This window comes from Rhinoderma darwinii, chromosome 4 (assembly GCF_050947455.1).
Source record: "Rhinoderma darwinii isolate aRhiDar2 chromosome 4, aRhiDar2.hap1, whole genome shotgun sequence".
NCBI lineage: Eukaryota > Metazoa > Chordata > Amphibia > Anura > Rhinodermatidae > Rhinoderma > Rhinoderma darwinii.
The window spans coordinates 145,974,083-146,118,261 of NC_134690.1; the positions used below are offsets into that span (position 1 = coordinate 145,974,083).

The following is a 144,179-nucleotide window of genomic DNA, read 5'->3' on the forward strand; positions in this document are numbered from 1 at the left end:
CGAGCCCACTGCTGAGGTATACACATTCTTCAGAAGGGAATCTGCTTTGCGGTCCATGGGGTCTTTCAGCAGGGCTGATTCATCGGGTGGAAAAACTTCTTTCTTTGACAATTTAACCAGTGGCAAGTCCAGTTTTGGCACATTCTCCCAATCTTTGGAGCCAGTTTTATCCAGTCTGTAGAGGTTTTTGAACCGAGAACCCAGTTCTGACTTCCTCTCAGGCTTATCCCAATCCTGTTTCATCCATTCCGTTAAGACACGATGGCTGGGAAAATTTGTCCCCTTGGTAATGGGAAAATAGAACAGTCTGTCCTTTTTAGGCTTATGCTCAACCTCTTTCCCCCGTCTCCAATGTATCCTTCACCGCTCTGAGGAGATCATGGAGCTTATCCTTACTTAGGATATAACAGTCTTCAGGGTCGTCAGAATCTGGGGAGTCAGATACCACCTCTGAATCTGAACCTCCTGCTGAGGAGGAATCCTCCTGGTATTGAGGAGGTGGAGAGGAAAAGCACCTGGCCCTTTTAGCATTGTGTGATGATTTTACATCCTCAAAAACTACAGATAACTGTTGTTTGAACCATTGCATGAATCCCCTAGAATCCTCCCTGGGAGGGGAGGTGACTGGGGTGGAGCATGAGATTCACGGATCTAGCACAGTGTCATCAGGCAGAGGCTGGAGGAATTCCCTGCAAAGCCTGAGCCTGGATTTGTGGGTCCTTTTCCTACCTTCTCTTTTGGCAGACATCTAGAGAAGAGGCAGAAAGAGACGCATGGTAGGAAAATGTGCATAGCCATCAGCATCAAGACACATCAGGACCCATCAATGTAAACAGTCTTACTAACCTTAGCAAGAAGAGAGCTGTCCAGAGGCAGAGCACGCCATGTTTGAATGAGATGCCAGCATTATGAGCCTGCTGCGTCAGTGCGTCACATCCAGGGGGCGGAGCCGACGATGACATCACTTCCGCCTCCATCCATGCCTCTGTAACGCCGAGCAGCACTTCCGGGTACCGAGAGAGCGCGGGGGGGGGGGTGGTCCGGAAATCCCCACGGACCTAGAGGAACTGGGGATGCTCCAACAGGGGGTCTTCCTCTCCTGCTACCGTTACCAGGATCAGGTAAGGTGCCCCGTCGCCGTGCACCAAGACGTTGACCGCCATCTTGGTACACCTTCGCAGCTGAGGGACAGAGGCGCGAGGTATGTATGAATAATCTTTTCCTCTGTTAGAAGGATAGGGTACTGTCTCCGTACTGACCTAAGAGAGAAAGAAAAAATACACTGGGGCACGGTTGCCGGTACATACTTATAGGGGAAGTCCTTAATTGTTTAATTGCTTAATGCTTATTGATAGTTAACCTGTCTCTGCTTGATTGTACATAGGGGACTAAAACCCATATGTGTTGTGCTGCCAAGGACGATCAGGAAACAGCTGTTCTGTATAGAGAATTCAATAGGCCGTGTGAACATGCCCTAAGTCTGCCCACTCCACCTAAGTCAGACATCTTGGTACACACAATCCAGTCAGCGCATTTATTAGGCCCAGTTTTTTTGCTGGCAGAAACTTCTACATCAAGATTCTGTCTTGAATTTGGAGGCAGATTTTGACCTGCCTGCACGCCGTTTGCCACGTTTTTTGCCCGCGGCCATTGAGAGAAAAAGAAGCGACATGCCCTATTTTCGTCCGTTTTTCGGACCGTAAACTCCCGAAAAACGACCGAAAAATCCGATGCAGAACGCCTCCAAACATCTGCCCATTGATTTCAATGGGAAAATGGCGTTCTGTTCCGAAGGAGCGTTTTTTGATGTGTTTTTTTTACGCATAAAAAAACAACCGCGAAAAAGAACAGCAGGAAACCTCTTGAGACGTTTTTGGAGCCGTTTTCCATAGACTGTAGTGAAAAAAGCTCCAAAAACAGGCGTAAAAAACGCAGCGAAAATCGCGATTTGCACAAAAAACATCTGAAAATCAGGAACTGTTTTCTCTTGAAAACGGCTCCGTATTTTGAGACGTCTTTGCCTGTGAACATACCCTGACATTTATCAGGCTGTGGAAGGGGCGGGGGAGGGAGACGGGTGCCTGTACTTAGATCAGGGATAGATGGAGGCACAAAGGATAATGATGAGTATTACTGTGTAAGGGCTTATTCAGACGAACGTGTAATACGTCCGTGCAACGCGCGTTCTTTTTACGCGCCTTGCACGGAACTATATTAGTCTATGGGGCCGTGCAGACTGTCTGTGAGTTTCATGCAGCGTGTGTCCACTGCGTAAAACTCACGACATGTCCGATATTTGTGTGTTGTTCGCGCATCACGCACCCATTGAAGTCAATGGGTGCGTGAAAATCATGCGCAGCACACGGAAGCACTTCCGTGGTACGCGCAACAGCAGTAAAAAGTATGAATGAAAACAGAAAAGCACCACGTGCTTTTCTGTTTACAAACATATAAACAGAGTGTAATAATGATGGCGGCTGCGCGAAAATCACACAGCCACGCATCATACGGGGCTGACACACGGAGCTGTTATGTACTTTTTGCGCGCACAAAACTACACGTTTTTTGCGCAAGCAAAAGGCACACGCTGGTGTAATCCGGCCTCAGACAGTGTGCAGGGAGGGAGCGTCTGCCTGTAATCTGTAATTAGAGCAGGGAAGGACCTGTGACCATAGAGGGGCGTGGCAGTATGCAAATAGCTGAGATGCTTTGGAGGATGCAACTGTCTCCTCAGATGCAGCCGGGGATCATGGGTATGGTGGGTTACAGGACAGGAAACAGCCAGTAAGGGATGTAAACAAACAGCAAGGGATGTAAACAGACAGAAAGAGCAGCCGTGACAATGGAAATCAAACAGAAACTGGTTAGAAGTTTAATAGGGGGTATTAGGGAAGGCAAATCAAGGCTGGGGGACATTTTTTATAAAAAAAAATATCCTGGACAACCCCTTTAACACGATTGCGAAGTTTTAGTCAACCAGTGGGAGGAAATAAGACATTTTGGTGCCGTCAGTATTTGCAGTAGCAACCTGGCAAGGGACCCCCTTAAGCTGATGGGTGAACGATAAGGAAATAAGTATGTCCAAGGGGAGGGTCACATGAAGGATTTAAAATATTAGGGGCTTAACCCTAGTCCAGAAAGAAACGATGACTGCACAGTCCCAAAATATATGAGGGAGGGTTCCCATCCAATTATGACATCTTCAACACTGGTCAAAAACTGCTGTATATGTATTTCTAATGTTGAGTCTCTGAAAATATAAACAGTGCACTTGGTGCCTTATCCATTGGTATTATCAGTAGTAGCGCTGCCCATTCTCTAGATATTATAATACTGTGGCAATATTTTTTGGGCACAGTATGACGATTATTATTTCAGAAATATATGAGACATTATTTTGGAAAATTATAATTTCAGCAATATTTGGCGGTTTTATTTGGGCATGGTATGATGGTAGTATGAAGGCATTATTTGAGCAGTGTAGTGTAATGACAGGATAGTGAGAGAGACAGGTGTGCCCTAATCTACCCGCCACTCAGTCCCTGCCTACTTGCACAGCCCGCCCTAGGCGACGGCGTACAACTGGGCGATGGTCCCTACGCTCAATATGTGCACGACAGACAAACAAGACAAAGGCACACAAAAGCAAAGGGAAGTGGGGCAGTTGCCCACGGCAACACTGTGAGCAACAGAGTAGTGGAAGAGCCGAGTCAAACCAGGAGTGTACGAGGTACCAAATGCAGAGCAGGAGAATTGTCAGTCAAGCCAGGGTCAATATGAAGCAGAGGTCAATGGTAACAGCAGGAACAGCAGGAAACAAAAGAATCACAGGCAAAGGACAAGCAGCAAATGAAGGTATAAGTAGACCAAGGGCGGGAGCTAGAACCGTCTGGCCAGGCTGTGATAGGTTCTCCCACTCCTCAGCCTACCAGCCTAAGTGGTAGCAGATCGAGTCACTCTATCAGACCTAGGAACAGATGCAGGCTGATTAACCACGGGTGTCGATACAGAAGCTGTGTCAGGCAAATCCTTCACATGTAGGTGGTATTATATTGACATGGTATAACAGTGTTATGTGTGCATGGTATGACAGAATTATTTGAGAAATATATGGCAGAATTTTCTGAGCATGGTATGGTTTGAGTCATAATAAAATATGAAAATCTTAACATCAAATAAAAAAAAATATTATGCCTGGTAGGCATAATGGTAGGGTCATGTGATCAATATTGCAAAGGGCCAAGACTCCTCCAGTCCGCCTTGGCTCTTGTCCCTACTCTGCACCCCCACAGGAGCACCTCTGAATTTTATGTGCAGTCCTTTGTCAAGTGTACTTTCTCCTTGTTCACACCGGGCGTATTAGCTGTGGAATTTCCGTGTGGAATTCTGTAGCATATTGCAGTAGCAGGATAGAAGATGAGCTTTTAACAAATCTCAAGCACACGGTGGGGAAGACATCTGCAGAAAAGACATGCAGAAATTGACCAGTGGTGTGGATTCTCAATCTGCAGAATTTGAATTTTACTTGCCAAAATGCTGCGGAAATTCAATCAATATTTCAATGAGTAATATCTCCCAACTTTAAAGCATCGTAATAAGGGACAACCGATGCGGTGCGTGTTTTTAACTTTTAAGCCACGCCTCTAACCCCGGCCATACACACCTGGTTTAGCCCGCACAGTATCATACTCCCACAGTGCCTCCCCACAGTATAATGCCCCCATAGAACCCCACACACAGTATAATACCCCTATAGCTGCCCCCACACAGTATAATACCCCATAGTGCCTCCCACACAGTATAATGCCAAATAGCTGCCCCCACACATTATAATGCCCCTAGCTGCTCCATACACTATAATGCCCCCATAGATGCCCCCATACAGCATAATGCACACACAGATACCCCAATACAGTATAATGCCCACACAAATTCACCCATATAGTATAATGCCCCATAGCTGCCCACACACAGAATAATGCCCACACAGATGCCCCCATACAGTATAATGCCCTCATAGCTGCCACCATACAGTATAATACCCACACAGATGCCCCCATACAGTATAATGCCCACATAAATTACCCCATACAGCATAATGCCCCCATACTGTATAATGCCCAATATAGCATAATAACCCCATAGCTGCACCATACTGTATAATGCCCCCATAGCTGCCCCATACAGTATAATGCCCCATAGCAGCCCCCATACATTATAATGCCCCCACAGCTGCCCCATACAGTAAAATGCCCGTAAAGCTGCCCCCATACAGTATAATGCCCCATAGCTGCCTCATACAGTATAATGCCCCCCATATCTGTCCCCATACAGTATAATGCTCCTTTAGCTGCCACTTATGCCAGTACCCACATATAAAATGCAATTGCCCACATATATAGCGTCCACAGTGCCCATGTAGATAGCGCCAATGTCCCCTGTAGATAGTGCCCATATAGTGCCACACCCCCCCCCCCCTTGAAAAAAGCGCCACCTCCCTGTAGATAGCACTACCCGCCCCCCCTGTAGAAAGCACCATTAGGGCTCTCTGTAAGAGCGGAATCCCCAGCCAGAGCGAGCCCATAACGTGACGTCAGGAGCTCCCTCTAGGAGCGGAATCCCGTAGGCAACGCTCTGTTCGGGAATTCCGCTCCTGGAGAAGCTACTGACGTCACTGTCCATATATGGACAGTGACGTCAAGGGCTTTCCAAATACAGGAGTTCCCGACCAGAGAGCTTGCATTGCTCTGGCCGGGGACCTCGTAGTTGAAAGCCCGACACCACTGTCCATTTATCGACATTGACGTCAAGGGCTTCCCCGGGCTCAGCGCTGAATGTAGCGCTGTGCCTGGTGAGTCCATCGACGAGAGGACAGTGAATGCTAAAGCAGGGAGATGACGGTTCCCAGCTTCAGCATTGGATTCAACTGTATCTGCGATCTGAGGACGCAGCTACAGTTGACACTGGACGTAACACCGGCTGCCCAGGACAGCGGGACTCCGCCGTGAATCCGGGATCGTTGGGAGGTATTTACTTGTGACTTGCACACAATAACAGTCACACTGAATTCTAGTTAAATAACGGTTGAGTAGCCTTAGTGTCATTTATAAATAAAGCATCAGGGATTTAAAAAAAAAAAAAAAGAAAAAAAGAAGAGTAAAACGTGTGGGGCGGTCGTGAATGACGTCACAGGATTTGTCACCGGATGCCGGAAGCAGGAGCGGAAACTAAGCGGCTGAGGAGGAGGAGGGGAAGGGAAAAACATAACAAAACGAGCCGCGTATTAGGAGTCGGTACCGTACCAGGGGATAAATTGAGGCTGAGTTTCTCCGCCGAACCCGGCAGCCTCCTCTTCCCCCAGACGGGGGAGGATGGAGAAGGACAAAGCTCGGTAACGGCACTGGAAGTAATTGGAGCGAAAAGCCCGAAGGTATGCTTCACTTTAGTAAACGGGTGGGGTGAGCGACTAGAATCTGTGTCGGGGGTTTATGTGTCACACAGAGGAAACGAGGTGAGGTGCCATCTCTGCTAGAAATGCCAGGAGACTGCTGGTGGTAATGTGACAGGCGGTGCACCTGCTGCCCCATTTGCTTATGACTTGTTGTAATGACAGCCGCTGTCTGCAGGTGACAGTAACTACAGTACTCAGCGTGTTGTGAGTGGAGCCCCCTCTTCTTCAAGGCATGGTCCAGGAGGCAACCTGTGGCTCCTCAAGTACGGGTGTCCTCCGTCATCTCCTGTCACTGGTCATTCATCAGGGATGAGGCGTTACATTCTGAAGCCCGTCTCCATGCATGAAACTAGTGTATACAAGAAGTGGAGCAGTTGCCTATAGCAGCCAATCAGATAATTTATTTCACTTTCCAAGCTGCCTTGGATAAGAGTTGTAATCTGATTGGTTGCTATGAGCAACTCCACATGTCTGTACTGGTATTTTATGAATGAGGGGCAATGTATGTGGCTAAATGGCTACTCCGAGAAATTGGTTAGAGACCTGGTTGGTTGCATGTTTTGAGAAATGGGGGCACAGACACCAAAAGTGCCTCAAGTCATACAAGTGGTGGTGTTGATACCGGTACCCCTCTGCGCCATGATCTGTTGTCTCCTTAGGTTCTGTTGGCATCGTGGTTTTGTTCAAGTGTACCACATAGACGCTCCACCACCAAGTAGGCAGCTGTATGCCACTTATACGCGTGTTTCTTCGTGGGCTTACTACTTTTTATTTTTAATACTGAGAAGCTCAGTCAACTACACGTTTTAATACAGCAGAAAAAAAGCTCTCCGAACTGACGTAGAAAGGAATGATACATGTGGCGTATGCGCCAAACTTAATTACAAAATGCGACCAGAACTTGGCTTTACTTTTTAAGATACTTTGCAGAGAAGAAAAAATGTAAAGGATCTGTTTTCTAGCAGATTCTAGGGCAACAACTCAAGTTTACAGCTGATCACCGAGTTATTAGTACCGCTGCTGACCGGAAATGTTCTACTTTTTTGTTGTTGTACTCTATAATGTTCTATCCTATTTCTAAAGTGTCGGCAGAAGGGAATGTGGCTTTGTCGTTGCATGCAACAAGAAAATACAGCTACTTTTCCACTAGGAAAGTGGTGTCGAGCTACAACCGGTAAGGCTGGATTCACACTGTTTGCCCTCTGTTTAGCTTGTACGTCCAGAACGCTCCCGACATACACGCTACGCGCAGTGTCGGATTAAGTAGACCATAGGCCCTGGGCTGTTACCCATAGTTGGGCCCCCCCTTCTCCACCGCCGCCCTGTAACTATTGTTAACACTTCCTTTTTGTCCAGACATTAACAAATGGGTGTTACTACTCCCCTTGTCAAAAGGCTGTGTCCCGACATACTGACAGTCTCCAACCATCGCTGACAGTATCGCACCGTGTAGGGACACATTCTCCTGACAAGGGGAATAGTAACACTTATTTGTATATCAGTCCTGGACTGCACAAACACTCTGTGAAATACAAGGATTTCCTATAATAAACATGTCATTAGAGATGACAGATTGTCTGTCTATAAATCTAGTGACTCACAGGTGACGACGTAGTTTTTTTCCTCTTCTCCATCGAGTCCAGACTTCATGACAACTTTTCCCGGCCATGACCCATTTCTGCAGAATTTGCCACTCAGATGTCTTTGGCTCCTCACTTTTCCAACATTTCCACACCTATAAACAAAGATAATATTATCATGGTGCCACACACTGTGCCCCTAAATATAATAGCACCAAACACTGCGCCCCTGAATAAAATAGTACAAACACTGTGCCCCTAAATATTATAGCACCATAGACTGCACCCCGAATATAATTGTGTCAAACACTGTAGATAGCACCACACACAGCCCCCTGTAAATAGCGCTACACAGTCCTCCCCCTCTGTAAATAGCGTCACATAGCCCTCCCCCTCTTGTATATAGTGCTACACAGCAATCCCCCTTAGATAGTGATACACAGCGCTCCCTTCTATATAGTGCTATACAACAATTCCCCCCTTGTATATTGTGCTACACAGCATCTCCCCCCTTGGACCTGCAGCTCTTGTAATTGCTCAGTATAATGTCCCCCGTAGCTGCCCCCACAGTATATTTCCACCCATAGCTGCCCCCACAGTATATTTCCACCCATAGCTGCCCCCACAATATATTTCCACCCATAGCTGCCCCCACAGTATATTTCCACCCATAGCTGCCCCCACAGTATAATGCCCTTCATAGCTGCCCCCACAGTATAATGCCCTTCATAGCTGCCTTTACACAGTATAATGCCCTTCATAGCTGCCTTTACACAGTATAATGCCTCCATAGCTGCTACACAGTATAATGCCCCATAGCTGCGACACCGTGTAATGCCCCATAGCTGCGACACCGTGTAATGCCCCATAGCTGCGACACCGTGTAATGCCCCATAGCTGCGACACCGTGTAATGCCCCATAGCTGCGACACCGTGTAATGCCCCATAGCTGCGACACCGTGTAATGCCCCATAGCTGCGACACCGTGTAATGCCCCATAGCTGCGACACCGTGTAATGCCCCATAGCTGCGACACCGTGTAATGCCCCATAGCTGCGACACCGTGTAATGCCCCATAGCTGCGACACCGTGTAATGCCCCATAGCTGCGACACCGTGTAATGCCCCATAGCTGCGACACCGTGTAATGCCCCATAGCTGCGACACCGTGTAATGCCCCATAGCTGCGAGCGACACCGTGTAATGCCCCATAGCTGCGAGCGACACCGTGTAATGCCCCATAGCTGCGAGCGACACCGTGTAATGCCCCATAGCTGCGAGCGACACCGTGTAATGCCCCATAGCTGCGAGCGACACCGTGTAATGCCCCATAGCTGCGAGCGACACCGTGTAATGCCCCATAGCTGCGAGCGACACCGTGTAATGCCCCATAGCTGCGAGCGACACCGTGTAATGCCCCATAGCTGCGAGCGACACCGTGTAATGCCCCATAGCTGCGAGCGACACCGTGTAATGCCCCATAGCTGCGAGCGACACCGTGTAATGCCCCATAGCTGCGAGCGACACCGTGTAATGCCCCATAGCTGCGAGCGACACCGTGTAATGCCCCATAGCTGCGAGCGACACCGTGTAATGCCCCATAGCTGCGAGCGACACCGTGTAATGCCCCATAGCTGCGAGCGACACCGTGTAAACATAATTACTTACCTATCCCGGTTCCCACGACGGTGGGGGATGCTTCTCCTCCTCTGCACTGTGCTGTGAGTGACTCCGTGCAGACAGGCGCGATGACGTCACTACATCGCGCATGCCTGCACCGAGCCGCTCACAGCAGAGTGAATGCTGGAGCGAGGCTACAGCATTCAACCCAACTGAATCTGAATCCTGCGGACGCAGATTCAGTTGGCCGCGCGGTAGCACTGCATAGTTTTTTAAGATTGTATGTGGCATCCGTCACCCATTGGCTACAATGGCTTCTGCCTAATGGATGTGGTATGAGTTGCAGAAACCACGTAGCTTGCTGTGGTAGCGGTTTTCATACCTCCTATTCGATTCTATGGGAGTTCCGGAAACCATGCAGCAAAATGTGCTCGGCTGTTTCCGGAAAACCCTGCCACCTTGTCAGACAGTGGGCAGAGACCAGCCGCAACGGCTGAAGGTAGGACGGTGTCAGAGTGCCCTGTTCTAGATTTGAATTTTCGTGGTATTATATATCCCCCACCTGGATAGAGAGAAATTAGTTCTCCGTAGTATTAGAATAAAGAAAGAGTAGATCCGGAGTAATAAAATATAACTTTTACTAAATTGCTTAAAATATACGTATCCGACATATATCAAAAATATGAGGATCCGATCTGCCAATACTGCATACAAATTCTCATTTATTTTCAATAATTTATATTGATATCAGAAGTTCTGATGACAGCAATTGATCAGTCCGCCTTTATAAGGTTTCCTAATTTTGATGTTATGGTAGCTATTTTCAGGGTATTATTTCCAATTTGGCTCTTATTCCTTGGATCACATTTATAGATAATATAACAGAAATGGGGCAATTGCCCTCCTACCCCGTGTTTTTCGGTCAGTAGTCCTCTACGTAGATGGGTCCAAAGGAAATGGTGTATCCTCTCCTGAGGAGTAGATAATGATAAAAGTTCTCCCAACGCGTTTCTCGCTGACCAAGCAATTCCTCAGGGGAGATAGGTCAAGAAAGCAGCAGCGTCCAGATTCAGAGTTTGCTGCTTTAAATATGGTTGTCAACTCGTGTGACGAAGAGTGTGCATTGATTAGAGCATGTTAGATCAAGAAGGCAGCTGCGTCCAGATTCAGAGTCTGCTGCTCAAAGTATAGCTGTCAACTCGTATGAGGAAGAATGCTCAACAATTGGAGCAAGTTTGCAGTGGTAAAAGGTATCTCATACTTAGAACATCATTGCAATGGCAAGGAGTCAAACCTTCCTGGTAGGAGGTAAAGGAAGAACGCCTGTTCCTGGTGTGTACCGTCACTATACTGAGGGATTCCCTGCTTTTTATGTCCGATTACTCCCCGAATGCCCACCCTACCTACCATGCCCCCCTGTGACGTATCGAGGGGGCGTGTGTCTAAAGTGACATGTTGATCCTCCCCACGAGCCCGCTGAGCATAAACCTAGTTCATGCAACAGCTGAGCAAGCGGTCGCGCCGAGGACCAACACCACAGACCACCCAGAGCGATCTCCCTACGATCTCAGTCCTGGAGATGTTGAAACATCTCCAAACTGCGGTCTAGTTCTGCCCGGAGATGTGTAGTGAGGGGTACTGATGGGCCCGCCCCTAGTTGTGACGTGACAGCCAATCATTGGCTGTGACGTGACCTCAGTCTACCTCTCGTACATCAGGTCCGCACCGCCCATACAGGTGCTGCGGGTCTGTATTAGAGAGGATACATGGAGTAAGTCCGTGTGTGTGAGAACAGGGAGTATGGCAGATGAATGAATGGCAGAGGGGTGGGAAAAGGGGAATATCAGAACGGGACAAATGTTGTTGTGTGCATGGTACAGAGGTACCGATAGAGCTGGCCTACATCGGTCCTCAGAGTAACCCAGGAACACAAAAGTGTCTCTGAAAATAATCGGAAAAGCTTGTTTAGTTTAGGGAAATCCGTTTACAACTAGTCATGTGACTATAAAGATTAGGATATTTAAATGACAAATAAAGGTTAGTTATTGAAGCTAATTTAGAGGCTAAAAAAGGGGCTGAATAGGCTAAAGAACAATGTTGATTCATGAATTCTACCTACTATGGTTCATAAAATGAAAAAATATTTTATACTTAAAGGCTAAGCGTGGGATGGGTTCAAATGAAACATCCAAAGTCAAGTTGTTCATTTAAACCGTTTGGTGCCATAGAGCCGAATTTAAAGATCCACTTGGATTCTCTTTGTAATAGACTTCTATGTCGCCACCTCTTATGGATGGTCGCAGTTGTTCGATTACTGTAAATTTCCGGCAATCAGAATCTCCTTTATGTTTCAGGTGGACATGACGGGAAACTGGCTTGTCTCTTTTATGACGCACATCACCTATGTGTAATAAAATTCTCTTTTTAAATTCCCTAGTTGTTTTCCTGATATAATCTAAAGGGCATGGGCAGGTGATTTTACAATTCAAAAAACTTTTTATAGGGTAGTGAATTCCTGTGTGTGCACTGTGAAACATTTTTGTAGTTTGTACATGCTTTACAGTGTCCGCATCTGAAGCATCTGTTAATTTTGCGATTTAACCAGCATCCTCCTTTTTTTTTGTAGTTTCTAGATGGCTATGCATTAATTGATCCCCAATACTCCTACCTTTTCGATATGTAACTTGTGCCCTCGGTGTCACTGTCCCTCTGAGAGATCCGTATCCATCTGAAGAATTTTCCAGTGCTTATCTAGTATGTTTCTGATCGTGTGGTTTCCATGTCATATGTTCCTATTAATCGTATAGGTTGTTGCATGGTTTCTCTCTTTTTGGGAATGAGTAGTTCCTCTCTTCTTAGGGAATGTGCATGTCTATATGATTCTTTCAAAATTCTGGACGGATAGCCCCTCTCAACAAATCTAGCCTTGAGGTCCCTGGCTTTCACCTCAGTCATGTGGATCAGAGCAGTTCCTTCTGAGGCGAAGGTATTGACTCTTAGGTATACCTTTTTTGAGTGGGAGAGGATGATAACTCTCCCACCTCAGAAGGCTGTTGGTGGCTGTGGGTTTCCTGTAGATTGAAGTTTTTATTTTACCGTCACTTTCTATAGTTATAAGCACATCCAAGAAAGGAAGAGAATTTAAGTGAGATTCAGAAGTGAATTTCATTCCGATGTGATTTTGGTTTATGGACTGAACGAATTCCCTGAACTTGTCAAGGGGTCCGGTCCACAAAACGAAAATATCGTCTATATAACGCGCCCACATTGAAACTGGTAGATTTTGTAAACAACGTTCATTGGTGAACACAATGCTTTCTTCCCACCAGCCCAGTAACAAATTGGCATATGGAGGAGCACATGAATTGCCCGTGGCAGTGCCCCTGAGCTGGTGGTACATGCGTCCGTTGAACAGGAAATAATTTTTGGTTAAGACGAACTCCAACAGTTTGCTTCGTAGTAACGATTGTTCGACCCCATACATTACCAATCCTAGCTCCGTGTATAAGGAGCAAACGAGCGCCGATCGACGAGCTGTCTTGCCAATCGGCTCTCGTTTTCACAGCCCAAATCGGGCCATTTAAACGGACCCTAATTCTTCTGAGACCCTTCCCCAACAACACCAAGGGGGACAGCGAAGCCTAAAAAAACAAACGATAACTGTATTTTTGTGTGCTAGAAACACCGCAAATTACTTTAAACAGCTATAAACCGCATTTGTGGACTCCCTCAGTATGAAAATGCATCATCGATAACCCCTTTAATCTTTTTCCTGTTGACGTGAGAGGGCCATTTTCTTTTCTCCCTGTTGTAGGTATCACGCTTTTTCCTGTGAGAGGAAGCAGCGGGTGCTGAGGATATGCCGTTCATAGTTAGAGCTCACACTGCAGTATTGTCTTTCAAGATGTTTCACGTTTCTATCACAAAGGGAAATGAGCTCCCTTCCTCCTGTCTGTAACGTTCCAAGCACTTTATCAGTTTTCCAACTTTACCTGCAGTGCGTTGGTGTTTTAGTTGCTAAACCATTTTTTCCCTTTTATGGTATGTTCACACGGCAGCCTCCGATACGCCTGAAATTATGGAGCTGTTTTCAGGATAAAACAGCTCCGGAATTTCAGACGTAATGGCATGTGCAGGCGTTTTTCGCTGCGGCCATTATGGACGTAATTGGAGCGGTTTTTCCATGGAGTCAATGGAAAACGGCACCAATTACGTCTCAAGAAGTGACAGGCACTTCTTTGACACGTGCGTCTTTTTTTGCGCGCCGTCTTTTGACAGCGGCGCGTAAAAAAAATTACCGTCGGCACAGAACATTGTAAAACCCATTCAAATGAATGGGCAGATGTTTGCCGACGCTTTGGAGACATATTTTCGGACGTAATTCGAGGCTAAAATGCCCGGATTACGTCCGTAAATGGGGTGTGTGAACCCAGCCTAAGAATGTACTTTTTTTTTTTTCCTGACAGAAATGACCATTTGCTCACTTCAGTTGTAGACCTTTAGCTTTTGCAATATTTTGTTACCTATATATTTTCTGTTTATGGTAGTGGATACACTTTGATATGATTTTGTAAGCTTGTGTTTTTCATTGTGATGTGGAGTCAGGGGCTGACTAGTCACATTCGGTTCCTATATTGTATTTAAAAATGAATAGCTGAAGTTGAAACTGTAGTAATGAAGCCTCACGTGGCCATGAATATCCGGCAAACCCCTTTTAATACATGTTTCTAAAAAAAAAACCTGTCAAAAAAAGCTTTGTCTTCTCACGCACATCTGCTCCTTCACTCACAACACACACCAGTCTATAAGTCACTGTTGTTTATATATTACTTAGCATCTTGTAAGAGCAGTGTTGTCATAGGGTATGGTTTTCAGTGTAGCATGGCATGTTATTGAGTCAATGATCCCAAATGATCGTGTGCCTGAATCTTTTTCAGCTTATGTGGTTTAGGATAACAAACTTGGTTTGCTCAATATCTTAATTCACATATGCGATATGGTAACAGATTAAACAAAAAAATAATCATGGAAAAGTTGTCAATATACTGGTAAAAATGTTCTTTCATCCCTTAATGATCGGGCCTGAAAAGGTCTAAATGACCAGCTACATTTTTCAGTTTTTACCTCTGCATATCAGCAGCTATAACTTTTTTTTTTTTTTTTTTTTTTTTTTTCATCGAAGAGGCCTTGTTTTATGCGGGAGAAATTGTAATATTTATTTTCATAGTTTGGAGGTAGAAAAATATATATATTTTTACGGCGTGAATATAAGAAAAAGCGATTTTCGGCATAGTTTCTTTTATCCCATGTGTAGGTTTTTTGTTTTTAGTGTAGGGGCAATAAAATATATTTTATGCAAAATAATGACTTTTTTTTTAAAATATATATATATATATATATATATATATATATTTTTTTTTTTTTTCTAATCCCATTAAGGGATAACTTTATTCATAACTTTATTTTTTACTTCTAATGTATTAGCAAACTCCGGTATGCTAATACATTACACTGTGTCACTATGACACAGGCTGCAGTTAGAGCAACACATAATGTGCCCGAACAGCGGGCTTACTGAACAGACAGCCCTGGGGTCCTTTGTAGGTCCCCAGGGCTGACTGCAGAGGGATTCCTCGGTGTTTGATCACGTCACCGGGTTTCCGATGATGAGATCAAAGCGGGGAGTTCCCTTTGATCTTGCCGTGGTCACGGACCACAGCAATCAAAGGGTTAAACAGCTGGGGTCTGAATGTTTTCCAACCCCAGCTGTATTCAGCAGGCTTCTCTAAGATCAGGGGCTGTAAGTTACAGCTCCTGCTTAGAAGATGAGCGCTCACCGGCCTCTTCTGCAGCGACGCCCAAAGACGTCGCTGTAGACTAAGCACCTGCATTGCCTGCCGTCAAGACAGTGGGTGGTCGTTAAGGTGTTAAATGCACTACATCTAATAAGGTTTATATAACCAACAGTAGTAATTCTAGCAAGTAACTATGCTGTGTCTGGTAATAGTGGCTTTCTCATAAAGTCCTGGTACTTTTCAGTCTCCCTTTCCCCTCAAAACAGGAAAATAGGGCCACAGGTCAAAATAAGAATAATATAAATACATAAACCTATACATTTTAGTGAATGTATCAACAGAAAATGGCATATTTTATTTAATCTATTTTTCTTGAAATCATTTATTGCACACTTTTATTTAAAAAAAATAATTTATTTGGTCTGGTGGGTGGGTGTTTGTTTTGTAATTTTTTTCTTATGTAACAATCCACAAAATGTGGCCACTAGAGCAGTCACAAAAAGCTGATATTTCCTGTTCTCTGCAGCTCGCTTGTCATCTTTGATTAGAGGGTGATTTGATGACTGCATTACTTTACTACTGGAAGCCTAGATAAGCTAGGATAGCAATATTAGAACACAGATAAGGCTTTGTATGCATCTCCCCTGGTCTCTGCGGGAGGGGCTGTAGACCATCACTTCCCTCAGATTGTAAAAATCTGTGATTTCTCTGCCAATTGGCTCCCATTCATTTCAGCTGCCATAAAGCGCACACGCCCTGCTGAACGGACTACACAGGAAGTACAAGAAGGAAGTGTGTGTCTCTAATATGCCCCCCCCCCCCCCCCCCGGGAATGTTTTACAAATAAAAAATAGCTACAAACACATTGTTTATCATCTCTATATTGACATCTGCTTCGGCTCAGTCAGTTCACACTTGCATTGTATAATCTGTTATTCTGATCTAAAAGCTGATCAGAGTAAGGGTATGTTCACACGGCTTACCTACGGGCGTAAATCGGGCGTTTTACGCCTCGATTTACGTCCAAAAATGCGGCTCGATAGCGTTGGCAAACATCTGCCCATTCATTTCAATGGGTCTTATGATGTTCTGTTCACACGGTCATTTTTTTTACTTCCCGCTGTCAAAAGGCGGGGCGTAAAAAAGACGCCCGCGTCACAAAAGTGCCTGTCACTGCTTCAGACGTATATGGAGCCGTTTTCCATGGACTCCATGGAAAACCAGCTCCGTTTAACGTCCGTAATGGACGCAGCAAAAAGCGCCTCAACATGCCATTACGGCTGAAATTACGGTGCTGTTTTTTTCCTGAAAACAGCCCCGTAATTTCAGCCGTTACGGACGCTGCTGTGTGGACATACCCTTAGGCTCTATTCACATCTGCGTTTGGGTCCCATTTTGACTTTCCGTCAGAACGGGAACCTGAACGGACACAAACCGTCTGTCCAGCGGTAGTCACTGTCTAGGGTGCTGAAAGAGTTAAGTGCTGGATAGAGAGAAGGGGCTGCACTGATCGGCAGTAACTCTTTCAGCACCCTGGACAGTGACTACCGCTGGACAGTGAGTACCATGCGCGGTGCTCTAAAGTTTCAACAAAAACCCCTACTCAAAAAAAAAAAAGTTCAGACTTACCCAGAACTCCCTGCTTCTTCCTCCAGCCTGGCCTCCTGGGATGACGTTTCATCCCATGTGACCGCTGCAGCCAATCACAGGCTGCAGCGGTCACATGGACTGCTGCGTTATCCAGGGAGGTCGAAAGAGGGACGCGTCACCAAGACAACGGCTGGGCTTTGTATGAACTGCTTTTTCTTTCGCTGCGGATGCTATGCCCAAAGGGGCTGACGATTAGTGCAGTGCAATATCTCTTTTGTACCTCTGTTCGGCCGTTGCTAGTCAACGGCTCCATCACGCACGGACGGCACACGGATGCCTTCCGTGTGCCTTCAGTTTTTTTTGATGGACCCATTGACTTGTATGGGCCCCACGGTCACGAAATCTCAGATCAAAGTAGGACATGCTCTACTTTTGTCGGAACGGAGCAACGGGACCGTCAAAAAAAACTGAAGTGTGCATGGGCCCATTGAAATGAATGGGTCAGGGTGCTAGCCGTCAAAAAAACAGCTAGCACCCGGAAGGGAAAAACGGAAGTGGGCATGGGGCATTATTGTGGAATTACATCTGATTAAGTGAAGGAAAGCTCTGCAACTTGTTTTCTTCAATTCAAGTTCTTTCAGGCCATGCCAGCAGCATAAAAGGGAAACCTATTTGATCAGTTGAAAGCATTCATGATATTGCTGAAGTAAAATGAAACCGCTTACCAGGGAACGGAGTATGATCTTGGCAAACAGGATATTCTCGTTTACAGGAATTTTATTTCCGCTCTCGTTTAGTGATTCCTCTCGAAACCTGAAAGTTCATGTGTGATAGCAGATAAAGGGGTTTTCCTCAATAACCACATTTTCACCTATGCACAGAATAGGTATTAAATGATAGATCGCTAGAATGGGGGTTCTCAGTTACGTTCTGCCGTTGATTGACAGTGTTCACACTATGTACAGGAATAAGGAGAGAGTCTGTAACTCATGAAAATGCCGGACCCCAGGTTAACCGCGTGCACATCGCACTGCAGCTAATAAAATGTGATTTTTAGCCAAACGATGACCTATTCATACATAGAAGACACACTGTACAAAGCAGCGTGCCTGTCACTACTGCATGCTTCTGAGAGGGCATCATGAGGGAGCTGATGGTTTCCCTAAGGCCCTATTCACACACCGTTTTCTGCAGGCGGAAACATCTACTTGCACGCTGTTTGGAGCATTTTTTTCCCTGCATTTTTCGGCCGCGGGCAAAAAAAACGCTGCAAAAACCGCTATCTCTGCCTCCCTCTGTCAATGATCCGAGACAGAAACGCCCGAAGATGGGGCATGTTACTGCTTTCTCCCGTGAGCGTTTTTTACCGCTCGCACCGAAAAAACGCCTCCAACTCCCATTGAAATCAATGGGAGTCGATTCCAGAGCTTTTTGCGCGGTTTCCGACGCAGTTTTCACGTCAAAAACAGCACCAAAGTTCTCTGTGTGAACATACCCTTGGACTTTTTTTCTCTTTCTCAACTGGCATGCAACTTGTCCAGCCCTTATGATCTATTGTTTAATGCAAACTGACAGATTTATTTATTTAATTTTTTTGTGATGTGAATTTTACTTAATAGGAGTATATAATAATGCTATATTTGTTTTTCTTTTCAGGCTCCATATGAAGGATATATGTTGTACTGATTTTTTCCTCGTAGAGAGATAAACAGTCTAGCTTGGCAGTCATGCCACCAAGACCTTCCTCTGGGGAACTATGGGGGATCCACTTAATGCCCCCCAGGATACTGGTGGATTGTTTGTTACCAAACGGAATGATGGTGACTTTAGAATGCCTTCGTGAGGCTACTCTTGTGAACATTAAGCATGAGTTATTTAAAGAGGCCCGGAAGTACCCTCTTCACCACTTACTCCAAGATGAGTCCTCATACATATTTGTTAGTGTTACGCAAGAGGCGGAAAGAGAAGAATTCTTCGATGAGACCCGTCGACTGTGTGACCTTAGACTGTTCCAACCTTTTCTCAAAGTAATTGAGCCTGTAGGCAACCGGGAAGAGAAAATCCTGAATCGAGAAATCGGTGAGCTCCGTATAATATTTTTGCACAACCGCAATGATACAGAAAGTAATGCGGATATTTATGCACTTAACGGATTTATTTGTGCATGGAGAAGCTTATTAAAGGCCAGATCCCACTGAATGTTAAGGGCACGGTCCAACGAAGAGCGGTCGAGTCCTCGCTTGTGACTTAATGGCCGCACAATTTTGCTGGTTATTTTTGGCAAAATCATGCAGACATTGGCCACCGCAAGTGAGCGTTGACGCGGACGCCGCTACATGGCACCATACCTTCAAAAGTTCTGGTGTAGTTGTCGAATACACACAAGGCCGTTTTGAAACCTATTGGCCCCTGCAATACATGATACACTGTAGTGTATGAGATTTTATGAAATCCCATTCGCCTAGTGCTGTCATTGTGCAGTTTTAAGGAATGCGGTTTTAAAACGCTCTAGGCTTCAGCAGGAGTCCCACCCAAATGCAGAGAAATGTCGTCGTGGCACTAAATATTCCCTGGAAAATTTATTTGAAAAGATTTCTCTAAAAATTGTGACCACTGTTTTTTTTTTTTGTTTTTTTTTAGTTTGTTTTTTTTAAATTGTATTTATTTTTCCTTTTATTCCTCTCCCTTTTTTTTTTATTTTTGATTCATCCAGTGGACCAGTTGGAGGATATTTTGTATAAATTAAAATTGCCCCCAATTCTACATACCATATTTTACAAAGTGTGTGTGTACACAGCCCAGTAATAGGAAGCGTTATCCTAGATCCCTGTCCTATCTAGTGCAATTTCACATCTTTATGAAACTTATTGAACAAGCTGTTGTAAGTTCTGTTCACATTATTTCAGGGAACTAGTCCAGCAGTATTGGTGCAACTTCCTGTTTTTCTAATATTTTGCATCCTACAGCTCAATCCAAACCACTGTGGGAAGCGGAGTCGTGGCAGATGCATTTAGTCTATATAAACAAACATTCATTTATTGACTGAGCAGAGAGGGAGGAAATTGTATGGGAGTCCTGGTATTTTCTTATTCTAGGATTTATCAAATAAATGTATTGTAGTTAATTATTATGTCTATTCATCTGATCTTGTATAAATGCGTATCCAAGAAAATGAAAAATGTCCAGACCATGGGTTATGTGGTGTTGAATGTTTTATTGAATTGGGAAAAATACCAGTAAATCGACATCAAAATAAAATTCTACTGCTGATCCCAACGGTAGATCTGACTTTCACTGAATAATTGTAGAAATGCTAACCTGCAATCCTTTCACTGTTTGCCAAAATGTTAACAATGCCTTTACAATTTTATGAACTTCCTTTTCTGATTATATAACAAACCTGCATTAACCAGTATTATTCCCATTCTTCAAAGAAAATAAATTCAAGTCCAACTTTTAAGGAGACTAGGTCGTATAATTGGTTAACTGACCTGAATAGCCGGTCTCCCAGATTCCAGCGCCGCGTTTTTTTTTCCCCCATAACATTTCTGTACCAACCCTCCCACCCCACCCATTCCAGAGAGATGGCCCACTGTTGTGTTGACGCCCTATGTGCTAATTTTGATGTAGTTAGCCAATGGGGTGGAGCTAGCTTTCCTGACTCTGATGCTGACCAATCAGAACAAGGCAGCCAACGGAATTTTGAGGCAGATTTTCTGCCTGCAAAAAACTCAGTGTGAACCCAGCCTTAGATGTCAATATCAAGCAGGCCGAGAAATCTGAGCATCATGCAATAGTCAGTAGTCAGAATAGAGGTACCTGTGGTAGTTACAGCCGTGCCCCCCCCCCCCCTCTAGTAGTACAAATTGGGTCCCTCACTCTCCCACTCTTCTTTCCTAGTTGTTAGAGCAGCCCTCCCTTTCCCCAGTAGTCTCGGTATTCTCCTAGGCACACAAACCTGTACAGACGTACATCACTAGTGGCCCTGCACACGCACCCAATGTTCTCCGCAGCCCTGCTTCCACTAACAAATTCACAGCAGGCAGTAACCGCAACTCCCCTGCTCCTAGTAGTCGCAGCAGGACTAAGCCCACCCCACCCTCTTCCAGCGGGGCCACTCTCCATTTACTCACCTCCTATGGTGCTCCCTCTGCTGGCAGGAAGCTGTCTGTTACAGTATGTTAGTCTGAAACAGACTGATGCAGAAGGAGCACACAGTGCTGTCGTTATAGGACAGCCGCTGTGTGCATTCCCTGCCTGTCAGTGAACGCATACCGCTCCATGCATTCAGCACCAGGTGAAACCTCCAGGCTTCTCGGGCTACATGCTACATTTGGTGCAGAAGATCCACATCAAAACCGCAGGTAAAACCCGCACCTAATAGTGGTGTTTTTTAACGTGGTGTTAGGCGCTGTTTTTACATTTTGATGCGGAAATGGGTGTGGATTTTGTTGCATTATTTTTATTAACTTGTCAGGTACAGCTCGCAGGCGGAAATGTAAGATAAATTGACATGCTACAGATTTAAAAATACACACCGCAGGTCATTTTACGTGCGGAGAAATTCTGCGACGTGTAGATAAGATTTCTTGAAATCTCCTTTACTTTTCTGGTACTATTCGGATTTGCCGCAGGTAATTACGCACAGCAAATCTGCACGTAATATGTATTGTGTGCGTTTGGCCTCAAAGCATGAAGGGCAGGGAGCCTTTCTCTATATAGAATTATCTGAGTTTTTTTTTTTTTTTTTATAAAAGAGCCATTGTTTTGAAGCGTTTTATGTACAAGCTGATTTAAATGGGTTAACTGGTTGTTGTGTTTTTTGTTTTTGTTTTTTTTTATAACACGTTTTCCCTGATTTTTAAAAGGTTTTGCAATAGGAATGCCTGTTTGTGAGTTTGACATGGTAAAGGATCCAGAAGTTCAAGATTTCAGGAAGAATATTCTCAATGTTTGTAAAGATGCAGTTGAACTTCGTGATGCAAATGGCCCTATCAGTAGAGCACTTTATGTTTACCCGCCCAATGTAGAATCCTCCTCAGAGCTTCCGAAACACATAGAAAGCAAACTAGACAAAGGTAAGTGACTCATTGTGCAGCCATGTAATGTGTCAGTATTCTGTCACTGCAGACATTATATTGGAGGTCTTAAAGGGAGTCTGTCGCTATAAATTGGCCTATCAAAGCAGCAGCATAGTAATATAGTGTAGCCTCACCTGAATATAATGCGGTTTTGATTTTTCAGATGAGTGGCTCCGTTGTAGTATAATAACTTTTATTCTTCATATGCAAATTAGCTTTTTGGAGCATCGAGGGCGTCACCAATTTTCCAAACTGCTCTACCTTCTATCCCCAGTCCATCTGTCCCTCCCTCCCTCCCTTCCTTTGACAGGGCCAGGCCGTTTAGAAGACGTGATCACGTCCGGCCACGTTTTCCTTTGAGTGCGTCTCGACGCATGCGCAGTATACTACCTGGGTGTAGTGTGACGTAACCAGTACATGCGCAGTAGAGCGTGACTCCACTGCCTTACTGTGCATACGCCAATTCAGAAGCAGAGGCGCAGGCGGTCTAAAAAAAATATGGGGCCAGGCGTGATTACGTCTTCGACACCACCTGGCCCTGTCAATGACCGAAGGAAGGGAGGGACGGATTGGTGATAGAAGGTAGAGCAGTTTGGAGCAACGGTGATGCCCTCATTGCTCCAAAATGCTCATTTGCATATGAGGAATAAAAATATTCTCTCTGCAATGGAGCCACTCAGCAGAAAAATGAAAACTGCATTATATTCAGGTGAGGCTACACCATTTCAGTGCTGCTGCTTTGATAGGCCAATTTCTGGTGACAGACTCCCTTTAATTCAAATTAAATTGCGTGTTTTTGATAAAGGCTATCTACCTGACGTTACAAAACTAGTTCTCAAGAAGTTTCCATTTAATCATTTTTTGAGATCACCTTAATCTTTTGTTTCTTACAATGTCTAGAGTTCTTTTTTTAAAGTGTAGCTAAACGTTTCACAAACTTCTGACATGTCATAATGACATGTCAGAAGTTCTGATTGGTGGGGGTCCGAGCACTGAGACCCCCACCAATCGCTAGAACAAAGCAACTGAAGCACTCGTGTGAGCACTCAGCCGCTTCGTTCCGGTTTGGATTTTTCCGGAAATCAATAGAAAGTCTACGAGCCCGTACTCCGATACATCGGATTTCCGGAAAAAGCCGGAGTACGAGTGCTTCAGCTGCTTCGTTTTAGCGATTGGTGGGGGTCTCAGTGCTCGGACCCCCCACCAATCAAAACTTCTGACATGTCTCTATGACATGTCAAAAGTTTGTTAAACGTTTAGCTACACTCTAAATCTTTCTATAAATAAGAACATGGTTAAATAAAATAAAGGTAACCTAATCAGTCTAGGTACCAAAACGCAACTTACTAGAGATGTAGCAGTGACTTCAACTACTTGAGCACATAGGGAATGCTTCAGTTCATTCAAATACATTGTAAATTGTGATATAAATCTATATTGACCTGCTAACGTCAGATTTGCGGTGTGCAATACCCCTCATCAAACCAAAATACCCTTTCTTGCTTGTCATTGGGGGACGCCTTGGGTATATACGGCTGCCACTAAGCACAAAAGTTCTAGTTTTTCCTACCATGCTATACCCCTGATGCAGGGACAGATCTAAACCAGTTTTAGCTTGGAAACTTTTACATTTTCATAAGGATTTTGCTTTTTATTTTTTCTTCCTTGGACACTGGGTTCACCGTTGTCTCACTGTCATCCTCCGGTGAGCAGGGCGAACAATGTTGAATACACTGAGTCCACAGCTCAATGAAGAAAAGTGGGACAAAAGCATCAGAGGCCCACTAGCACCCATGAGCCTGGGAGTCACCCAAGTTCTAGCCTGCTCTCCACCAGTCTTCCCCCCCCCCCCTCCCACTCACCAGAAAGAGGTCTACTGAAGGGCCACGTCTAAACTCTCCCACAGCCTCCTATTGGCCAGTCTCTGGTCCTTCCCTCCAGGGATTCTCATTCCTGGGTGCTCTGTCGGATGCTCCTGACTTTCAACGGTGCATGTTTAACACACTATCCAGGTAGGCCTAGCTCTTGCTGGCTTTCTCCTCTTGGTGTAGCTCCCTGACGTGCCCTGAGCCAATCTGTACTCTTGCACTATTGAATTGCACAACATCCTCATCCTGGAAATACCACTGGACCTGAAAATCCTATTTCCAATGATGTGAGGAGAGAGGCCTCCATTACGCTTCTCCTTATCCAAGGTGGTGTCCTTCCTTCAAGGAGGTCTAAACTTTGTCTAGCCCTGAGTTCTCTTAAGAAATAGGTCTTTGCCCTTTCTCCGTTTCCATCACCCACTGTCCTCCAGGTCCGATATCTGTGCCGTTTTTTGGTTTTGTTTTTTTTTGCAGGGTTTAGCTTGTGCGATTCTGACATCCTACACCTCCGTGGGACTTCAACCTAGTCCTTGATTCTCTACAGCCCCCCTCTTCAAATCTCTGAGGGAGATCTCACTCTGCCTGCTAACTTAAAAGGTAGCCTTCCTTGTGCCGATAACATCCATTCGGATTATCTCTGAACTGGCAGCCCTGTCATGCTGCTCACCTTTCTTGATCATCCACCAGGACAAGGTGGTACTTAGCCAGGTTCCCTCTTTTCTGCCCTTGGTTCTGGATAAGAATATTTATTGCCTTGCCCTCTTTCTGCCTGTCTCTCTCTCTCATACTAGGGAATGTACCCTTCATACCCATTATGTTGTTCAGGCTTTGCGTATCTGCCTATGTCTCACCTTCTCGTTCTGCCATTTGGACTCCCTTTTTATCGTTCCTGCTGGTCCACGGAAGGGAATGCCGCCCTCCAAAGCTACCACCGTTTGATAGATTCAGTTGACCGTTGCTGAGGTGTACCGTGTCATGGCACGTTCTACCAGAGCAGTGGATGCATTCTGGACTGTGCGTAATTGGGCTTCCGGGTTCCAGGTGTGCATTTGGTCTTCCCTTCACAATTTCACCGAGTTCTACAGGGTTGCACACACTTGCATCCTCGGATGCTTTTCTTGGTTGCAGGGTGTTGCAGCGCATAGTGGATTAGGCAGACTCAGTCTCTCTTTCTGTTGTAGTTCCCTCCTCTTGGTACTGCTTTGGAGTACTCCGCACAAACTACTTTTCTCGTCAAGTTCGTTGGGGAACACCACTCCCACCCAAATGTTTTTCTGTTCAGGTCTTGTGTATCCTGGTCACGTTTGATGGATCGTCTGTCTTTTGGACTCTCACTTGAGGTTTTTTTTTCCTCTAGACTGTTAGGGTATGTTCACTCGCTTAACAAAAAACGGCTGAAAATACAGAGCTGGTTTCACTGTTTTCAAGGGAAAACAGCCTCTGATTTTCAGCCGTTTTTTTAAAGAGGCTCTGTCACCAGATTTTGCAACCCCTATCTGCTATTGCAGCAGATCGGCGCTGCAATGTAGATTACAGTAACGTTTTTATTTTTAAAAAACGAGCATTTTTGGCCAAGTTATGACCATTTTTGTAGTTATGCAAATGAGGCTTGCAAAAGTCCAAGTGGGTGTGTTTAAAAGTAAAAGTCCAAGTGGGCGTGTATTATGTGCGTACATCGGGGCGTTTTTAATACTTTCACTAGCTGGGCGCTCTGAAGAGGAGTAACATCCTCTTCTCTTCAGAACGCCCAGCTTCTGACAGTGCAGATCTGTGACGTCACTCACAGGTCCTGCATCGTGACGGCCACATCGGCACCAGAGGCTACAGTTGATTCTGCAGCAGCATCAGCGTTTGCAGGTAAGTCGATCTTAGTCGATCTTACCTGCAAACGCTGATGCTGCTGCAGAATGTGGCCGTCACGATGCAGGACCTGTGAGTGACGTCACAGATCTGCACTGTCAGAAGCTGGGCGTTCTGAAGAGAAGAGGATGTTACTCCTCTTCAGAGCGCCCAGCTAGTGAAAGTATTAAAAACGCCCCGATGTACGCACATAATACACGCCCACTTGGACTTTTACTTTTAAACACACCCACTTGGACTTTTGCAAGCCTCATTTGCATAACTACAAAAATGGTCATAACTTGGCCAAAAATGCTCGTTTTTTAAAAATAAAAACGTTACTGTAATCTACATTGCAGCGCCGATCTGCTGCAATAGCAGATAGGGGTTGCAAAATCTGGTGACAGAGCCTCTTTAAGCAACTAGCATTTTTTACGGCAGTTTTTGAATCTGTTTTTCTATTGAGTCAATGAAAAACTGCTCCAAAAACGGCTCAAGAAGTGACATGCACTTTTTATGGGGCATCTTTTTACGCGCCGTTATTTGATTATTCAGTCACGGCTCCCAATACTCCCAACATTAAATCGCAGTGGATTTAAATAGCTTTGTAATACATGTATCAAAAGTAAAAGACTAAAACTAGCGCTACATGGCGACTTTGGTCCTGCGACGGAGGAGTTGTTATACAGTTTGTACAACTTCTGATTTAAGAGTTGACGAAGTCTTGTGACAGTCACATCTTATTCATTTCAATAGGAGACATGTGCGACTTGTCGGTCATGTGACTTTCCAAAAGTTTTTACCATTGAAAACATTTTGGGGATAAAAAAAAGATTGCATGTGCACTTCCAAACCGTGACCAGAATTTGTCTAGTCCTCACAGAATGTAAAACTGAAGAAGAAACAAATCTCTACAAAGTGATTGATTTACTTTCATTATGAAAAGTTAGAAATATTAGGTTATTACTTTGGTTATGCTTTTAGTTTGGGAATAGGCCAGCAGGGTGACGTATGTTGCCAGCAGATTTACAATTAGTAGAATACACTTAAATATTCACAGTTACAAAGTTTGTCTGTAATTAAAAACTGCTCTCTATAGACTGCTTTATTTCTACAGGGCAAATAATTGTGGTTATTTGGGTCATTGTATCCCCGAACAATGAAAAGCAGAAGTACTCTCTAAAGATCAACCACGATTGCGTACCAGAACATGTAATAGCAGAAGCAATTAGGAAAAAGACACGGAGTATGCTACTGTCCTCTGAACAGCTCAAGCTTTGTGTTCTGGAGTACCAGGGGAAGTATATATTAAAAGTTTGCGGATGTGATGAATACTTGCTGGAAAAGTATCCACTGAGTCAGTATAAGGTGAGAAGCCATCTCATTTGATTCTGGTGTCCATCAAAGCTTATTTTTAGCTTGTTCACACATTACAGCTGATTTATTTGGGATAGGTATTACATACTCTTGCATACCATTAAGCACTTTATAACAAGTTGGGATTATTCTGAACAGTTACTAAAGTCCCAGCTTAATCCCGGCCAGAGAATTGTCCCTTTTTTTTTTTTTTTTTTTTTTTTACCCCTTTTTAATACTGAAAAAATTAGCAGCATCATAAGAAGTTTTGTTACAATTATGGTCCGTCATTTATACGTATAAAAGTGTTTCGTTCAATGTTTACTATATTTCAGTATATAAGAAGCTGCATTATGCTTGGCCGAATGCCCAGTTTAATGTTGATGGCCAAGGACAGCCTATACAACCAGATCCCAGTTGACACCTTTACTATGCCCTCCTATTCAAGAAGGATTTCAACGGCAACACCGTACATGAATGGAGAAGCTTCTGCGAAATCTCTATGGGCCATCAACAGTACTCTTAGAATAAAAATTCTCTGTGCAACATATGTCAATGTAAACATTCGAGATATCGATAAGGTACGTTTTATTTATGTATGGTTTTTTTTTATTCCTTATTAAACAATTTTGTAAACCTCATTTGCTTTTGCTTTTAGATCTATGTTCGAACTGGTATTTATCATGGAGTTGAACCATTGTGTGACAATGTCAATACTCAGCGTGTCCCCTGTTCAAATCCAAGGTGATTTGTTTTATCAATCTTTTGGTCAACATTCGATTTGTAAATATCTACATATACACTTTTATTTGTAATTGTGAGTTATCATGTTAAAAAAAATCTGGGTGCACAGTTCATGGCTTTCAGAAATGATGATATTTTGAACTGCACTTGAAAAGAACAAAACTTGTTAATTTTTTATGAGATACTATAAAAGAAAAACGTGAAAACTGCACTTAGAATTTTGTTTAGTTCGTTTCAAGTCAAGTCAAGGTGACATGATTTTTTTAAAAATTTTTTTATTTTTTTTAAGATTTATATATTTTTTTATCGTTTTGATATCCTAAACCCTTCGATTATCACATATATAGCAGTACATGCATATAAAATATGACAAATGGAGACTTGAGGATTAGCATGACCATGTGTACCCTTCTTGAATAGTAAGTCTGCGTCCATACTGCGATGGTTCACACACACGTATATTTTACGTAGATTACATTTTATAAGCAATGCTTTCCTAGTTATCTCCTTTTTTAAATTGCTTTCAATTAGCAAATATGTATTCTCTTACCAGGTGGAATGAATGGCTTTTGTACGATATGTTCATCCCAGATTTACCCAGGGCCGCTCGCCTTTGTCTTTCCATCTGCTCGGTGAAAGGCAGAAAAGGAGCTAAAGAAGTAAGCCCTACAGTATTTTATCAGTTTTCCCATGTGTTTCTTGTAAAAATATTTCAGGTGTGGGTGGAGTTTGCAATGACTTCTCACCTCCCAAATGTCCACTTACATGTTGTCCCTTGCTGCTCAATATAGATTGGTGAAGTGACAGCGATGGGGAGGACTGTCCTCTGCCGGTCTCTAAAAAGGGACAGGTTTTGCAGGTCCAGCAACATGTAAAGAACTCTCCAGGACCCCTTTTGTCTAGCCATGGTTGAGTCCTGTGAGCCAATGTTAATATAGCAAATAGACCAATAATTTAAGCAAGTTCTCTCTTGTTGCTAAAACGGTTTAATTTTCTGTATATGACATTTGGTCTTTTAATGCATATATTTTGTCGTCTTGCAGGAACACTGCCCATTGGCATGGGGCAATATTAACTTGTTTGATTATACAGATACATTAGTCTCTGGGAAAATGGCATTGAACTTGTGGCCTGTACCTCATGGATTAGAAGATTTGCTCAATCCTATTGGTGTCACAGGGTCCAACCCAAACAAGGTACTGAACCATTCACCACATTTTGAGCCATTCAGTGGGATACATTGCGATTTGTGCTAGATCTTATTTTAGATTTAAACGAAATAGAAAGAAGAGGCAGCACTCCAAAGTTCGTATCAAAAATGGACATTATTTTAGATTTAGATATCCGATGCCTACAAATATGCTGATTTTGAGATTTTGCAGGGTGCCTGCTTTGCCCAAAGACCTAAATGAGCATCATATGGATGGCCGATTCACCTGAATGGTGTATTTTTGTAGACACGGTTTTTCTTTGCTAATCTTCGTTCCATATAACTGTGGTGTAAACTATGCCTGATACACAAATATCGGTATGATAACCATTGGGATATGTGTACATGTAGGAAAGGTTTTCTGCCATCGTTTGTGTGCATTGCAAATGGAGGAAATCCGTAAAACTTACCCAACAAAGTGTTGATGTCTGAAAACAGTTATTGGTTTGTGTACATTGTATTAAGGCTCTTTTGTTGTTGGGCTCGCTTTTTTTTTTTTTTCTTTCAGGAAACTCCCTGCCTTGAGCTTGAACTTGACTGTTTCAGTAGCCCAGTGAAGTTCGCAGATATGACGACAATAGAAGATCATGCAAACAAAGTCCTAGAGCGAGAGATGGGCTACAATTACAGCCATTCCGGACTGGTAAATCAATAATGTTAATACTGAATCTTATCCGTGGCAGATTTTCTATTGTAGCCTGTAATATATATATATATATATATATATATATATATGTATGTATGTATAATTTAATTTGCTAAAGAGCGATGCATTCCATATTAGATTTTTCTTTTTCATCGCTGTTGTGTATTTTCTTCCAGCATGTACAAAATACTGTTTTTTTTTTTTATTTTCCATTTTTAATATTGCCATTGTGCCATGTGTATTCAATTCTCCATAGTAGAGGCACTGTCTTTTAGGTGTTCTTACAGTGTACAGCATTTAGGTAATTGTGTATTGAGAATAAGTTAAAATGGTATGGGGCGAGAATAAAAACATCCGTCTTATTTATGTACTATGGTAATGTTCTTTTTCAGACTAGCAGAATAGCCAGAGATAATGAAGTCCGAGAAAGTGATAAAGAACAGCTCAAAGCCATTTCCACACGGGACCCTCTATCTGAAATCACTGAGCAAGAAAAAGAATTCCTTTGGAGCCACAGGTGTCTTTCATTCTTCTATGTTTTATGGCTTTGCATCGAAATGTAGCAGTTTAACGATTTTGCGTTTTTTTGTCTTTTTTTTTTTTTTTTTTTTTGTACAAAGGATTAAGCTTTGATTCAAAATTGCACTAAGGTGCCAATGAGAATTAAATGCTTTTGTGGTGTTTTTGTTTTTTTACAATGTGCCAGGTGTCTTCTTTTAAAAAAATTTGAGTTTAAACTTTTTTATTTTTTATTCATGATTTATTTGTATGTCAAATAATCCCAGCAGCGAAAGGGTTAATTCTCCTCATACTATCAATTCTAAGAATATTAATGATTTCTAGGGCCTTAGAAAGTAAAAGGCTGCATGCTTTTGTACGTATCTAAGAACTCTGTATTGTATCCGTTCATTAATGCGCAGAAATCCGCGGGTGAATTGCGGCCCCATTCATGTCAATGGGCCCATGCATATGACCGTGGTTTCAACGGTCCGTGCATTGTCCAGGAGCCTGGCCCGCAAAAAGAACGGACATGTCTCATTACGGCCGCATCTTGCGGTCCAGGCTCGTTGAAATTAATGCACACTACAATGTGCACGGCCCCGTGAGTTCCGTCCGAGCCGCAAGTCACCGCCCGTGCACATCGCTACGGTCGCGTGCATAAGGCCTAAGAGGTAAAGAAGATAAATTACAAGAATACTGGATTTCACTTCAACTAATGTAGGCTTAACCGTCAGCAAAAGGTGAAAATGTTTCTTATATTTGTTCTAGTGATTCCCATTCTATTTTTGCAGGCATTATTGCCGAAATACTCCAGAAATCCTTCCAAAACTGCTCCTAGCTGTGAAATGGAATTGCAGAGATGATGTTTCACAGGTAAAATACACTACTGATATTGATTTGTACCAGATCACTCGCCACATTTCATATAGAGACTAATTTAAAAATATCAGTTTGCTGTCTTTGAAACATAACGGTGTAGCAAAGAACTTGTGTCTTCTTGCTTTTGCTATACTTCTGTGTTTACATGTAGTTCTAAGAAATGGCCCGTGTAATGTTTGTTTTTGGTTTTTTTTTATGTATGATTTTTTTATTTTTTTAGAAATAGATTATTCTGTGATTTTATTACACACAAAATTTGCGTTTCAGAACATTCTAATCGCTATCCGTATACTTATGGCCAAATCCTCATAATCAATGTTCACATCCAAACTGACTTTGAATGGTAGCAGCTGTGTATATGTGTGCACATTGGTGTAAATGGTGATTTGGATTTACATTGTCCGTGTGACATGGCTGAATAAGGCCAAAGCACAGACAGAAAGTATCATCAGGCTCCAACCCATTTCAAGCACTGATAACGCTGAGAAAAAAAAAAAGTTCTGAACGGTTGTCACATTTCATATATAGTAAAATGCCTTTTTATAAATTACTTCCGGTAGTTTAAAAGTTGTCTTTCGTAGTAGGCTTGGTAAGTGAAATGTGAATTGGATTCGTGCATAGAAATAAATTTGGTCGACATGAAGGAATCGGGTCTAGCCGTAACCATCATACTTAAAGGGAAAAGACCGAGCAGAAAATGTCAGAATGTTTTGTCAGGTGTGCAATAACTGAAATCTCTAAATCCAGCAAAAGGGATTTCACGGCTCTATATATAACGCAGTGCATTTGTTCGGAAAAGTGTTGTTTATCCAAGCTCACATACTCTGATATTCTCACATCTCTCTAAAATATCAAAAGCTTACATTTGGATGGATTTCTTCTTTAAATCCCTTAGGCCTAATTCACACTGAGTTTTTTAGGCGCTGTTTTTGATGTGGAAACAGTGTCAAAAACGTCCAAAATCGCATCACATAGATTTTACGAGTGGAAAAGAGCGTCATTCTTTCCCTTGCATATCAGTCCTTGACCTCCCACTGACATCAATGGGAGCCAGAGAAAGCAGTTTTTGCTGTGTTTTCTGCCCGCAGCACTCCATGGCCTCGGCCGAAAAACGCGTCAGAGTGCAGGCAATTCAAACCCTGCCGCAGATTTTTCTGCCTGCAAAAAAACTCTGTGACCATGGCCTTACTGAAAGAGTGGTTAAACTAGGATCTCATTTGTGCCTGAATCTTCTTGTTTTTTTTTGTTTTTTTTTGTAATTGACTTGGTGGTTTCCCTGCTTGTTCAGCCTTTTTATGGCAAAACACCAGAAGCTGTGTGCTATAAATCTTCCCTGCAGCATTTTCATACCCATATACCTTCTATTCAGTGCTGTATTAGTTGACTGATAATAAATCCTACAATTCCTGCTGTTAACAATATACAGATGTACTGTCTGCTTAAAGACTGGCCTCCAATCCGACCTGAGCAAGCAATGGAACTGCTGGATTTTAATTACCCGGACCGGATTGTACGGTCATTTGCAGTTACGTGCCTTGAGAAGTATTTGACCGATGACAAGCTGTCACAGTATCTAATCCAGCTAGTACAGGTAATTTTCTTTTGAATAAGTCTTACTACTGTGCTAGAAGCAGATTTAGATCTGAACAATTTTTCATGCAAATGTTCATAGGTTAACTTGACCTTAACATATATACGCATACATAATGACCAATAACCTCCGTCAACGTCATTGCTTTATATTTGCTTTTATATTCTTGTTTGTCTTGTGCAGGTTCTAAAGTACGAACAGTACCTGGACAATTTACTAGTTCGATTTCTGCTGAAGAAGGCCTTAACCAATCAGAGAATTGGACACTTCTTTTTCTGGCATTTGAAGTAGGTGTACAACTATAAATGTGTGCATTTTACTCCATGCTATGTGCACTATACTTGTGTGTTTATTAGTGGCGTAATGCAGTTATTCACAATGATTTTCAAGTTACAGTAAAGAATATGTCCGCTCATTACTGAGCATAAACATAGTGACTTGACTGAGGTAGCACAGTACTAACAGATTATCCTATAAACTCTCAACTTTGTAACTTTCATGTATTCGGTGCTACGGTAGATTTAAACTTTACGTCCCCAAAAGGCACTTGTTAGACAAGTGCACTGTTAAAACATGGTTATATCAGTGAGGGTGCATAGTGATCTTCTTAGATCAGCTGCCGGAGCTCCCATCATGCTATGCCAGAGATTCCCCTGGAGGCAGTGGTGTACAGTACTGTGAATGTTGGGAGCACCTGCTCATTTAACTCTCTAAGTGCACCTGTCCTGAGACAGTCTAGGCTCATAAGGCTACATTCACACGAAAAATTTCCTTTTTTTTAATTTTTTTTAATGGCCCGTGAAAAAATAGAACCTGTTCTATTTTTTGCCATTTTCACAGTCCGAGGGCCCCCATATAATTCAATGGATCAGTTTATAATGGCCATTTTCCAGGAATCCATCCTTGTGACGGCCGTTTAAAAACTGATCATGGCCCGCTCAAGAAGACTTCCTAGGCACAGCACTTCTTTAAGCGCTGAGCCTGGGGATGCCCTTGATGTCACTGTCCATGTTTGGACAGTAGTTTCAGGGCTTTCAACTATGGAGTCCCCGGCCAGAGCATCGCAAGCTCTCTGGCCAAGGACTCCTGTCTTGGGAAAACCCTTGACATCACTATCCATATAGTGGCTCCACCAGAGTAGTATCCCCGGCCAGAGCGTTGCCGACGCTCTAGCCAAGGATTCCGGCATATCAAAGCCCTTCACATCACTCTCCATACGTGGATAGTGATGTCAGGGGCTCCTTCATGAACAGAATCCCCGACCAGAGAGTCGGCAACGCCCTGGCTGGGGATTTAACTCCTGGAGGGAGCCCTAAAGGTTCCCTCTGCAGGATGGGGTGTGTGTGACGCGATCTACATGTGGGGGTGTGTGGTATTGGTGTAAGGGACGTGTGGCACTATATGGGCGCTCATCCAAAAGATAAGGAATGTTCTCACCCATGCAACATTTCAGCTCAACCGAGCCTTTCTCAAGAACGCTTGAGAAAGGCTCTGTTGTGTTGAAACGTTGCATGGGTGAATAAAAGTTCCTTATCTTTTGGATGTGCTGCCTGTCTCTCTTGTGATACTAGTCGAGAACTATAGAATTCAGTCCTGTTGGGCTTGCACTCCTATTTTATTGGAATTCCAGTTCTGTTATCCCTCAACCCTTTCAGGACCAGACTGATTATAGTTTTTGTGTTTTCCTCCCTGCCTTCAAAAAGTCATGACTTTTTTTTATTTTTTTATTTTTAAATTTTTTCATTGACCGTTATATGAGGACTTAATTTTTACGGGACAAGTTGTACTTTCTGATGGTACTATTTAATATTCGATACCATTCCCAGATATTAACTGACGGGCTGGTTCCCGTTCGTTACTTCCTCTATATTATACTATAATTGAAATTGGAAGTATTAATTATAAAACTTAGCTTTTATTAAGCTTGAATAAAATATGGAACATCACATGTTCTGTAGTGAAAAGATTACTGACATACAAACATATGAATATCGAAGATTCAGCGGTATGTATCACTAGGCTTTGTGGACAGCATTCCCGTCTAGCATGCTTAGTCTTGTAGTACTACTGTGCACTATATCTGTCCTATCTATTATCAGGTCTGCATTCAGATCTGATAGACTATCTCAAAGACGGATACCCTAATCTGCCTATATAAAATTCTGAGTGCAGTGAGCAACTCCACCTCCTGCGCGTTTCATCCTATTCTGGGTTTGTCAGGGAGACGTCAGGAGTATATGTGATCTGACTCCTTGGTGTTTGGCAGTGGCTGCGAGTGCTTCATTTCCGCATCTTTTTGTATATCAGTAAGACACTCCCCTTCCGGAGGTTCGGCCGTCCGATGGCCAATCACTGACCGGTTTACTTAATTCCTCACCCTTCTTCATGATTCCCAGCCTCTCATTGGACCGATTTTATATTTCCGTCATCGTGGGATGTTGAGGCGTCATCCCTATTGGTCTAAAGCTCTGACACTCACTATGCCGATTCTGAGTATTCGTTCCCATGTAGTGTATGGTCACCTTAAGTTGAATCATCAAATCTGAGACAGATATCTAGGAACTATAATAATATCTCAAAAGTCCATGTGTATTATCACCTCAGTGGAGCAAATATATTTGACAACTTATGATTTTTATTAGCAGCATTAATGATGATGTCTGGCTGCCATCTTGGCTCAATACTTTCTGGTGAAGATTAGAATCGTTTCAAGAAGACTGATTGTAGATGAAAATATATCGTCCTATAGATTCTCTTCAAATAGACATTGGTCATAAGTATATAGTAAATCTAGAATGCTTGTCTAGACAATACAACTCTAAGAAAATATATGATCTTGGTCACAGCCCTACGTGTGTTATCTCCTCAATGGAACAGTTATAATAGACACCTAAAGAGTTTTGGATTGTAGCATTAACCCTTTCAAGACAGAGCTCATTTTGACCTTCATGACCAGCCCCATTTTCTCAAATCTGACATGTGTCAATTTATGTGTTAATAACTCTGGAATGCTTTTGCCTATCCAAGCGATTCTGAGATTGTTTTCTCGTGACATATTGTACTTTGTGTTAGTGGAAAAATTTGGTCAATAAATGCATTGCTTATTTGTGAAAAACACCAAAATTTAGAGAAAATTTGCAAAAATTATGATTTTTCTCATTTTAAATGTATCTGCTTGTAAAACAGATAGTAATACCACACAAAATAGTTACTATTTTATATATTCCATATGTCTACTTTATATTTGCATAGTTTTTTGAACTTTATTTTATTTTTCTAGGACGTTACAACGTTTAGAAATTTAGCAGCAATTTCTCACATATTTTCAAGAAAATTTCAAAAGGCTATTTTTACAGGGACCAGTTCAGTTCTGAAGTGGCTTTGAGGGCCTTATGTACTAGATAGACCCCATAAATCACCCCATATTAAAAACTGCACCCCTCAAAGTATTAAAAATAGCATTCAGAAAGTTTCTTTACCCATTATGCGCTTCACAGGAATTAAAGCAAAATAGAGGTGAAATTTACAAATTTTTTTTTTTTGCTGAAATTCATTTGTAATAAAAAAAATTCTGTAACACAGAAGGTTTTACCCAAGAAATGCAACTCAATATTTATTGCCCAGATTCTGCAGTTTTTAGAAATATCCCACACGTGGCTCTAGTGTGATGATGGACTGAAACACAGGCCTCAGAAGCAAAGGAGCACTTAGTGGATTTTGGGGCCTCCTTTTTTTAGAATATATTTTAGGCACCATGTCAGGTTTGAAGAGGTCTTGTGGTACCAAAACAGTGGAAATCCCCCAAAAGTGAGACGGTTTTGGAAACTACACACCTCAAGGAATTTATCTAGGGGTATAGTTAGCATCTTGACCCCACAGGTCTTCTGCTATATTTATTGGAGTTTGTCTGTGAAAGTGAAAATCTACCTTTTTTCTGAAAAAATATTTAAAAAAAAAAAATCTTTGCAAGGAATAAAGATTAAAAAGCACCCCAGAACTTGTAAAGCTACTTCTCCCGATTACGCCAATACCCCATATGTGGTACTAAACTGCTGTTTGGACCCACGGCAGAGCTCAGAAGGGAAGGAGCGCCATTTGGATTTTGAAGCGCAGATTTTGCTGGATTGGTTTTCAGTGCCATGTCGCGTTTGCAACGCCCTGGAGTAAGCAAAACAGTGGAATCCCCCCAAAACAGACCCCGTTTTGAAGACTACACCCCTCAAGGAATTGTTCTAGGGGTATAGTTAGCATTTTGACCCCACAGTTTTTTTGCTGAATTTAGTGGAATTAGGCCGTGAAAATGAAAATCTACTTTTTTCTGAAAAAAAATAGAGATGTTTAATTTTTACAATGAATAAAGGAGAAAAATTACCCCAAAATTTGTAAAGCAATTTGTCCTGATTACAGCAATACGCCATATGTGGTAATAAACGGCTGTTTGGACCCACGGCAGGACTCAGGAGGGAAGGAACAATATTTGGCTTTTGGAGCTCAAATTTAGCTGGACTGGTTTTCGGGTGTCATGTCGCATATGCAAAGCCCCTGAGGTACCAAAACAGTGGAAACCTCCCAAAAGTCCCTTTAGGGGACTGGAACGAGCGATCATTAGGTCGCTGGTACAATACACTGCAGTACTAATGTATTGCAGTATAATATCATTTTACAGGCTCCTGTAACAGCGCGATCGCTGTTCCTGTCCGTTAGTCCCGGGTGTCAGCTGTAATACACAGCTGACAGCTGCAGAATATGGAGCGTGCACAGCGCATGAGCCCGCTCCATATATAACCCCTCGCACCACGACATTCTATTAAGTCGTGGTGCGCCAAGGCGTTAATGCGCAGCGGATGGTGCAAATTTGAAAATTAAAATTTTCCACTGATATGCCATTTTAATGCACAATATATTGTGCCCAGTTTGTGCCACTGAAGACAAATACCTCATACAATGTTGAGCGGGTTCTCCCGTATATAAAATGTCATATATGTGGACGTAAGCTGGTGTTCGGGCACTCTGTGGGGCTCAGAAGCAAGGGAACGCCATTTGGCTTTTGGAGCGCAGATTTTGCTTGGTAACTGTTCTGTTTGGGGTTTTGCTGATATTTCAGTTTATGATGTGGGGGCATATGTAATCTGTGCGGAGTACATCAGGGCATAATAAGAGAGTATAATAATGGGGTACATAAATAATAATTCGCAGATATGTGGCCGGTGTCACACTGATAAATGGCGCCTGATCCTATCCGCTTTTGGAACACTCTGCACATTTTGCATCGCCATAATCTGAGAGCCAGAACTTTTTTATTTTTTCTCCAACGGAGCCGTGTGAGGGCTTATTTGTTGCGGGACAATCTGTACTTTTCATTAGTATCATTTTAGGGTACATGTGATTTTTTTTTTTTTTTTTATTAGATTTTTTTGGAAGCAAAGTGACAAAGAAACATAAATTCTGACAATGTTTTTTGTATTTATTTATTTTTTTTACAGTATTCACCGTGCGGTATAATTGACATTTTACTTTATTCTGCGGGTCGGTATGATTACGGCGATACCATATGTATATAGGTTTTTTATCTTTTGTGGCATTTGCGCAATAAAATCACTTTGATAAAAAAAAATATTTTCTGTCACCATATTCTGAGAGCCATAATTTTATATTTTTCCGTCAAAAAAGCGGTGTAAGGGCTTTTTGATCACTTTTTATTCTATATTTTGGGAGGGTTGATGACCAAAAAAAAGTGATTCTGACATTGTTTTTTAATTATTTTTTTTGCGGTGTTCACCGTGCGGGAAAAATAATATTATAGTTTTATAGTTTGGGTCGTTACGAACGCGGTGATACCAAATATGTGTACTTTTTTTAACATTTTCATTTTTTTCCTATAATAAAAGACTTATTATAGGAAAAAAAGCATTCTTTTTTTTGTAACTTTTATAACTTGTTTTTACACTTTTATGAAACATTTTTATGACTTTATTTTTTACTATTTACTTGTTTTACTTGAAGACTGGCAGCACTGATCACTGCTATAATACATTACACTACCTAGGTAGTGTAACGTATTATAAACTGTCAGTGTGACGCTGAGAGTCACACTGACAGGAAGCTTATGAGGACCGGCCTCCAGCTGGTTCTCATAGGCTGCTGTGCATGGCAGACCCGGGGGCCGTTATATGGCCCCCGGTTCTGCCTTATAACCGACTGCAGCACCAGCAATCGGTCCCCGGGAAAGTTTGTTGTAGCAACAAACTTTCCAGTTTGTTATAGCAACAAACTTTCCAGTTCGTTGCTACAACAAACTTTCCCTGCGATCACATGACCGGGACCTGAACTAATCAGGTCCCGATCATATCTCCGGGAACAGAGGTAGGTGATAACAGCGCGATCCGGGTGTCAGCGCTACTCTGAGACACCCGGATCGCGCTTTTAACACCCACCGTGAATTCACGTCGGCACTGCACAGAGCCCAGCAAATGCCGACGTGAATATACAGTGGGCGGTCGGGAAGCGGTTAATGGGGGTATCTAGCGGAATACATTCTGATATAGATTAGATAGGATGAAATCAAGAAGCCTTATTATAGACGAGGATATAATGTCACCCTATAGAAATATTGATCATAGGGATACAGAAGATGTGAGAGACTTGTCATGACACAACAGCTCTAGAAGAATAGATTCTATTCGTCACACCCCATAAGATCTTCTCTAGGTAGTTTTTCATCTTAATACGTATACTTTTACATTACCATTGAGTGGCTCTACAGGAAACATGCAAAGTTTACATTATCATTGATACCCTCTGGGGTGATTTCATTTTATATATCCATCTTAACTGAGTTTGGAGCAGTAGTTTTATCCCATTTTCCCCCTCTTGGGCTGGGCTCAACTTGCTGAATCCCCTAGAATTTAATGGACTTTGGGTCACCCATGTATCTGCCATACATGTCGTGATGTTGTGGTATCCCTTCTGTTGAGGATGTCACTATAGTGGTCTCTAATACGTCTTCTAAACTCTTTTGGTTTTACCTATATAGTCCTTGGGGCATGTGCATTTTGTCAAGTATATCCCCCCCCTGGACTTACAGCTGATAAAGTGTTTATTGAGGTATTCTCTACCTGTCCTCGACCTAGTAAACGTGTTCCACAATAGACTCACATGCAAGGCAGTTCCCACATCTATAGGTCCCCAGATGTTTCCTATTTAGCCAGCATGTTTCAAGAGGTTCATCAACAAAATGGACCAGTTTATCCTTCAGACTTTTATTGCGTCTGAATGTTATCTGTGGTCTCTCACTAAGACTAAGTTTGAGATCCTCAAACTCCGATTCACTTCAGAATGTGATAGTGATACCCTGGTATTTCTGGATGTAAAAATCTCTAGAGGAGTTGGTGGTAGGATACTGATGGATGTATTTAGGAAGCCTACTGCAAACAGAATGTGCAACACAGCAGAGATCCAGTGGCTATGGCGACCGCTCTGCTTCTTTTGAGTGGGCGCCATTTTTAAAAACCCTTTCCCGACTCAAATACGAGAAAAGGGTTAAATGTTACCATAGCGGCTCTAGCTACAGGGGACACTGGCGATATCTGCATTGGCACTATGGCACATTTTGTATGGCACGATCTACAGCGTGCACTGTGGAACTATCTACATGGGCACTGGGGTTTTCAGGAGGTTTGGTTTACTGGTCATAAAAAACTGATGACTAACGGTCAGACTTGAAATTGATGATTTGAAGACCGACTGATGCAAGACGGCCAATGAAAAACTGACCGTTAATCAGCTTTTAATGGCCATTTTGTTTTTCACTGTTGTGTGAATGTAGCCTAAGTGATAAGGCCTCGTTCTGCATCGGTCTTTGTTGTTCCGCTCCATCAGAGGAGCAGAACAACAAAAATACCGGAAGCGCTGGTTCCCTTGTGCAACGGACACCATTGGCGCCCTACGGAACCCATGGACTTTCCTGAGTTCCGTCGGGTTTCCGTCAGAGTGGTTTTACAGGAAACAGTAGCACAGCATGCTGCGCTATTGTTTCAGGAATTTGGGGCCATATCTGGAACGAAGCCTCCAACGTAGGTGTGTACCGGGCCTAAGATCACTAATACACTGGATGTTTGTATGTAAACAAGCACTCAAACTGTATGAATGTGGGGCTTCTATTCTTCCCTTATATCCAGTAATGATACCTGTTAAACTTGTGTTAGGTCAGAAATGCACAGCAAAACAGTCAGTCAGAGGTTTGGCCTGCTGCTGGAATCCTACTGCAGAGCCTGTGGGATGTACCTCAAGCATCTAAGTCGACAGGTGGAGGCGATGGAAAAACTCATTAACCTCACTGACATCCTGAAGCAGGAGAAGAAAGATGAGCCTCACAAAGTAAGTACAGCAGTCAAGTTACTTAGGACATGTTAGATGTTTCTAGAAAATGCTGCACTTTCACTTAAGGGGGTTTTCTGGTTATAACAAATGATCACCTATCCACTGGATACATAACTGTTAGACCGTGGTGGGGCCCCCACCTATGTAACCGTTATGACCTATCCTCCAGTAGATAGCTAATTATTTGTTATAACCAGAATACACCCTTTAAAGTTGTATTTCAGTAACATAAATGTACTTTAGGATAATTGCTTGTCACCCTACAGAAGTTTCTAATGTACTGTAATAAACGAAAATGCCTAGTTTCAAATGTTAGTCACTCTTCGTATTGCGTTGTTTTTGTTGTAGAAGACTTTTTGTTGCCAATGCATGCTCATTTCTTTTGCCAATAGGGTATGTTCACACGTTGGGTAAACAATGCAGGTTTTCCGCAATTAAATCATTGCGGAGAATCCACAGCATATTAAAGCAGCAGCAGAGCAAATCTCATCCACACGCCAAATAAAAAATCAGCCAAAAAAAAGACGTTCATAAATTGACCTACAGTTCGTTTATTTTAAAATCCGCAGCATGTGAATTTATGCTTTGGAAAGTCTGCTTTTCTGTTGCGGGTTTTCCCTATTCAAGGGCAGAAAAGTCGCAAAAATCACAACTTGGGGGGGATTTTTTGCGGGTTTTTAAAATGAATAAATATCTTCTACTTCCCACCAGGGCATTGTCACAGCAACGGCTTGCGTGCTGGGATGACGTTTCAGCCTAATTCAGTTGACCATTGGGTTCAATTTCACTAGCCGTACCCAGGCATGATCACTGCCAGAGCTGCTGAATCTGAGCATCACTAGAACCTGTCTGACCATGTGAATCCGGTTAGGGCCTGTTCATATCAGCGTTTGCTTTCCGTTCATCTCTTCCGTCAGAGGAACAGATGAACGTGAAGACAAACAAAGTATTGTTTCCGTTTGCAATACCATTTCAATGGTATTTTTTTTTTTTTTAGTTAATTTTATTTGCCTCAGCTCGGTTGTTGTTTTTTTTTCGCGGAAACAATAGCGTAGCGTGCTGCACTATTGTTTCTGTGAAAAAAAAAACAACCTAGCAGAACGGAGACAAACAAACCCAAAAAATCCCATTGAAATCCATGTTACTGCAAAAGGAAACCATACTTTTCGTTTTGTCTTTCCGTTCATCTTTTTCTCTGAAGACACAGATGAACGGGAAGGAACATGCCCTTAGGTCTCAGAAAGCAGAACATGATGCCATGTCCTAAAGAGATTCCATACAGATGCCAAACAAAGTGATTGAAATCAACCAGTCTGGGAAGGGTTTCAAAGCCAGAGACACCAGAGAACCACAGTGAGAGCCATTATCCACAAATGGAGAAAACTTGCAACAGTGATGAACCTTTGCCGAAATGGGAAGGGCGTCACAGATTGACAAAGTTCAATCCCTGCTGACCGTATCAGACTATGTAGTGACACGGGAATGGTAACTCCCAGTTGTCAATTTTATTCATGCATTTTTAGCAAGAATAACAGGGGAATGGCGCTATGCGGAGTTGTAAGTTAAGGTGCTCCAGTATTCTTAGGTCATGGGGTTTACACGTATTTACTAAAACAGACCCCCGCTATATCTACAAAATCTGTTGTTCTAGTGCAGTGGTTATATAATTGTACTAAATACATTGCATTGCACGATATATTAATAGACATTTGTTGTAGGTGCAAATGAAGTTTCTTGTTGAGCAAATGAAGAGGCCAGATTTTATGGATGCGTTACAAGGCTTTACCTCACCTCTCAATCCTGCACATCAGCTGGGGAATCTCCGGTATTTGCATGTGTCCTTCTCCTTTCCCGCTTTCTTTCCTCCTTGTCTGATCATAGCTTACGTGCAGTTATGTTTTCTAAATCATTCTTTTGTTATTCAGGCTTGAAGAATGCAGAATAATGTCCTCTGCAAAAAGGCCTCTTTGGCTAAACTGGGAGAACCCTGATATTATGTCTGAAATGCTCTTTCTGAATAATGAGATAATCTTTAAAAACGGAGATGGTACGTTAAACTGGCGATGCCTATAATGTTTCATGTATGAAGAGCTTACCGTAGCATGAGTAGTGCACAGAAATGGTCCGATTTTAGATGTATAAGTAAGGCCCCATGCACACGACCCTAGTGTTCGTTCGTAATTACGGATCAAATTGCGGATCCATTCATTTCTATAGGCTACGGATACCTTTCTGTATACTTACCAATGTGTGTCCGGGCCATAGAAATGATCAGTAAAATATAGAACACGTCCTATTCTTGTCCACAATTGCGGCACGGACTCGCCAATAGAAGTCTATGGGCGCTTCCGCAATTGCGGACCGCTGCGGATGTGCATCTGTATTTCTGGATTCTTATTTCTGGACCGTAAAAATCATTACGGTTGTGTGCATGATTCCTATTTGGTATACTATTGAGCAAAATATGAAAACAAGTGGTAAGATATACTAGGTGTAATAAAGTTGAATAAAATCTAAAGACTGTCACTCGCAGTGTTTGTTAAAACTTTAGTGACCAGCCTATTTTGGGCCTTAAAGAGGCTCTGTCACCAGATTATCAAATCCCTATCTCCTATTGAATGTGCAATGTAGATAACAGCAAAGTTGTTTGTTTTTTCACTAAAGACTCACAGTGTGACGTCACCCACAGGTCCTTCAACCTTGTCGTCGGAAGAGAGAAGACACCACCGCTCCAGGCGTCCAAAAGGTTAATATGCTCGTCTCTAGGGAGTTTACTATGCTTACCTGAACATGGTGATGCTGCTGCAAATTCAACTGTACGCCTGGAACTGTGGTGTCTTCTCTCTTCTGACGCCAAGGTTGAAGGACCTGTGGGTGACGTCACGCTGTGTCTGCAGTGAAAGAAGCTGGCTGGGAATGATTACGTCTCCCACAGGTCCTTCAACCTTGGCGTCGGAAGAGAGAAGACACCGCAGCTCCAGGCGTACAGTTGAATTTGCAGCAGCATCACCATGTGCAGGTAAACATAGTAAACTCCCTAGAGACGAGCATATTAACCTTTGGACGCCTGGAGCTGTGGTGTCTTCTCTCTTCCGACGACAAGGTGGAAGGACCTGTGGGTGACGTCACGCTGTGTGGCTTTAGTGAAAGAAGCTGGGTGGGAATGATGAGAAGGGTATGATGCTGATTCGTCAGCGTCATACACTAATATTCACAACGCCCAGTTGGTAATACGAGAAAACACGCCCAGTTGTCCATTGAAAAGCTCATTTGCATAAGTATAAAATTGCTCATAACTTGGGCAAAAATAATAGTTAAAAAAAAAACAAACTTTGCTGTTATCTACATTGCAGCGCCCATCACATTCAATAGGAGATAGGGATTTGATAATCTGGTCACAGAGCCTCTTTAAAGTGTAACTAAAGTTTTTGACAAACTTCTGAAATGTCATAGTGACATGTCAGAAGTTTTGATTGGTGGGGTCTGAGCACTAAGACCCCCACCAATCACTCAAACGAAGCCGCAGAAGCGCTCAAGTAAGTGCACAGCCGCTCCATTTCTGTTCAGCTTTTTCCGGATAGCCGATGTATCGGAGTACTGGCTCAGACTTTCCATTGAGCTCGTACTCAGATACATTGATTTCCGGAAAAAGCCGCACAGACACGAAGCGGCTCGTCACTCACACAAACGCTTCTGCCTCTTCATTTGAGCGATTGGGAGTCTCAGTGCTCGCACCCCCACCAATCAAAACTTCTGACATGTTACTATGACATGCCAGAAGCTCGTCAAACGTTTAGTTACCCTTTAATGACTAAGCGTTTTTCTTTTTCCGCTTTTAGATTGTTCATTTCATTAGCGCTAACTTATTAGTTTTCCATAGACAGTGATGGAAGGGCTTGTTTTATGCGGGACAAGTTGTATTTTTATATGCCACCATTTTGAGGTACTTATCATTAACCTTTTTTCTTAACAACTTTTTTATTCTGTGGGTTTTTACGATTACGATGATGCCAAATTTATATATATATTTTTTTTTTGTTTCACTATTTTTTGGCAATGAACACTTTTTTTATTTGTGTTTTTGTGTTGTCTTATCTAAGAGCCATAACTCTGACGGCTTATTTTTTGGTGGACTGACTTATAGTTTTTAATGCCACCATTTTGAGGTTCTTATCATTGGGGTACATACAACTTTTTGATCGCTTTTTACTGCATTTTTTGAGAGTCCGGGTGAACATAATACAGCAATTCTGGCATTTTTTTTCTTTATCTTTTACAGCGCTCACTGTAGGTTAAATAACATAAAGCTTTTATAGGTCAGGTCATTACCGTATGCTGCCGCACTACGTAATTGTACGCAGCGTAGCCGTCGTGGAAACGGCAGGAAGTTCCGCCCAAAACACCCCACCAAATTGTGGTGCAGTTTATCGGACGCAATAACCGCTGCGGAAATACTGCAGGGAAAAAAATGTTTATACTTCGAACCCAGGCGTTGTCATAGCGATGCCCCCCTCTGCTCTGAGTACAGCCTGACCTCCTGTAGTCCATGTGACCGCTGCAGCCTATTATTGGCTGCAGTAGTCACATGGGCTGAAACGTTATCCCAGGAGGCCGGCTGCTATCACAACAGAGGATCGCATCTGTATGACAATGGGGTAAGTATATGATTTATTTATTTTTGCAGCGAAATTGCAGCATTTCTCCTGCAAAAGTCGCAATACTTAGCTATTAGTTGCGGGTTTTACCTCCCCATTAAATTCAATCAGTTTTCTCCATTTGATTTTTATTCTGCTGTGTGTGGATGAGATTTGTTCAAATCTCATCCACACCTCTGCTACTGTACTACTCTATGGATTTTCCGCAATGAAATCTGCCGCGTAGTACAGTAGCAGAGGTGTGGATGAGCGATTTTAACAAATCTTAACCACACACGGCAGAATAAAAATCAAATCGAGAAACCGTTTACTAATAGCTATGTATTGCGACTTCTGCTCGAGAAACGCTGCAATTTCGCTGCAAAAATAGCAAATGAGAAAAAAATATATATACGCTGTGGCGCTCGGCTGCCATGGAAACCATAGTTTGTTGCTTTGATAAAGATATCTTTTCTATGCATGCACAAAGCTGACAAACAATTATACTATTCATTCATGTGATGAAAAAAATGTAACTGTGGCCCTTTAAGTGGTCCATATTGTCATATTTGTCTACCAATTGTTGCTCAACTTCTCTAACACTACTGAGTGTTCCATTGTTTTAACCCTAGACTTGCGTCAAGATATGCTAACGCTCCAGATTTTAAGGATTATGGAAAATATTTGGCAAAATCAGGGACTTGATTTGCGGTGAGTGAAGTGTCAAAAAAAAAAATATTAAAATGGGATATTCAATTGAAAATGTTAATATTGATAGAATATGCCATCACCGTCTGTTGGGGGTCAGATTGCTGGGACCCACACACTCCTTAGAACATAGGGGATGTGACCACTATAGCTTCTCTACATAGCACTGTTCCTAACCAGGCATTGTGATGAGAACTGCCATTCTTTAGATACCAAGTTGAAATTGGCGCTGTGCTAGGAATCAGTGAAGTTTATTTAGTTTTTGGAAAAATCCATTTAAAGGGCATATAAGGCATGAAAATCCTGGTAGATTACCTTTAAAAATACAATACCCTTGGACACAACAAATGGCCCCCGATCCTACTGGAGGAAAGTTTGTTTCCCATGAGGTATATAAATGACCCAACTGAGCCCTCTCGGCACAATCTGGTAATTTCTCTCCCTTAGGCCTTATTCAGACGAACGGGAAATACGTCTGTGCAACGTGCGTGATTTTCACCCGCGTCGCACGGACCTATATTAGTCTATGGGGCCGTGCAGACATGTGCGGGATTTTTACTCATCGTGAGTCCGCTGAAAAAAAGTCACGACATGTCCGTTCTTTGGCCGTTTTTCGCGCATCACGCACCCATTAAAGTCAATGGGTGCGTGAAAACCACGCATGCTGCACTGAAGCACTTCCGAGCGAACTGCGTGATTCGCGCAACTGCTGTGAAAAGGATGAATGAAAACAGAAAAGCACCACGTGCTTTTCTGTTTACAAACATCCAAATGGAGTGTCATAATGATGGCGGCTGCGCGAAAAGCACGCAGCCGCGCATCATATGCTACTGTCACACGGAGCTGTTAAGTGTCTTTTGCGCAGGCAAAACGCCGTGTTTTTTGCCTGCGCAAAAACTGCACGCTCGTGTGAATCCAGCCTTAAGGTGACCTTTCACTTTCTGCTTCAGAGCTGGTAGAACCCATGAGGGGGAAGCTGTTAAGTCGCAGCATGTGTACACTGAAGATCTCTCGTCCTTTCTGGCCTTCATGCTGAATGTTATTTTAGCAGCAATATAAGTTGATTTTCCTGTGTATAAGTATTTTTATTCACATCTGGAGCAGAACAACGAGAATGATGGCCGCGACGGATCCGTTGCACGACGGACACAAACGGTGCTCGACAGACCCATTTGATTATAATTTTACCTGCATGCTGCACTCTTTTGTCTAGCATTTTTGACCGGATCTCCGACGGAGGTTCTTATTGGAGCTTTCAACGCAGATGATGTAAACACAGCCTTTTCTCGTTAATATCATTAGAGGACGCACCATGAGTATACAAAAATGTGGTTGTCACCGCATCGGCTTGGTGGTTATATAAGGTGTGCAATAGTCTGTCTGAACACACATCACTCATTGTGGCCATGGGTAAATGCGATTTATCAGAGTTGCAAAAAGGGATCATTATTGGCGTTCAGGCCAAGGCTGGCAGTGTTTCTCAAACAGCACAGTTTGTGAGCTGTTCGCGTGCTGCTGTGTTGAAAGTGTATCATGAGTGGACAAATGGCACCATTGGGAATAACCGATGTGGAAACTGCGGAGCACCACGTGCCATTGATGAGCGAGGTAAACGTCCGCTACGAAGGTGCACGAGGACCGAACGACACGCTACAGTGGAGCATCTCACCGTGAAAATCAACCAGGGGGCTACCATTCGTGTGTGTGTAAAACCGTTCAGTGAACCCGACTGCGTATGGGGCTCCAAAGCAGACGCATGGTCACTGCACCCATGCTAACAAAGGTGCATGGGCAAAAAAGGCTTAAATTTGCACGGCAGTATCTGAATTGGACCACCGATGATTGGCAAAGGCTTGCCTTCTCCGATGAGTGACGTTTTTTGCTTCATCGAACGGATGGACGCTGGCGTGTCAGGCGAGAAACATCAGAGAACAAACACCCTCCAATCATTGCTGGAAGAACACAAGCCGGTGGCAGCAGCGTTATGGTCTGGGGAGATTTTTCACGGCATTCTCTGGGCATACTCATCCATGTGGAAGGCACTCTGAACCAATTTGCACATGAATCCATTTTTGCAGATCACGTCCAACCATATATGCTGTTTCTCTTCCCTGGGGTAGATGGAATCTTCCAGCAAGACAATGCAATGTGTCACACAGCTGTAAATATCCGACAGTGGTTGGAAGAGCATGACCAAGACTTCCAAGTACTTCCCTGGCTCCCTAATTCACCAGACTTGAACCCAATTGAGCATCTGTGGGACCACCTCGATAGTCTTGTTCGGTCTATGGATCCTGCCCCACGCTCCATCTAGCAGATGTGGGATGCACTGCAGTCCGCATGGCTCCAGATTCCTGAGACAATCTACCAGCACCTTATTGAGACACTCCCAGCCCGTCGCGCTGCTGTCCGTACTGGACTCACTGGTTACTCTGGATATTAGCTGGTGGTCATAATCATGTGACTCGACTGTATATCAGCAATGACTCTCATGAAAACCAGGTAAAGTGTCTAGATTACAAAACGAATCCAATCAGAACCAAAAGTTGTACCACACATATGTAAATAAGTTCAATTACCTGTAGCCGGCATGATGGATGCTGGAAAACTCACTAGAGGATACACCTCAACACGTGTTTTGCATCCTTCGTCAGGATGTGATTAGTGATAGTGTTTACAAGGTTTAAATAGTTCTACTCTATGGCGGTGTACAATGGCACATAGCGCATCAAGAGGCTGGTTCACATACCCTATCCGTGTCATACACGTTAAACGCAAGTGAGAGCAGATGCCCATACCTGAATTTCTGCTGACCACTTCCGGAGTGATGCAGAACCCGTCCCAGCATGCGCAATCAACCACCAATATAAACTCTGAGGATTCTGTACATAAGTAGTAACCATGTCTACATTCATACACGTTTTATATAACTAAATAAAAGGTGTCTTCCAACAACAGTCTACAATAAATATAAATACAAGGATGAGAGAGAGAGGATATAAATCTCTATCTACATATCATAATAAATTATGCCAGGTCTATAAAATAGTATATATAAATTTACAAAATATATAATGAAAAGGGATCGGAGACCACACTAAGAACACCACCCGTGCCCAACACAAGTGGTGCACATACCATGTGCAGACCCCATCAAAAAATTAAAATTAAAAGCTGGATGATCGCTTCTAAGGGACAACTAGGGCAGGATAGGCAGGTGTCATTCTTAGATGTCCACCTTTCAAGCCCAGACCTGCTTGGTAATAGCCAATGAAGAGTTTGTTCTCCCTACTTTTTGCACCTCCCCATCTAATCTGACGGAGCAGGTTTTGCGTTGTCTTCATTTGGTAACCGCAGTCCGAGTCTATCTTGCTGCGATAGTCGTTTCAGTGCTCCGATTCTCTTGTTTCTGAAGGGCCACGCAAAGGTTTGGCAGCAACTAGGGCCACCATTGTGTGTCTTCCTACATAGTCTAGTGTTATCTCTAACTTTTGTCAAAGTGTTTGATCGTCAAGTTTTATGATCATCCAGACCAGCTAGTCTGTTTGTTTATATCTGCATAGCTTTTCACCTCATGTGTCTAGTTGATTTGATTAATAGCTGAACGAGCTTAATTAGGCCTAGATCTGAGCATCTACTCCCCTATAAATTTAGATGTAGCATATGGGGAAGGCACTCGTGCAGGGGGGCACGAAGGCAGAAGTCATCTCTGTTTAAGTGTCATATTGTCAGTGTCCTGGCAGTTATACATGGCAATTGGAAAGTGACAGGTAAGCTGCAAAACCAAACAAACTAGCACACATTCTACTTATTAGATTCAACATTCTATCTGTTTACAAACAAACATGTTCGCTACCGCGCTCATCATTATAGCTGCTCTTGGATTACAATCCTATCGCCTAATCAGGCCTTGGCAAAAAACAGTCCACATCAGTCCCTCTCCTTGCCTCGCCCATGTACAGCTCCCATGCACTATTCACTTTCCTCAGTCAACTTAACCCATCTCATCCCACTGCCCAACATAAAAATCACTCTCCTAAATCACAGAACCATCTGCTGTCTCTCTCCATTCTCCTGCTACTAGCTGCAGGGGACATCTCTCCCAACCCTGGTCCTCCCTTTTCTTCTGCCAAGCTCAACCACTTACCTGCCACACATAGAAACCTTGCAAATCTTCTTACCATTCCTTGTACGTCTTCCCCTGTCTCTTTTAACTGTGCTCTCTGGAATTCTCGGTCCGTGTGCAACAAACTCACCTTTATTCATGACTTATTCTTTCTAACTCTCTTGACCTTCTGGCTCTTACAGAAACATGGCTACATCTGTCTGACACTGCTTCCCCTGCTGCTCTATCTTATGGTGGTCTCCAGTTCTCTCATGCCCCCAGACCTGAGAACAGGCAGGGTGGAGGAGTAGGTATACTTCTTTCCCCACACTGCACTTTTCAGATCCCCCTCACTCACATTTCCCGCTTTTGAAGTCCACACCCTCAGACTCTTTCACCTTTTTTCCCTCCGAGTGTTGTCTACGCCCCCCGGGCTCACCCCGCCAATTCCTGGATCATTTTGCTGCCTGGCTTCCACAATTTCTATCCTCTGAAACACCCACTCTCATCATGGGTGACTTCAACATCCCCATTGATAACCCAATCTCCTCATCTGCCTCCCAGTTTCTATCTTTAAAGAGGCTCTGTCTCCAGATTATAAGTGCCCAATCTCCTACATAGTCTGATCGGCGCTGTAATGTAGATAACAGCAGTGGTTTTTATTTTGAAAAACGATAATTTTTTAGCAAGTTATGAGCAATTTTAGATTTATGCTAATTAGTTTCTTAAAGACCAACTGGGTGTGTTTTTTACTTTTGACCAAGTGGGTGTTGTAAAGAAGTGTATGAGGCTGACCAATCAGTGACCAATCCGCCTCATACACTTCTCATTGTTCCAGCCCAGCATGATCCACGGCACAGTGTGATTGTGCAGTGAAAGAAGCTGGACTGGAACAATGAGAAGTGTATGACACTGATTGGTCACTGATTGGTCAGCCTCATACACTTCTTTACAACACCCACTTGGTCAAAAGTAAAAACACGCCCAGTTGGTCTTTAAGAAACTAATTCGCATAAATCTCTAATTGCTCATAACTTGCTAAAAAATGATCGTTTTTCAAAATAAAAACCACTGTTGTTATCTACATTACAGCGCCGATCAGATTATGTAGGAGATAGGGCACTTATAATCTGGTGACAGAGCCTCTTTAACCTCGTCCCTAGGTCTGTCACAACTTACTAACTCTCCTACACATGAAGACGGGCATTCACTTGACGTGGTCTTCTTCCGTCTCTGCTCAGTTTCTGACTTTATTAACTCTCCTCGCCCGCTCTCTGATCACAACTTTCTCTCCTTTACTATCAAGTATTCTCTGCCTTCTCAGGTCGTGCCTACTTATCAGACCTATATAAATCTACATGCCATTAACACTCAGACAGTCTACAGCCCTCATTGTCCCCTATCTCTTCCCTCTCCTGTCCCAATCTGGCTGCCAAACTTTCTCAATAACACTCAAGAATGCATTGGATGAAGCAGCCCCCCCCCCCCCCACACTCCGAACCACTCGACAAAGACAACCCTGGCACACGCCTCAATCCCGCTTTCTTCAGCGGTGCTTGAGATGTGCCGAACGACTGTGGAGAAAATCGCATTTGGATGCAGATTTCCTCCATTACAAATTTCTGCTGAGAACTTACAACTCTGCCCTTCACCGAGCCAAACAAGTCTATTTCACTTCTCTCATCTCCACACTATCTAATAATCCAAAACGCCTCTTTGATACTTTTCACTCCCTCCTTAGTCCTAAAGTGCAGACGCCAATCACAGATCTCAGTTCTGAAGACCTGGCCACTTATTTTAAAGTTAAAATTGACAACATCCGCCATGATATCTCCCAGTCCCCTAGTAACATCGATCCCCTTCCCTCCCGCACTCCCTCTTCTTCATTTTCAGCATTTGACCCAATAACAGAAGAAGTCTCTAGGCTCCTCTTCTTCTCGTCCTACTATCTGTCCTAGTGATCCTATCCCCTCCTCCAGTCCCTCTCCCCAGCTGTCACTAGTCACCTGACTAAAATATCTAGCCTCTCTTTCCTCTGGTATCTTTACCTCCTCTTTTAAACATGCCATTATAAACCCATTACTGAAAAAACCAACTCTTGACCCATCCAGCGCTGCTCACTACCGACCAGCCTCTAATCTGCCCTTCATCTCCAAACTCCTGGAACGCTTGGTCTACTCTCGCATTATCCGTTCTCTCTGCTAACTCCATTCTAGACCCCTTACAATCTGGTTTCCGCACTCTACACTCCACAGAAACTGCCCTTACTAAAGTCTCAAATGATCTCTTGGCGTCTAAATCGGTCGGTAAATACTCTCTCCTGATTCTTATGGATATCTCTGCAGCCTTTGACACTGTAGACCACAAACTCCTACTTAACATGCTCCACTCTATTGGCCTCAAGGAGGTGGCTCTCTTGGTTTTCCTTCTATCTTTGACCGCTCGTTCAGTTTGTCATTTGCTGGTTCCACTTCTTATCCTCTTCCCCTTGCTATCGGGGGTTCCTCAGGTTTCAGTCCTAGGTCCGCTCCGTGCCTGGGTGATTCTCCCCCTTCCCTCCGACAAAGAGTCACAGGACACTAATCTGAGCTGCTAATTAGCATCAGATATGACTAGGACTGCTCCGTCCCCTGCAAGCACCCTGCTGTCCCGTCTTATCTTCCCTGCACTTGCCAGGGAAAGTGAAAAGAAAAACTGATTCCTTTCTTCTGGAGTGTGCAGAGATATTTACATCCCTATATATAATGTGTTCTGTTGTGTATACCTCGGTGCACACTGACAGTATTGTAATTATGACTTCAGAGTTCACTGCCCATGAAAGATACAGACAAATCGTAAAATAGTGCCTGTTAAAGAGGTTTCCTATCTTAGACAATTGATATGCTGTAAAAGTCTGATAGATGCGGGTCCCACCTCCGGGACCCGCACCTATCTATGGAACGGAGCCCCCTACACCCCATTCTAGCTTACTCGACTCCACTGCCTCCCGGCCACATCCTGGTTAGGTGGTCGGGAGTTACAGAAACAGCTGAGTGCTCGCTGAGCTACGCGGTTTCGGTAACTCCCATAGAAGTGAATGGGAGTTAATGAAACAACGTGTCATGGCAATCTACGCTATTTCCAGAGCTCGCTGTGCTACGCTGTTTCTGTAACTCCCATTCACTTCTATGGGAGTTACGGAAGCAGCGTAGCTCAGTGAGCTCGGCTGTTTCCGTAACTCCCGACCACCTAACCAGGATGTGGCCAGGAGAGCCGTGTAAGCTAGAAAGTGGTTTAGGGGGCATCGTTCTAGAGATAGGTGCAGGACCCAGAGGTGGATATGCCATAATTGTCCAAGATGAGAAAACCCCCTTTAAGCTGGTATTGAAGTACAAACTGTGTTTGCTGTGCTGGCCTACAAGGATTGCCTGCCAACCAACTGAAAACAGACAACGAACTGGAGGGAGAAAGCCATAAAAAGGGTCGCTACGTTATTTAAAAAACAAAACGAAGAAAAACAAACCTGCAAATACTTTATATTTAGATATATATGCAATATAGATACTGCCAATAAAGACCTGTCACGATAAAAGGCGGGCGGCAGCGGACCTCTGTCTGTCTCAGCAGGGGTTGTATTACTTTGGGGAGCAAAGAGGGGATTATTACTTTGGGGCACAAAAATGAATATTTTAAGGGTAAGTTCACACGTAGCGTAGATACTGTAGATTTTCCATAACTGATTTTTTATTTTTTGGTGAAAAATCTGCATGTTAATACAGTAGCAGCAAAAGTGTATGAGATTTAATCACATCTCATCCACACGCTGCATAAATGACGAGCAGGAAATTCTGCTCAGAAATTGACCTGTGGCAGACATTCCGGCAAAAAAACTTCACCACAATTTGGTGCAGTTTTCCGTCCGAAATTCCCTGTGCCGCAGCGTATCCGCCCTGTGTGAACATAGCCTAACTCTGTAGAAGCGCTGCGGGTAGCAACAGAATAGGACGTGTGTGCGCAAAAACTAGTCATGACTGGAACTTGGAAGAAGTTGAGAAGAGAAGGGAAAGAGAAGACGTCACATGTAAGTTATTGGATGTAACTGTACTATGCTCACTATTCACTGTGTAGAACTGGTATTTGACACTTATTGGGGGCTGCATTATTTAGAGGTATGGGGGGGGGGCGGTACAAAGTATATGTCTTTGCGTTTGTGCCCATGATCTTTTCTGACCGTTGCAATGCCTCTGGCTGCTAAAGCTGCATCAACGGGTCACTTAAGAAACCCAGCGATGCAGCTTTAAATTATGAGTGGGCCACAGACATCGGCCATGAAGTGAAGTTGCGGGGAAGGGGATTCCCAAGCTGAACTTTTGCACCAGGGCCCTTGAGCCTTTAGCTACTCCCCTGGCAGTGATATACTAGTTGAGTCCATGCAATGATTAGCTGCAGAGTTATAAAACCATCCTGACTTTCACGGTCTATACTATCTGTGAGTACTGTGTGCAGTGAGTCCAGTGTATTTCTGAGATGCTTCTACTCGCTGCCTCCCGTGTAAAAACTGACAGAGAAATCTATCACTAGCAGGAGAGAGGCTGGGCTGCCTCACATAGGATACACAGAGACTGCAGTTCGGGGACTATCACTGATCTATCACTTGCTGCACTTCGGATGCAGAGGAAGTGCAGTGTGATAAGACTGCCACATTTTCCTCTGCAAGGCCAGAAGCTTCATGGGAAATGTAGTCTGCATTAGGGGAACAATATCCGAGCTGAACAAGGAACCAAGTTGTAATTTGAGAAGTTTGAGGGAAAAAAGTTTTTTCCCTGGTGCTGCTAACTGGTAAAAACCCTTCTTGAGTAATGAGGATTTAAAACAAGCAAATGTAATATCAGATATTGTTTACGCGTTTTCAAGGCTGGACCGGCCTGTTCATCAGGTAGAATACAAATGCTATACATCCCCCTTGCAAAGGTGAAATAGCCAAGACAAAGTGGTAAAAAAAATGTGTGAAAAAGTGCCAAGTCAATCCTCATGTACACAAATGTATTTTTGTCCTCCCGTAAATACAGGTCCTTGGTCACACGTATTTGACCCGTATTGCACCCGTATTTATGGGCACGTTTTCACTGCAAAATTGCACTGCAGTAATCGGCAGCCCTTCTCTCTATCAGTGCAGGATGGAGAGAAGGGGCAGCCCTTTCCGCAGAAAAAGTAAAAAATTCATACTTACCCGGCCGTTGTCTTGGTGACGCGTCCCTCTCGACATCCAGTCTGACCTCCCTGGATGACGCGGCAGTCCATGTGACCGCTGCAGCCTGTGATTGGCTGCAGCGGTCACATGGGCTGAAACGTCATCCCGGGAGGCCGGACTGGAGGAAGAAGCAGGGAGTTCTGGGTAAGTATGAACTTCTATTTTTTTTTATTTTTTTTACAGGTTGATCTATATTGTGATCGGTAGTCACTGTTCAGGGTGCTAAAAGAGTTAATGCCGATCGATTAACTCTTTCAGCACCCTGGACAGTGACTATCCCCTGACGTCGCCTAGCAACGCTCCCGTAATTACGGGTGCACACACACACGTAGTCATTTGTATTTACAGGAGCCCCATAAACTTCTATGGGTCTGCCCGTGCCGTTATTACGGCCTGAAATAGGACATGTTCTATATTTTTTTAACGGCACGGGCACCTTCCCGTAAGCATACGGGAAGGTACCGTGGCCAATAGAACTCTATGGGCCCGTAATTACGGGCGTTTTTACGTTCATATGCATGGGGCCTCACATGGATGAGTCATGCAGACGTGTTTGGATGAGACATGGAGGAGTCATGCAGAGGTGTTTGGATGAGACATGGAGGAGTCATGCAGAGGTGTTTGGATGAGACATGGAGGAGTCATGTAGAGGTGTTTGGATGAGACATGGAGGAGTCATGTAGAGGTGTTTGGATGAGACATGGAGGAGTCATGTAGAGGTGTTTGGATGAGACATGGAGGAGCCATGTAGAGGTGTTTGGATGAGACATGGAGGAGCCATGTAGAGGTGTTTGGATGAGACATGGAGGAGTCATGTAGAGGTGTTTGGATGAGACATGGAGGAGACATGCAGAAGTGTTTGGATGAGACATGCAAATGTCTTTGACAGGTTAAAGGTTACTTGGTTTGAAAAGGTCATTGAGGTGATAACACACTGTCAAAGTAAAAATAAGGCTAAAAAGACTGCAGTATAGATAAGAAAGATAGGGGACACACCTATTTCACCGCTCACAGTGGCATGTACGTGTTAATACAATTATAAAATTATTATATAGGCAGAGTTGATAACTGGCGTATTGTAGCATATATATATATTTTAAATCAAACCGGTGTATAAAATGAAGAAACTGGCCTGCTGCAGTCTGCATGATCGCGCCACTGGAAATGGTAGTGGTCTGTAGCCCGGGAGTTGGAGGCTATGGTGGAGTTATGGAGGGTTAGTGAGTGCTCTATAAAGACAGCTACTATATGAAATGTAGTCCCATTTTGTAACTAAGGTAACCTGACGCTTGTTGGGACTGTGGAAGCTCAGTGCAGTCGATAGGGAAAAACGAAGAGACGGAGCGAAGGTAAGTTTATGTGGTGCTGATTGCTATTCATTCTGGGTGGGTAGCCGTTCTGTTGGGGAATTCAATGATAAACCTTAGATTGGTAAGTAAGTGCACCTATTGGGGTCACGGGGTCCAGATCAAAATGGGAACTATTGTATGTGCTGGATATATATCAACGTGAGGTAGACATAAGAAAGGAGGGTAAGGGACCCGTTCATAGGGAAACTGCTGGATACGCTAGATGATCGTTTCAGTCAATTTGTTTAAACCATGGGGCACCAAGGTATCTAATTTGTAGATCCAATAGACCTCTTTTGCACAAAGAGTTGAACCCATTGGGAAGGTGTGCATCTATTTGGTCAATTGGGGTTATTTTAAAACACCCAAAATCCAGTTTATGCTTAAATGTGCAATGTTTTGAGACACTGCATGAGGAATTTTTTGTTAGTTAGGCCCTGTTCACACGGAGTTTTTTGCAGGAGGAAAATTCCTCCTGTAAAAACTGACCCTGGAGGTTTTCATGTTTGACGTGGTTTTTGAGGCGGTTTTCCAGGCGGTTTTTCAGGCTGTTTTTGCCGAGGTTTTCACACGCATGAGGCTGGGTTCACACAACCATGTTAGGTCCATAATGTACGGAACGTATTTCGGCCGGAAGACCCGGACCGAAGACAGTGCAGGGAGCCGGGCTCCTAGCATCATAGTGATGTACGACGCTAGGAGTCCCTGCCTCGCTGCAGGACAACTGTCCCGTACTGTAATCATGATTACAGTACGGGACAGTAGTTCCACGCAGAGGCAGGGACTCATAGCGTCGTACATCACTATGATGCTAGGAGCCCGGCTCCCTGCACTGTCTTCGGTCCGGGTCTTCCGGCTGAAATACGTTCCGTACATTACGGACGTAACATGGTCGTGTGAACCCAGCCTGACATCCTTCTGTCAACGGATCTGTCACCATTGAAATGAATGGTGATGCAAACGGAACTTACTTCACACTTGCCTTTCCGTTGAGGGGTTCCCCTGACTGAAAGCACCGACGGAACCCCTCAGCAGAAACCACGCTGATGTGAACAGGCCCACATTAAAAAAAACATTGTTTTCTGTTTGCATCATCATTGACTTCAATGCTGATGGATCCGTTGCTAATGGGATTCCCTACACTGCGGTATTGGTTCAGTCGAAACGACAGAACCCTTTGCACAACGGGGACAAACAGAAACCATTAGCAACGGATCTGTCACCACTTCACACTTGCCTTTCCGTTGAGGGGTTCCCCTGACTGAAAGCACCGACGGAACCCCTCAGCGGAAACCACGCTGATGTGAACAGGCCCACATTAAAAAAAAAAAAAAAGTATACTTACTTCTTGAATCAATTTCCCAACATCAATGTCCATTCGGTGGTACACCTCTGCTGTCGTCATTTCTGTTCCTGAAATGTTAAAAAAAAATAAAAAAGAGATGACATACATGAACAACTGCATAACAAAATAAAAAAATTAAAAATAAAATAATTGAAAAAAAAAATTAAAAAAAAAATTGAAAAAAAAAAATGCACAGCTCCATACATGTATAGCATGTATGGAACATAGGAGCAATTGCACTTACTTGTATTCGATTTGGATGCAGGACTTCGGTTTTCTGTATCCCTGAGTTCTGTCCACGATGTTTTTCAGGCTCCACGAGCAGACAGGAAATGACAGCCCCTTGCTGGGCTGGACTAGCAGCAGGAGACGACTCCTGCAAGAAACTCCTCCAAAACACTCGGCAATATACTCGTCAGAAAACACCTCACTAGTTCGAGGTGTTTTTTGACGTGTCCCCATTGCTTTCAATGCGGTTTTGGACGCGGAAACCGCATCAAGAAGGGTCATGTCCCTTCTTTTTGCCGCGAGGCGTTTTTTTTACTCGCGGTAAAAAAACGCCTCTGTCTCCCATTGAAATCAATGGGAGTCATTTTGGGTCGTTTTTGGCGCGTTTTCCGACGCGTTTTCCGCGTCAAAAAACGTGTCAAAAAACTCCGTGTGAACAGGCCCTTAGACCTAAGTTTATTAAGTCTACAGTGAAGAGGTTGAATAATTCTCCCCACATATTAAGCTCCGCAGACACAATCTTTTAGATTATGAACTGTGATTGACAATTTGAGATTTTCTCTTTATGTTAAATGTATTCCAATTGTGATTTGAACAAAAGGTGGTGGTATTGTGGGTGATAGTGTGACAGCATAGGCACCTTGGTGTGCCACATTTAAAACTCCCCACTTTGAACTTAATTTGGGGCTGAAAGTAAGGAAGTTTTGTCCCAATTTGTAGAAAATGTACCCTACCTGGGTCCTAAAATATTTTTTATAGTGGGATCTCTCCTAAATGTCAGGAGGGGTTTCGGGGGGAGAACAGTTAGTGTATAAATGATTAAACATTGTTCTAATTTTTTTAATTTTTTCACGAGTCAGGAAATATTATAAATTAGATTCTAATTTATAACATTTCCCAGTGCTGGTCACTAGATGGAGCAATTCCCAAAATTTGCTTTATGCTGCAAAATTTGAGAAAACACACTCGCTCTAGTGAGCTCACAGAATCCCCCCTCCCTTATCCTGGCTAGTGCCAGGAGAAAGGAGGGGATTGAACGGTCAAACCTCCTACACTGTGTGTCGCCATTTTTTGAGCTAACACACAGTGTAGTAGGGTTACATACAGTAGTAATCACACACTAAAACCCGTACATACACATAAATAACTTACCTGCCGCCGCCGCTCCTTCCGGTCCGTCTGCTCCCTCCGCTCCAAGTGCTTGCATTAGAACACAAGTCCGGAAGCCGCGACCGGAAGTAGTAATCTTACTGTCCGGCCGCAGCTTCCGGTCCACAAGAAAATGGCGCCGGACGTCGCTCGGCCGAAGACCTTCCATTTGGACTGTGTGGGAGCGGCGCATGCGCCGTTCCCACACAGCCGGCGTACAGCATAGTGAATGGAACGGGTCTGGTTCGCATTCTCTATGGGGCTGTATTCCATGTCTGTATGTCTCGTTAATCGACACATCCAGAGATGAAAAATATAAAATGGCAGCCCCCATAGACGAGAAAAAGTGCAAAAATAAAAAAAAGTAAAACACAAACACACAAATAAAACGTTTTTTAATAAAACACTAAAAGCAAATTGATATAAAAAAAAAATAATAATTCGCAACACCCTTCCTTTAACCCCTTAAGGACCCAGCCACTTTTGGACCTTATGACACAGCCTCATTTTTTAAATCTAACGTGTCACTTTATGTGGTAATAACTCCAGAATTCTTTTACCTATCCGAGCGATTCTGAGATTGTTTTCTCGTGACATATTGTACTTTGTTAGTGAAAAAATTTGGTCGATAAATTAAATATTTATTTGTGAAAAACACCAAAATTTTGAGAAAATTTGCAAAAATTAGCATTTTTCTAAATTCAAATGTATCTGCTTGTAAGATGCACAAAATAGTCACTAGTTAACATTTCCCATATGTCTACTTTATGTTTGCATCATTTTTTGAACATCCATTTATTTTTCTAGGACGTTACAAGGCTTATAAGTTTAGCAGCAATTTCTCATATTTTCAAGAAAATTTCAAAAGGCTATTTTGTCAAGGACCAGTTCAGTTCTGAAGTAGCTTTGAGGGCCTTGTATATTAGGAACCCCCACAAATCACCCCATTTTAAAAACTGCTCCCCTTAAAGTATTCAAAACAGCATTTAAAACGTTTCTTAACCCTTTATGCGTGTCACAGGAATTAAAGCAAAGTGTAAGGGAAATTTGCAAATTTCATTATTTTTTTCAGAAATTCCATTTTAATCCATTTTTCCTGTAATACTGAAGGTTTTTACAAGACAAACACAACTGAATATTTATTGCCCTGATCCTGAAGTTTTTAGAAATATCCCACATGTGGCCGTAGTGTGCTACGCGCCTGAAACAAAAGCCCCAGAAGCAAAGGAGCACCTAGCGGATTTTTCGGCCTTCCTTTTCTTAAATTATATTTCAGGCACCATGTCAGGTTAGAAGAGATCTTGTGGTGCAAAAACAAAGGAAACCCCCCAAAAGTGACCCCATTTGGGAAACTACACTTCTCCAGAGTACGGAAATACCCCATATGTGGTAATAAACCACTGAATGAATACACATCAGGGCTCAGAAGGGAAGGCACACCATTTAATTTTTGGAGTACAGATTTTCCTGGATTAATTTCTCTGCACCATGTCTCATTTGTAAAGCTCCTAAGGTACCAGAACAGTGGAAACCCCCCCAAAAGTGACTCCATTTGGGAAACTACACCTCTAGAGGAATTCAACTAGGGGTGTACTGAGCATTTTGACCCCAGAGGTGTTTCATAGATTTCATTAGAATTGTGCAGTAAAAATTTAAAATTAATTTTTTTTTCTAATAAGACGTAGCATTAGTTCAAAATTATTCATTTTCTCAACAAATAAAGGAGAAAAAGCACTGTAACATTTGTAAAGCATTCTCTCCAGAGTAGGGAAATACCCCATATGTGGTAATAAACCACTGTATGAATAAACATCAGGGCTCAGAAGGGAAGGAGCGCCATTTGGCGAGCAGATTTTGCTGGATTGGTTTTTCTGCACCATGTCGCTTTTGCAAATCCCTTGGGAACCAGTACAGTGGAAACTACCCAAAAGTGACTCCATTTGGCAAACTACACCCATTGAGGAAATCATCTAGGGGGGTAGTGAGCATTTTGACCCCACAGGTGTCTCATAGATTTTATTACAAATGGGCAGTGAAAATGAAAAATTACATTAGTTTCCAATAACACGTAGCATTAGTTCAAAATTTTTCATTTTCTCAACAAATAAAAGAGAAAAAGCACCACAACATTTGTAAAGCAACTTCTTCAGAGTAGGGAAATACGCCACACTCAGTCATAAACTGCTATTTGGACACACAGCAAGGCTCTAAAGGGAAGGAGCGCCATTTAGTATTTGGAGTGGAGATTTTACAAGATTCGTTTTTTGACACCATGTTGCATTGCATTGAGCTATAGTACCAGTACAGTGGTACCTCCCGAAAAATTACCCCATTTTGGAAACACGATCCCTCAAAGAATTTATCTAGGGGTGTAGTAAGCATTTTGACCGCACAAGTGTTTTGCAAAAATGAGTAAACAATAGATGTTGCAGATTGAAAATTGCTGTTTTCCACAGATATGCCATTTCAGTGCCCAATATGTTGTGCCCAGCTTTTACCACCGTGGTCATAAGTTGCCGTTTGGGCACACTGCCAGGCTCAGTTGGAACACCATTTGGCTTTTGAAGCGCAGATTTTGCTTGGTGTTTTACTGGTATTTCAGCTTATAATGTGGGGGCATATGTGAGCTGGGCGGAGTACATCAGGGTATATGTAAGCTGTGCGCAGTACATCAGGGTATATATAAGCTGGGCGGAGTACATCAGGGTATATGTAAAGTGGGCGGAGTACATCAGGGTATATGTAAACTTGGCGGAGTACATCAGGGTATATGTAAACTTGGCGGAGTACATCAGGGTATATGTAAACTGGGCGGAGTACATCAGGGTATATGTAAGCTGGGCGGAGTACATCAGGGTATATGTAAGCTGGGCGGAGTACATCAGGGTATATGTAAGCTGTGCGGAGTACATCAGGGTATATGTAAGATGTGCGGAGTACATCAGGGTATATGTAAGCTGTGCGGAGTACATCAGGGTATATGTAAGATGTGCGGGTACATCAGGGTATATGTAATATGTCCATGTACCTCAGGCTATATGTAAGCTGGGCGGAGTTCATCAGGTCATAATAGGATGATGTAATGGGGTGAATGAATAATCCATGGATTGGTGTGGTATGCTTTGAACCAATCCTTTACGCACAGGCCGGGTTTTTGGGGTATTATACAAAATATCTGCGCTCCAGTATTGCCTAATCTTTGACTTCTTCACTAGCCCTATAAGCCGCACAAGGCCCTAAAGTTTCCTCATCTCTGCTGCGTCTACAGGGTCTACCTGTGGGGTCCAGCAAATGATGATGTGGGGTATTTGGTGAAATTCTACTGGACCTAAAAAAGGAGTCTGGGCCGTCATTTAGCATCATTGCGTTTCGAGAGTCATAACGTGTTATTTTTCCGTTGACGGAGCTGTGTGAGGGCGCCTTTTTTTGTGGAACGAGCTGTCATTTTTATTGGTTCCATTTTGGGGTACATGCAATATTTTTATTTTTTTTTTATCACTATTTATTCAATTTTTTGGGAGATGAGGAAACCAAAAAATAGCCATTCTAGCACGTTTCTTTTTTGTTTGTTTTTTTACAGTGTTCACCGTGCAGTATAAACCACATGTTAACTTTATTGTGCGGGTCGATACGAGTACAGCGACACCAAATTTATATCGTTTTTTTATGTTTCACTACGTTCCCACAATAAAAATACTCTTTTTTTTTTTTATAGATCAGGCCGTTCCGAACGCGGCGCTATTATGTATAGTTTTTTTTTCATGTTTTCATTTTTTTTCTAATAATAAAGGAGTTGATCAGGGAAACAGGGCAAGTGTTGTTTTTATTATTTATTTATTTATTTTTCTTTCACATTTTTTTTTTTTTACTTTTTCTTTTACACTGACCTGGGGACATGAAGATCTGGTCTTCTGATCCCCGGTACAATACACTGCACTACTTATGTAGTGCAGTGGATCGTAACTGTCATTCTTCATTTGACAGTTAGCGTATTAGGTCCTGCCTCGGGCAGGACCTAATAGGCTACTGTACCTGGGCAACCAGGAAGCCTAGTAACGGCTTCCTGGTTGCCATAGCAACAATTGCCACCCGCGATCTATCACGGGGGGGCCCGGGGGTTACAGAGGGAGCTCCCTCCCTCTGTAAACAACTTCAATGCGGCGGACGTCATTGACTGCCGCATTGAAGGGGTTAAATGGCTGCGATCGGCGGTAACAGCCATTGCAGCGGCATGTCAGCTGTGTATAACAGCTGACAGTCGCTGAAGATAAAGCGCGCACAGTTCCTGTGCTCGCTTTATCTGCCGGGCGTAACTGTACGTCCGAGTGCGGGAAATCACTTGCTATTTAGACGTACGGTTACGCCCGTGTGCGGCAAGGGGTTAAGAAAGGGGTCGTGCTGTAGGATGTGCCAATGTCTGGCCAGGCTGTCCTTTGATTTTTTTTTTGTGAGCTATATTATATATGTGGTGATAAAATTAAAATCAAAATTGAGCTCTGGTTTAAGAGCTGGGTTCTTCCTTGTATTATGTGGATTTTGAAATGTGTTTTTTAATTTTCTGGTTTAAGTATGAGGCATTCTTTTTGTGTTAATTTGCTCGTTCTTTTGTAGGCTTGGGCTAGTACATAATTGGGATATCCCTTCTCTCTGAAACGTTTGTACAACACCCGACTCTGTTTTTGGAAGTTGCTGTCTAGTGTGCAATTCTTCCGTTTCCTTTTATTATGGCAAAAAGGGGATATTGCTTATCCACTTGGAGCAGTGACCGCTAGTATAGTTGAGGTAGCTATTAGTATCTAAGGTTTGGAAATGTGTACGGGTGGTGATTTTTTTCCACTGTTATTGAGATTGATAAATCCAGGTAATCGATAGTGTCCTGTTTGATAGTGTAAGTAAAATTAATCCCCCAATTGTTGATATTAACGGAGTGACAGAAATGGCTAGCACTTTCGTGGTCCCCATCCCAGGTCAAAAATCGTCAATATATCTGCGATATAGACGGATATAGGGCAAAAACAAGGGGTTTTTCCATATGTGTATTCCTCGAAAGCCCCCATGAAGATGTTAGCGTAACTGGGGGCTACTGTTGTACCTATAGCAGTCCCCCTGATTTGATGGTTGGTAGATTGGTTGAATGAGAATATATTGTTTTTGAACTCAAGCCCTTGGCAAATGAAATTAACCTGAGCTGGCATTAAAGTGGGGTCTTTATTGAGTATGCTTCTAACACTTTTCAATCCTATAGTGTGCTAGATGTTGGAATAAAGTGCACTAACATCTAGAGTGATGAGGAGCAGGGGTTTTCTCCATATGATTAGAGTTGAGGTCGTTTGAGTTGGATGGAGTCTTTTAGAAAACTGGGCAGATTTAGAACATATTTTTGTAGTCCCAGATCTAAATAGTGTGATAGATGGCAAGTGGGGGACTGAATCCAAGAGATGATTGGTCTCCCCTGAGGGTTAATTAAACCTTTGTGTATTTTTTGGAAGCTGGTAGAAAAATGGCATATTGATATTTTTAGGTAAAAGATAATTCCTTTAGTTTTTATTGAGGATGGATGAATGATGGGCGGCATTGATATCACGAAGTTGATTAGTTATTTCTATGAGAGGGTTGGTTTTCAGTAGGGTGTAATAGCTAAGATCTGATAGTATTCGTGTGGCTTCTTGTTTATGGTCAATGATCTTTTGGATCACTATTCCGCCTCCTTTGTGCGCTAAGCGGATGACCATTTTACCTGTTTTGTTTGTGATTCTTTGTGTGTGTGTGTGTTTGTGATTCTTTGTGTGTGTGTGTGCGCCCCCCGTCCCCGTGTCCTTATTCGGGATTTTATGTCTCCAGATATTCAAGGTCTCTGTAGACTAGGTGTGGAAGGTGTTGATGAAGTTACCTTGATTTTCTACAGGGTAAAATTTAGATTGCAGTTTCAGCTCAGTGTGTAGGTAGGGGTCGGTATGTTCAATGGAGCTGGTGTCACATACAGCTGGTGCGGTTTTTCTTGCCCCCAGCTGGAAATGGTGTTTGAGAGTCCGTTTTCTCGTGAAACGGTGAAGATCTAGAAATCGGTCAAGGCCCATTGCTGGTGCTGCTGGGCAACAGGAGTCCTTTTTTTAAGAAACAATGTTTCTGATGGTGTTAATGTGTAATTGGAGAGATTAAAGATGGAAGTATCACTTTCTGAGGGCTGGTGTATTCTTTTTTTTTTTTTTTTTTTTTTTTTTTTTCCCCCCCCAGGTTCCTCTGAGTAATTTTTTCTTATTTAGTTTATGGGGTGAAAGTAGTTGATGATAGTAAAAGGAGGGGGGTCCCGCATAAACTGGACTTTGGGTGTTTTAAAATAACCCCAATTGACCAAATAGATGCACACCTTCCCAATGGGTTCAACTCTTTGTGCAAAAGAGGTCTATTGGATCTACAAATTAGATACCTTGGTGCCCCATGGTTTAAACAAATTGACTGACACGATCATCTAGCATATCCAGCAGTTTCCCTATGAACGGGTCCCTTACCCTCCTTTCTTATGTCTACCTCACGTTGATATATATCCAGCACATACAATAGTTCCCATTTTGATCTGGACCCCGTGACCCCAATAGGTGCACTTACTTACCAATCTAAGGTTTATCATGGAATTCCCCAACAGAACGGCTACCCACCCAGAATGAATAGCAATCAGCACCACATAAACTTACCTTCGCTCCGTCTCTTCGTTTTTCCCTATCGACTGCACTGAGCTTCCACAGTCCCAACAAGCGTCAGGTTACCTTAGTTACAAAATGGGACTACATTTCATATAGTAGCTGTCTTTATAGAGCACTCACTAACCCTCCATAACTCCACCATAGCCTCCAACTCCCGGGCTACAGACCACTACCATTTCCAGTGGCGCGATCATGCAGACTGCAGCAGGCCAGTTTCTTCATTTTCTACACCGGTTTGATTTAAAAAATATATATATATGCTACAATACGCCAGTTATCAACTCTGCCTATATAATAATTTTATAATTGTATTAACACGTACATGCCACTGTGAGCGGTGAAATAGGTGTGTCCCCTATCTTTCTAATCTATACTGCAGTCTTTTTAGGTTTGTTTTTACTTTGACAGTGTGTTATCACCTCAATGACCTTTTTAAACCAAGTAACCTTTAACCTGTCAAAGACATTTGCATGTCTCATTCATGACTCATCCAAACACCTCTGCATGACTCATCCATGTATCATCCAAACACCTCTACGTGACTCCTCCATGTCTCATCCAAACACCTCTACATGACTCCTCCATGTCTCATCCAAACACCTCTACATGACTCCTCCATGTCTCATCCAAACACCTCTACGTGACTCCTCCATGTCTCATCCAAACACCTCTACGTGACTCCTCCATGTCTCATCCAAACACCTCTACGTGACTCCTCCATGTCTCATCCAAACACCTCTACGTGACTCCTCCATGTCTCATCCAAACACCTCTACGTGACTCCTCCATGTCTCATCCAAACACCTCTACGTGACTCCTCCATGTCTCATCCAAACACCTCTACGTGACTCCTCCATGTCTCATCCAAACACCTCTACGTGACTCCTCCATGTCTCATCCAAACACCTCTACGTGACTCCTCCATGTCTCATCCAAACACCTCTACGTGACTCCTCCATGTCTCATCCAAACACCTCTACGTGACTCCTCCATGTCTCATCCAAACACCTCTACGTGACTCCTCCATGTCTCATCCAAACACCTCTACGTGACTCCTCCATGTCTCATCCAAACACCTCTACGTGACTCCTCCATGTCTCATCCAAACACCTCTACGTGACTCCTCCATGTCTCATCCAAACACCTCTACGTGACTCCTCCATGTCTCATCCAAACACCTCTACGTGACTCCTCCATGTCTCATCCAAACACCTCTACGTGACTCCTCCATGTCTCATCCAAACACCTCTACGTGACTCCTCCATGTCTCATCCAAACACCTCTACGTGACTCCTCCATGACTCCTCCATGTCTCATCCAAACACCTCTACGTGACTCCTCCATGACTCCTCCATGTCTCATCCAAACACCTCTACGTGACTCATCCATGACTCATCCATGTCTCATCCAAACACCTCTACGTGACTCATCCATGACTCATCCATGTCTCATCCAAACACCTCTACGTGACTCATCCATGTGACATCCAAACACCTCTACATGACTCATCCATGTGACTTGGCACTTTTTCACACGTGTTTTTTTACCACTTTGTCTTGGCTATATATTTCACTTTTGCAAGGGGAATGTATAGCATTTGTATTTTACCTGATGAACAGGCCGGTCCGGCCTTGAAACGTGTAGTAATTAAAACAATATCTGATATTACATTTGCTTGTTTTAAAGAGGCTCTGTCACCAGATTATAAGTGCCCTATCTCCTACATAATCTGATCGGCGCTGTAAGGTAGGTCACAGCAGTGGTTTTTATTTTGAAAAACGATCATTTTTCGATCAACAGACAGTGATTGTGCAGTGAAAGAAGCTGGGCTGGAACAATGAGAAGTGTATGGCGCTGATTGGTCAGCGTCATACACTCCTCTGGATAACTCCCAGTTGGTAAAAAGTAAAAACACGCCCAGTCATTAAAAAAACGAATTCGCATGAATCGAAAATTGCTCATAACTTGCTAAAAAATTATCATTTTTCAAAATAAAAGTCACTTATCTACATTACCGCGCCAATCCGATTATGTAGGAGATAGGACACTTCTAATCTGATGACAAGAGCCTCTTTATATCCTCATTACTCAAGAAGGTTTTTAGCAGTTAGCAGAGCCAGGGAAAATCCGTTTTTCCTCAAACTTCTCAAATTACTATTTACCACTGCACCCTTTGGATCCGGATCGGAACCCAGGCTGCAGCAATATTTTAAAACACACATTCAAGGATGTGGTGCTCCTAGCATAACCAGCCAGGTCAGCAGAACTGATTACCTATCTGTGGCTTTTTTACTATATCATTTGATGCACTATGTGGACTTTGTTGTTTTTTTCTCCTACTGTCAAGGAACGAAGTTGGCAGACAAACTGTAAATGGCACATTAACTAAAACCAGCTTACACAAGCATGCACGCCTTTACATTATTCTTCAATAATAGCCTGTGCTGCACTATATAGGCAAAACAAATTGCTGGAGTTCTTGTTTAAGTAGTTTTGGCTCCCGGCTAGACATTCCAATCGGGCAAAAAGTTTTTCTAAGTGGTCTGATTTGTCACTTATTAGGATTCATTGGTGAATTTAATTCACTAGAATTTATGATTTTCTCTTCTTTTTTTTTTTTTTTCCCCCCTCATTTGTTTTTATGGACCAGCAAGTCATTAACTCGACAAAATAGTGAAATGGGCCGACTGACTCACTTACTCAACCCTACTACTGGGCAGATCTGAGCACAAAGCTTTGTTTTACTATTCAAACACTGTACGCACCCTCACAACTTGTGGGTGACGCCGTGTCCTAACCTAAGTGTTCACACATGGATACATGATGCAGTTCCAGGTCATTGAATATAATATAATATTTCCTTTCAGGATGCTACCGTATGGGTGTCTCTCTATTGGAGACTGCGTAGGACTTATTGAAGTGGTCAGATGTTCTCATACTATTATGCAAATTCAATGTAAAGGAGGATTAAAAGGTGCTCTGCAATTCAACAGTCATACATTACATCAATGGCTCAGGGATAAAAACAAAGGAGAAACGTGAGTTGCAATCTTGCTTTCCAACTTCTTGGTGTCGAGTTTCAAATGTATAACTGGTAAAGCTTTGTGTGTTTTTCTTGTATCTTATAAACATGTGTTTAATGTGACTTTGAAGGTGGGTTTCGGGCTGCTTTAAAGGTCAACTGTGACCAAGTTAATTAAAGGGGTATTCTCAGATCGCTGGAAGCCCCTGCACTAGGTCTGCCACCGATCGTGAGAACGGGGGTCCTGAACCCCTGTTCCTCACTGCTCAATCGCAGTGGGGAGGACATTGAATGGAGCGGCGGTCAAGAATGTGTGCTGCCGCTAGATTTAAAGTCTGTGGTAATGATGGAAATAGAGTACAGCGCTCAGCTGTTTCTGATATTCTCAGACATTGAATAATGACAGGTGCATATTCGACCGTTGCTTTATTTATTCTCCTCGCTTTGGGGATGTGCAATGAGGAGGATCTGGGGGTTCAGGACCACCGTTCTGGCGATCGGTTGGGCCCCCAGCGATCATAGACTGATCACCTAGGTGATAATTTTTTATTCTGGGCAATCTCTAAATGCATTCTATTGTATTTATAAAGGGAATGTACAGTGCATTTGTAAATTTTCTAAATTTTATGTTGAGGCCTTGAGCTAAAATAAAACAAAATTCATGTTTTCCCCCATCGTTCTGCACTCAATACCCCATAGTGACAAAGTGAAAACAGAATTTTAGACATTTCTGCAAACTTATTAAATAAAAACCTCAGTATTCAGACCCTTTTGCTACAAGACTTGAAATTTAGCTCTGGGGGGCCTCCCGTTTCTCTAGATCATCTTTGAAATGTTTCTACACATTGATTGGAGTCCATCTTTGTAAAATAATTTGATTGGACATGGTTTGGAATGACACCCCTGTCTATATAAGGTCTCACAGCTGACAAAGCATATCAGAGGAAAGAACTGCCTGTAGAGCTCAGAGACAGGATTGCCTGGAGGCACAGATCTGGAGAAGGGTATAAAAATATATCTGCACTGAAAGTTCCCAAGAGCACAGTGGCTTCCATAATTCTTAAATGGAAGAAGTTTGGAACAAGCAGGACTCTTCCTAGAGCTGGCCGCCCCCACCACACTAATTGGGGGAGAAGGGCCATGGAAAATGAGCTCGCCAAGTACCCAATGGTCACTCTGGTTGAGCTCCAAAGATCCTCTTTGCAGATCGGAGAAACTTCCAGAAGGTCAACAATTATTGCAGCACTCCACCAATGTGGGCTTTATGGCAGAGTTGCCAGAAAGAAGCCTCTCCTGAGTAAAAGACACATGAAAGCCTGCCTGGAGTTTACAAAAAAGCACCTAAACAACTCTCCGACTGTAAGGAACAAGATTCTGTGGTCTGATGAAACCAAGATTGTACTAATTGGCCTCAATTCTAAGCGTCATGTCTGGAGGAAACCAGGCACTTATCACCTGCCTAATAGCATCCCTACAGTGAAGCATGGTGGTGGCAGCATCATGCTGTGAGGGTGTTTTTCAGCGGCTGGGAAAGGAAGACCGGTCATGGTTGAGGGAAAGGTGAATGGAGCAAAGTACAGAGATATTGTTAATGAAAACCTGATCCAGAGTAGTCTGGACCTCAGACTGGGCCGAAGGTTCACCTTCCAACAAGACAATGACCCTAAGCACACAGCCAAGACCACACTGGAGTGACTTAGGGACAACTCTGTGTATGTCCTTGAGTGGTCCAGCCAGAGCCCTGACTTGAACCCAATCGAACATCTCTGGAGAGACCTGAAAATGACTGTCCAACGACATTGCTCATCCAACCTGATCGAGTTTGAGAGGATCGGCAAAGATTGGCAAAAAGTCTCATATTCAGGTGGGAAAAACTTGTGGAATCACACCCAGAAGACTGGAGGCTGTTATCGCTGCCGAAGGTGCTTCAACTGAGTGCTGAGTAAGGGGTTTGAATAATTATGACAATGCAATATTTTAGTTTTTCCTTTTCAATAAATTAGCAAAGATTACTAACATTCTAACTTCACTTAGTCATTATGGGGTATTAAAGAGGCTCTGTCACCACATCATAAGTGGCCTATCTTGTACCTGTGATCGACGCTGTAATGTAGATTACAGCAGTTTTTTTATTTAGAAAAAGGATCATTTTTGACGGAGTTATGACCTATATTCGCTTTATGCTAATTTGTTAATGAACAACTGGGTGTCTTTTACTTTTTGATCAAGTGGGCGTTGTGGAGAGAAGTGTATGACGCTGACCAATCAGCATCATACACTTCTCCCCATTCATTTACACAGCACATAGCTATATAGCTATGTGCAGCCACATAAACACACTATAACCTTACTGCAGTGTCATGACAATGAATATACATTACCTCCAGCCAGGACGTGATGTGTTTTCAGAATCCTGACACTTCGCTAACACAATCCCGACACTACAGCACAGCAAGCGTAATCTCGCGAGATTACGCTGTAAACTGTCATTTCAAACGAGATTACGCTTGCTGTGCTGTAGTGTCGGGATTGTGTTAGCGAATTGCCAGAATTCTGAATAAACATCACGTCCTTTAAGTGCAGAATGATGGGGGAAAAACACGATTTTTTTTATTTTATTTCAGCACAAGGCCTCCACATAACAAAATGTGAAAAAAGTGAAAGGGTCTGAAGACTTTCCGAATGCGTTGTATCATGTATTATATTTTAGTTTCATTAATTCGATGCAAGTCTGTAGAGAAATGTTTTTTTGTTTTGATTTTTGAAATTCTAAAACTTTCCAGAGGGCGGCTATACTGTAGATACATATTTCCTTCCTATATTGTCTGTATAGACTGCAATGCAGTGAATGGTAGCCATTTGACAGAAATGTCATAACTACATTCTCAAGGAAGAAATGGTGTGAAGCCCTTTTCCCCCAGAGACTGACAATGGAGATGCATACCAAGCCTTATCTGTTTTTATAATGTTGCCATCCTTATCTAGAACTCCAGCAGCACAATAAAAGTACAGTTACATTCTACTTAGGTGCCGTTCGCATATGCACAGCAGTTTACCTCCGGCGTGTTGAAGAACAGCCAGAGGCAAACTGATGCTAGAACGGATCCCATAGCATTCTATGGGATCTATTCTGGCACAAGGGACATCCGTTGTGGTGGCGGATCTCCCTGGGAGCCGGATCCAAAAACTTTACCTGCAGTGTTTTTGGTTCCAGCTCCCAGGGAGGTCCGGCGCCGTATCCTATCTATTTTAATGGTATGAGGAACTCTGCAAACCACACAAGGTTCAGACACCCATGTCATCACACATCAACATGAAAATAGACCCATCAATATATGCACAGGGATGGCAGCAAACAAAGTACAGTGTGTACAGAGCTAGAAAGAGAACAGGAAGTCACCATAAATAAAAAGTACGGTCCCTGAACCTATACCAACCCAGGTGTAGTAAGAATAACCCAAAAGTAAACTCCACGCCAGGAGCCCCGACGCGCGTTTCGCGGTAGCTTTTCCAAGGGGTACTGACAGGAAGAGTAGTTGATGATATACATATACTGAAAAAATGGGAGGGGTCCCTTTAAAGTAACCAATTACGGTAAGGTATTGAAAGTACCTCATTATAAGCAGCCAAGGCTGAGCCTGGTGTAAAGTATAAACAGCTGAGCTAATATATATGTAAATACCTGACTGTTGGGCAGTGAGTCACAAACACCGCCAGCTTTCACATACACGCACCACACGGACGCCACTGCGCGTGCGCATCAGTGCAGAAGCGCCGGGAAAAGAATGTTAGGTCGCACTATTGTGAGATGACATACTGCGATGGCCATTTTGAATATGGGCAAAAACGATGTTATAGACCTTTCTACCATAAATAGCGTTTTGACATGTCATGTTCAAGTGGCCATTTTGGATGTGGGCAAAAAGCGATCACACAAGCCCATATACTGCAGATGCCATTTAGAGAGTGAACAGAACTGAGCTGGTATATCAATCAGTCACTAAATATAGACCCAGATGTATATAAACAATTATACCATAAATGCTGTTACACACATAAACATGTCATAGAATGGATATTAATTGACATTATAACATAAGAGAAATGTATACATACATAAATAAAAAAAATATATATTAGAACAATTTAAAGAAAAAGGGGGATTTCTTCATAATATAGAAAACCAAAATGTGGTAAGTGCAAGGAGAGTGAACACACGTGCTCAGTGATGTGATAAGAGGAAGAAAGAAAAAAATATAAGATAAAATAAAGTGACACACACGTGATGAGATGCACCAAAAGAACAATTAATTTTATTATGTTGACAACAATAAGACATACAACAATACAACATATTAATACGATATAATATAGTAGAATATAATATAGTGATACCATAAAAAATGAAAGTGTAAAAATATGAGTGATGTACATTAAATAAGCTTAAAGTGACAAAAATGTGAATATTGTACAAATATATAATGAAATGTATACGTACCATAATGTGTGTCAATAAATTGTCGCAATAAATACATAATTTGATAAAATTGATAAGGATATGTATATATGTATAAATATATGTGCAAATGTGCATTATCACAGACAAATTGAAAAGATATATGGAATCCTACACTAAAGAAATACCTTAATGTGTATAACACACATAATAGGTATTTATCATGTGTGTGAACACACAAACATGTATACCCCTTGAAAAAGCTAAAACAACTATGGACAAATCCAGCATAATTATAGCAAAACGGTATAAATAAGTCAGAAGAACCAGAAATATTGATTATCAAAACACATGGAGTGTGACGCTTGAAATTCAAATCCACCCATATATTTTAAGGCCAATATAAACAGGACCCCTATAAGAAGATAAAAAGACACAATTATATCAATACAAGCCATCAACTACAAAAATGGAATTTATAACAACAAGTACACAATAATATAAACCAGAGGATTATTTCAATGTAATCAACAAAAACCTCGGTAAACCAAACCCGTCAAATATAATAAATGTATACAAAGTTAAAAACTAATGATGCCATAAGACCCAGAAAAGTTTATAGGAAGGAGGCAAAGGACATTTTTTCATTGAGACCCAGAGGTGAGCTAGTCTTAAGTTTTGTGATCCATTTGCACTCAATGCGTTCTAATTTGCGGAAAGTATCACCTCCACGTGATCCGATAATGATCTTATCGATGCCCAGCACCCTCAAGTCCTGCCATCTATTATTATGGAAATCCCGGAAATGTCTCGGAATGGATTTCAGTTTCTCAATTTCCTCCCAGTTATTGCTCTCAATTCTTCCAGCTTTTTTAATGTCCCTCACATGTTCCTGAATTCTTATTTTCAATTCTCTTGTGGTCATGCCCACATACGACAGACCACATGGACATGTGGCCATGTAAACAACACCAGTGGTACTACAATTTATGAAGTGTACGATTTTATAAAATTTTTTGTTTTCGGAGTCTGCAAAAGTGTCCGTCTTGACCATCAAGTTGCAGATGGAACAATGACCACAAGAGAATGATCCCCAAGCTGGTCCTTTGGAACCAAATAAATAAGTCCTAGGACTAGGGGCACTGTAATGGCTCCGGACTAAATGATCTCCTAAAGTTTTACATTTTTTAGCTGTAAGTTGAGGCTTCAAGGATAAATGTTTCTTTAGATCAGGATCCGTGAGCAAAATGGGCCAAAAACGCCCATTGGGAATTGTATGGAGTGATCAATCGTACTACACTATCCTCCTTCTTGCGTTTATGCTGAATGAGTAAGTTGTTTCGATTGGTCTGGCAGGCCCTTTGATAACCCATATCGATATCGTTTTTACGGTAACCACGTTGTGAAAACAGAGTCCTCAAACACTGCGATTCGCTTTCAAAATTAGAGTCTGAGTCACATACGCGTCTTGCCCGCAAAAATTGGCCTGTAGGAATTGCGTGTATTACATGTGAGGGATGGAAGGATGACGCATGTAGAAGAGAATTTACGGAAGTTGCTTTCCGAAAAATGGTGGTGCTAAGCTTACCTGTATCAAGCACTGTCATCTTGATGTCCAAGAACTCCATGGTAGTTTGACTAATTATGCTCGTTAGTTTGATATTCTGTGTGTTGTTATTAAGGATGGATATGAAAAGGTCCAATTCTGTTTGTGTGCCCTGCCAGATAAAAAGGATGTCATCGATGAATCGCATCCAGCCAACAACACATCCAGATACCATATCCATGGCCTCTCGTACAATTTCTTGTTCCCAGAAGCCTAAGAATAGATTAGCATAAGACTGTGCACACGTGGCACCCATTGCTGTCCCACGGAGTTGCAAATAGTGTTTGTCTCTGAACACAAAGTAATTGTGCTCAAGGACAAAACGCATCAAAATGACAAGAAATTGAACCAGTTCATGATCAAGGGCACAAGAGCCTAGAAAGTATTGAATAGCACGTAACCCCAGTTCATGATTGATGCAGGTGTATAGGGATTCCACATCGCAGGATACCAAATACATATCCTGCTCAATGGTCACTCCATCAAGACGCTTCAAAACGTCCGTAGAATCTTTGACATATGATTGGAGATTCTCAACGCAAGGGCGGAGATAGTAATCCAAGAAACGGCAAATGGACTCACATAGACTCCCACATCCAGACACGATTGGCCGGCCAGGTGGTTTCTTATGATCTTTATGTACCTTTGGTAGAAGGTATAGTGTGGGGGTGATGGGAAATTTCACAATGAGCCCATCCATGATTTTTTTAGTAATGATGTTGTTGTCATAGGCTTCCGCCAATATGACATCAAGCTGGCCCTTAAAGATATTGGTGGGGTTGTGGGCATGACCACAAGAGAATTGAAAATAAGAATTCAGGAACATGTGAGGGACATTAAAAAAGCTGGAAGAATTGAGAGCAATAACTGGGAGGAAATTGAGAAACTGAAATCCATTCCGAGACATTTCCGGGATTTCCATAATAATAGATGGCAGGACTTGAGGGTGCTGGGCATCGATGAGATCATTATCGGATCACGTGGAGGTGATACTTTCCGCAAATTAGAACGCATTGAGTGCAAATGGATCACAAAACTTAAGACTAGCTCACCTCTGGGTCTCAATGAAAAAATGTCCTTTGCCTCCTTCCTATAAACTTTTCTGGGTCTTATGGCATCATTAGTTTTTAACTTTGTATACATTTATTATATTTGACGGGTTTGGTTTACCGAAGTTTTTGTTGATTACATTGAAATAATCCTCTGGTTTATATTATTGTGTACTTGTTGTTATAAATTCCATTTTTGTAGTTGATGGCTTGTATTGATATAATTGTGTCTTTTTATCTTCTTATAGGGGTCCTGTTTATATTGGCCTTAAAATATATGGGTGGATTTGAATTTCAAGCGTCACACTCCATGTGTTTTGATAATCAATATTTCTGGTTCTTCTGACTTATTTATACCGTTTTGCTATAATTATGCTGGATTTGCCCATAGTTGTTTTAGCTTTTTCAAGGGGTATACATGTTTTGTGTGTTCACACACATGATAAATACCTATTGTGTGTTATACACATTAAGGTATTTCTTTAGTGTAGGATTCCATATATCTTTTCAATTTGTCTGTGATAATGCACATTTGCACATATATTTATACATATATACATATCCTTATCAATTTTATCAAATTATGTATTTATTGCGACAATTTATTGACACACATTATGGTACGTATACATTTCATTATATATTTGTACAATATTCACATTTTTGTCACTTTAAGCTTATTTAATGTACATCACTCATATATTTTTACACTTTCATTTTTTTATGGTATCACTATATTATATTATACTATATTATATCGTATTAATATTTGTTGTATTGTATGTCTTATTGTTGTCAACATAATAAAATTAATTGTTCTTTTGGTGCATCTCATCACGTGTGTGTGTCACTTTATTTTATCTTATATTTTTTTCTTTCTTCCTCTTATCACATCACTGAGCACGTGTGTTCACTCTCCTTGCACTTACCACATTTTGGTTTTCTATATTATGAAGAAATCCCCCTTTTTCTTTAAATTGTTCTAATATATATTTTTTTTATTTATGTATGTATACATTTCTCTTATGTTATAATGTCAATTAATATCCATTCTATGACATGTTTATGTGTGTAACAGCATTTATGGTATAATTGTTTATATACATCTGGGTCTATATTTAGTGACTGATTGATATACCAGCTCAGTTCTGTTCACTCTCTAAATGGCATCTGCAGTATATGGGCTTGTGTGATCGCTTTTTGCCCACATCCAAAATGGCCACTTGAACATGACATGTCAAAACGCTATTTATGGTAGAAAGGTCTATAACATAGTTTTTGCCCATATTCAAAATGGCCATCGCAGTATGTCATCTCACAATAGTGCGACCTAACATTCTTTTCCCGGCGCTTCTGCACTGATGCGCACGCGCAGTGGCGTCCGTGTGGTGCGTGTATGTGAAAGCTGGCGGTGTTTGTGACTCACTGCCCAACAGTCAGGTATTTACATATATATTAGCTCAGCTGTTTATACTTTACACCAGGCTCAGCCTTGGCTGCTTATAATGAGGTACTTTCAATACCTTACCGTAATTGGTTACTTTAAAGGGACCCCTCCCATTTTTTCAGTATATGTATATCATCAACTACTCTTCCTGTCAGTACCCCTTGGAAAAGCTACCGCGAAACGCGCGTCGGGGCTCCTGGCGTGGAGTTTACTTTTGGGTTATTCTTACTACACCTGGGTTGGTATAGGTTCAGGGACCGTACTTTTTATTTATGGTGACTTCCTGTTCTCTTTCTAGCTCTGTACACACTGTACTTTGTTTGCTGCCATCCCTGTGCATATATTGATGGGTCTATTTTCATGTTGATGTGTGATGACATGGGTGTCTGAACCTTGTGTGGTTTGCAGAGTTCCTCATACTATATGCACACAGCTTGTTTGACCTAATGACCCGCATTGCTGCTATATATACAGCACTTTTGTGTACATAATATTTTTTGGAATAGCCCTTTTGTTCTCTATGCCAGTGTATTTTAAATTGTCTGTTGTATTTTAGGTCCTGATGGCCAACATGTTTTTATGATTTAATGTAATAAAGGATTTATATATTTTTGCAGATAAAATTTTTGTATTTGGTGTTATTCTTCCCTCAGTGGAGGTGTGATATGTCCTCACATTCAGCTATAGGTATTTAATGTCTATTTTTTCTTTTTGATATGTGCGGACGTTTATTATAACGTGCATCGTTTGGCTTGTCTCAGTATAGGTACTTAACATTTGAACTTAATACTGAAGCAGGGGAACGATCAGGTCTCTGCTTCAGCATGAGTTCAGAGCAGAGGGAGCTCCTCCGCTCGCCGAGAATACCCTGGTCACAGTGCTGTGCTCAGGGAAGCCCTTGACAGGCTAGAGGAAGCCCTGAATGTATGGTCAGTGGCTACTGACTGAGCGGAATCCCCGTTGCCGATAAACTGGCCGTAATCCCCGGCCAGAGTCTGCAACAGGGATTCCGCTCAAGGAGTAGCTACTGATGTCACTGTCCATACATGGACAGTGGAGTCAGGGGGTCCTCCGTGAGGGAATCCCCGGCCACAGCGTCGGCAATGCTCTGGCTGGGTATTCCTCTGCTTCAGTGGGGGTAGCTTCAGTGGTATCTACAGGGGAAGGGGGGTAACACTACCTACAGGGGGCTCTGTGTGCCGCCATTTACGGGGGGCTCTGTGTGCCGCCATTTACGGGGGGCTCTGTGTGCCGCCATTTACGGGGGGCTCTGTGTGCCGCCATTTACGGGGGGCTCTGTGTGCCGCCATTTACGGGGGGCTCTGTGTGCCGCCATTTACGGGGGGCTCTGTGTGCCGCCATTTACGGGGGGCTCTGTGTGCCGCCATTTACGGGGGGCTCTGTGTGCCGCCATTTACGGGGGGCTCTGTGTGCCGCCATTTACGGGGGGCTCTGTGTGCCGCCATTTACGGGGGGCTCTGTGTGGCGCCATTTACGGGGGGCTCTGTGTGGCGCCATTTACGGGGGGCTCTGTGTGGCGCCATTTACGGGGGGCTCTGTGTGGCGCCATTTACGGGGGGCTCTGTGTGGCGCCATTTACGGGGGGCTCTGTGGGGCGCCATTTACGGGGGGCTCTGTGGGGCGCCATTTACGGGGGGCTCTGTGTGGCGCCATTTACGGGGGGCTCTGTGTGGCGCCATTTACGGGGGGCTCTGTGTGGCGCCATTTACGGGGGGCTCTGTGTGGCGCCATTTACGGGGGGCTCTGTGTGGCGCCATTTACGGGGGGCTCTGTGTGGCGCCATTTACGGGGGGCTCTGTGTGGCGCCATTTACGGGGGGCTCTGTGTGGCGCCATTTACGGGGGGCTCTGTGTGGCGCCATTTACGGGGGGCTCTGTGTGGCGCCATTTACGGGGGGCTCTGTGTGGCGCCATTTACGGGGGGCTCTGTGTGGCGCCATTTACGGGGGGCTCTGTGTGGCGCCATTTACGGGGGGCTCTGTGTGGCGCCATTTACGGGGGGCTCTGTGTGGCGCCATTTACGGGGGGCTCTGTGTGGCGCCATTTACGGGGGGCTCTGTGTGGCGCCATCTACCGGGGGGCGCTCTACACGGGGTACTGCGGCATTCTCTTTAGGGGACACTCTGTGTGGCGCCATCTACCGGGGGGCGCTCTACACGGGGTACTGCGGCATTCTCTTTAGGGGACACTGCGTGGAGCGATCTACAGCGGGGCTGCGTGACATCTACAGGGGGTACTGTGGCAATTATCTATAGAGGCCGCTGCAGTATTATTTACAGGGGGTGTCACTATATAGAGAGGGGACTGCTGCTTTATCTACAGAGGGCATTGTTTCATTATCTACACATGAAATTCTTCTTTTTTCTTCTTTTTTTTTTTTTTTTTTTTTAAATGTAAAAACTGAAAACACCGGAACGGATGCAAAACGGCCGTCAAAAACTGACCTAGATGGCTATTTTTAACAGCCGACACCCGAATCCTGTTGTGGGAATCCCTGCATGGTGTGGGGTGGGTAGGAGATTCAGGGTGGTATTGGGTAGCTGTAAAGGCACCAAAAACCATCTACTCCCTGAAGTTTTGGCTAGTGTTTGGCGTCTTCAGGCCCATGGCTGCTTCGAAGATCTGATCTGAGGTCAGTGGACAGCAGCTTCCTTCTGAGCGCTCTCTTGGCGCCGGCCTTGGCGCTGCGCTGAATATGTCACACGTGAAATTACAATGTGTGTATCAGACTTCAGTGTAGCGCCAAGGCCGGGAGAGCCCTGACATGGAACGGAAAAAGTATCTAATCTATCATCTATCCAATCTATCACAAACTATCCACCACTCTTTGGGCCGGTTCACATCAGCGTTCGCTTTCCGTTCAGGGGTTCCGTCGGAGGTTTCCGTCGTGGAACCCCTCAACGGAAAGTCAAACGGAAACCATAGCTTCCGTTTGCATCACCATTGGTATCAATGGTGACGGAGACATTGGTAATGGTCTCCGTTTGTCACCGTTCCGGCAGGTTTATGTTTTTTCACCGGAATCAATACCACAGTTGACTGCGCTATTGATTGTCACAAAAACGCAAACCTGCCGGAATGGTGACAAATGGAAGCCATTAGCAATGTTTCCGTCACCGTTGATATCAATGGTGATGCAAACGGAAGCTAAGGTTTCCGTTTGACTTTCCGTTGAGGGTTTCACCCGACGGAAATCCCAGACGGGACGCCTGAATGGAAAGCCAACGCCAATATGAACCGGCCCTTATAAAATTGGCACATTTTCAGACCCTAGACTACCTTTTTGGTGGACCGTTGTGGTAAAAACTGATGTTAAAAATGGATGGTAAAAATGGACAATTAACGACTACTGATGACGACTGATGGTTTTGTAGTAAAAATCGTGAAAAAGCCTGATGGCAACCGATACATTTTTGCATCAGTTGTAATCACTTGAGAGACAAAAAAACTGATGCTGATACAACTGACCTATGCGAACGCATGTTTAAGAGGATCTGTCACTAGTTTAGAAATGCCCAATCTCCTAGCTAATCTAATAGTCACTGTCACACAAATAATACTAGTGAAAATTGTGTCTCAAAACGTTTATTTTAAGTTATGAGCTTTTTTCTAAATATGCAAATGAGCCTATACTTAACAAATGGGTGTCAATACCAGTGATTCTCCTGAGGTGGGGCTACGTCACTGCCTGTGACGCTGTCCTATCCGCATGAAGCTGCTTCACACAGTGTGGAGACTGAGGCTGGAGGGAAGGGGGATCACTTCAAACAGCCATATCTCGGGCTGTGGACCACCTAGAGCAGCACTACGGGTGGCATATGAAAGATAAGATTCTAATATTTTATGACACCAGATTTGCAGCGAAACAACTGGAGATATCACCAGTTGAAAACAGTCAGGTATGGAAGCAGTATATTATATGATCACACAGTGTTGCTGGGCAGGAGAGGGGGAGCAGCTGTGTGATCATTGAACAGCGTCATACAGAAAACATTACACTGCCCAGAGTGAAAAGAAAGAGTCACCTCCTATTTGGCTATTATAGCCAAATTAGCATATTTCGAAAAATGCTCATAACTTTGCAAATAAAAGTTTTTGAAAACAAATCACACTGTAGTTATCAGCAGCAAAGCGCCTATTAGATTAGGAGATAGGGAATTAATAAACTAGTGACCGATCCTCTTTAAGGGCCTTTTTACACAAAGCAAATATCGGGCAAACAAGCGTTGAAAAAGACTACCGGGGCCTAGCAAGCCCAGTGGCCATGGCAAATAGAACGCTACTCTAGATATTCACATATGCATTGGAAGTCCGTGTTGTGGCAGTGTGGTACCTCCTTGACGTGCTGTATTCTTCCAAAGAACCAATGGTTCTGTGGAGAATATTTGTGTAATATTACTTTGGACTATAATATAACACTATTCATGGAAAAAAAAAAAACCTGCGTGCTTCTTTGTAACGTATATGGCTATAGTCACCTTATTTAGGATTCGTGTTATATGGATTTTGAATACGGCCATGTTTGAGGCCTTATACTTTAATATATACTTTGACATGCCAAGGTATAAGGCCTCGTACACATGGCACATACTTTGGCACGCAAAGTCGTAGCCCCTTCAAGATTTATCTGTATTAAGAGTAATAAGCGTCACATAGTGGTTAGCAATGGGAATAATCGTAAGCTTTTAATTTCCATAACTTTTTTTTCTTCTTTATTAGGTATGATGCTGCCATTGACTTATTCACGCGATCATGTGCTGGTTACTGCGTTGCCACTTTCATTCTTGGGATAGGCGATCGTCACAACAGTAACATTATGGTGAAAGACAATGGGCAAGTACGTTGAAAGCAAAAGTTAGTTCACTTTTTTCACAGTTTATCACCCCTAGACCTCTTTATTTTCTAATTCACCACTTTGAAAAAATACAGTTGGTGGTTCTATTTTCATATCAGTCTTGTTAGGGCATGTTCACATCAGCGTTGGCTTTCCGTTTCGGGCTGCCATCGGAGGTTACCGTTGGTTGAACCCCGCAACGGAAAGTCAAACTGAAACCACAGCTTCCGTTTCCATCACCATTGATTGCGGGGTTCACCCGACGGAAACCTTAGACGGAACCCCGGAACAGACAGCCAACGCTGATGTGAACAGGCCCTTAGAGCCTGTTCACGTCCACGTCTGGTTACGTTTTGGGGTTTCCTTTCATCTATTCCGGCAGAAAAGACGTGAAAAAAACGGAAACTTTACGGAACAGAAACCAACTGAAACATTACCATTGAAATCAATGGTAATGCAAACAGAAGCTATAGTCTCCGTTCGGCTTACCGTTCATCTGTTCCTCTGATGGAATAGATGAACGGAAACTGACGCTGATGTGAACAGGCCCTTAGTCAATTTTTACAGAATTGGGTTAATAAAAAGAAAAGATAATTTGGTTCTTGTTTTTGTACTAGCATTTCCCTGTGTTAACACTTGCTCTTTTGTCAGCTGTTTCATATAGATTTTGGGCACTTTCTGGATCACAAGAAGAAAAAGTTTGGTTACAAGCGAGAGCGTGTTCCATTTGTCTTAACGCAAGACTTTTTAATTGTCATCAGTAAGGGAATTCAAGAGTGCACAAAGACCAGGGACTTTGAAAGGTAAGATATGAAGAAAACCTTTTTAAAGGAGAAACTTTAATTCCACAGTTTTATTTTTAAAACAACAGTTTAACTTCATTAACCCCTTAACGACGAGCGACGGATATATCCCTCACAAGCAGGTGTTTGTTCCTCCATAGCGACGGATATATCAGTCGCTCTGATCGCTTGGGCACTGCCGGTGTACCCACGCGATCAGGAGCACGGCTGTTATACACAGCCTGGCTACTGCCAGAATCGAAGTGTGATCAGATTGCGGCAGTTTAACCTATTAGATGCAGCGGTCAATAGCGACAGCGGCGTCTAATGTGTTTGACAGAGGGAGGGAGGGAGCTCTGTCACCACATCAGCGCCCCCGCAGATTGTGGGGCGGCGTTGGGTTTCCATGGCAGTCGGGGGCCTAACGAAGGCCCCCAGGTGTGCCTTCCGCAACTGCCTATTAGGCCATGCCAGAGGCAGGGCCTAATAGATTGCCTGTCAGTTGTACACTGATAGGCAATAATGCTTTGGTATAGGAAGTATACCAAAACATTATATAAGCGATGAGCAGATCGCATGGTGAAGTCCCCTAGTGGACCAAAAAAAAAAACCAGTAAAACCGTAAATTGCAGTAAAAATAAAATCCTCAGTGGCTACATCGACGGAAAAATAAAAAAGTAACGGCTCTTGAAATGCGGAGATGCAAAAACAAGTAATTTTTATTTTTAAAAAAAAAAGTTTTTTATTTTGCAAACATAGGAAAAAATAAAACCTTTTACATATTTTGTATCCCTGTAATCGTGCCGACCCACAGACTAAAGGTAACATGTTATTTATGCCGCAAAGTGAACAGCGTAAATTTATAATGTGCAAAACCATGCTGGAATAGCTGTTTAACTTTTATTAACTTTATTTTAGGAAAGAATTGAAAATAATCTATATATTATATGCACCCAAAAATGGTGCAATTAAAAAAATGCAAGTCGTCCCGCAAAAAATAAGCCCTTATACGGCTATGTCGACGAAGCAAAAAAAAAAAAAGTTACAACTCTTAGAATGCGTCTTAAAAATCACCTTTTGTCGTTAACGTGCAAAAGGGCCTGGTCATTAAGGGGTTAAAAGGTGGGGTGGTTGTGATCGGGGGACAGGGGTCCACCACTCACCAGCTTAGATGCCGCAGTCGCTATTGACTGCGGCATCTAAGTGGTAAAACATCTGAAGTTCTCTCCAATCACACAGCAGGGAGCTTTAATATACAGCTGTTAAGAGTAACTTTCTTTACTAATAGACGTTGTCGAGGATCAGGGATTTCACCAGCTGGGAGATAAGTGATATACACACATCTTATTACACAGCCGACCCCCGCTGCGTATGGTGTGGGCTCCATTTCGACTTCCGCCATATATATGGCGGATATCTGGAAGGAGTTAATTATTCTGGGTTTACGAGACTTGAATGTTCGCTTTGCCTGGTTCAGTAATGCACTGCTATACTTCTGTATTGTAGTGTATTATTGCCTAACAGTGCTTTATTCACAAGCACACTAATAGGCAAATATACATGGCCGACACGGTGACTTTTGTTAGGCTGCCGGCTGCCATGATATACAATCGGCACCCCGCGTGCGTGTCAGAGCGGTGCCAATGGGTTGACAGAGGGAGCCCCCTCCCTCTGTCTAGCTGATTAGATGTTTCATACTCGTTTGACCATGGTATTTAAGGGGTTAAACAGTCACATTCAGACTTGGCTAACAGCCACCAGTGCCGCAAAACTAAAGGGGTCAAAAGGCCACATAAAAGGGAAATCCTATTTTGAACTTGCGGGCTGGCAGTAAGAAGCTCTGGTCCTTATGACAGCGCGTTCTGTACTGAACTCTTAGTGGATTTAAAGGTTTTTATATACTGAGTTTCACATGGGCCGATCGGGGGAACGCTCGTTTGACGGCTGGTCGTATCTTTTATTTGGCAGTAAAAAGCATAGTTGCTGGCAACGTGTAAACCGGTGATGTGCTGCTGAAAATCAGGCAATTTTTAAGGAGACAAACTATATTATTCGTCCCCATACAGTACAATGATTGCGCCATGTTAATGAAGCTGAGTGGCGATTGACTTGCTATATTGTAAATTGGTGCTTGTTTACCGGCAGAAATCTGCTGGAGTAAAAGGACCTCTATAGTTTAACACTCTCTATATAAATTTGTCTCTAAACTTTGCATATACTCTAGTTTACGTATCTTAAGATTGACGTACTATAAGTATCTTGTAAACTACATTTGCATCCAGAGTTGCGTTCTAAATTGTAGTAGTTTCTTGTTCGTTTAGGAACTTGCATCTCACTGCAGTCCATCTTTAGAGAGCCTTGTAACTAAAATACAGAAGTTGGGTCAGGAGATGTACTTGACTTGAGCTCTTTACTTTGTATACAAGAAAATCACTTTGTATGAAGGCGCTATTTAAAAATCTGTCACCAGAATCGGCCCCTGTACTATAGATTATTCAGCGCTTTTAATAGCGGGCGCAGTTTTCTCAGCATATGCCATTAAAGCTTACGTGTCCCGATTTAGGATCCCAATTGGTTAAAGGGGATACACAGGATAGGGGATACATGTGTGATCGCTGGGGGACCAAAAGTTCCCCGAAGTACTCCATGAGAATGGAGCGCTTGTGCACATGTCTGACCAGCGCTCCATTCATTTCTATGGACCTGCCGGAGACAGCGGTCCCAGATGTCCCATAGAAATTAATGGACCTCTGATCAGGCATGCGCACAAGCGCTCCATTTTGATGGAGCACTTCGGGGGACTTTCGGTTCCCCGTTCTCCTTATCGCTGGGGGTCCCATCGGTCGGACCCTCGGTGATCGCACACATATCCCCTGTCCTGTGGATAGGGGATACATGTGTTCTGTGGGACATCCCCTTTAATGGGTATTTCTGTAGGTAGCTCACAAGTTGCATTGTCCCTCCTCTGTCACGGTTTGCTTGCCCCTTTTAAGCCATGTATTGTTTATCTAAATGTTCTTTTACATTATGAGTAGAAGTTGCACATGAAGTGGGACAAATGATGACATGATGGTGAAGCTATGGATGATGCACTTCATCAAATATTTGTCTTTTCCTCCTAGATTTCAAGAGATGTGTTACAAAGCTTATTTGGCCATTCGTCAGCATGCCAATCTATTCATCAATCTCTTTTCGATGATGCTTGGCTCTGGTATGCCTGAACTGCAATCTTTTGATGACATTGCTTACATTAGAAAGACACTGGCACTGGACAAAACTGAACAGGAAGCTTTGGAGTATTTCATGAAACAGATGAATGACGCTCATCATGGCGGCTGGACAACAAAAGTGGACTGGATCTTCCACACAATAAAACAGCGGGCTTTGAACTGAGCAGAAAGCTGGAAGCAATCTGTGGTCTTGCCATCCACTTTGTGGGTTCCGCACTGCACTGTTAATCTGGACAAGCTGCGAAGATCAGCTGCATGGGAATTGCACAAGTCACAAAGAGCATTCATATCACAACCGGTGTTACCAGAATGCACCAGAACCATTAACACTAACAGGGTCTACAACACTAAAGGAAAACATTTCAAGAGCTACAGTCTGGATTTCATATATTATGCCTTAAGGTCAAACAGGAGGCTAACCCACTTAGCTTGCGTTTTAGCACCCAATGTATATGGTCATGGTCTGTTTGATACAAATAGAAGTTTGGCATAGAGAATATTTTTGTGATTCCCATGTGTGTTTTGGAATGCTGATTTCTCTACCTTGGTGCAGTAATAACTAGGATATTGAAGGGCACAACCCTTCTCAAATGCCTCACAGTATTGTTTAACTGCAATGCAGCTTTAGACGCGCTTGACAAGTGTCTATTTTTTGTTTTCTTGAAAATGTAATACCATGTAAGTCTTGTGAAAAGGATAATGGTCTTGTTTTGTCTTTCTCCAATATTTTTGTTTTTATAAGCCTATGTTTTATACTTTGCAAAAGTTGCACCGTTAAGAACACACCTTTCCTGATGTGTCGGAGATGCACACTGTAATTGTGTGACGTCGGTATGCTCTCTAATACACTTTATTGTGAAACTACTTAGAGATATATTGTGTGTGCGTGTACATATATGTATGTGTGGGTATATATGCAGTATATATTTATACCGATCAGCCATAATATTGATACTACCTACTTAATAATGTGTAGATCTCCATCAAGCTGCCAAAACAGCTCTGACCCGTCGAGGAATAGACTCCTCTGAAGGTGTCCTGTGGGATCTGGCACCATGACCTTAGCAGCAGATCCTTTCTTGGTCTGCAACAATATTTAGGTAGGTGTTACGTGTCAAAGTAACATCCACGTGAATGCCAGGACCAAAGGTTTCCCAGCAGAACAGTGCCCAGAGCTTCACATTGCCTCTGCCCGGCTTGCCTTCTTATAGTGCATCCTGGTGCCATCTCTTCCCCAGGTAAGCGACATGCACGCACCCGGACAGCCACGTGTTGTAAAAGAAATTGTGATTAATCAGACCAGGCCACCTTCCATTGCTCCCATGGTCTAGTTCTGACTCTCACGTGCTCATTGTAGGCGCTTTCGGTGATGGACAGGGGTCAACATGGGCACTCTGACCAGTCTGTGGCTGTGCAGCCCCAAATGCAGCATGCTGCGAATCGCTGTTTGTACAGACACCTTTCAATCATAGCTAGCCTTAACTTTTTCATCAATTTGTTCTGCAGAAGCTCCTTTGTGGGATCGGACCAGACGGGCTAGCCTTCACTCCCCTTGCGCATCAATGGGGCTTGAGCGCCCATGACCCTATCGCTGGTTGTCCTTTGGACCACTGCATACTGGAGAAGACCTGCCATTTTGGAGATGCACTAACCCAGTCATCTAGCCATCACAATTTGGCCCTTGACGGATTGTTTGCTTGCTGCCTAATACATCCCACCTGTTGATAGGTGCACGGTTATCAATGTTATTCATTTCGCCTGTTGGTGGTTTTAGTCTGGGTTTTCACGCTGCAGTTTTGGTGCTTTTTTTCATACATTTTTTTGGTGATTGTGCAAAAAGCGAGACGTTTGGCCGCGATTTTGTGGCAATTGCGGGGGAAAAAAATGTTCCACAACCACAGTGTGAAAACCTAGTCTTAAGGTTATGGCTGAACGATATATAAGAATTTTTTTTTTCCCTCTACATACTACAAAATCCAGACCAGAAGGATATTGCATTGTTTTAAGTTAACTGCTTATTGCACTGAAGAATGTCGCTCTTATTTTTATTTTTATATAGGCTATACTAAGAATTTTTATTTTAACCTCACCTGTAAACTCCATTTTAGTTTTTGTTTCAGAAGTTTTTTTATGTAAAATATGTATCCATTTTAAAGTATATTGATGTTTTTATAAAGGTTATGCAGTTATTTTAATTTTTTATTGTCCTGTCTTCTGATGCCTGCAAGTTTGTGTGCGTGTGTATCTGGATCTACTGTTTTTTTTGTTTTTTTTTTTTTGCTCAACAGATAGATACATACATTATCCATTAGGATGTAAGTAAATACATTTACAGATGGCTTTTTATATAGTATATAAAACTCCACTACATTTTTAATAAGGGCTTAGTCCGAACCACTTGTCGGTATATCCCTTTTTTAAGCCTTATCCAGCATGCGTAACTTTGAATGATTTCTCTGGAGTTGTACGATGACCACTGGCAAGTACTTGAAGGTATTACAGCAGTAGAACTTGTGAACATTCAAATGATTGAGTTAAAAACACGGAGGTCAATAAACAACTTTACAAGGTTTCAAAAGTTTATATGATGACATCATTCCCTTTTTTTTTTCCATTAAGTAATATGCAGTTGTTACTCAAATCAATAAAACATTTTGGTATTTTGAAGTATGACACTAAGCAGTAAGCTAGAAAACCTTTCTTAACAATACGTTTTTCCCCTACGTTTTGAGTGTACGTCTGGAAAGCTCCTGATGTACATGCTAAACCTCTACCTAGGGCTCCATTAGCCCGACGGAGGCCAAAAGAGAGTATATTGGCCTTGGTCACACTGGTATATTCTAGACTATAATGGTATCTGTTTAACAAGTACGTCTAAACTCTCATGATCCTAGTTCATGGTATATCCTTTTTATTAGATACCATTAGTCTATGGTGACGGATGCCACTGTTAGAGCAGTGAAAATAAAAAGGCCCAAATGTCAAATAATCACATTTCTGATAGTGAAAGTGAAACATTTAAAGGCAAGTTAAAGTGTATGTTCACAAATGCCAGAAGTCTAGCAAGCAAAATGGGGGAGCTGGAGGCCTTAATACTGGAAGAAGATATAGATATAGTTGGTGTTGCTGAAACATGGCTGGACTCTTCACATGACTGGGCTGTAAATCTACAGGGTTTTACACTGTTTCGGAAAGACAGGGCAAATAGGAAAGGTGGTGGTGTATGTCTGTATGTGAGAAGCGATATGAAGGTGAGTGTAAATGAGACATTAGAGGGTGAAGACTGAGGAGGTTGAAACCTTGTGGGTGGAATTACAAAGGGAAGTAAACACTGAAAAAAATTACTTTTGGTGTAATCTATAGACCCCCCAATATAACTGAAGAGATAGAAGGTCAAATATATAAACAAATGGAGCGGGCTGCACAGGCGGGTACTGTTGTGATAATGGGAGATTTTAATTATCGGGATATTAATTGGTGTCATGGTTCGGCTTCAACTGCAAAGGGGAGACATTTCCTCAACCTGTTGCAGGAAAATTTTATGTGCCAGTTTGTGGAAGACCCGACTAGAGGTGAAGCTCTGTTGGATCTGGTCATTTCTAATAATGCAGAGCTTGTTGGGAATGTCAATGTTCGTGAAAACCTTGGTAACAGTGATCATAATATAGTTATATTTTACCTATACTGTAAAAAACAAACGCAGGCTGGGAGGGCAAAAACATTTAATTTTAAGAAAGCCAATTTCCCCAGGATGAGGGCGGCAATTCAGGATATAGACTGGGAAGAACTAATGTAAAATAATGGGACAAATGATAAATGGGAGATTTTCAAATCTACTTTGAGTTATTATAGTGCAAAATGTATTCCTACAGGTAACAAGTATAAACGACTAAAATTAAACCCCACATGGCTTACACCTTCTGTGAAAGGGGCAATACATGACAAAAAAAGGGCATTTAAAAAATACAAATCTGAGGGTACATCTGCAGCCTTTGTAAAATATAAAGAGCTTAATAAAATCTGTAAAAATGTAATAAAATCAGCAAAAATACAAAATGAAAGGCAGGTGGCCAAGGATAGTAAAACAAATCCTAAAAAATTCTTCAAGCATATAAATGCAAAAAAGCCCAGGTCTGAACATGTAGCACCCTTAGATAGTGGTAATGGGGAGTTGGTCACAGGGGATCAAGAGAAGGCAGAGTTACTAAATGGGTTCTTCCGCTCTGTATATACAACAGAAGAAGGAGCAGCTGATGTAGCCGCTGCCGGTGCTGTTAATATATCAGTTGATATACTGAATTGGATGAATGTAGATATGGTCCAAGCTAAATTAAATAAAATAAATGCACACAAGGCCCCGGGACCAGATGGGTTACACCCTAGAGTTCTTAAAGAGCTTAGTTCAGTTATTTCTGTCCCCCTCTTCATAATATTTAGAGAGTCTCTCATGAGTGGTATAGTGCCAAGGGACTGGCGCAGGGCAAATGTGGTGCCTATTTTCAAAAAGGGCTCTAGGTCTTCGCCGGGTAATTATAGACCAGTAAGCTTAACATCAATTGTGGGGAAAATGTTTGAGGGGCTATTGAGGGACTATATACAGAATTATGTGACAATAAATAGTATTATAAGTGACAGCCAGCATGGTTTTACAAAGGACAGAAGCTGTCAAACCAACCTGATTTGTTTTTATGAAGAGGTAAGCAGAAGCCTAGACAGAGGGGCCGCTGTGGATATAGTGTTTTTGGACTTTGCAAAGGCATTTGACACTGTCCCTCATAGACATCTAATGGGTAAATTAAGGACTATAGGTTTAGAAAGTATAGTTTGTAATTGGATTGAGAATTGGCTCAAGGACCGTATCCAGAGAGTTGTGGTCAATGATTCCTACTCTGAATGGTCCCCGGTTATAAGTGGTGTACCCCAGGGTTCAGTGCTGGGACCACTATTATTCAACTTATTTATTAATAATCTAGAGGATGGGATTAATAGCACTATTTCTATTTTTGCAGATGACACCAAGCTATGCAATGTAGTTCAGACTATGGAAGATGTTTGTGAATTGCAGGCAGATTTAAACAAACTAAGTGTTTGGGCGTCCACTTGGCAAATGAAGTTTAATGTAGATAAATGTAAAGTTATGCATCTGGGTACGAAAAACCTGCAAGCATCATATGTCCTAGGGGGAGCTACACTGGGGGAGTCAATTGTTGAGAAGGATCTGGGTGTACTTGTAAATCATAAACTAAATTTCAGCATGCAGTGTCAATCAGCTGCTTCAAAGGCCAGCAAAATATTGTCGTGTATAAAAAGAGGCATGGACTCGTGGGACAGGGATGTAATATTACCACTTTACAAAGCATTAGTGAGGCCTCATCTAGAATATGAAACCTATAGAGAAAAGAGGTCAAGTACACACAAGATATTGCAATAGAAAAGATTCTTTATTAACAAATTCAAGAAACAGGACAATTTAAAAAATGAGTCATACAATGTAAGTTGGCGTCAGCCCATGTTGTGTATAAATATATATTGATGGTAACACAATGTCACAAATGAGTAACAAGACCCGGGATCAGTACTGTTGTATATCAAAAAGTCTTTAAATGCATATGGCTATATGTAACATATCATGAATAGGTGGTGCAGGTAGTGCAGATCCTCAGGTTGAAACCACTATTTGCCTGTTATATAGAGGTTATAAATATATGTGGCCAATACACATGGATGAAATCATTCATATATAAGGTATACAGTTTACAAATGTTGAAGAATGTAAGTCATGAGTGTGATTGGCAGCACTAAAGCAAATATAGGTGAGAGTCGAAGACCTGAGTCATAATACCAGCAGATAGCCAGATGCATAGGAAGAAAGTAGTGTTACGTACCCGGATTCATATAGCCAACATGGGGGAGACGCCAGTCCCGACGCGCGTTTCGGCTGATGCCTTCGTCCGGGGATGGCGTCTTCCCGGCGGGACCCTCCCTTAAATGTGGGCATAATTAGACTGTAATTGGTGGCAGTGGGTAAAGTCGGAGGTACTCGGCGACAGGCCGGGGGTAGCAAGATGGCTACTCCCCACTTCCGGTACCGAGTCATCCAGGCGGAAGTGTGCGGACGCTGTCTGACAGCGCCGCCCACGTCCAACCAGGATCAGAGACTCGGCCGAGAGTGAGTGAGCCACTCCCCCACCCCCCACCAGCGCACACCTCCTCCCAGATAGTACTCAGAGCGGAGATGCAAATTTGGAGACACTGATGACATTGGCGGTGAAGATATGTAAGTACATTGGGGAAACTTAAAAATGATAAAACATTATTTGTAGGGGATTCAACTGCGATCTATGTGCAGGTAGATTGGCAAGAAACAAAAAGAGGAAGAAACAAAACAAAAAAGAGGAAAAAGGAAACGAACAATAAAGGAAAATTATAAGAAAAAGAAGAAAACCACTTACACCGTTATTAATTCATTGTTCCACTTTATTTATTCATATATTCTTTGTACATAGGTACAATACACTGTACACTGGTTGTATATATATTTATATAACACTTTTTTATTCCACACAACTTTCACATATTTATTTATTAATTTATTCACTTCTCTTCGGTCCTCTTCCTTTATTTAATTATTTACATTTCGTATCATCCTTATTTATTATGGACCGTCTTTCATGTCACATCACATATACTTGTGTTTTCTTCTTTTTCTTTTAATTTTCCTTTATTGTTCGTTTCCTTTTCTTTTGCTTTTTCCTCTTTTTTGTTTTGTTTCTTCCTCTTTTTGTTTCTTGCCAATCTACCTGCACATAGATCGCAGTTGAATCCCCTACAAATAATGTTTTATCATTTTTAAGTTTCCCCAATGTACTTACATATCTTCACCGCCAATGTCATCAGTGTCTCCAAATTTGCATCTCCGCTCTGAGTACTATCTGGGAGGAGGAGGTGTGCGCTGGCGGGGGGTGGGGGAGTGGCTCACTCACTCTCGGCCGAGTCTCTGATCCTGGTTGGACGTGGGCGGCGCTGTCAGACAGCGTCCGCGCACTTCCGCCTGGATGACTCGGTACCGGAAGTGGGGAGTAGCCATCTTGCTACCCCCGGCCTGTCGCCGAGTACCTCCGACTTTACCCACTGCCACCAATTACAGTCTAATTATGCCCACATTTAAGGGAGGGTCCCGCCGGGAAGACGCCATCCCCGGACGAAGGCATCAGCCGAAACGCGCGTCGGGACTGGCGTCTCCCCCATGTTGGCTATATGAATCCGGGTACGTAACACTACTTTCTTCCTATGCATCTGGCTATCTGCTGGTATTATGACTCAGGTCTTCGACTCTCACCTATATTTGCTTTAGTGCTGCCAATCACACTCATGACTTACATTCTTCAACATTTGTAAACTGTATACCTTATATATGAATGATTTCATCCATGTGTATTGGCCACATATATTTATAACCTCTATATAACAGGCAAATAGTGGTTTCAACCTGAGGATCTGCACTACCTGCACCACCTATTCATGATATGTTACATATAGCCATATGCATTTAAAGACTTTTTGATATACAACAGTACTGATCCCGGGTCTTGTTACTCATTTGTGACATTGTGTTACCATCAATATATATTTATACACAACATGGGCTGACGCCAACTTACATTGTATGACTCATTTTTTAAATTGTCCTGTTTCTTGAATTTGTTAATAAAGAATCTTTTCTATTGCAATATCTTGTGTGTACTTGACCTCTTTTCTCTATAGGTTTCGTAGTAATGCTATGGTCAGAGTACCAGGTCATATTGGGTTATATGTGTGTTCTCCTCAGTCTATATATATATATAACTATATGTGTCACCTTGACCTTTCTAGACATATAAAGATATATATATATATATCATAAAAAAATTTTTGGAGTTCACACAATTCCTGCTTGTGTACATATTGGTTGTCTACATTAATTCTCTCTGTGTTCCACACAGAATCAGGTACCGTGGGTCCCATGGACTACAAAGCCAGAGATGGCGCCTTGCGATCCTTGATGGATCAAGTTTTTAAGGATGAGTCTACAGTGTCTGGTTTTAGTGGTTCAGAGAATGTGAGCGAACTTCAGCATAAATACAAAAATTTACTCCATCGACGAATGAAAGTCTGGTGGAACAAAGTATTTTTAGAAAATTACATTCAGAGATGTCTTATTCCTAGAGGTCTTAGGATCCAAATTTTCCCCTTATTTCCAATCAGTGATGAAAATTTCATCACTGGATGGGAAGCTGTCTGCAATAATAGTTCAAAAAGGTTTATGGAATTGTTGGTGGGACTCAATCAAGACACACTCGTCTTGTTGGACACAGAAATTGAAGAGGTTCAATCTCAGTTGATTGCACTTCTATCTGTAGAGAATATGTCTAGATTTAAATTGGGCCTTGAAGCTCAATTTTCTGAGTGGGAGAAAGAGATACAAGCCACAAAATCTAAAAAGTTCACTAGAGATGTTGGAGATTTCCAACAAAATCGGGTCTATAGATGGAGGAGGAATAGAATAGGTGGACGGAGTCGCACACCCTCCATTTCTTCTATATCCTCCCTTAGTGAAACAGAAAATGCATTCTCTCGCTATAACCAACCATCTGGCTCACGTCCTAAAAGAAAACTCACGCAGAGACAAATGGCAAACAAGAAAAGACCAGATATGCAGGATCCGACCCATCGCCTAAAGGTGATTAATCTATCTACGCATATTTTTTCAGATACAGACAGAGGAGTCATTACTAAGGGTCTTACGTTCTCACCTTGTAATCGCTTTGATGCTTTCTCTGCAGTAAAAGATCTCAATATGTTTGGTCGATCACTTATACACAAAAAATGGTTCCACAAATCCAATCATGCGGACCTTTTTCCAACTGCAGAAGAGCAACAAGCATTAGGGATTTTAGAGGACTTACTGGAAGAACAGGACACTACTATACCAGGTAAAATCCCAGTGTGTGTCCGTATGAAATCCAAGAAATTTCCCCCACTTAGTTTGTGCCCAGCTGTGGACTCTTTTGTGAAGGCGGTCACACTAGAGTTTCAAAATATTCCTGCTAATATCAGACATGACAATCTAACTACAGCACAGCGGGAAAGTTTAAATAACTTGCAAAAATTGAAGGATGTAGTGTTTAATTCTGCCGACAAAGGCGGGAATGTGGTGGTATGGCCTTGCCATATGTACGAGGCTGAGGCCTATAAACGATTACGAGATAGACAATGCTACAAAAAACTCACATTTAATCCCTCATCCTCTTTTAGATCTAAACTACAGCAGATACTATCAAAAGCTTTACAAGAAGATGTTATCAACAAGGACTTACTAACCGCACTTACAACGACTGAACCCATTGTCCCTACACTGTATTTGCTCCCTAAAGTGCATAAGAACGACACAATACCACCCGGAAGACCAATAATCTCAGGTAGGGGCAGTATCACAGACAAGTGCTGTAGATATATTGATCATCATTTGAAGGATTTGGTTATCAACCTCCCTTCATATATTCGTGACTCTGCGGATCTCCTCCAAAAAGTCAGTGGCATCAGCATTGATGACGATATGCTACTAGTTACGATTGATGTTGAATCTCTGTATACTAGTATCAGACATGCTGATGGCATCAGGGCCACTAAATTATTTTTGTCCACGACCAATCTAGAAAAACCTATGTGTGATTTTCTTGTTGAGTTACTTGAATACACATTGACGCATAACTTTTTTACCTTCAATGGTAATTTTTACTTACAGCTCCAGGGAACGGCGATGGGGGCATCCTGCGCGCCCTCATACGCCAATTTGTTCCTTGGACTGTGGGAAAGGGACCTTTTTACAGATGGCCAGGATGATTCAATGGACTGGGTCCTGTTTTGGGCACGGTTCATTGATGACATCCTGGTCATCTGGAAGGGCACCCTATCTGAATTGGATAAATTCATGTTGGATCTTAACAACAATCAGATCAATCTCAAATTTACATATAAATCAAACAGCCAGTGCATTGATTTCTTGGATATTAAACTAACCAAGGACTCGGATGGATTTCTGCAGAGTGACGTATTTCGAAAAGAGACCTCTGTTAATTCTTTACTGCACTTCTCATCCTCTCATCCACCACAGACCCTACAGGCAATCCCTATTGGGCAATTTTTGAGGATAAGGAGGATATGTTCCTCTGATATCATATTCGAGGAACAAGCTAAGGACCTAAAAAACCGCTTCGTTGAACGAGGCTACAGCATGCGGTGCATTAAGAAAGCATATCATAGAGCCAAACATGCTAACAGAGATGATCTTCTGTTCACCAAAAGGAAAAAAGATACACAGACCAAGGTGAGGTTTATAACCAACTTTCACTCTAGATGGCCACAAATGAAGGAAATTGTTAAAAGGTTCTGGCCAATCTTGCTCACGGACCCAATTCTTACTAATTATGTGACTAGGTATCCCAGTATAACAGCAAGACGTGGGAAAAATTTAAAAGATCACCTTGTGAGGAGTCACTATGATCCAGGTATGAGAAAATATCCTTTTGGGACAAAGGGAGCCAAATGGGGATGTTCCCCTTGTGGGCATTGTGTGGCATGTCCTAACGTAGAGAGTATAACAACTTTCCCTAATGTTACAGGCACGAAAACATATACCATTACACATGCAATAACTTGTACTACGAAAGCTGTAGTATATTACGCAACGTGCCCATGCCCTAAAGTATATGTCGGCCTTACCTCAAGGGAACTAAAAGTGCGGGTGAGAGAGCACATGTCTGACATCAGAAGAGCAGCAAGTGAGGAAGTCGTGGAAACATTAAAACCTATACCGCGCCATTTTAAAACATACCATTCCTGTGATCCAACAAAGCTAAAGGTGAGAGGCATTGATCACATTGTTGCAAGCATGAGAGGGGGGAATATCAAACAAAAATTGGCACAATGCGAAGCACGCTGGATTTGGACCCTTGGGTCAATGCAGCCTCTAGGTCTTAATGAATCCCTTAGTTTCGCTCCATTCCTCTGAACCACTGACTCTCTGCGGGTCTAGTTTTTAATTACGTTTTTATCATATTATCTATATAGCTTCGTTTAGTTGCTATTTTTATATACATGTATAGTCATTACTTTGTTAACTACCCTCCTTTGGGATTTTTCTCATGTTTTGAAGGCATTTAGAAATACAGTTATCTGTCGGAGACGTATACATTGGGGACACTGGAGGTCATGGATTCTTGGAGATGGAGCTATCAATACATACGTGCCTGACTAACTCCATGTTATTTATGGGTGGGGTGATTTATTGTATATGTACAACGGGGGTAAAAAAACCTGTTTAAATTGGTTTCTAGTGGCACCATATTGCTGTATATACGTTTATATATATGTTTGTGTAAAATTGATTTCATATATTGTAGTGTATTGTATGTATGCATGTATTGTTTTTATTGGTATGTGTGTGCAGGTATTATTATGGATACTATTCCGCACTGGTCTGTTTTTATATTTCATGCACAAAGATTTTAATATATGGATGCATGGATTTTTTCTGCACTGATATTTGTCAATTAATATATATATATATATTTTTTTGTATTTTCTGTATATATTTTTATATATTCCTCGTGCATGTATATATTTATTATTATTTAGTGATATACCTGTATCTGCGGACATTTCCCTACCTATTTATACGTACATACAGTATCTTTTTCATGATATCTAATATATATATATTTTTGTACCTTGGTTGTATGTTTTGTGTGTGTATGTGTATATATATATTTATATCTGCATTTATTTATTTATGATGTTTATATACATAAGTATTGGTGAACATGCACTTGCATTTATACAAAATCTGTGTTCACATTATATTATTATTTTATTTATTTATTAATATAACTATATAATATGTTGTGTATGTATATTTTCGCATATACACACCTGTAACACTTCTTCATATTTCCAAGATTTGTTCACATATTATTTAACATGTCCTTTATATTTTCACTATTAAATTCATTTATTCACCACTTACACCGTTATTAATTCATTGTTCCACTTTATTTATTCATATATTCTTTGTACATAGGTACAATACACTGTACACTGGTTGTATATATATTTATATAACACTTTTTTATTATTCCACACAACTTTCACATCTTTATTTATTTATTAATTTATTCACTTCTCTTCGGTCCTCTTCCTTTATTTAATTATTTACATTTCGTATCATCCTTATTTATTATGGACCGTCTTTCATGTCACATCACATATACTTGTGTTTTCTTCTTTTTCTTTTAATTTTCCTTTATTGTTCGTTTCCTTTTCTTTTGCTTTTTCCTCTTTTTTGTTTTGTTTCTTCCTCTTTTTGTTTCTTGCCAATCTACCTGCACATAGATCGCAGTTGAATCCCCTACAAATAATGTTTTATCATTTTTAAGTTTCCCCAATGTACTTACATATCTTCACCGCCAATGTCATCAGTGTCTCCAAATTTGCATCTCCGCTCTGAGTACTATCTGGGAGGAGGAGGTGTGCGCTGGCGGGGGGTGGGGGAGTGGCTCACTCACTCTCGGCCGAGTCTCTGATCCTGGTTGGACGTGGGCGGCGCTGTCAGACAGCGTCCGCGCACTTCCGCCTGGATGACTCGGTACCGGAAGTGGGGAGTAGCCATCTTGCTACCCCCGGCCTGTCGCCGAGTACCTCCGACTTTACCCACTGCCACCAATTACAGTCTAATTATGCCCACATTTAAGGGAGGGTCCCGCCGGGAAGACGCCATCCCCGGACGAAGGCATCAGCCGAAACGCGCGTCGGGACTGGCGTCTCCCCCATGTTGGCTATATGAATCCGGGTACGTAACACTACTTTCTTCCTATGCATCTGGCTATCTGCTGGTATTATGACTCAGGTCTTCGACTCTCACCTATATTTGCTTTAGTGCTGCCAATCACACTCATGACTTACATTCTTCAACATTTGTAAACTGTATACCTTATATATGAATGATTTCATCCATGTGTATTGGCCACATATATTTATAACCTCTATATAACAGGCAAATAGTGGTTTCAACCTGAGGATCTGCACTACCTGCACCACCTATTCATGATATGTTACATATAGCCATATGCATTTAAAGACTTTTTGATATACAACAGTACTGATCCCGGGTCTTGTTACTCATTTGTGACATTGTGTTACCATCAATATATATTTATACACAACATGGGCTGACGCCAACTTACATTGTATGACTCATTTTTTAAATTGTCCTGTTTCTTGAATTTGTTAATAAAGAATCTTTTCTATTGCAATATCTTGTGTGTACTTGACCTCTTTTCTCTATAGGTTTCGTAGTAATGCTATGGTCAGAGTACCAGGTCATATTGGGTTATATGTGTGTTCTCCTCAGTCTATAGATATAACTATATGTGTCACCTTGACCTTTATAGACATATAAAGATATATATATCATAAAAAAAATTTTGGAGTTCACACGATTCCTGCTTGTGTACATATTGGTTGTTCTCATCTAGAATATGCAGTTCAGTTCTGGGCTCTAGTTCATAGAAAGGATGCCCTGGAGTTGGAAAAAATACAAAAGAAGAGCAACGAAGCTAATAAGGGGCATGGAGAATCTAAGTTATGAGGAAAGATTAAAAGAACTAAACCTATTTAGCCTTGAGAAAAGACGACTAAGGGGGGACATGATTAACATATATGAATGGCGCATACAAAAAATATGGTGAAATCCTGTTCCATGTAAAACCCCCTCAAAAAACAAGGGGGCACTCCCTCCGTCTGGAGAAAAAAAGGTTCAACCTGCAGAGGCGACAAGGCTTCTTTACTGTGAGAACTGTGAATCTATGGAATAGCCTACCGCAGGAGCTGGTCGCAGCAGGGACAGTAGATGGCTTTAAAAAAGGCTTAGATAATTTCCTAGAACAAAAAAATATTAACTGCTATGTGTAGAAATTTTTTACTTCCCCTTTCCCATCCCTTGGTTGAACTTGATGGACATGTGTCTTTTTTCAACCGTACAAACTATGTAACTATGTAACTGTCACAGCCTATATTTAACGTATACATCGGGAGCTTTTCCCGGCGTATATGTCAAACATAGGCAAAGATGATATTGCGCCCATTGAATAGCCCCCTCCATAACTCCCAATTGTGATGTGAATGGGCACTTAGTCTACATGTTGGGATTATAATCGCATAGACAAAAACGCATCTGAAAACCACGTGTTTTTACTGCGATTTGGTGTGTGTTTTGATGGAGCTGCAATATGTACGTAACACAACCACATCAAAAAACGCACCAAAACAGGCATGCGGTTTTTGGAAGCTGTTCCAGCGGCACCTTAAGGGGGGGTTATGGCACCCCAACAGGCCATAAGTGTGTACTTTTTAACATGCAACACATGTACAAAAGTGATGACAAAACCAAAGAATTAATTCTGCAATCCGCAGGTTAAAGCAGCAGAGACACTATTCTCTAAAGGAAAGATGTTGGATTCATAGACTAAATGTTGTTGTTCTGGTTGTCGACGGCAATAATATTTTTTGGTAAGAGTTTTTTTTTTTTTTTAAAGTCTGCTTATTTATGTTGTGTGAGTGATAACACCGTGGTCTCCAATTCACAAAATACTGATAAATGGAAGACTCTTCTAGCATTCACCAAGTCATGTCTGTTTAAAAGATGAATATGCATGGACTGATGTTATTCAAATTTGGCGATCTACAAAACCAGTCCTCAATTGAAATAAACATTAGAACATTGCTGCCATAATGAGCGTGATGCCGTGTAGGTGTTTTTGGCATAGAAAATCTAACATTTATATTTGTCTCTATTTATTATGGGTATAATGGAAATTTTAAGCTTGTAAGCAGCGCAGAGAGGAAGCTACAGATAACTCTTCAATTCTGTAATAAAACAACTTTCAAGTGCTCAGAAGATTTTGGGAAATCTTTTGGCAGCGGTTGCGTTGTATCGTTGGTCTTTAAAACTGTTCAGTGCAGCTGAAATGTAGGTCAAAATGAATGTGGATAAAGATTATGATGTTAGTCTGTCTTGGCACACAGATAAGACATCCCGCACATGGGCTGCCGCTCACAATGCTGCTCTCGTAGATTTGCTTTAGTTACTGCCGGACAGGCCACTTTCACACCGTGCAGATTTAGTCAGTATTTTGCATCTGTATTTTAAATCCAAAACCTGTAAAGAATCAAAAAGAAGTATAAATGTGTCTATTATACTTTTTCTGTTTAGGATCCACTCCCGGTTTGGCTTACAGATGCAAAATACTGACCAAATCTGCTACTCTATTGAACTTCTTGGCTGTCTGACTGCCACGTCAAGTGGTTGCGAACTGGTCACTAGAAAAGAATGGGTTAACTTTGCAGATCATATGGGCACAAGTCTATTGGCCCTGCCAAAGTGCTAAACTAGGGGGGGGGGGTCCACTCCCCAACTACTTTCAATCAGGTCTGTTTCTGTTTAGGGCTGCAAGAAGTCATGTGATCATCTCAGCACTGAGGCTGTGCGCGGAGAATGGCTTTGTATGGCCAGTTACGCTTTCTGACCCATTAAGGCCAGGGCTACATGGACTCTCTTGTAATGCTAGTGATTGATTTTAACTAGTTGAGGTCTGTAAGATTGTATACAGCCCTATGTATTCCTTTGGACTAAAGCTATAGTTAAAATCAAGCCGTAGTGCCACAAATGTCTCGGTGCAGCCCTGGCCTAAAGAGGCTGTTTGAAATGAAGAGGGTGCAACCATATCTGCTAGTTAGACCACTTTCACATTGGCATATTTTGCATTTGTTTTTGTAAGGCAAAACTAGGAGTGTCCAAAACATTAACCCCTTCAAGACACAGCTTGTTTTGGCCTTCAGGACGCCGTTGAGTTTAAAAAAAAAATTTTTTGTAATTTTTTTTTCAAATCTGACGTTACTTTATGTGGTAATAACTTAGGAATGCTTCTACCTATCCAAGCGATTCTGAAATTTTCTCGTGACACATTGGACTTTGTTAGTGAAAAAGTTTGATTTAATTCACTATTTATTTGTGAAAAATACCAACATTTAGAGAAAACTAGCATTTCTCAATTTAAATGTTTATGCTTGTAAGATTGATAGTAATACCACACAAAATAGTTACTAGTTAACATTTTCCATATGTCTACTTTATGTTTGCATCGTTTTTTGAATGTCCTTTTTCTAGGACGTTATAAGGCTTAGAACTTTATCAGCAATTTCTCACATGTTCAAAAGGCTATTTTATTCAGGGACCAGTTCAGTTCTGAAGTGGCTTGGAGGACCTTATATATTAGTAAGTCCCCATAAATCACCCCTTTTTAAAAAAAAATGCACTCCTCAAAAAATTCAAAACCGCATTCAGATAGTTTCTTAACCCCTTAGGCGCTTTATGGGAATAAAAGGAATGTATAGTTGAAGATTACACATTTAATTATTTTTATTTTATTTTGTACCACAATGTTTTACCCGAGAAATGCAACTCGATATTTATTGCCCAGATTCTGCAGTTTTTAGAAATATTCCACATGTGGCCCTAGTTTGCTAATGGACTGAAACACCGGCCTCCGAAGCGAAGGAGCACCAAAGAGGATTTTGGGGTCTTCTTTTTTTTTTTTTTTTTTTTTAGAATATATTTTAGGCACCATGTCAGGTTTGAAGAAGTCTTGTGGTGTCAAAACAATGGAAACCCCCTAAAAGTGACCCCATTTTAGAAACTACACCCTTCAAGGAATTTATCTAGGGGTATAGCTCACATTTTGACCACATAGGTTTTTTTGTTAAATTTATTGGAATTAGTCTAAAATATTTACATTTTTACAAGGAATAAAGGAGAAAATTCACCCAACATTTGTAAAGCAATTTCTCCCAATTACGGCAATACCCCATATGTGGTAATAAACTTCTGTTTGGACCCACAGCGGGGCTTAGAGGGAAGGACGCTATTTGGCTTTTGGAGCTCAAATTTAGCTGGAATGGTTTTCGGGTGTCATGTCGCATTTGCAAAGCCACTGAGGAACCAGAACCGTAGAAACACCCCAAAAGTGACCCCATTTGGGAAACTACAATCCTTAAGAAATCTATCTAGGGGTATAGTGAGCAGGTCTTTTGCAGAATTTATTAGAATTGGGCCGTGAAAATGAATATCAACATTTTTTCCACTAAAATGTTGCATTTTTTTTCATTTTCACAAGTGATAAAGGAGAAAAAGCCGCCCAACGTTTGTAAAGCAATTTCTCCAGAGTACGGTATTACCCTGGAATTGGTCATAAATGGTTTTCATTAGAAATTAACCCTTTCAGGACTGATCCGTTTTTTTTTTTGGCTTTTTTTTAGTTTTGTTTTTCCTTCCACTGTTCCAAGTGCCATAACTTTATTTTTTTTACTGTCAGAGTGGTGTGTGGGCTTATTTTTTGCAGTAGGAGATGTAGTTTCTACTGACACCATTTAAAGTCCCATATAATGTACTGGGAAACTGAAAAAACTAAATGGAAAAAACTGCGATTCCTCCATTGCTTTTTTGGGTTTCGTTTTTACGGCTCTCACCGTGCAGCAAGAACACCAACTGAACTTTTATTCTGCAGCTCAATACGATTTAAGGTGCGGCTAAGTTTATATAATTTTTTTTATATATATATATATATATATATATATATATATATATATATTACTACTTTTTTTTTTTACAAAGAAAAAACTATTTTGTTAAGTGGCCAGAAAACAGCGATTTTGTCGTTTTAAATTCTTTATTTTTTATGGCATTCACTTTTTTTTTTTTTTTTTACTTTTTTTTTTATTTTTACAATTTTATAAAACACTTTTTTTATTAAGTTTTTTGTTTTTTACAATTCAGTTTTTTTTTTATCCCACTAGGGGACAAAGGCCTGAGCACTGATTGCTGCTATAATTCATTACACAACCTACGTAGTGTAATGTATTATAACTGTCAGTGTGACGTGACAGTCAGGCTGGGTTCACACGACCTTTTTTCAGGCGTAAACGAGGCGTATTATGCCTCGTTTTACGCCTGAAAATAGGGCTACAATACGTCGGCAAACAGGGCACTTCTTTGCAACGTAATTTGAGCTGTTCTTCATTGAACTCAATGAAGAGCAGCTCAAGATATACGAGCGTCACAGACGCCTCGTATATTACGAGGAGGTGCATTTACGGCTGAAACAACGCAGCTGTTTTCTTCTGAAAACAGGCTGTCATTTCAGCCGTAAATGACAGCTAGCGTGTGAACATACCCTCAGTCTGACAGGAAGACTTCCTTATATGGCAGACCCGCAGGCCATTGTTTTGCCTCCGGTTGCCAGGATAACTTTCGGTAGCCCCAGCGATCACATTGTGGGGGTTGCCGATGTGCGGTCTGGGACAGCTGACCTCCCGGTTCCCAGACACTGTCCGTGAAGACAGTGTGCAACCGCGCAGTAACTACGGCCTGGTGCGGGAAGTAATTCCTCACCAGGACATACAGTTGCATCACAACGCGGGAGCAGGTTAAAGAGGTGTAAATCTTTAATTATACTTTTTCTGTATATTGCACTCCTGGTTTTGGCTTACAAATACTGATGGAACATACTGACTAAAATACATGTGAAAGTGGCCTTATTGGAGCTCTAAAAAATATCCTAAATTAGCTTGGTAAACGGACCACCTCCCTTTAACCCCTTAACGTGTTATCGTGTACATGTACTACTATTTTTTTCTGTACACTAATAAAAGTCTACAATGAAACATTCAGATCCTGGAAGACTACAACACCCTATAGTTAAGTCGCTGGGGTCTTGGCGTTGCAGCCTTAAAGAGGCTCTGTCACCAGATTTTGCAACCCCTATCTGCTATTGCAGCAGATAGGCGCTGCAATGTAGATTACAGTAACGTTTTTATTTTTAAAAAACGAGCATTTTTGGCCAAGTTATGACCATTTTCGTATTTATGCAAATGAGGCTTGCAAAAGTACAACTGGGCGTGTTGAAAAGTAAAAGTACAACTGGGCGTGTATTATGTGCGTACATCGGGGCGTGTTTACTACTTTTACTAGCTGGGCGTTGTGTATAGAAGTGTCATCCATTTCTCTTCACAACGCCCAGCTTCTGGCAGTGCAGCACTGTGACGTCACTCACAGGTCCTGCATCGTGTCGGCACCAGAGGCTACAGATGATTCTGCAGCAGCATCGGCGTTTGCAGGTAAGTCGATGTAGCTACTTACCTGCAAATGCTGATGCTGCTGCAGAATCAAGTGTAGCCTCTGGTGCCAACACGATGCAGGACCTGTGAGTGACGTCACAGTGCTGCACTGCCAGAAGCTGGGCGTTGTGAAGAGAAGTGGATGACACTTCTATACACAACGCCCAGCTAGTAATAGTAGTAAACACGCCCCGATGTACGCACATAATACACGCCCAGTTGTACTTTTACTTTTCAACACGCCCAGTTGTACTTTTGCAAGCCTCATTTGCATAAATACGAAAATGGTCATAACTTGGCCAAAAATGCTCGTTTTTTAAAAATAAAAACGTTACTGTAATCTACATTGCAGCGCCGATCTGCTGCAATAGCAGATAGGGGCTGCAAAATCTGGTGACAGAGCCTCTTTAATATAGGCTCTAAAATTGGGCCGCATGAAACCAGCCTCTGGAGCTTGTTATTCGTGACCTCTCTGAAAAGTATAATGCCAAGGAACGATTTATGTTTTTTTTTTTGTTTTTTTTTATAAGGTACTGTAAGTGAAACTTGTAAGATTCATGTTTACAGTAAGTGTCATTACTCCTGTTCTACTCTGTCCAAAATTAGCTGGTTTCTGTGTTATGGCTAAACATTTCACTTTTGTGAACCATTTCCCTTGGAGAGCGGTTCACATGTACACTTCTTTAACCCCTTCCCGTAGTAAACCACTTTCAGATTTTTATTTTCGCTTTTTTCCTCCCCACTTTCCAAAAGCCATAACGTTTTTATTTTTTGTCGATATAGACCTATGAGGGCTTGATTTTTGCGGGACGAGTTGTAGTTTTTCGTAGGACCATTTATTGTGCCATATAATGTACTGGGAAACGGGCAAAAAGATTATTTGTGGGGTAGAAAATGGAAAAAACAGCGATTCTTTCATTGTTTTTTGCGCTTCGTTTTTATGGAATTCACTGTGCCATTAAAACATGTTAACTTTTTATACTGCTGTTCAATATGATTACGCCGATACCAAATATATATTGTTTTTCTATATTTTACTACTTTTACAAGTAAAAAACGAAGTGTAAAAACGTAAATTTATTTTGTGTCGCCAAATTCTGAGAGCCATAAGTTTTTTTGTTTTTTTTTTTCCGTCGATTAAGTGGTATGAGGGCTTATTTTTTGTGGGATGAACTGTAGTTTTTAATAATACCATTTTGGGGTTCATGCGACGTTTTGATCACTTTTTATTCCATTTTTTGTTGGAGATTAGGTGACCAAAAAATAGCAATTCTGGCGCTTCACAAACTGCTCCGTTTTCAGTTGGTTATAAATGGTTGTGAAATGTTTCAAATGTATCTTCGTTTACTGACTTCACGTATAACGGTTTGCCTACTGTATAACCACAGTAAAAGCTCAGGCCCCTTTACACGTAACTTTTATTGTTATGGCTCTGCGTAGCGTTCGTCGCATACACTGGGGAAATCACCCAGTTTATGCACCACACATAAAGACTGATTGCCACTGTACAGATGTAGCCGTCTTTATCTTGGCTTTTAACACATTAAATAAACAGTGGCTAGATCCCTTATCTTGACTTTTTCAATGACTTTTCAATGGCTTTTGTTGTGTAATATCACCCTGCACCAAGTGATCAGAGTCCAGATAGAGATGGCTACGTCCGTATACCATATAGCGGCATCCGTTGACCATAGGATCCCACTCAAAACAAATACCTTGCTGTACTTGCTTTTTGGAATGCCTCTGTAATGAAAAGCGTAGTCAATTCCTTATAGTACAGTTGAAAAAATTGTGTATATAGGTGCAAAACCCCTGAATATATATATATATATATATATATATATATATATATATATATATATATAAACAGAAGGGCACATTATTGACATACATCAAGTAAATGGGGCCCTACGGATACATTTGGCTTAGGTGCCAGGAACTTGTGCAGTCTGAACGTCGCCTGAAATAATAATTCTATGATATCACACACAAGTCTATTAATTTACTACTGCAACATGCAAAGGAAATTGTCCACAGTATGTACAGTAGTAGTAAAGGTACATACAAATTTCTTATGTTCATAACAAGTCTTCAAATGCCAATTTGTAGTATAATGTAAGTGGGCTTTTAAATACTCGTTTGTTAAAGGATTTTTTTCACCTATCCACACAATAGGTGATAAATGTTTGATTGCTGAGGACCCCACCAATCACTAGTACAGAGGTTCCGATTACCCCATTTCTCCTACCTCACGCAAGAACAGTGTGGAGGAGCTTGTATCGAGCAGCAGTCGAGCAAACACGCTGCTGCTCCATGCAAACTCTATAGGGGGTATTCGAACAACTGAGAGCTACTATTGTTCATTAATAGTAATGTTATTATCCCCCCCCCCCCCACTTCCCAATAAAGATTGATTAATATGAGAAGAAAAGTAGACAAACGACTGACCAAAAAGGAACTATCATTTTAATGAACATTATTTTGGTTACTTTGACACAGCAGAACTTTGCTACCAGAATCAACCACTCTGTTAAATCATACTTTCACCCAATCTTAAAAATTTTTTTTACGGTTGACTAAAGCAAACTTAATATCTCATTGTACCTGTCCACCCTGCAGCAGTCATGTTTACAGGTGGCATCCAGGAAGCAGAGATCTGAGCTACTGTATGTAAGAACCCCCTGCCTTTAATGATTGGTTTAGCTGTCCATGTGCCTGTTAAAGAGGACCTGTCATGTCCTAAAAAGTCTTTAACTTCTGCCATATCTGCATTCCGCCCTTCCCCCAATTTCAGTACCGTTTATTGCTTGTTGGTAGCTGCCTCCGGACCCCGCAATAAGCCTCCCTTCCCCCTGCATTCAGCTCGTTCATGATGACAGCTGATATACTATCTTATGAATAAATTGGCAACCGGGTGGTCTCCACCGCCCTGTGTCAATAGGGCATACACCTTTAGCCGCTCTGTCAGAATCAAGAAATTCAGGTATGGCAGCCATTTAAGATTTGTGGCAACATGACAGGTCCTCTTTAAACAGGTAATAAAGTTGTAGTAACCACTGTCTCTGAGTAACAAAGTAATGGATGAAAAAAAATAGGTTGAAATTTTATTGGTGACTACGATCAAGATGCTCTGTCACCAGATTAGAAGTGCTCTATCTCCTACATATTCTCATCGGCGCTGTAATGTAGATAACGGTGGTTTTTAATTTGAAAAACAATCATTTTTGAGCAAGTTATGAGCAATTTTAGATTTATGCTAATTTGTTTCTTAAGGCCCAACTGGGCGTTTTTAACATTTGACCAAGTGGGTGTTGTAAAGAGAAGTGTATGTCGCCCACATTCACTTTACTGAAGTTGCTTTAGAGTGAATAGACATCCCCTCCAGCCAGGACACAATGTCTATTCACACTCCCAACACGTCGGCAAAGTTTTTGTGGGACTTACTCACACAGCACAGCGTGATCTCGCGAGATCACACTGTGCTGTGATTAAGTCCCACACAAGCTTTACCGAAGTGTCGGGAGTGTGAGTAGACATCCCTTCCTGGTTGGAGGTGATGTCTATTCACTCTGAAGACACTTCGGTAAAGTTGATGCGGGTGTATGTGACGACACAGCGTGATCTCGCGAGATCACGCTGTGCTGTGTAGAAATGGACATGAATGGAGAGAAGTGTATGACGCGGATTGGTCAGCATCATACACTTCTCTTTACAACGCCTACTTGGTCAAAAGTTAAAAAACGCCCAGTTGTCCATAAAGAAATGAATTCGCATAAATCTAAAATTGTTCATAGCTTTTTAAAAAATGTGCCGATCAGATTATGTAGGAGATAGGGCATTTATAATCTGGTGACAGAGCCTCTTTAAGGAGCTCTTCGGTGTGGAGGCTGCATAAAGAGCCCACATATCTTCTTGGATCTGAGGGCGAATTGGAGATAACCACTGAATCCAATTTTATTTCCTTGCAGTGTACAGTGATTTGCTTACCACCTATTTTTTTATTACTCGATTACTTTTTCTTGTTTATACCCTGTAACTACAGATGGAAGGTTACTGATATTGTATAACCAAACACATTTGGGATATGCAAGTTTTTCTAATCAAAGTTTCAAGAGTAATACATCTTATATATATTTTCGAAAGTTTGTTTGAAGCCCGATTTTTCATTGGTTTAAAATCAGGGAATAGCCATTTTTGATTGGACACGCGTTCCCCAGGTAACGGATTGCACTGACAGGCTCTGCCCCCTATTGATGACGTGGCAGCCCATAATTGGCTGCAACGTACATCATTCCTCGCTGAATTGCTTAACACCGCAGCACTGCGATGTTGGCCACATCGGGTTTTACACAGAGGCATGACAGTTGTCCTGTCTCGTATAATTGAGGGACTAAAATGCATGGAGAAGCAATGAGCGATTGAGGGACTAAAATGCATGGAGAAGCAATGAGTGATGGAGGGACTAATGGTAAAGATGAGGAGCGAGGAAAAATGATGCCAAATGGGCATGAATCAGAAGTCGCCACACCTCATCCACCACTTCGTAGTTTAGTCTAGGAGCACTGGCTTAAGACTTTTATTTCCTAAAGGGAATACATTTTTTTTTGATCATGTGATCATCGTGTTAAGGATATTTAATGGTGCTTCCAATAACATTGGGTCCGGTGTCACCAGTATTCCACCCGTACTTACGGACCCGTTTTCTCTGCACTAATCAGCAGCCCTTTCTCTCTATCAGTGCTAGAAAAAGAGAAGGGGCAGCCCTTTTGGGCAGAGTTTCCGCAGCGATTGAAAGTAAAAGTACGTACCTTGTCTTGGTGACGCATCCTTCTTGACATCCAGTCCAACCTCCCTGGATGACACGCCAGTCCATGTACCACTGCAGCCTGTGATTGGCTGCAGCGGTCACATGGGATGAAACGTCATCCCGGGAGGCCGGACTGGAGGAAGAAGCAGGTAAGTTAACTTTTAATACACTATAATTATTATGTGGGTCGTGCTCCCATATAATGGGAAAAGCAAAAACAGGACATGTCCTATCTTTTGCGGAGCTTTTCTACGGCACGGACACCTTCCTGTAAAATTACAGGAAGGTGTCCATGGGCAATAGAAGTGAATGGGTCCGTAATTACGGACGAATTCTACGGTCGTTTGTATGGGGCCTTACAACACATAATTGGGTATTTAAATAGTGAGCTTTTACTCTATACCGTAAGTCAACCTCCCGAGCAACGCTGGGTATAAAAGCTAGTAGCTTATAATTTGCACAACGTAGGGTGTTTTCCGGGTTAGAATTAGTTCTAAAATCCTGGTATGTTTGCGAGAATTCGTTATTTAAGGGCCTGAAGTGAAGCATATGGTAATGGCACTGAATATCTGAATTGTACTGTATTTTGTTTTTTATATTATATAAAAGTTTCTATAACTGGTCAAATAGATCTATTTATGTATTTGCTGCAATACAAATAACGTGGTAATGGTTATTTCATGAGTGTGTTAATAATCACTTCAGAAGGATTAGGAGGGTTTTTTCATTTATGTTTTTCCTTTCTCTTTACAAAAAAAAGTGGATTTTGAAATGAAATGGTCCTCTGCTTTGCTGCTTAAATTGTAGCATTATTAGGTACAGTATATCTACACATTTAGGGCAACTGCATTAATCCTGTAGGTACCGTTACATTTTTGGCACTTGTGGTACAATGTTTTATACAGTATATGATGCCACACGCAGTATTTGGTCATGTATTTTTTATATGCCACAATGTCTCAATTTGTTCCAGTTGTTGGATGTTTTACATTGAGTTAGGCCCAGGAGACACCAGTTACTATATACCATTTGAAATGGCCATATGTGGTTTGAGTGCATGCTACTTTAGAGCGTTGGCTTCTAATTACGGTTATTTTAGTATAAACGATGACTATCTTTTATAGTTTCTTTTTAATGAATAATAACTTAATGTTTGCAATAATGGTTCAAAATAGTCTACGAAGGCATATACAAGTTACTCTCTAAGTTTGAGGACCAGTGAGGTTTACATGGTGACGCCCCATGCACATGACCGCAAAAATTGTCCGTAATTGCGGACCGTAATAAGGTCCGCAATTACGGACCCATTCAGTTCTATTGACCGTGGACACTTTTCCGTATTGCTACGGATGGGTGTCCGTGTCTTAGAAATGTTCTGAAAATTATGGAACATGTCCGTTCTTTTGCATTTTACGGGCCGTGCTCCCATAATTTGTATGGGATCACGGCCCGAAAATCCAGATGGCCGGCCGTGCCCGCAATCTCGGGCCATGATTACGGGCACGACCGTGTGCCTGGGGCCTTATTTCAATCTCGGACATTTATAGCATATCTACAGGATATTCCATAAATGTCTGGTAAATGCAAGTCCCAGCTCTAAAACCCACACATTTGTACAGAACTTTGGTCCCCCGACCCCACATCCAGGCGAATAACAACAGAACCAATTAGGAGAGAGTTGCACACACGCACATCCACCGCTCTTTTCACGAGGCGATACAAGGGTTGTAGACATAGGCATGGGTCCCAGAGCTGATTAAACAGAGGACAATTTTTTAATTTTTTTGTTTACCATCATAGTCTCTAAAGGGATGTGCTCCCCATATGGTTTATCAGGTGGTGACCTTATACTAGGCCATAACCTAGTAAATATTTAATCACACAACTGTGTTAATAGGTGTTGTTACATTGATCCATATTTGAGGTCTGCTAATGCTACGTTTACCTCCTGGTGATTTTTATATAGCAGCTGTTAACGATTCTTTCTAGAACAAATTATTTGGACACTTTCATGCATAGCGAATCTGTGCTGAAAATCTGCAGTAAAAGTATTGTGAGGTGCCAGTGAATGGGGTTTTACCATTTTAAAAATTCAGCACCGGTTTGAAGGCATGCTGCAGAAACTAAAATCCACAGCATGAACCATCAGTTGCAGATTCCACAGGAAAATGTATTGAAACCGATAAAATGAGCAAATCTGACCGCCGTAACAAGACAGAAAAATGTCTAATTATAAGTAAATAAAACGTAATAACCTAATTACCAAACTTTGACTTCTGTTTTTGTTTTTTTACATCTTTATTCCATTTTACTTTCAAAGTTCATTATATCAAACAATTTACATTAAAATATATATATATATTCATATTCTTTTATCCCTATTAAATAAGATAAAGGGTGAGGAGATATTAAAAAAAATTATTTTAGTTCCAACTATTATGTACAATGTAGTCTTTAATCAATTCTAATTATAGATTTCCCACCATATTCCTTCATATGCCACGAGTCTATTTACTAGATTTTCTGTTCCTTAAATATGGTTTATTAATAGAAAACCAAGTTCTAAGTAGTAACAGCCTCGCAAGAAATATTACCTTCATAACAGAGTATTTCATTCCCATCGGACAAATGAGAGGTCATCCAAAATGCCACCTAAAATCCCAAAGGGCAAACAAATCTCAAAGTGGTTCTCAATCGAACTGTACACTTTCCTCCAAAAAGTCTGGATTTTTGGGCACTTCCACACAAGATGAATAAAATCTGCAGATAATTGTCTACACTGTAAGCAATTGGAATGATCCCTTACTCCAATTTTCTGCAGAAACATTGGAGAGTAATATATTCAATGTATAATAATAAATCAAGGGGGCTTTTTTCTAAATAATTTCCCAATCCACCCCTGTGCTTATCCAACCTAATTCTACTATTACATTTTAATTCCACTTGTAACTTTAATAATCTGTGCATATATCACAGTCTTTTTTTTTTCTAAGACCTGAATATACTGAAAAATAAGATTGTGAAACTATTCAATTATGTTTTGTATCCTCCATCTTCATAAATATTACAGATTATGCTATACAAACCTATGATTTTCTTCAATATTCTACCAACTTTTAATTGAATCAAATGACATGAGTTTCCCATCTTTAAAAATACTTGTAAAAAAAAAAAAAAAAAAAGGAAGCACTGGCACCTGCACTCCTCTAAGGTAATATCATCAGGGTAATATGGAGCTTAAACTATAAATCAGAAGTTTGCAAGTTATTTTGCGCACCTTTTTGTGTTGTGCTTGTTCATCGGCACAACTCAATTTTAGGCCTTGTTGGGTCTCGGACTCCCGTTAGTTCACAGCATGCAGACCCATGGAGTTGAAACCGAGTTCCAACTTCACAATTTCCTGTTGTCCAAAACAACATGGTTATGTTTAACACAGTAGCACCAACGAAGTAGTCTTTTTCAGAGGTGAATCCAATGTAATCCGCAATAAACAAGACCTCCAAATTAAAATTAGTTTTTATTATATGCCTGACAAAGACCTTAGTGCAAGGTCGAAATGTGTTGCAGCTTCAGATTTATCTCCAGAGAAGTCATGTTTATTGGGGATTAGATTGGATTCTAATAGAGTAGCGCCAACGAAGGAGTCCTTACCATATTTTCAAAGATGGTTACGTTCAATAAACTAGAGTGACCCTTACTTTCTTAACCCAAAAGGGATAATCATAAATTTTCACAAATTCCTTAATTTTCCTATAAAGGCGTAATCCATAAGGATCCATTGATATCCAATAGTCGTTTTTTTTTTTTTCAGTAAATTCCAGATTTTTTGTTTAAAAGCCCACATCTAGGCCAATGTTTGGATTTTCCTAAAAAAAAAAAGTTGCCCTTATTTGAATAGGCTAAAATTATCCTTGTGGTACCCCTCATTAATTTTTACAATACATTTCAATAAAGAGGATTACTTCTATCCCACCAGGATCTGCAGATGTGCAGCCAAAAAAATACTTCCTAAAATTTAGCAGAGGGAGCCCTCTCTTGCCTTGAAGTATACATAATGTCTTTTTGTTTTTATTCCTGTTTTGACCCATATTAACCCCTTAATGACCAGCCTATTTTAAACCTTAATGACCAAGGTATTTTTTACATTTTTCCATCGTCGCATTCCCAGAGCTATAACTTTTTTATTTTTGCGTCGACATAGCTGTATAAAGTCTTTTTTTTTTCGCGGGACAAGTTGTATTTTTTAATAGCACCATTTTGAGGTACATATTTATTGATCAACTTTTATTTACTTTTTTTTGGGGGTAATAGAAAAAACCCCGAAATTTTGCCACTCTTTTTTGCCTCCTAAATCTATGCCATTTACCGTGTGGTATAAATAACACAATAACTTTATTCAGCGGGTTGTTACGATTGCAACGATACCAAATTTGTATAGTTTTTGTAGGTTTTACTACTTTTACACAGTAAAACACATTTTATTCAAAATTATTTGTTTTTGTCTCCATATTTGAAGAGCCATAACTTTTTTTTTTTATTGTTCCGCCGATGCAGCTGTATGAGGGTTTTTTTTTTTTTTTGCGGGACGACTTGTAGTTTTTATTGGTACCATTTTGGAGTAGATTCGACTTTTTGATCACTTTTTATCACATATTTTGTAAGTCAGGATTCACAGAAAACAGCAATTTTTCCATTGTTTTTTTTTTTTTTTTTTTTTACGGTGTTCACCGTGTTGGTTAAATAATGTAATAGCTTTATAGTCGGGGTCGTTACGGACGCGGCGATACCAAATATGTGTAACTTTTTTTTACTTTACTTTGGTTTTTTAATAGTAAAGCAGTTTGTAAGGGGAAAAAGGGTTTTTTTTCCCTTTTTTTTTTTTTACTTTTTTTTATTAACTTTTATTAAACTTTTTTTTTACTTTTTTACTAGTCCCACTAGGGGACTTTAATATGCGATTCTCTGATCGATTTTTTAATATACTGCAATACTTTTGTATTGCAGTGTATTACTGCCTGTCCGTTTAAAACGGACACGCATCTACTAGGACATGCCTCCGGCATGACCTAGCAGGCATTCGCTACAGGCAGACCTGGGGGCCTTTATTAGTCACAGATCTTATCGCCGGGTGTCAGTGGGATGAGAGGGATCTCCCTCCCTCTCTCCAAAACCACTCAGATGCGGTGCTCGCTATTGAGTGCCACATCTGAGGGGTTAAACGGGTGAGATCGATACTGATATCGATCTCACACGTTCGAGCAGGGATGACCCCAGCCCCCAGCTACCTCTGGTATCTGAGAGCAGGGAGATTTAAAGGCTCCCTGCTCTGTTTATTTATTCTGATGCAGCGCCGTGAAAAGGCTTATGCATCAGAATAAAGCCCATTAGTGGCCGTTGTGAAAAGGCGTATTGGCGGTCACTAACGGGTTAAACCTTTCCCGCCGCAGCCATTTTTCGTATTTTCACTTTTGGGTTTTTTCCCGCCCACATTCCAAAAGCCATAATTTTTTTTTATTTTTCCATCAATACGAGGACTAGTTGTACATTTTCACGGCACCATTTATTGTACCATATAATCTAGTGGGAAACTGGGGAAAAAAATATTTGTGGGGTGGAATAGCAAAAAAGTGATTCCTCAAACTTTTGGGGGGTTATGTTTTCACCGCGTTCACCATGTCTTAAAAATGGCATGTTAACTTTATTCTGCAGGTCAATACGATTACAACAATACCAAATTTATGTATTGCTTTTTGTTTTGTTTTACTACTTGTACAAGAAAAACTGTTAAAAATAAAATTTGCGTTTTGTCGCCATATTCTGAGAGCCTTTTTTTTATTTTTCCGTCGATTGAGCGGTACGAGGGCTTTATAATTTTTGCTTGGTAAACTATAGTTTCTATTGGTAACATTTTTTGGAGTGACGAAAAAAACAACGATTCTAGTGGTTTTCATGTTTTACAGCGTTCACTGTGCAGTCTAAATAATATATTATTCCGACTTTTACGGACGTGTCGATACTAGTAATGTTTGTTTTGTTTTTTTTTTTTGTTTTTTTACATTGTGCTTATGTGAACAGGTTTTTTTGTTTTTTACTTGTCCCCCTAGGGGATTTGAACCAGCAATCGTTGGATCACTTGCATGATATACTGCAAAACTAATGTATTACATAATATATTGCAGTATATCTTGATGCTGACACTCTTCTATAAAGCCCTGCCTTTATAGGAGTACAAAGATGGCAGACCTGGGGGCCCCCAGGCTGCCATGCCAACCAATGGTACACCACGATCGCGTCACAGGAGGGCTATTGCAAAGTTACAGGGGACCGCCCCCCTGTTTCTAGTCATTTAAATGCAGCTGTTGCTATTGACCACGGCGTTTAATGGGTCAAACGAGCGGTATCCTAATTGTTACACTGAAGTGTCAGCCGACATGCTCGTTGAATGGTGCGGGCTTAGCCCGTGAACCTCCTCCATACTCCCCCACCCGACGTCTGCCGTGTATATATGTATGTGTATATGTATATATAATGTGTGTGGATGCTGGGAAGGAATTAATTTATTTAGTATTACTTAATTTTTTTGAAGCAATGTATTTAAGATAATTTAAGGGAACACTTAAAGAGGCTCTGTCACCAGATTTTGCAACCCCTATCTGCTATTGCAGCAGATAGGCGCTGCAATGTAGATTACAGTAACGTTTTTATTTTTAAAAAACGAGCATTTTTGGCCAAGTTATGACCATTTTTGTATTTATGCAAATGAGGCTTGCAAAAGTCCAACTGGGCGTGTTTACAGTAAAAGTCCAACTGGGCGTGTATTATGTGCGTACATCGGGGCGTTTTTACTTCTTTTACTAGCTGGGCGTTAGGAATGGGAGTGTATGATGCTGACGAATCAGCATCATCCACTTCTGTTCGTTAACACCCAGCTTCTGGCAGTGCAGACACACAGCGTGTTCTCGAGAGATCACGCTGTGACGTCACTCACTTCCTGCCCCAGGTCCTGCATCGTGTCGGCCACATCGGCACCAGAGGCTACATTTGATTCTGCAGCAGCATCAGCGTTTGCAGGTAAGTAGCTACATCGACTTACCTGCAAACGCCGATGCTGCTGCAGAATCAACTGTAGCCTCTGGTGCCGATGTGTCCTCGCTCGTCTGACACGATGCAGGACCTGTGAGTGACGACACAGCGTGATCTCTGGAGAACACGGCTGTGTCTGCACTGCCAGAAGCTGGGCGTTCTGAAGAGAAGTGGATGATACTTCTCGTCAGAACGCCCAGCTAGTAAAAGTAGTAAACACGCCCCGATGTACGCACATAATACACGCCCAGTTGGACTTTTACTTTAAACACGCCCGGTTGGACTTTAGCAAGCCTCATTTGCATAAATACAAAAATGGTCATAACTTGGCCAAAAATGCTCGTTTTTTAAAAATAGCAGATAGGGGTTGCAAAATCCCCCAGCCAATTAAATTTCAGGGATATCAATCTCTCCGGTAAGGAAGTATACCTGATTGTGAATTAATTTAACCTGCTTCAGTACAAATTAAAATGACAACAAGTGCACTGGAGAGGCTTTAGCAAGACCACCCTTAGGGCAAAGCCACACGTGGCGGAATTGCTCTTGAATTCCGCTGCGGACACTCCGCAGCGTTAATCCGCAGCGGAGACGTTTCTCCATTGACTTCCACTTCTATTTAGTAGGGTTCGTTTAGAGGATGCAGAAAATTCCGCTGCGGAGCATAGGCTGCGGTGCGGAATTTGGTGTCCGCAGCATGCAATGGCTGTTGCGGAGTTGTGGCGGACTGGTTGCGGACTCATGGCGGAATTTCTCCATTGACTTCAATGGAGATTCTAAATTCCGCAATGAAGTCCGCAGCTGTCATGCACATGTTATGTGTGCTGCGGATGCGTCTTGCTTTTTTGACATGACATTACTTCATTCTGGCTGGACCTATGTATTTCTAGGTCTACAGCCAGACTGAGGAAGTCAATGGGGCTCCCGTAATTACGGGAGCGTTGCTAGGAGACGTCAGTAAATAGTCACTGTCCAGGGTGCTGAAAGAGTTAAGCGATCGGCAGTAACTGTTTCTGCACCCTGGACAGTGACTACCGATCCCAATATACAGCAACCTGTAAAAAAAATAGAAGTTCATACTTACCGAGAACTCCCTGCTTCTGTCTCCAGTCCGGCTTCCCAGGATGACGTTTCAGTCTAAGTGACGGCTGCAGCCAATCACAGGCTGCAGCGGTCACATGGACTGCCGCGTCATCCAGGGAGGTCGGGCTGGATGCCGAAAGAGGGACGCGTCACCAAGACAACGGCCGGTAAGTATGAAATTTGTTTACTTTCACTAGGGAAAGTGCTGGCCCTTCTCTCTATCCTGCACTGATAGAGAGAAGGGAAGCACTTTTACCGCAGTCTGCAGCAGCTAGTCCGCATCAATTTACTGCACATTTTGGGCAGATCCGCCGCAGAATCTGCAACGCAGATTCTGTGCGTCATTGATGCGGACAGTTGCGGAGGAAATCCGCCACGTGTGGGCATGCCCTTAAGGGTATGTTCACACACAAACTCAAAAACTTCTGAAAATACGGAGCTGTTTTCAAGGGAAAACAGCTCCTGATTTTCAGAAGTTTTTTAAGCCACTCGCGATGTTCGCTGCATTTTTGTAGTTTTTGTCAATAGTCCATGAAAAACTGCTCCAAAAACGTCCCAAGAAGTGTCCTACACTTCTTTTTCGCGGGCGTTTTTTTTCTCGGTCGCTTTTTAAAAAAACGGGCCATCGAAATAGAAGGCCATTTTTCCCATTGAAATCAATGGGTAGATGTTTGGAGGCGTTCTGCTTCCGATTTTTTGGGGGCGTTTACGGACCTATGTTAGTCAATGGGGCCGTTCAGACAGTCCGTGATTTTCACGCAGCGTATGTCCGCTGCGTAAAACTCACGACATGTCCTATACTTGGCCGTTTTTCGCGCATCACGCACCCATTGAAGTCAGTGGGTGCGTGAAAATCGCGCACGGCACATGGAAGCACTTCCGTGTGTCGCGCGTGATTCACGCAACAGTAGATAAAGAAAGGAAGGAAAAAATAAAAGCACTTCCGTCATTTCTTTTTCTAAACAGCAAAACCGCGTGTCATAAGAATGGCATATGCGTGAAAATCAGGCAGCCAGGCACCATTCACTGATGAAACACGGAACTGCAACGCGTGCAAAACGCCTCATGTGTCCCGAGTTTGTAGATAGTTCATGGATGACTAATGCATTGATGCCGTTGACTGGTCCTCCCCATCCCCAGACTTGAATCCAATTGAGAACCTCCAGGGCATTATGAATCATTGCATCGGACGTCGCCAAATAGCGCTACAGACTGTTCAGGAGACTTGAACTAGGTCTGGGAGGAAATCCCCCCCCCCCACCGAACACCATCCGCCTCACATCAGGAGTGCACCAGCATGTGAGTCACATTATGAGTTGGGCTATGTTCACACGGCAAACTAAAAACATGTGTAAAATACGGAGGTGTTTTCAAGGGAAAACAGCCTTTGATTTTCAGACGTTTTTGTGCATCAAGCTTTTTTATGGTCGTTTTTGGAGCTGTTTTTCTATTGAACAATGAAAAACGGTCCAAAAACGGCTCAAGAAGTGACATGCACTTCTTTTTTTACGGGGCGTTTTTTTACGCAATGTATTTACAAACTGCCACATAAAAAAAACGTCCCGTGGGAATGAAATGCAGTTTTTCCCATTGAAGTCAATAGGCAGATGTTTAGATGCGTTCAGCCTTCTTATTTTTAGCAGTTTTTCGGGGGGGGGGGGGGGGGGGTTACGGCCCGAAAAACGTCTGAAAAAAAGGCCCTGTGAACATACTAAAAAAAAGATCGCATATAGTGAGACTTGATCTTTCTTACCATTAATTCCGCATGCCCCATGAAGAATGTATCTGTTGATGAGTGACTTACTCACATGTTGCATATTTGCCTTCGAATTTCCACAGTGTATTATATGCTGCAGTAAATTTCTACAGTGTAAACATAGTAAATATTTACAACTCAAGAAATTGTTGTGGAATATTTTTCCCTTTGGACATTGTAATTTTACTACATATATTTAATTTTGACTTATATATGGACACTTGCATTTTGGTGGAAACCCTCTTTAGCCCCTTAAAAGTGCAGATAATTTTTATACTTTAATTTTGCCATAACTTTTAAGTGTTTCCGTCGACAAAGGCGTATAAGGGCTTGTTTTTTGCGAGACGAGTTGTAGTTTTTAATGGCACCATTTAATGTACCAAATAATATATTGGGAGACAAAATCTTCCTGGGGTTAAATGGGGAAAAAAACGATCCCACCATGGAGTTTCGTTTTTATGGCTTTTACAAAACAGTAAAAAGGACATATTTACTTTATTCTGTGTGTGAGTACGATTATGGTGATACCAAATTTATATATATATATTTTTTTTTCGTTCTCACACTTTTACAAATAAAAACAAGTGTTGCCATATTCTGAAAGGCCATAACTTCTTATTTCTTTTTTTGTCGATTTGAGCAGTGTGAGTGTTTGTTTTTTGTGGTGTGAGTTGTAATTTCTATTCATACCATTTTGGCATACATGTGACCTTTTTTTTTTTTATCCCTTTTTACTCTATTTTTTGAGGGGGCTATGGTGACCAATTAAATAATTCCAACTAAATAAAATTGCCTGCTGAATAGTTGGCTGCTACAACAGTGCCTACAAATGTGCCAGTTAGGGCAGTGCAGCCAGTCTGCAACCTCTTAAAGAGGTATTCCAATCATTAATATTATGGGATATGTCATAAATTGTTAAGGTTAGACTGCTGAGACCATAATGATCATGAAAACACGGGTCCCATGTACACATGAGAGTGGCGAGCAGAGGGAGAGAAGCGCACAGGCACTTTCTATTATAGTCTTTGGGAGATGTGGAATATGAAACAGCTGAGTAATTGCGCTCGGATCTGTACAATAGGACACAATCCCCCCATTGTCATGATTGGGGGGCTCCCATTGGTTTGATTCCCACCAATCCAATAATGCATATCCTTTAATGGTCGGAATTCGAGTCAGTAAATCAAAGATGTCTTACATTCCAGGACAGCGCCAGGAATCCAGGACTGTCTCACAGAAACCTGGCCACTTGTTTTGCATAGGTTGAAAAGTCTGCATTAAAGAAACCCCTGAGCTCCATTATGTTCCCAAGCATTACCTGACTATGAAAAACCAATTACTGAGTCAAGGAGTACATGTTAGGGACTATTACTTACAAACGAGATGAAAAATGATCCCTTACTTCCTGCTGCCCATCAGTCGCCACAGTGGATGCGTCGGTGGGCTTGTGTTGCAGTTTGTACTTTAAGAAATAGATCAGAATGGATCCCAAAGAAATTAGAAGTATTCAGTGGAGCACAAGACAAGTTTAAGTGAAGATTTTTTTTTCCCACAAGGCCATTTTCACACGATATTTTGGTTGTTGTTTTGCATCTGTATTTGTAAGCCAAATCCAGGAGTGGGTCCAAACACGGAGGAGGTGAACAGCCTTTCATTTCACAACTGGTTTTGGCTTATGATTTATGATGCTAAATACTGACCTAAATACTGCCCTGTAAAAGAGGCCTAAGTGTGTGGATCCTCTGTGCAGTATGGATTTTTCATGCTGTGTGTTTCCCTGCAATTATTTGACATTTCCGTTTTCACTGAGAAGCTGTTGGCCTCTTTATTCTTAACCCCTTCCCTCTTTGGCCGCTTTTGACCTTCCTGACAGAGCCTCATTTTTCAAATCTGACATGTTTCACTTTATGTGGTAATAACTCCGGAATGCTTTTACCTATTGTCGAAGAAACCCCTTCCAGGTAGCACCTTTTGGGATGGGTGCTCTAATGGGCTCCCTCTGCTTTGTCAGGTGGTATTCAAATATGGTAATTGAAGTATCAGTAGTGCACCGGGAGATCAATAAAGACAATAGCAATCTGTCGTCTCAATCAATATTCTCATTTATTATCAAGATACATAGGTTAATATACCCTCAGGGCGTACCCTCTAACCAGGGTGTTACCTCTCATGGAACAACCAATCATAACATTTTACACGTAGACTGAAAATACGTCATAGGGTACCTTCCCACTGAGGTCACGTGATCTTTCTAACACCTGCAAATCCTGGCCTACAAACAATAGAAATGTAGGAGGTTTTCATAAGTGTATGTGATGATTTCATATATGTGTGTGAAATACTGAGATAAAGAATTAATTGGAAATATAATGATTATTTCAGGTCTAGGCGTTCTGCCAGACTCCTATCTACCAGTATTGAAGGCCACGAAGAAGAACACAAAGTAATAACTTATTCCCTTGTGATTCAAGCAGTAACAGAAAGAGATCATTACAAAATGGAGAATACATATCTTCATAATCCGGCATCCTGCTTGATAATTCATAGTGTAGTTTAATACAGAGAACATAAGCAATTTGACCATCCATCACAAACCCCCCTTTTTCTCATATTAAAATACAGAGATTAAAAATTATCTGATTATAAACCTCAAACAAAATAGTGAATAGGGCCACTACTAATAATATAATGCGATCACCGAGTTCAGGTTTGGGTATAGGGTCCCGTCAGTGCGTTGACAAGTCCCGTAGTTGCTCGTCTGCACGGCTGCTTGGATTTGTTGGACTCTACCTTTGTCAATATCTATATGGTGATAACAATAACAGCATGCCCTGTATAAAAGTCCTAACATGTATATAAGATATAAATGGCAAAGCTTTAATAAATGAACACACACTTAGTGTTACATGGTGGGGTGTTCACCCATTCACCAGGTTCTGGCCTTGTGCATAAAATCCCTGTGACATAGGGTATTGTTGATTAAAAGGTTTCGGCTTATGATAGACAATTTTCTTAGCCTTCTTACATAGCATAGGTATTAGACATGCTACTAATTTAACAAAAACGTATATAATCAATATTATGAGTAATATATGTAAAGCGCCTTGCATGAGTCCTGCAGCCCATCCTCCAATGCCTCTGAACCATGAGGCCGGGTTCAGCCATGACAACCAGTCTGGCCAATCTAGGTTCCAATCTTCTTCAGAATTGGCTTTCCTAAATTCCTCCTTTAATTGCTTTGCTTGTTCAATATCATGTTTAATCTGTACTGTCCCTTGGGGATCTATATAATGACAGCATGCAGGACCCACTATCTGGCACATACCCCCTTGACTTGCAGTTAAGTAATCTAGTACAAGTGTATGTTGGTTAGTAACAGTAATAAGCTGTCGGGTAAGTACTGAAGAAACATTTAAAGCATCAAATATTAATTTGGTAATATTGTCAAACAACTCTGCTAGTTTTTCTATGTTATGTGCATTTCTAATTGGTCCTCCAAAGATGGATAGAGCATATCCTAACTTGGTGTGCCAAGGTAAGTGTACCAATGGGTGGGCTTTTTGCTTTCCCTCCCTTTTGTACAGCATATGTTTTGGTACTTTATCATAAGGAAGTGCATCCTTGTCCCATGTCCAGGTAGCAGACTGTAACCTAGCTAGGGTACAGGTACCTGTGGTAGTCTGCGGGATCCATTTAGATGCATTATGTCCGCACACTATATATATATATCATGGGGGAGGTCAAACCATTGCATACTTCCTAGGGTTAACATGTGAGCAAAATGAACTAAGGGAAAAGACTGCTGTAATACACACCAAGGACAATTTGTTCCCAAAGACCCATGGTATACTCCTGTGCATCCACAATACATAGTTTCATTCCCTTGTAAGTTTGTTTCTTCCATATACCCTGGATAACGTTTACAATCAGTCTTACTTCCTGAAGGGAAGAAATGGCCGTATTCCCAACTACCATTATGTATGTACCGTTCTACCAGACTTGGTCTAAATACATCTGAGGTCTGTTGGGTTTTATTGAAGCTTATCTTTATGCCTTTTATGGGGATCTCACCTAGTGTCAGTGTTTTAGTGACATTTTTAGGGACCCATTTTCCATTTTCCTTTTGTGTGAGAATCAGTGCCTTACCAGGTATCAGGGTTAGATTTACCTGCCACCAGGGATCCTCCATCCATCCTGCTATGGGTAAGGGCACACTGGTATTAGACCATGTATACCTTTTTGTGTTATCCTTTACCTTTGAGGGATCCCAACATGTAGTGTTAAGAAGTTCTTTCTCACTAAGGGGCACAGCCATGTATGGCATGGATTTTGAACTTATAGGACTGTGTGTGCATATCCAACAATCAGATAAGTTTGTTAATGCTGTTTTAATTTGATGATGTTTTATGAATTTATTGTCCACTTCCTCCTTGAGAACTTGAGTCATCGTCCCCACGAGGGGCAACATCAACACCAACCCTGCCAAGGGCAACATCATCGATCGAGGCGACGTCATCTGGGCTGATAACCTTTTTGCAATGGCTTGCATGTATCCAATTGGCTCGTCCTTGGAGCTTCACTGATGTGGCGGTGACCAGCTGTACTTCTACTGGTTGGCTGTACCTTGGTTCCAGACTGCTCCTGTTGTGTATCTTTGTTACCACCCAGTCTCCAGGTTGTAGTGAGTGGGTACCTGAAAGAAAGTTTGGATCTGGAATAGAAGAAAGGATTAGTTTATGTGTCCTCTCCAGTTGCTTGTGTAGGGCAGCCAAGTACGTGGTCATATTGTCATAATGCTTTTGTAACTGCTGAGGAAAATACAGTCCTGTCTTTGGCATATTTCCAAACAATATTTCATAGGGAGAAAGTTTATCCTTCCCTCTTGGTGTGGTTCTTACAGAGTATAAAGCCAGGGGTAGACATTGTGTCCACGGTAAAGAAGTTTCATTCATGGCCTTCTGGATTTTTAATTTCAAAGTTCCATTTAGTCTTTCTACCTTACCACTGCTTTGTGGGTGATAGGGAGTGTGAAATGCTTGTTCTATCCCAAGGCTTTTTAATATGTTCCTCAATAGTTCTTGGGTAAAGTGAGTACCTCTGTCACTTTCAATTGTCTCTGGTACTCCATAGCGGCACACGTCCTCAGCTATCAATTTCTTTGCTGTGGTATCTGCATTTGCTTTAGCCACTGGAAAAGCTTCTGGCCATCCTGAAAATAAATCAGTGCAAACAAGTACATATTGGTACATTCCCACCTTAGGTAGTTGTATGTAGTCCACCTGTAATCGCTGAAAGGGGTAGTAGGACTTAGGAGTGTGTTTAGCTGGTGTTTTGGTGGTTTTACCAGGGTTGTGTTGTGCACATGTCATGCAGCCCTCTGTATATTTGGCTGCTGCATTTTGAAAACCAGGAGCATGCCATGTCTGTAACACTAGCTGGCTCATAGCTCCCTTTGAACAGTGTGTTTTCCCATGGGCTAGGGCACACATCATTGGATACAGTGCTCTTGGTAGGCAAACCTTAGAATTAAGATGCCTCAACTGTCCTAGACCTATTGCTGCACCTCTCTCCTCCCATTCTGCTTGCTCTTGAGGGGGTGCTTGGTCCTGGAAAGCACGCAACAGGGTCTCTGTGATGGGTTGTAAAACAGGCTTCACAATCATCAGAGGGAGAGCAGCAGCGTCCTTTGCCGCTGCATCCGCAGCCTCATTCCCTTTTGATAGGAGATCACTGTTATTAGTGTGTGCCTGTACTTTGACTATAGCTGCTTGGTCTGGCATGTGCAGTGATTCTAAAAGTTCTTCTACTGCTTTTGCATTCTTTATAGGTTTACCTGCCGAGGTCAAGAACCCTCTGGCTCTCCATATTGTCCCAAAGTCATGTGCAACTCCAAAGGCATATCTGGAGTCAGTGTATATGTTGACACGCTGTCCCTTACCCAATTTACACGCCTCAGCGAGTGCTTTTAGTTCTGCCTCCTGAGCTGAGCTGCTGGAGGGTAGGGACTGTTGTATGACGGCCTTACCATTGTGGACCACTGCATACCAGGTGAGGAAATGTCCTTTGTCTTCGCTCCAATATCGAGATCCATCTACAAAATACTCAGCATAAGGGTTAATCAGAGCAACATCAAATATACTGTTTATGCCGTTTGATTCCATATCCACTAGGCTTTGACAGTCATGTTCATGTTCAAAATTAAATAGTTCATCATCAGTGGATAGTTGAAAAATAAGGGGGTGTCCATGTCCCTGTCCCCCCACTCCTCCCTCCTTTTGTTCAGAATCTAGGGGCAGGAGTGTAGCTGGATTCAGAACAACACAACGTTTGATAGTCACATTAGGGGACAGAAGAGTAAGTTCAATTTTAGTAAGTCTTGCAACTGATAAGTGTTTTGTCTTGACTGTGTTCATCATTTCCTGCACTGCGTGTGGGACTTGCACAATAATGTCATGTTGAAGTACAATGTCTGTTGCTTTATCAACTAAAGCTGCTGCTGCTGAGACAGCGCGTATGCATGTCGGGGATCCTAGTACAATGGGATCCAGAGCAAGGGAGTAATAGGCAAGTGGTCGCATCTTGCCTCCATGATCTTGGGCTAATACTCCAGAGGCATGGCCTGCCTGTTCATGGCAGAACAGAGTAAATGGCTTATTGTAGTCAGGAAGTCCCAGTGCTGGCCTTGTAGTCAGTGACAGCTTCAGGGAGTGAAAATTGTCAATTGCCTCAGGTGACAGTACAAATGGGTCAGAGGTGAGACAGTCATATAATGGTTGCATCATAGCAGAGGCATCCCTGATCCAGGCTCTGCAGTACCCTATTAAACCCAAGAAAGTCCTCAATTGTTTAGGGTTTCTAGGGACTGGGTGTTTCTGTATGATTTCCAGCCTGTCAGGGGTTAAGTGTTTCATACCTTGGGAAATACAGTGACCAAGGAAAACAACTGTTTTGGCACATAATTGCAGCTTGTGCTTGCTCGCTTTACAGCCAACTTCTTCTAGGAACATTAATAGTGATTTAGAATCTGTTTCACTGTTCTCCAGACTCTCACTACAAAGTAACAAATCATCTACATATTGTAGTAGAACTGAGGACTGATTGGGGGGCTGCCAGGTGTCCAGAATATCTTTCATGGTACGTGAGAAGATATCAGGGGAGTTTGCGGCACCCTGTGGCAGCACTACCCAAGCATACTGTCAGGGGCCCCCCAGGCTATTGCCTGGGGGACACATGGTCGCACGGCCCCCCATAAATTGTTAATAAAATATGTTTTTTTGCTTGGTATGTTTTTCTCTCCCCCTTTCCCTCTTTTCTCCATTTGTTATTTTATATTAGAATGGTACTTACCATCGTGGTGTCCCCCGGGTAAGCTGTGCTGGTGGCACGAGCTGGTTTCCAGATGTTTCTGTCTCTGGGCAGTTTGGAGTTGGTCCCAGCTGATTGGACCTAGGTCAGCTGTGCAATTGCATGAGCAGGTTCTGGCAGATTCTATCTCCAGGCAGTTTTGTGGAAGGCCAGCTGATTGGTCATTGATAAAATCCTAAAGGCGGGAAAATTGGACATAAAAGGAGCAGTTCATCGTGGTCAAGCAGCCAGTTTTTGAAGATTGGACCGTCGCCCACCCTCCCGCCCTATTGTTCTTAAATTCCTTCACGTCACGTTGTTTGTTAGAGGGGTTTGTCACCCAGCTAATGCTGGGCGGACTTGGTTTTTATTGGTCAAAATATTTATATTTTATTATTTATTCGATTATTTATGGTTATTCTCTTCGAATTATTTTATCTTAGGTTACCCTTAATAAACACCGTGGCCATTTTTATCCAAAGAAACTGTTGTCATGTTTTATTTCATTTTGATTGAGTATTGTGGGGTTTGTGCTACCATGTCTTCCCCTATGTGTAAATGCAAAATACTGCTGGCACTCTTTATCCAGCGGGATGGAGAAGAAAGCATTGGCTAAGTCTATAACGGTGAAATAGACTGCAGTGCCGGGGACCTGGTTGAGCAGGGTATGTGGGTTAGGCACTTGTGGTGTATTAATTATTGTCACAGAATTCACAGCCCGTAGGTCATGTACCATCCGGTACTGTACAGGTTGACCGGGCAGTGTCTTTTTCTTTACTGGGTAAAGAGGAGTGTTGAAAGGCGAGATTATGGGCACTATAAGATTGTTTTCCAGTAAGGAATTAATATCCTTTTCTATAGCAGCGTCTTGCTGTGGACTCAGAGGATATTGCTTTATACATACAGGACGGTTCTGCATGTCTGGTTTTAAATTTACTTGTACAGGCGGCACATTTAAAACTCCTACATCCATCTTATCTTGCGCCCATAGTTTTTCTGGGATGTCTGCCAACCAAAGGGGAGGGGTACTTGGGGCTTTTTCAGTGTCCGGCATACTTGCCATACTAAGGAGTTTGCATAGCAGGGACTCTGGAATGGCAGAGGTTAATGTAGGTGTGCCAGAAGAAAAGTCCAATGCTGCTCCCAGGGCACTGAGTACATCTGTCCCCAATAAATTGTAGGGAGTGTGTGGTGACACTAACACACGGGAGACAATTGATTGTGTGTCATGTATATTCAGTCGCATTGGTTTTGTTAACTGTAACTGAAATGATGTTCCCTCCACCCCTTCACAATCTATATAGTCTGGTGATAACAACTCTGCCGGTACATATTTGGTTTGTAATACAGTTCTGGCTGCCCCTGTGTCTACTAGAAAAGAGGTATTTTCCCCTGTGGGTAAAGTAACAGGCACCATCAATGATGGACCTGTCGGGGGGAGCACTGGGCAGAGGGAGACATCAGGGTTGCCAGTTTCCTATGCAGCAATCAAAGAATTGGGAGGCTCAACTGGACGGGAGGGACATCGGGCTGAATAATGACCCTTCTTATCACAATTCCAGCATGTAATCTGGCTAAGATCCCTTCTCTGGGTTCTCAAAGTGTCTTTTTGTTCCCTGCCACTTCCTCTATAGCTCCCCTTTTGTTGCATCGGGGCGAGACGGGTTCTTTTAGGAGCTAAATCTAACTCTGCACCTTTTGCAATGCTTACTAAATCATTAAACTGGCATGTACGCCAGTCGGGGCGGGATCTTTTAACAGCTTCTTGTACTGCCGGCTTAAGACCGGACATAAAAGTTATTTTTAGTAGGCGCAAGTCTTTTGCATCACCTTCTTCATACCCGTGATCTAACCACTGCTGCTGTAAAGTTGTGGCATAATCAGGGACTGACTGTTTAACATCTTGGGAAAATGACATAAAACTATCAGTTCGATCCTGTTGAGTAGCATCTACCCAGGGCTGCATAGCGTTCAGGTATTCTAGTCCTGATTGCTCATTGGTTTTATTTGCTGGTACGGGATTTGTAATAGCAGCTTGAATTTGATTTTTGAGCACTTCCCCTCCCTTTGTTTCTACCAGGCTCTCCATATCTGACCATGTAGCACGGTAAGCTAGATGTACTGCTCGCAGCTTTCTATGGAAAGCGCTGGGTGTTTTCCGTGGGTCTGGGAGTGTGCCACATACAGCTAGTAAATCAGCCGGGCTCCAGGGGCGATACACAGTGGCTTCATGTGACTGGATTTCCCCTACTGCCCCAGGTACTGGTTGCCCGTCTACATCTACTGGTTTTGGTCCCCTGTGTGTATGGATACTTGATACTAACGGAAACAATCTAGTGGGGCGCTGCGTACCACAACTGACACAATATCCTGCAGTGAGGGGGTTCTGCTGCCCACAGTGTGGACATGTCCAGCAGCTGCCTTTCTTGCTATTTTCAGGATAAGGAGATGGCGCAGTTGCTGCTGTGGGGCTGTTTGGCAGTTGTAAAGGGGTTAACACATTAGTGAGGAGCTTTTCACTTAAAGGGTCATATAAATCATACATTATTCCATGATTTGCTTCCATACTCTTATGTTCTGTGTTACTCACTCTCTGTGCTACCTCATACCACATTTGGGCTTTTTCCACCATGTTATTGTCTTTCAACCATCCAACACAATTTGTCATAAATCTTTTCCAATCACATTCTGCTAATGTTCCATAGGACCCAACTCCCATCATTTTAAACATTCTTTTACAATCCTTCACAGCCTCAGATCCTTTTGCTCTTTCTACTATTTTGATGGCAGAGACCCACGTCTCAGGGCTGTCCCGCATTTTTGTCTTACTATTTTCTGACCCCATGGTCAGAGGGCGTAGGGTAGTCTCCGGAAAACTCCCCAGCTCCAAACAGACAGGCCTTAGTCTGTTGACAGATATCTCAGACAATCTATCTTACAGTTTCAGAAAGACTATCAATATCAAAAGTCGTTCCTTCAGACTATTCTAGCAGTGGGATCCTCTGATCCCTCACTGTTTTGAACATCAAGAACAGACAAAATGCTGCCAATCCACAAATTGCAAGAGCAAATCCTTCAACACAATCTACATTCATGAACTTCCATTGATTCAAGCAGGAGTTGGTCACATTCATTTCAAACTTCTACAAACCCTTCGTCTCTTTCACTTATGCAGAACACTTGATCAGGGGACTGTAGAGTGCGTACACTCCTACCGGGGGGAAGTGGCTTCACCTACTCACCTTCCCCATTAATGGCCATACCTTTTCCCAAACCCCCTGTCCCTCTAATAAGACTCAGACACTTGGGTTGGATAAATTTGGCCACAGCAGCCATTTTATTTACAAACAAACATCAAGAACAACAATTTACAAATAATAATAACAATGGAAGGGGAGTCCTTGGAGCTACAAAAGTCTGTCACGAAACAGCCCACCTGCATAGTATTTTACTCCCAGCCGTCACCCTACTGGCTCAGGGGCACCGTTATACCTGCAGTTGGCTGACCTCAACCGCAACCACTCCCCGGGACACCACCCAGCGGGAGCCCAAATTGACCACTCCCCGGGACACCACCCAGCGGGAGCCCTAATTGACCACTCCTCGGGACACCACCCAGCAGGAGCCCAAATTGAGCAGACTACCAACCATAATAAATTGGGGAGGGACCATACCCCCTATGAATCCCCCCCCCACAGTAATTTACCACCAACTCCAAGGACCCCCAATCCGCCATACAACTGCTGCGACATTGCAAAACTGTTCCACAGCATCCTCTGGTACCTGCGGAAAAACAAAAACAACGAGCAACAAAGCGAAATACCAAAATAGTCACACAGATGAACACATCATTTTGGGAGGGAGGGTGGGACAAGCTTCCCTGTGCTGTTACTAAAGATGGCGACGCCTTTCCCTCTCCTACCCTTAAGTAAACTGACCTCGCCCCCCTCACATCCGCCCCCTCCTAACCACACCCCTAACTCCTTAACTCCTTCCCTTCCTAACATCCCTGATCATGGTGGCCTCCCCCTATGGCATTCTGCCGGGTCCAGCCTGTACTTGATCAGGGGACTGTAGAGTGCGTACACTCCTACCGGGGGGAAGTGGCTTCACCTACTCACCTTCCCCATTAATGGCCATACCTTTTCCCAAACCCCCTGTCCCTCTAATAAGACTCAGACACTTGGGTTGGATAAATTTGGCCACAGCAGCCATTTTATTTACAAACAAACATCAAGAACAACAATTTACAAATAATAATAACAATGGAAGGGGAGTCCTTGGAGCTACAAAAGTCTGTCACGAAACAGCCCACCTGCATAGTATTTTACTCCCAGCCGTCACCCTACTGGCTCAGGGGCACCGTTATACCTGCAGTTGGCTGACCTCAACCGCAACCACTCCCCGGGACACCACCCAGCGGGAGCCCAAATTGACCACTCCCCGGGACACCACCCAGCGGGAGCCCTAATTGACCACTCCTCGGGACACCACCCAGCAGGAGCCCAAATTGAGCAGACTACCAACCATAATAAATTGGGGAGGGACCATACCCCCTATGAATCCCCCCCCCCACAGTAATTTACCACCAACTCCAAGGACCCCCAATCCGCCACACGAACATACTTAGACACCTTTAAGTATGCGAGCCCCCACCCAACGAGAGGGCCCTTTCGATACCTTCCTGCAGGCGCAGAGTCCACAGGTCGATCCCCACGGCCGTCAGGTGCACACCATCACCTAGCCAATAATTACCCTGGCCATCCTCGAAGTCATAATGACGCACGAAGACCCCCCCATTTCTCACCACGAAACCCGAAACTGCCCGATTAACCTTAACCCTGGCTTTATTCAACCGCTGCACCGATCTAGCATGCCGCCAAACCTTCCGCGGGACAATCTCTGACCACACCACCTTAATAGCCGGGAAAACGGACCATAACCTGAGTAGATCGTATTTTATATCCCTGATCAATTCCCGAAAAGGACGACTACCCAAATCGTTACCCCCGACATGTAACACCAAGACATCCGGGGCCCTGTCCATCAGCGCAAACCGATGCACGTCCGGCAACACCCGACTCCACAGCATCCCCCTACTCCCCAGCCACCGCACGACTACATCCTCCCGCCGAAAACCCAACTGCCGCCCGTCTGGACGAACATCCGCCCGCTCCGCCCCCCAATGAACGTAGGAATGCCCGACGATCCACACCAATCGGCCCGCGGGTCCTGAAAAATAAAACCACTGATTAACAAAACGAGTAAGGATGCAAGCGAAACATGGAGGAGGAGAGAAAAACGATGAGGGGAGCCGGAGGGAGTGTAGAGAAGGAGGGATTACGACTGGACTATCATATAAACTGAGGGCGCACATACAGCTGGAAGCGGCGGGAATCCCATCGACCTATCTGCTTTACCACTTCCTCACCCAACCCCCATGCCACCGCCTCCGTCGCTGCCCCAATCCGAAAAGAATGGGGGGAAAACAACGCCTCCTCCAGTCCCAACTTCCGCAGACACCTACGAAAAACCCACGTAAACTGATACCGGGACATAAAGGACCCATCCTCATGACACAACAACTGTCCCCTACGCACCGTTGAGACCTCTCTGAACCCCGCAAAGCAGGCGACCGGGCACATCCTGACCCCCTTGGCCACCCCCAACACCACTCTCTTACCCCGACCCCCTTGATCCGTCTTAGACCGCCGGATCCAGAATTCCACACTCCGATCCGTTACCAACACATCTTCCATTCTCAACCCCCCAGGTCTCCTTGTGCTGGGAGCCACCAGCTCCCCGACCCTCAGGGCCCCAAAAAATGCCCACGAGAATGCCAACCTATACAGGGTCACCTCGTAGCTGGAAAAACAAATGTCACACAACACCCCCCACAACTGTTCCAACAACATAAACGACACAGGGCGCCGCCGATCCGGCAACATCCTCCCTCTCCTGTACCCCCTCAGGGCCTGGCCAACCAAAAAACTTTTTGTAACATCCGTGTACCCCCGGACCTTAAAACCAAAAGCCAGGGCTGCCACAAAACGATTCACCTTGGACACTGACCAGCCCGCGATAGAGACTTGCCCCAGAAAAACTAACAACGCCACCACCCGATCCTCATCCGTCACTACACCCTCCAGAACTGCCAACCAACTCTCCCACTCCCGCCACGCCGAATCATAAGCAGCCCAAGTACCCTGCGCAAGCGAAGCCTGAATCAAACCTCCTGCGGCTCGTAACCCAGCCCCCACAACCATTCCGGGCAAGCGATCCCGTCCTCCTCCGCGTCCGGAGCCACCATCCTGAACCGCTCCCACTGCAAGCGAGAAAGAGAATCTGCGATGTCATTTTTGATCCCTGGCACATGAACCGCCACAACCCAAGCGTTCAAAGACAAGCAACGTAAAACAAGGTGCCTCAAAAGCCGGACGACCGGGGGGGATGACGCTGACACGTTGTTAATGGCCCCCACTACGCCCAAGTTGTCACAATGGAACCGTACCTTGCTGTCCCGAAACCTCTCACTCCAAATTTCCACCGCCACTACTATGGGAAACAGCTCTAGGAATGCCAGGTTCTTCCCCAAACCCAACTCCGCCCATTCCTCAGGCCACCGCGCCGCGCACCACTGACCCTTGCAGTAAGCCCCAAATCCCACGCCCCCCGCAGCATCTGTAAACAGCTCCCAATCCACGCTGTCAACCACCGGGGCCATGATCAAGGACCTCCCATTATAACGATGCAAAAACTCAAACCAAACTGCCAAATCTGCCCTCAGCGTCTGTGTCAGACGAATGAAATGATGAGGGGCTGTCACCCCAGCCGTCGCTCCCGACAGCCGCCTGCTGAAAATCCGGCCCATGGGCATAATCCTGCAAGCAAAGTTAAGCTTACCCAATAATGACTGTAAAGCACGTAACGTGATCTTACGCAAATGTCTAGCCCGGTCCACCTCCGCCCGTAACGCTACCAATTTATCTTCCGGGAGCCGACACTCCATCCTCAAAGAATCAATGGTGATTCCTAAAAAGACCAGACAGGAGCTAGGTCCCTCCGTTTTGTCCTGGGCCAAAGGCACACCGAACCTCTTTGCCACCCACTCTATCGTGTTCAACAACGTAGCACAAACCGAAGACCCGCCTGGACCAACACACAGGAAATCATCCAAGTAATGTATGACCGATGAGACCCCCGCAACCTCACAAACCACCCACTCCAGGAAAGAACTAAAAGCTTCAAAATAGGCACAGGAAATAGAACACCCCATAGGGAGGCAGCGATCCACAAAATAAGCCCCGTCCCAATAACATCCTAACAGCCGTATGCTGTCAGGATGCACAGGGAGGAGGCGAAAGGCCGACTCAATATCCGTTTTTGCCATTAATGCACCCACACCATAGCGGCGCACCCACGCAACTGCCGCATCAAACGACGTGTAAGCCACCGAGCAAAGTTCCGGAGAAATCCCATCATTAACCGATCGCCCCCTCGGGTAAGATAAATGATGTATGAGCCTAAACTTATTCGGCTCCTTCTTAGGCACCACCCCCAGTGGTGACACCACCAGCTCTGGTAAAGGGCAACTCTCAAACGGACCTGCCATGCGCCCCAACTCCACCTCCTTCCGCAACTTATCCCCTACTACCCCTGGATACTGCAACGCTGAACGCAAACTACGCAAGGTAAACGGCACCTTGTGAGCAGGGGCAGGGATCCGGAAACCAACCCGAAAACCATCCAACAACAAACTTGCCCTGGACCTATCAGGGTACCTATTTAGAAAGGGCTCCATGTCTTCCCACCTCACCGGTGTCCGGCCCTTGACTAGCGCCCCCGGCCCCTCGTCCTTTTCCCTTCCGAAAACATTTAACCGCTCCGTGAGAGATCCCCCCACAGGAGGAGCAGCTATGTTTGAACTTACAACCCGATCCGAACTTACACTGGCCCTCATTAAACTGCCAGCAGAACCCGGATTTTCCTCCTGCCCCCCCTGCTCCCCCCCCCGGAGGCAATGAGGGGCCGGCCACCCCGGCCCCACCCCCTTGAAAGGACTGGCCAAAACGCACTGGAGCCATGACCCGCAACCATAACCCTATGTCTTTGTTATCCCACCTAATGTCAGGTCTCACTGCCTTCCGCTGCCGGAACTGCTCATCATAGCGCAGCCACGTCTGCCCGCCGTAAACTCGATGAGCCTCTCCGATAGCATCCATATAACAGAAGAGGCCCGAACAATGTTCCGGCGTCTTCTGTCCAATGACGCTTGCCAAAATAGCAAAAGCCTGCAACCAATTAACAAAAGTTTGGGGAATCAATCGATACCGACGTTTTTCCTCCTTCTCCTTCTTGCTTTCCAACCACTTCCCTTTATCTAAATTGAACTTCTCCAACGGCAACAATGAAAAAATTTCCACATATTCATCCCTCCATATCTTTTCCCTTACTTCCGGTTTCAGATGCGCCCCCAATGGGCCCTCAAAACAAACATAGACCTCGCCCTTCGCCTTATCGTCCAACCGCACCTCATCCACTGCCACATCTATTTCTGTCTGCACCGACACTGCCACGCCCGATTCCCTAGACACTACCCCAGCTCCCCATAGCGTGCTATCCACCACTGCAGGCCCCGACGGCCCCACCCAAGCTGCAACCGGGGATGGAGAACCTATCGCCCCCCCTCCGCATCGCGCCAAAAGGTCACGCACACAACACAACAATTCCTGAATCTCACCCCCACCACCCGTACTTCCTGTAATCCCCCCGCTACACCCCGGCAATCCCGTAGGCAAAAGTGAACCCCCACCCCCTACCCCTGGGGACCGAAATACAGCAGGCAATGAAAAAGTAGGAGACAGCGACTCACCGGGCTGCGCAGGTGCTGTGTCCCCACCAGCCGGGGCGAAGGATCCATCCAGACGTCCCTCTTGGTCACCGAACTCACGGTCGTCCACTTCATCCTGCCCAGACGGGCCAGGACAAGCGCCGCATGCATGACATCCCCGACCTTCTGATGGAGCGCTCCGTAACTGCGCCGATGAACTGGGCCTCTCCGCCCGTCTGTTGGGGGGCTCGACCACCCTGCGGCCCGCAGGTAGCCGCCCTCCTGCCCGCCGTGTCACCACCGACCGTGGCACACGCCTGGAATTGGTTGCATCATCCTGGGTACAGGTGGGCCGCCCGACTGGAGCATCGCCAGCACGGCCCACCGCAAGTCCTGGGTCCCGTCGTCTGGAGGCAGAGGGAGGTCCCGGATGCATGGGCGCCTGCCCTACCACCTCCGCTGAGCCAGGCCGGCTTCCAGGATTCCTCTCAGACCAGGCCGTCCTGCTCACGGCAGCCGAGCGAGGGGCCCGGCCTGGAGGGTCCCTCGTGGGGCTCCTTACCCTGCGCCTGGCTCGTGGCATCACTTCCGGGCTCAACCTCTCCGGAGGCCTCGTGCGACGTGACCGCCGCCGGGGAGGAGAGGACGGCACCGCCTGCGCCCCAGATCCAAACACGGCCGCGTCCTCCGTACTCGCCCCTGAACCAGGGGGCTCCCCATCTTCCTCTCCTCGTCCGCTCACCGCCGAGCTCGGAGCCCCAGGCAGCGGGCCGGAAAGCCCCAGCCCCTCCGCTAGCCAGGCCATGCCTCGTTCTGCTACTGCTGCCCGGAGCTGGGTAAGTAGTGCATCCATTGTCAAATCCTGGACAAGCTTCCCTGTGCTGCTACAAGCTTCCCTGTGCTGTTACTAAAGATGGCGACGCCTTTCCCTCTCCTACCCTTAAGTAAACTGACCTCGCCCCCCTCACATCCGCCCCCTCCTAACCACACCCCTAACTCCTTAACTCCTTCCCTTCCTAACATCCCTGATCATGGTGGCCTCCCCCTATGGCATTCTGCCGGGTCCAGCCTGTACTTTCAGTTCATACAGCCTGTGATGTAGCATATATCCCAAACTCTTTCCTCTAGCACGTTGTAATAGTTTCACATACAAATTATATTTGGTAACATATATATATTATACTCCCCGCTCAGCCGTTCACTCTGTGGGTTGTAGTTTAGGGGCCTGTTATGTATGTTGGTGATTTCTTTAGGGGCTCTGGGTCTGAGCCAATACCAATGTTCTTCACTGTAATTACTACTACGACACAGGTGGCACCTGGGGTAAGTGTCAGGGTCATTCAATGAATACAGGATGTTATATTACAACGGTATTCAATCCAGCGGTCTGATGTTATACTACTACAGACTTAATTACTTGGATGTTATTTTACATCAAAGTGTATATGCCGGATTATCATGTGCTAGAAATCAGTCTGTACTGATTCCCACCTTATGCCAGTCTGGCAATGCATACAACTGGTTTATGGACCCTTACACACAATATCACTGTTTGGCAGTGAATTTAGGAAAATATAAATGATTTTCTAATACAGTATTCAAAGTTTTTCCCTATTGTACTGGGTAATGGTATTGAGTGCAAATTCAATATAGACACAATTGCTCCTCCTTGCACTGAGTGTATATCGTCTTCTATGAAGTGGATATTTCTTCTGGGCTGGGAGCCATACAGTTTCAACAATTTGATATGTATGTCTTCTCACAGATGTATTCAACATCACACTGCACACACATTCATCACACTACCATCCTGACAAAGGACCTGATTATTACGGGACCCCTTTGTAGAGACTTACATATACAAAGTACGTTTCCAGGGACTTAACAGAGTGGCTGAAACAAATGGTGTAACATAAAGTCTGTTACTTACCGATCGGTTTTGGTTTCAGTGACTCCCCAGGTCCTTCCAGATTAGTGGACTTTGCACAAAATTCTCATTAGGAGGTCCCGGGCTGTTCGGCACCATAACTGTCGAAGAAACCCCTTCCAGGTAGCACCTTTTGGGATGGGTGCTCTAATGGGCTCCCTCTGCTTTGTCAGGTTGTATTCAAATATGGTAATTGAAGTATCAGCAGTGCACCGGGAGATCAATAAAGACAATAGCAATCTGTCGTCTCAATCAATATTCTCATTTATTATCAAGATACATAGGTTAATATACCCTCAGGGCGTACCCTCTAACCAGGGTGTTACCTCTCATGGAACAACCAATCATAACATTTTACACGTAGACTGAAAATACGTCATAGGGTACCTTCCCACTGAGGTCACGTGATCTTTCTAACACCTGCAAATCCTGGCCTACAAACAATAGAAATGTAGGAGGTTTTCATAAGTGTATGTTATGATTTCATATATGTGTGTGAAATACTGAGATAAAGAATTAATTGGAAATATAATGATTATTTCAGGTCTAGGCGTTCTGCCAGACTCCTATCTACCAGTATTGAAGGCCACGAAGAAGAACACAAAGTAATAACTTATTCCCTTGTGATTCAAGCAGTAACAGAAAGAGATCATTACAAAATGGAGAATACATATCTTCATAATCCGGCATCCTGCTTGATAATTCATAGTGTAGTTTAATACAGAGAACATAAGCAATTTGACCATCCATCACACTATCCAAGTGATTCTGAGATTGTTTTCTCGTGACACATTGGACTTTATGTTACTGGCAAAATTTGCCCGATACATTCAGTATTTAATTGTGAAAAACACCAAAATTTAGCGAAAAATTGCAAAAATTTGCATTTTTCTCAATTTTAATGTATCTGCTTGTAAGACAGGCAGTTATAACACACAAAAATCTAACTAACATCCCCCATATGTCTACTTTAGATTGGCATCGTTTTTTGAACATCATTTTATTTTTCTAGGACGTTACAAGGCTTAGAACTTTAGCAGCAATTTCTCACATTTTCAAGAAAATTTCAAAATGCTATTTTTACAGGGGCCAGTTCAGTTGTGAAGTGGCTTTGAGGTCCTTAGATATTAGAAACCCCCAATAAGTCACCCCATTTTAAAAACTGCGCCCCTCAAAGTATTCAAAACAGCATTTAGAAAGTTTCTTAACCCTTTAGACATTGCGCAGGAATTAAGGCAAAGTAGAGGTGAAATTTACAAAGTTCATTATTTTTTTCCAGAAATTCATTTTGAATCCATTTTTTTTTGTACCACAGAATGTTTTACCCAAGAAATGCAACTCAATATTTATTGCCCAGGTTCTGCAGTTTTAGGAAATATCCCACATGTGGCTCTAGTGTGCTACTGGACTGAAGCACAGGCCACAGAAGCAAAGGAGCACCTGGTGGATTTTGGGTCTCCTTTTTATTAGATTATATTTTAGGCACCATGTCAGTTTTGAACAGGTCTTGTGGAACTAAAACAGTGGAAACCCCCCAAAAGTGACCCCATTTGGGAAACTACACCCCTCGAGGAATTTATCTAGGGGTGTAGCAAGCATTTTGACCGGCCAGTTTTTTTGCAAAAATTTTTGGAACTAGGCCATGAAAATGAAAATCTACATTTTTTCAAATAAAATGTAGGTTTAGCTAATTTTTTTTCATTTCCAAAAGAACTAAAGTAGAAAAAGCACCACAACATTTGTAGAGCAATTTCTCCCGAGTAAAACAATACCCCACATGTGGTAATAAACGGTTATTTGGACACACAGCAGGGCTTAGAATGGAAAGAGCGTCATTTGGCTCTTGGAGCTCAAATTTAGCAGGAATGGTTTGCGGAGGCCATGTCGCATTTGCAAAGCCCCCTAGGGGACAAAACAGTGGAAACCCCCAACAAGTGACCCCATTTTGGAAACTATACCCCTCGAGGAATTTATCTAGGGGTGTAGCAAGCATTTTGACCGGCCAGTTTTTTTTGCAAAAATTTTTGGAACTAGGCCATGAAAATGAAAATCTAAATTTTTTCAAATAAAATGTAGGTTTAGCTAATTTTTTTTCATTTCCACAAGAACTAAAGGTAGAAAAAGCACCATAAAATTTGTAAAGAAATTTCTCCCGAGTAAAACAAAACCCCAAATGTGGTAATAAACGGTTGTTTGGACACACGGCAGGGCTTAGAAGGGAAAGAGCGCCATTTGGCTCTTGGAGTTCAAATTTAGCAGGAATGGTTTGCGGAGGCCATGTCACATTTGCAAAGCCCCCCAGGGGACAAAACAGTGGAAACCCCCAACAAGTGACCCCATTTTGGAAACTATACCCCTTGAGGAAATTATCTAGGGGTATAGTGAGCATTTTGACCCCACAGGTTTTTTGCAGAAATTTTTGGAAGTAGGCTGTGAAAATTAAAATCTACATTTTTTCAAATAAAATGTAGGTTTAGCTAATTTTTTTTCATTTCCACAAGGACTAAAGGAGAAAAAGCACCATAAAATTTGTAAAGAAATTTCTCCCGAGTAAAACAATACCCCACATGTAGTAATAAATGGCTGTTTGGAGACACGGCGAGGCTGAGAAGGGAAAGAGCGCCATTTGGCTTTTGGAACTCAAATTTAGCAGGAATGGTTTGCGGAGGCCATGTCGCATTTGCAAAGCTCCTGAGGGGACAAAACAGTGGAAACCCCCAACAAGTGACCCCATTTTGGAAACTACACCCCATGAGGAAATTATCTAGGAGTACAGTGAGCAGTTTGACCCCACAGGTGTTTTACAGAACTTATTGGAAGTAGGCCGTAAAAATGAAAATCTACATTTTTTCAAATAAAATGTAGGTTTAGGTATTTTTTTTTCATTTCCACAAGGACTGAAGGAGAAAAAGCACCATAAAATTAGTAAAGCAACTTCTCCCGAGTAAAACAATACCCCACATGTGGTCATAAAGGCTGTTTGGACACACGGTAGGGCTCAGAATGGAACTAGCACCATTTGGATTTTGGATAGTGTCTGGGCGCCATGTCACATTTGCTGAGCCCCTGTAGTACTAGTACAGTGGAAACACTCCAAAATTGACTCCATTTGGGAAACTGCACCCCTTGAGGAATCATCTAGGGGTATAGTGAAAATTTTGATCCCAAAGGTTTTTTGCTGAATTAATTAGAATTAAGCTATGAAAATGAAAAATATTTTTTTTTTCCAACAAGATGTCGTTTTAGATCAACATTTTTCATTTTTACAAGGAATAGAGAAGAAAAAGCACCCCAACATTTGTAAAGAAATTTCTCCCGAGTACGGTAACACCCCATATGTGGTTATAATCAGCTGTTTACGTATATGGGAGCATTCAGAAGAAAAGGAGCGGTATTTATCTTTTGGAGCGTAGATATTTCTGGAATGGTTTGCGGACGCCATGTTGCATTTGCAAAACCCCTCATGTACCAAACAAAAGTGACCCCGTTTTAGAAACTACACCCCTAAAGGCATTTATCAAGGGGTGTAGTGAGAATTTAGACATCACACGTGTTTTTCAGAAATGAATACGCAGTGGATGGTGCAAAGTGAAAATTGCAATTTTTCCACTGATCTGCCCATTCACCGCACAAGATGTTGTGCCCCTAGAGAATTTTACCCCATAAATTGTTAAGCGGGTTCTCCCGGGTATGGTAATGCCTTACTTGTGGCCATAAATTGCTGTTTGGGCACGCTGTAGGGCTAAGAAGGAATAGACCGCCATTTTGAGCATGGATTTTGCTTGGTAGTTTTGTTTGAGTTTTGCTGGTATTTCCGTTTATAATGTGGTGGCATATGTAATCTGTGCGGAGTACATCAGGGTATATGTAAGCTGTGCAGAGTACAACAGGGCATAATAAGAGGGTATAATAATGGGGTAAATAATACAATTATCCATAGATGTGTGGTATAATGTGAAGCGATCCATTATGCGCAGGCCGGTGTCACACTGATAAACGGTTTTCTTTCTTATCCCCTTTTGTAACGTTCTGCACCTTTTGGGGACATTTTCTCCTTCGTAGTTTGTGAAATATTGCTGGGAAAGTTTTGCGCTGGTATAATACGGGCGCCCTCACTTCCAGCGGATGTGCTATGTCCCTTCCCTTTTCTAGTTCCTAAATACTAGGGCCCTGAAACTGAAGGAATGTTCCCCTCCGGCCTGCGCATTGAGATGTTTTTTCATCACCGCATTACTAGTGCCGTAACTTTTTTATTTTTCAGTTGATTGAGCGGTGTGCGGGCTTGTTTTTTGCGAGATGGGCTGTAGATTTTATTGGTACCATTTTAGAACACACTTTTTGATCACTTTTTATTTCATTTTTTGGTAAAGGAAATTACCAAAAACAAGCAATTCTGGAATCGTTTTTTATTGTTTTTTTTATCGGCATCCACAGTGCGCCCTAAATTACATGTTAGCTTTATTCTGCGGGTCGCAACGATTACGGCGATACTAAATTTATATAGTTTTTTTTATGTATTGCGGCTTTTGCACAATAAAATCACTTTTTTTATAAAATCATTTGTTTTCTGTGTCGCCATATTCTAAAACCCATAACTTTTTTATTTTTGCGTGCACAAAGCGGTGTCAGGGATTATTTTTTGCGGGACGGATTGCCATTTTTATTAGTACTATTTTGGAGTAAATGTGACTTTTTGATCACTTTTTATAGCATTTTTTGGAAGGAGATGTGACCTAAAAACAAAGATTCTGGCGTTGTTTTTCATGTTTTTTTTTTACGGCGTTCACCGTGCGGGATAAATTACATAAAAGTTTTGTAGTTTGGGTCGTTACGGACGCGGCGATACCAATTATGTATAGTTTTTTTTAATTTTTACGGTTTTTCCCATAATAAAAGGCTTACTATGGGAAAAAAGTCAGTTTAGCTTTATTTTTATTTGAAATGTGTGTGTTTTTATTGTTTTACCACATTTTTATTAACTTTTTTTTACTTTTCTGACTTGTCCCACTAGGGGACTTGAGGGCCTGATGCCCCGATTGCTACTCTAATACACTGCACTACA

General features: G+C 42.5%; 2 protein-coding genes across 3 annotated transcripts; one reads left to right on the forward strand and one right to left on the reverse strand.

The window, feature by feature from the left end:
• Positions 1 to 6,182: 6,182 nt before the first annotated feature.
• PIK3CA (phosphatidylinositol-4,5-bisphosphate 3-kinase catalytic subunit alpha) lies at positions 6,183 to 89,219 on the forward strand. Of its 2 annotated transcripts, XM_075861647.1 has the most exons (21): positions 6,183 to 6,430; positions 18,692 to 19,114; positions 21,904 to 22,113; positions 26,941 to 27,191; positions 27,515 to 27,760; positions 27,838 to 27,923; positions 28,477 to 28,582; positions 28,967 to 29,119; positions 29,642 to 29,776; positions 30,172 to 30,296; positions 31,072 to 31,153; positions 32,586 to 32,750; positions 32,934 to 33,037; positions 40,955 to 41,126; positions 42,848 to 42,954; positions 43,055 to 43,176; positions 46,396 to 46,474; positions 69,446 to 69,616; positions 82,898 to 83,015; positions 83,664 to 83,815; positions 86,917 to 89,219. In XM_075861647.1, the coding sequence occupies exons 2-21, from the start codon at positions 18,763 to 18,765 to the stop codon at positions 87,185 to 87,187; spliced, it is 3,207 nt and encodes a 1,068-aa protein (XP_075717762.1). In that variant the 5' UTR covers positions 6,183 to 6,430; positions 18,692 to 18,762; the 3' UTR covers positions 87,188 to 89,219. The 2 variants fall into 2 exon arrangements, with proteins under 2 accessions (XP_075717762.1, XP_075717764.1); XM_075861649.1 differs by lacking the exon at positions 86,917 to 89,219 and having other exon boundaries at positions 82,898 to 83,032; positions 83,664 to 83,743.
• Positions 89,220 to 123,872: 34,653 nt separating this feature from the next.
• LOC142759466 (uncharacterized) lies at positions 123,873 to 128,227 on the reverse strand. Its single transcript, XM_075861650.1, has 2 exons — positions 126,272 to 128,227; positions 123,873 to 125,727 (listed from the first exon to the last, which is right to left on the reverse strand). Exons 1-2 carry the CDS (start codon positions 128,147 to 128,149, stop codon positions 125,674 to 125,676), a joined length of 1,932 nt encoding a protein of 643 aa, XP_075717765.1. The 5' UTR covers positions 128,150 to 128,227; the 3' UTR covers positions 123,873 to 125,673.
• Positions 128,228 to 144,179: the final 15,952 nt, after the last annotated feature.

Coding starts and splice junctions, on each gene's coding strand:
- PIK3CA (XM_075861647.1), top strand. CDS start 18,763: ATGCCACCAAGACCTTCCTCTGGGGAACTATGGGGGATCCACTTAATG. Junction 29,777..30,171: donor ATTACAGCCATTCCGGACTG/GTAAATCAATAA, acceptor GTTCTTTTTCAG/ACTAGCAGAATAGCCAGAGA. Junction 33,038..40,954: donor TTCTTTTTCTGGCATTTGAA/GTAGGTGTACAA, acceptor AACTTGTGTTAG/GTCAGAAATGCACAGCAAAA.
- LOC142759466 (XM_075861650.1), bottom strand. CDS start 128,149: ATGAAAGATATTCTGGACACCTGGCAGCCCCCCAATCAGTCCTCAGTT. Junction 125,728..126,271: donor ACTACATACAACTACCTAAG/GTGGGAATGTAC, acceptor CTTCTATTCCAG/ATCCAAACTTTCTTTCAGGT.